The sequence below is a fragment of the Panicum virgatum genome, chromosome 5N (genome assembly GCF_016808335.1).
Source record: "Panicum virgatum strain AP13 chromosome 5N, P.virgatum_v5, whole genome shotgun sequence".
In the NCBI taxonomy this organism is placed as follows: domain Eukaryota; kingdom Viridiplantae; phylum Streptophyta; class Magnoliopsida; order Poales; family Poaceae; genus Panicum; species Panicum virgatum.
In genome coordinates, this window is record NC_053149.1 from 71,777,544 (window position 1) to 71,900,162 (window position 122,619).

At 46.3% G+C, this 122,619-nt stretch overlaps 11 protein-coding genes, 1 long non-coding RNA gene and 1 other non-coding gene across 22 annotated transcripts; 5 read left to right on the top strand and 8 right to left on the bottom strand.

The window, feature by feature from the left end:
* Window positions 1-878: 878 nt before the first annotated feature.
* On the bottom strand, window positions 879-1,017 carry LOC120677090. The gene has a single exon (XR_005676154.1). It is a non-coding gene; the product is annotated as a small nucleolar RNA Z247 (small nucleolar RNA).
* A 1,607-nt stretch (window positions 1,018-2,624) lies between these two features.
* LOC120672389 lies at window positions 2,625-7,749 on the top strand. Of its 3 annotated transcripts, XR_005674120.1 has the most exons (9): window positions 2,625-2,932; window positions 3,101-5,487; window positions 5,624-5,757; window positions 6,498-6,594; window positions 6,695-6,751; window positions 6,864-6,922; window positions 7,004-7,103; window positions 7,189-7,218; window positions 7,495-7,749. XR_005674120.1 is itself a non-coding variant. In XM_039952762.1 (6 exons), exons 2-6 carry the CDS (start codon window positions 2,791-2,793, stop codon window positions 6,119-6,121), a joined length of 906 nt encoding a protein of 301 aa, XP_039808696.1. In that variant the 5' UTR covers window positions 2,625-2,680; window positions 2,765-2,790; the 3' UTR covers window positions 6,122-6,488. The 3 variants fall into 3 exon arrangements, 1 of the variants encoding a protein (XP_039808696.1); XR_005674119.1 differs by having other exon boundaries at window positions 3,101-5,757; window positions 7,495-7,748; XM_039952762.1 differs by lacking the exons at window positions 6,498-6,594; window positions 6,695-6,751; window positions 6,864-6,922; ... (1 more) ...; window positions 7,189-7,218; window positions 7,495-7,749 and adding an exon at window positions 5,876-6,488 and having other exon boundaries at window positions 2,625-2,680; window positions 2,765-2,932; window positions 3,101-3,297; window positions 5,314-5,487; window positions 5,611-5,757.
* Window positions 7,750-14,736: 6,987 nt separating this feature from the next.
* LOC120672388 (pentatricopeptide repeat-containing protein At3g48250, chloroplastic-like) lies at window positions 14,737-16,871 on the bottom strand. The gene has a single exon (XM_039952761.1). It carries the CDS (start codon window positions 16,787-16,789, stop codon window positions 15,053-15,055), a length of 1,737 nt encoding a protein of 578 aa, XP_039808695.1. The 5' UTR covers window positions 16,790-16,871; the 3' UTR covers window positions 14,737-15,052.
* A 7,600-nt stretch (window positions 16,872-24,471) lies between these two features.
* On the top strand, window positions 24,472-26,579 carry LOC120672613 (protein DEHYDRATION-INDUCED 19 homolog 5-like). Of its 2 annotated transcripts, none has more exons than XM_039953111.1 (5): window positions 24,472-24,753; window positions 25,246-25,355; window positions 25,758-25,835; window positions 25,946-26,202; window positions 26,276-26,579. In XM_039953111.1, the coding sequence occupies exons 1-5, from the start codon at window positions 24,639-24,641 to the stop codon at window positions 26,379-26,381; spliced, it is 666 nt and encodes a 221-aa protein (XP_039809045.1). In that variant the 5' UTR covers window positions 24,472-24,638; the 3' UTR covers window positions 26,382-26,579. The 2 variants fall into 2 exon arrangements, with proteins under 2 accessions (XP_039809045.1, XP_039809044.1); XM_039953110.1 differs by having other exon boundaries at window positions 24,473-24,753; window positions 25,243-25,355.
* A 146-nt stretch (window positions 26,580-26,725) lies between these two features.
* On the bottom strand, window positions 26,726-31,047 carry LOC120672612. Of its 3 annotated transcripts, XM_039953108.1 has the most exons (15): window positions 30,893-31,046; window positions 30,126-30,283; window positions 29,902-30,010; window positions 29,676-29,819; window positions 29,370-29,474; window positions 28,774-28,857; window positions 28,477-28,592; window positions 28,294-28,395; window positions 28,100-28,213; window positions 27,806-27,862; window positions 27,651-27,717; window positions 27,518-27,571; window positions 27,277-27,351; window positions 27,145-27,180; window positions 26,726-27,039 (listed from the first exon to the last, which is right to left on the bottom strand). In XM_039953108.1, the coding sequence occupies exons 2-15, from the start codon at window positions 30,152-30,154 to the stop codon at window positions 26,923-26,925; spliced, it is 1,209 nt and encodes a 402-aa protein (XP_039809042.1). In that variant the 5' UTR covers window positions 30,155-30,283; window positions 30,893-31,046; the 3' UTR covers window positions 26,726-26,922. The 3 variants fall into 3 exon arrangements, with proteins under 3 accessions (XP_039809042.1, XP_039809040.1, XP_039809041.1); XM_039953106.1 differs by having other exon boundaries at window positions 27,145-27,351; window positions 30,893-31,047; XM_039953107.1 differs by lacking the exon at window positions 30,893-31,046 and adding an exon at window positions 30,381-30,632 and having other exon boundaries at window positions 27,145-27,351.
* A 198-nt stretch (window positions 31,048-31,245) lies between these two features.
* Window positions 31,246-33,231, top strand: LOC120672614 (cytochrome b5-like). The gene is made up of 3 exons (XM_039953112.1): window positions 31,246-31,431; window positions 32,516-32,582; window positions 32,665-33,231. Exons 1-3 carry the CDS (start codon window positions 31,348-31,350, stop codon window positions 32,919-32,921), a joined length of 408 nt encoding a protein of 135 aa, XP_039809046.1. The 5' UTR covers window positions 31,246-31,347; the 3' UTR covers window positions 32,922-33,231.
* A 3,980-nt stretch (window positions 33,232-37,211) lies between these two features.
* Window positions 37,212-40,473, bottom strand: LOC120673900 (glycerol-3-phosphate dehydrogenase [NAD(+)]-like). The gene is made up of 11 exons (XM_039954941.1): window positions 40,044-40,473; window positions 39,612-39,688; window positions 39,440-39,512; window positions 39,017-39,234; window positions 38,827-38,934; window positions 38,340-38,403; window positions 38,219-38,256; window positions 38,002-38,122; window positions 37,877-37,931; window positions 37,659-37,707; window positions 37,212-37,583 (listed from the first exon to the last, which is right to left on the bottom strand). Exons 1-11 carry the CDS (start codon window positions 40,153-40,155, stop codon window positions 37,395-37,397), a joined length of 1,104 nt encoding a protein of 367 aa, XP_039810875.1. The 5' UTR covers window positions 40,156-40,473; the 3' UTR covers window positions 37,212-37,394.
* A 1,282-nt stretch (window positions 40,474-41,755) lies between these two features.
* LOC120673901 lies at window positions 41,756-43,499 on the bottom strand. Of its 2 annotated transcripts, XM_039954943.1 has the most exons (4): window positions 42,955-43,499; window positions 42,454-42,852; window positions 42,300-42,397; window positions 41,756-41,854 (listed from the first exon to the last, which is right to left on the bottom strand). In XM_039954943.1, the coding sequence occupies exons 1-3, from the start codon at window positions 43,366-43,368 to the stop codon at window positions 42,305-42,307; spliced, it is 906 nt and encodes a 301-aa protein (XP_039810877.1). In that variant the 5' UTR covers window positions 43,369-43,499; the 3' UTR covers window positions 41,756-41,854; window positions 42,300-42,304. The 2 variants fall into 2 exon arrangements, with proteins under 2 accessions (XP_039810877.1, XP_039810876.1); XM_039954942.1 differs by lacking the exon at window positions 41,756-41,854 and having other exon boundaries at window positions 42,183-42,397.
* A 256-nt stretch (window positions 43,500-43,755) lies between these two features.
* LOC120673902 (transcription factor PCL1-like) lies at window positions 43,756-45,403 on the bottom strand. Its single transcript, XM_039954944.1, has one exon. It carries the CDS (start codon window positions 44,817-44,819, stop codon window positions 44,031-44,033), a length of 789 nt encoding a protein of 262 aa, XP_039810878.1. The 5' UTR covers window positions 44,820-45,403; the 3' UTR covers window positions 43,756-44,030.
* A 2,807-nt stretch (window positions 45,404-48,210) lies between these two features.
* LOC120673903 lies at window positions 48,211-49,191 on the bottom strand. The gene has a single exon (XM_039954945.1). The coding sequence runs from the start codon at window positions 48,941-48,943 to the stop codon at window positions 48,596-48,598; it is 348 nt and encodes a 115-aa protein (XP_039810879.1). The 5' UTR covers window positions 48,944-49,191; the 3' UTR covers window positions 48,211-48,595.
* A 7,800-nt stretch (window positions 49,192-56,991) lies between these two features.
* Window positions 56,992-58,692, top strand: LOC120674227. Of its 3 annotated transcripts, none has more exons than XR_005675028.1 (4): window positions 56,992-57,418; window positions 57,487-57,531; window positions 57,950-58,055; window positions 58,291-58,692. It is a non-coding gene; the product is annotated as an uncharacterized LOC120674227 (long non-coding RNA). The 3 variants fall into 3 exon arrangements; XR_005675027.1 differs by having other exon boundaries at window positions 56,992-57,343; XR_005675026.1 differs by lacking the exons at window positions 56,992-57,418; window positions 57,487-57,531 and having other exon boundaries at window positions 57,674-58,055.
* Window positions 58,693-85,009: 26,317 nt separating this feature from the next.
* LOC120675146 (trigger factor-like) lies at window positions 85,010-85,639 on the bottom strand. Its single transcript, XM_039956229.1, has one exon. The coding sequence runs from the start codon at window positions 85,637-85,639 to the stop codon at window positions 85,010-85,012; it is 630 nt and encodes a 209-aa protein (XP_039812163.1).
* A 9,323-nt stretch (window positions 85,640-94,962) lies between these two features.
* LOC120676698 lies at window positions 94,963-96,524 on the top strand. 2 transcript variants are annotated; one of them, XR_005675962.1, is made up of 3 exons: window positions 94,963-95,368; window positions 95,523-95,780; window positions 96,294-96,524. XR_005675962.1 is itself a non-coding variant. In XM_039958028.1 (3 exons), the coding sequence occupies exons 1-3, from the start codon at window positions 95,317-95,319 to the stop codon at window positions 96,349-96,351; spliced, it is 345 nt and encodes a 114-aa protein (XP_039813962.1). In that variant the 5' UTR covers window positions 94,963-95,316; the 3' UTR covers window positions 96,352-96,524. The 2 variants fall into 2 exon arrangements, 1 of the variants encoding a protein (XP_039813962.1); XM_039958028.1 differs by having other exon boundaries at window positions 94,963-95,345.
* Window positions 96,525-122,619: the final 26,095 nt, after the last annotated feature.

Sequence of the window (122,619 nt, forward strand, 5' to 3'; positions counted from 1 at the left end):
TTGATGGCTCTTGGCCATTTGACAAGCATCACAAATAGACTCTGATTTCTTATTACTATCACACTGAAGACTATTCTGACTAAGAACTCTCTCTACAATAGGAAAAGCTGGATGACCAAGTCTACTATGCCATCTAGAGCTGGACGGCTTGTTGACTCCAAAAGCTTGTTTGCTGGGTACTCCTTTAGAAGGGTGTGGTCCTAGAGGATATAGGCCACCTCGAGATCTACCTTGATGCAGGATTTTCTTCGTTCCCTGATCCTTAATAAGAAAGAAGTTGGGATGAAACTCTAGAAAGGCATCATTATCGCGTGCTAGCTTATGAACAGAAACAAGATTTTTGCTAGCACTAGGAACATGAAGAACATTATTTAGAAGCAGATCTTTGCTAGGGGTATGTAAAGTTGTAGAGCCAATGTTATTAATTTTCATACCTGATCCATTGGCGGCATGGACTTGATCTCGTCCGGTATACTTGTCGCGGATGGTTAATTTCTCCAACTCCGAAGTGACATGATCTGAAGCTCCACTATCAACGTACCAATTTGAGTCATAGCCGTATCCAGTTGTAGCTGCCCCTGCTGTCTTCTGGTTTTGTTGATCATCATCATCATCATCATACCTATACCAGCATCTTGGGGCTTCATGTCCTTCCTTCTTGCATATCTGACACACCGGCTTGGTGTTGCGCCCTCCCTGTCTGGGAGCATTGATTGAGCTGGAGGTGTTATTTCCACGGTTCTGGTTGTTGCGACCAGAATTGCCACGGCCACGACCACGATTGTTACCACGGCCGCGACCTCTATTACCACGCCCTCGACCAGCCATGTTAGCCGAGGATTGGTACTGACCACTCTCTTGGTACATCTCCAACCTCTGATCGTAGGCAAGTAGCTCGGAGTACAAATCACTCAAGGAGATTGATCCAACACGACCAAGAACTGAAGATACAAAGGGGTTATAATCAAAATCTAACCCAGTAAGAATGAAGTGTACCATCTCATCATCATCGATGGGCTTGCCGATAGTAGCAAGCTCGTCCTTGAAGGCACACATCTTGGTGAAGTATGTTGTAGTTGACATGCCACCCTTCTTGAGCGTGGCAAGCTGCACGCGCAGGTTCGTGACCCGAGCCTTGGAGTGTGCTGAAAACATTGTTGACAGCGCCTTCCATGCTTCTGCAGATGTAGTCACCGTAGCCACCGGTGCTAATGCATCTTTGGTGAGAGAATTCAACAGGTAGCTTAGTAGCTGCTGATCCTTGGAAATCCATGAGTCGTACTCAGGATTGCGGACGGCTACCTTCTTGCCGTCCTTGTCGACCAGCTCGATGGTCTTTGGCGGCTCATGGTCTGAACCATCTAGGATTCCCATGAGCTGAGCACCACGTACTGCAGGAAGAAATTGCGCCTTCCATAGCAGATAGTTGTCCCGAGTTAACTTCTCTGAGACAGAGCCGAGTTGCGCCGGTGTTGGCGAAGCTGAAGATGACGACGCCATGGAGCACTCGACAAGGTTATGGATGTTTTGTGGAAGAGGTTGCTCTGATTACCATGTAAAATTGAAGGAAACGTGGTTGCCTATCTTGGCTAGCCACGGGTGCATGTTTATATAGGCAATTGCCAAGAGTTTTACAAAGATACGATAGCAGTTACAGACTCGGTTTGGCTTGTTAAAATCAATCTATGTCTATATCTAAGAGCTTAACAAACCGAGTATGATACAATCTACCACATCTAGTTCCGAATATATCTGTTACAAAGACCAGATTATTCTAACATGGTCTGCAGCACACTGAGCCAATTAAAAAACTCATTTCCAATCTGGTTGAGTGGGAGAGGTCTCTGAAATGGCATTTATGCCCTTCTTCCTTTCTTTCCCTGCCAGCTCTGCGTGTGTTCGTGCTCTGCTCTGATGGTGCCTCCAAAGGTCCTGCTGCCGGCATCTGGCGCCTTGGTCTCCGGCTCTGCATGCATTGCAACAAAGCATTAGCAAATCACGAGCAAGGGCTAGATTCAGATTGGATTGATTACTGGCCTGTCTCTGCCCATTAATCGCATGATCACACCAGCCCTCTCCTACGCTTGTGATCTTCTCTGCAGCTGGCTAGTGGATCTGCTCCCGCCTGAGGATCTGCTCGTGCTTGCTTGTGCGGAATGGTGATGAGAGGCTCGAGCCGCGAGCCTGAGGGGCGGCCTCGCGCGCCAGCTCCCGCCACGCGCTCGCTCCAGCCGCACGCACGCCTGCTCCGCCACGCGCCCGCACCCGCCTGGCTGGGCCTGCTCCCGCCGCACACCCGTTCCTGCTGCTGCTCCCGCCGCCGCCGCCTGCTAGGACCCTCGGGGAGTAGTGTGGGGATGAAAGGGAAGGACGCGGCGAATGGATAAAGGTCTCGGCGTTGCTGAGCGAACGGAGCTACCGGAATGAATCTAGGGGTATTTTTTGTTTTGTGCAATCCTTCTCTCACCTTCGGAGATGAAAAATCATAGTTTACTGCAGGCGGCGTGATATATGCCAAATCACATTTTGGTGATGTGATAGAGACAAAATCGAAGAGTAGAGTGTGCTGCGTACAAATTCATGTTTTTTGAGGGTGTGCCACACACAAAAAAAAACCCAAAAAGAAAACCACCATTGCCGCATCGAAAAATTGGAAACAATGGAGACTGGATCGCCGATGGTATCGATTTCTCCTCCCCCAAACCCTGTCCTGCCTTAAATCCGCCCACCCACGCAGAGATCTTATTAGGTCAGAGTTGTGCAGATCCAAACACACGGAGGGAACAAGGGATGGAAATCTTCAGAGCTAGTAAGGGCGCACTGCGAAGATTAGATAGTAGGATGCTGACCGTTTGTGCTGAACGTGGGGAAATGATGAGGAGGAACGGTTGCATCCCGCCGCCACCGCAGTTTGAGTTGGTCGATTATCCAGGTATTTTTTAAAAATAAATTTTAATTTGCTGCATGCCTGCCTTTGTGTGCCTGGGATTAAAATTTGGAGTAAATTGGAGTTGTTGACTGTCCACCACTACACGCTTGGGTCTATTTTCTTCAATGTATAACTTTGCGATCGTTCGCTGTTTGTGTGTGTGGTACGCAGATTTTTTCGAGAGAGCTTGGGGATGGGATTCCTTACTTCCACACAATATGGTTACTCCTTTGTTCCTATACAAGATGTACCTCCGGCAGTGTTACATCCGCAATCACCAAATGGAAGCCATTGCTGCTGGTGCCGATGATCTCGGTCTCGATGGAGATGATCACGGGAATGGAATGCTAGCAGCTCTGGCTGGCTCGGTAGCTTCCTGCCTGGCACCTTGTTATCCTGTTTAGCTTCTAAGTTCCCTAGCTTCATCTTCTGATTAGTTTATATATGCTCACAACATTTGTGAAATCATTTGATTTTCGAGAGGATTTCAGCCGAGGTGGTGTTCCTGGGTTCAAATGTTATTGCAAACCTCCCTCACTGCAGTCCTGGTGAATGGCTGCCCTGGCCCGTGGATAAGCTGCAAGCGTGGGCTTCGGCAGGGAGACCCCATGTCCCCGTACTTATTCCTGCTCGTGGCTGACGTCCTGCAGACTTTGATCAAGCGCGCGAGCTCGGTGCGCAATCCACTGGATCCACGGTGCCCCTGCCCTGTGTTGCAATATGCCGACGACACGCTCATCTTGCTCCGTGGCGAGCTGAGCGATGTGCAGAATCTGAAGGTTATCTTGGATCAGTTCTCTGCAGCTACCGGCTTACACATAAACTTCCACAAGAGCACCGCTGTGCCCATGCATATGGGCGAGGACCTCATACCACAATGCATCGATGTGCTGGGCTGTCGCCGTGAAGGCTTCCCTCAAACCTATCTGGGACTGCCGCTTTCCTGCGAGAAGCTGCGTGTGTCTGCATTTGATCCTTACATCTGCAAGGTTGATCGCTACCTGGCTGGCTGGAAGGCGTCCCTCCTCAATCCGATAGGAAGAACGGTGCTGATAAATGCTGTTTTAGATGGCCAATTATCCTATGTCATGATGGCAGTGCCGTTGCCACTTGGGGTGATCACCACGGTTGACAAGCGTCGGAGGAGCTTCCTCTGGACGGGAGAAGCAGACTCAAGTGGCGCTAATTGTCTGATGGCCTGGGACAAGGTCCGTCAGCCGCGCGCCAAAGGTGGACTAGGAATCAGGGACCTGGCTGTGCAGAACACCTGTTTTGCTACTTAAGCTGCTATATAAACTGCACAACGATACCCAGTCATCGTGGGCAAAATGGGTTCGGCAAAATGTTTGCTTAGCTACGCTGGAGGGGGAAATAGCTGGCTCGCACTGGGAAATGCTGCGCAGCCTGCTGCCGCTCTACCAGGCAATCACCACTGTTAACGTTGGAGATGGATGCTCTACATCGTTTTGGGATGACATCTGGATTGGTGATGATTGTCTCTCGGACAGGTTCCCATTGCTACAGAGTCACTGCAAGCAAGCAAATCAATCAGTTTCTGATGTTGTCCGTCATGGCCTGCGCCACCACCTTGTCCCCAGCTTGACACCTGAAGCACAATCTGAGCTCAGCCTGCTGGGCGTTCTCCTCTCTCAGGTGAACCTTGAGGACAAACCGGACAGTCGGTGTTCGTTGTTTGCGGATGTGGAAGGGAATCTGCGAACCTCGGAACTATATGCCCTGATCAAGTCGATGGGCACAGCGGACGGGGGTGTGGTCAGTTGCTTCTGGAAGAGCTGCGCGCCACCTCGAGTCCAATTCTTTGCCTGGCTGCTGGTAAACGGGCGAATCCAGTGCAAAGACAACCTCCTTCGGCGGAAGATTGTGCAAGATAACTCATGCGACCTGTGCAACAGTGAGCCTGAAACTACTCTGCATCTGCTCTTTCGCTGTCCGTTTGCTGCCTCCTTCTGGCGGGCTCTTGGGATTGAATTGCCGCCTGGTCTTGACATCCACGACGTGCACAAAATCCCCCGTCCAGATACGATTCCCGCTGCGCATTTTGATGCCTTCATCCTTCTTTGCTGTTGGCACCTGTGGAAGAGGAGGAACAGCATCACCTTCAGACAGGAAACAATGTCGCTGCGCCAAACGCTGCAGGCCTGCCGGAGCGATGCGAAATTGTGGAGTTGTCGTCTACCGCGTGCTGAGCGACATCTCGGAGACCTCTGGTGTTCCTTGTTTTCTTTGGCAATGTAAACTGATATGTAAAATGTAAACCACTAACTATCCGGCCGTTTGAGGGCCACTGGAATAAAAATAGAAAACCCAGGTGGGGGATCCTCTCCCCCTCCGTTGACCCGTCAAAAAAATCATTTGTTTTCAAGTGTATCAAGATGGAGAATAGTCTTAAACATGTGTGGGAATGCCGTGCTGAATCCTTCACTATTGATGATGACGAGACGGAGGTCCAATTGGTGAGTGACAACATTACCAAGCGCGCTCATGAAATGGCTCAAATTCGGGGATCTGAATTTCCTGCCACTGCTATTGCTCTTAAGGTATGTTTGCATCCCTATCTCTAACTTTAACATACCAAGCAAACCCCTCCTTAATTGGAATGATCAATAATGTTTGTAAATTGACTCCTCTTGTGCTGATTGCAAACCATGTTTAATTTCAATTGTATCACCAAAGAGGCTGAGCTGATGCGCCAGTGCATTATTTCTGGGGATTCCGTCATGTCCTTCAGTTTAAGCAATTCTCTTCGGCGGTGTGCCTTGATCCTTATGACCTGCAAAGATTATGTTCCTGCCGCCGCTGCCATGATGGTACATGCCTTGACTCTACCAAAAGTCCAAAACAATCTGTGACCTAGCTACTTAATCTTCAGTATTAATCACGTGATGTTTATGAATGTCTTGTTGTTGCTTGCAATATAATTTTTAGGGCGTCATGAAAGAGGCTGAGTCGGCGATTGGTTTGCTGCGGGCAGATCAAGATTTAAACAATGCAAAGATAGCCTGCACCGATTTTGTCCGGCATGGCACCTTGTTAATTATGTTTGACTTGTGTGATGAATGTTCAGCTGTTGCAGAGCCTACTGTGTATGACCTACTAACATATTATTCCTCTCATTGCAACATATTTCTCGATTATCATAATATATACATGACAAGTATTCCATACAGATAGCAAACTGAGCAACAGCTCAGTGGTGTCGCTAGATGTGGCTGTGACCACCGACCGGGGTTCAAATCCTGGTATTCCACCCCAAAACACCCCCCCCCCCCCCCCCCTTATTGGCTTGTGGCTATGGTACGTCGCCGGCCCAGGTAAAGGTGCATCGCACCGGCCTGGGTAACGGTGTTCGCTGGCCCAAGTTTGTTCCTAACAGGCATAGGCTAGGGTCTGGGGGATTTCTTGACCAGGGCCATACAGTCCCTTTTAAATTACAATACCATGGTGGAGGTTCTTCTCCCCACCGGTTGAGTTTCTTTTAGTATTCCATACATTTTCTTTTTATCGGTGCAAGGCATAATGATGTATTTTTCTGATCTACTATCACCAGGAGTGACATTACTGGAGATTTGAATTCCAATGAATTAGATAATAAACTGGCTGATAATGGCAATCATGAGGAAAGGGGCAATGTAAGTGAAAATAAGGTATGTTCTACACTGAAATTGGGTGGCTAGCTCAAGTAAGTTTGTATCTGTTTGTGCAACTCATTACTAATAAGCATTGTATGATGAATCCGATGAAAAGAACTCCAAGAAGGAACTAGCAAGGAAGGATGGAAGCAATAGGACATATGAAGATCAGGTATAGTCCACACTGAAAATTGGGCGGCTAGCTCAAACAAATTGATGCCTTTGTGTTCTGCTCATGGAGCTCCTTACTGATATGCATTGAATTATGATGAATCAATGCCAAGATTCCCAATGAGAAACTAGGAAGAAACAGCCTGGACAAGGGCGAGGGAAAGCTAGATAAGTTAGTATTTTCAAAGAAAAATTGTTGAGTGCTTTATACTAAAATGGAATTTGTTACTTACATGTATATTGGATTACAAAGCTTCTCACAGCAAGGGCTTTTTTAGAAGGCTGGTACAGAAGAGCAAGTTAACCAGGTGGGAAGCAGCAATGAGGATGGTTCTGCTTCTAAGGAGGAGAAGGTAGACATTAAAAAAAAAGTGCAGCTAGGTTAAATTTGTTTATGTTCTTCATGGAATTTCTTGCTAACATGAAATTTTATTTTAGCTGTCTGGAAAAGCTGGTGGTCCCAAAAAGGTTTGTCTTTGTGAGCTCATCCTGACATTCTCTTCTGCTCTGCCAAATTGAATTCTATTAGCATATTACTATCTTTCAAGTAATCTTGGTCTGATGACAAACATGTGCCATCCCTTCGATAAGGTTAACTTATACAGAACACTAGCCCACTTCCTGTTATGGTTGCCTTGGCCCTTTTATACCTGGTTTTCACGTGTCTTGTTACCCGATGACATGGTTAAATGTTCTCTCTCTCTCTCTCTCTCTCTCTCTCTCTCTCTCTCTCTCTCTGAACAGTGGATTTCAGGATGCTTTACTTTGGGGAAACGAGGAAGGAACGCCAATGGAACAGCAAGCTAATGAACAATGATGCCGAATTCTCATCTAGTAGATGAACTCTCCTATAATGAATAATGATGCCGAATTCTCATCTAATAGATGAACTCTCTCCTATATTTTGCATTGGTGTAGCTCTTGTTATGGACAATCTGTGATTAGCGCTCTAGACATTTTTCTCATAAGAGGAAAATGAAACGTGTTGATGCTATGATGATGGTTTGTTCTGCTTGTGTTTTAATTACATTCATAAGTGGAAAATGATTAGTTTTGGCATGTTGTGCCGTGCTGCTACTACTGTTTGCATGTGTTGATTCCATAATTGCATCTGCCGGATTGACTTGTAAAAATACACGATTAGATTCTCAGCATTCTTCCTATCGTTAGGCGGCGCCAGGGATTTCAGTAGTCTAAACAATAATATTCCCCTTGGGCCAGGTGTAGCCATGAAGTGGGCTGTACTGTTGCAGGTAGGCATTGCATTGATCCTCTGATTCATGTTGTGTTATCCTTGGAATTGCTGATTAGAGTTAAACTAGCAAATATACCCGTGCGTTGCAACGGGGTGTAGGATGGGAGCCCGGAGGAGAAGGCCGCCGCCGTGGCCATAGGGGGTGGGGGTGCAGTCGTCGGTCGTCGATCCCTTTGACGCACGGTTCCACCCCCTTAATCACCACACCAGCAGCAGCCAATAGGCAGGCAGCGAGCACTCCGTCCATTCTATTTCCTCGTGATTCCTGCACTTGACTCTGTTCTTGTTCCGAATTCGATATATGCCTTGCCTCTTGATAATTTTGATCTTCTCATCGTTTTTTTTTCTTAGAATAAATAAAAACTGGACTTGCAGACATCTCCTTCTGGTTTGGTGTCAGGAGTTGCAGGTGATGACATGATGATAGATGGAGCTAAACCAAACAGTTGAATTCTGTCTCGGCAACCATGACCATGGGGACGCCCAAATTGTTTCATTCAGATAACCAACCTTCCCCAGCCACCTCATCTTGTCGCCGGCTCCATCCACATTTGTCTGTCTTGCAGAATTCCATCGGGAGAGGAGAGGACAGGACCAGAAAACACACATTTGAATTCATGGCAGGACAATACAATTTTAGGATAGCTAATGTGTGACTCACGTTGGTAATTTTAGCATCGGCGGCCTCAAATGATGAGAAAAATGACGTGACAGAACCGCCAAGTTAAAAGACTTAATTAAGCGTAATGGCCATCATTTGAACGCATCAGGCGCATTAGCTTAATTAAGTGTAACTTGACATTCTGTTTTCAACCCACAGGCCGATCGGAACACACCAGAAGTCTCGCGCGACGGCAAGCGCAGACGGTACCAGCATGATACAATTTTACAAAATAGTAAACAATATTAAGATATTTACAAAATGACTTTTTCAAATTAAAATTCACATAATAGATAATATCAGCGGTAGAGAGAGTCTAACCTGAGGAAGATTTTCATTAGAAACCAACTGAAATAAATTGAAATAAAACGATAACTACGGAGACGTGAGGACGTCACATCGAGCCCACCGATGTTAATCTTGGTTAGCTTTTATACCTGAAACAGGGTAAACAACAAATCCTGAGTATACTAATACTCATTAAGACTTACCCGACTATGGGTATACATAGCCCATTATCTAGACATGCAAGGCTTTCTGGCTGTGGATTATTTGCAGAAAAGCGTCTAAGGGTGGATTCTTACTTTCAATATTTTAGCTCACATTCTATATAAATTAATATCCTCTAGGCATTTGCAGAACCCTTTCTAAAACAAACATAATAGAAGATCAATTAGTAATCTCAACATTTCCTTCAACATATACATTAATATTCCATCTCATTACTACGATGCGGTGCTGCGATCAAGGTGCTCATATCCGAGAGCGACTGACGGCGAATCGATCCGATTTAACCTTGCAAGGTGGACCTAACCAACACGGCACGTATTTGCCCCGTCGGACAATACGAACCAACCATTCCCCTCCCCGCCTCGAACTACAGAACCGCCCACCTGCATATAGTCAACCGAGCCCTACGAGAGACCACCAAAAGTAAACATATGCATCCCAATTCTCCGCGGCCACTCGACTGCCCTAAGGGGTGGGTAGAAGTTCTGTACTTTCGAAACAAGGCAGTACTAGGCTTACCGGTTTCGACTACCTCCTACTCTCAGTATGCGGTTAGTACAATTCAAACTCGGACGGGGCTAAAACACCCAGGAACCCTGTCCTGCTGTCATACCTATACATCATCATCATTCCCCCGCCCGGTCTCATATTTCCATGTCAATTTCAACAACTCAGGTACTGTATATAAGTATATAACCTATATCTCGTGAGTAACCGGAAATTACTCGACTTCTAAGTATCCTATATCTCGCGAGTGCAAAAAATCACTCGACTTCTATCGAGAAGTATTAAGCATAGCATTTCTATCGTCCTATACATGCTAGTATAATTCAGGGAAACCTAGGGATCATGCAACTAGGGTTCCAATCAACTCCTGAAACGTAATGCACAAATAATAAAAATACATATATAGGTGTCATAATTTCAAATAATAGGATGTGCACCGGGGCTTGCCTGGGAGTAAAGTATCACTATAAGTTAGTAGGTTGGAGCTTCATGATAGATAATCCACCACCTTCTGGATAGAAACTAACACACCATCTTTTGGAGTTTTCTCCATCTTTATGTTCCAATCGTCCTTCAATTGATCTACCCTCGTACCTAAATGATATGCATAGATGCACATGCATGCACAAAAGAGGCATAAGCACATATTTTAAGGATGACCAGAAAGTAATGTGTGGTACGTTGTCGTAAAGAAGTAATGTACAAATCGTACTAAGGTTGATCACTCATCCTCACCCGAAGGACTAGTTCATCCTTGAGATTTGTCTTATGAAGTTACTTGCCCTAGTGATTAAAGCTAACAAGGCATCATGGATATCGTCACAAGAATAAGAAGTCTACCACATGTTAATTGCATCATCTATATATATTAAGTACCTTTAGTTACAAACATGTCAGACTCAAACTACAGTACATAGGTGAAATTTATTAGGTGGTAAAAGTGATACTTAACATGATAATTACTCTCTTCTGAACTTATCTCATTGGACACTCGTTTACAGATAACCAAGCATTAGTAACTACCTAAAGAACCAAGGTGGTGTGTATTTAAGTGTGACACCTAACGTTATATTTACATGGCACAAAACAAGATAAATTACACATGCTAGGAATGAAATAAGTTGCACGAGTACAATTTAATAGCACAAACTAATTCTTACTGATTATATCCTGTAATTATACTTAACAAAATATTTTACATAAATTTATCATGATCTTATATGTAAAGAAACTATTATTTCTAATAGAACATGCCTAACTACTAATAAAAATTATTTTTGATTAGCAACCTATATGTTCCGAACATAAAATATTTACTAGTGATAAAACAATAGAAAACAACCCTAGCATGAAGTTTTCATGATTTATCAGCAAGCATAATTATTTATGCATATTCCTATTACTCATAAACTATTTATTAAACACTAACCAAGTTAAATCAATAACTCATGCACACGTGCACTAATAAATCTGAAACTTTTACCACATCACATGCATCACATGACTAATCTACCATAAAAATTTCACAGCAAAAAGGAGCAACATAACTACATATATGATTTTATCCCTAACAAGCATGAATAAAATTCTAGGACAATATTTTTCTACCAACACATGTCATATTATAGGTTCATTGCATATATATAATCACAAGGATTCCAAAACATCTTTATTTTCTATTTTATGATTTTTCCATGATTTACTATACATTTTCAAAGTTTACAGCCACTTAAACTAATATTTAAACTAGAGCAAAAACTATTTAGAAACTGAAGATCAACCTGTAAGAAAAGTTGTAGATCGTAGAACAAGGAATCCAACAAATTTTAGTTTACAATTTTCTGATTTTTCTATGATTTTTCAAAGTTTCAGCCAATTTATTGCAAAAGGACCCTTCGAAGCACTATTCACCTGAGTCATGGACTTCGCAAAAAGGACCCTGCACTTCTTTCTATTGTTACCTGGGGTCCCTCACGCGAACTGGAAGCAGAGGAGGCGCTTAAGACGCTCGATTCCGGCGAGAGGAGCCATGCCGGCGGGCACGAAGCGGGGAAAAAGCATGAGAGCATCACCTGCGACCGATTTAGAGCAAGAGTTGGAGCCGGGGATGGTCGAAGAAGGGCCGGCGACGGTGCAGTGGTCTGGGCGGCGGCGGCGAGCGGGATCGACGGGGTCGGGGTGAGGAGCTTCAGGGGGTTGAGAGCAATCCGTTCAGGGGCTAGCTCGGGCAGAGAAGGGCCGGAGGTGGTGGTGCGACGGTGAGCTTTCGCCGGCGGCCATGGCGGCTGCAGTGGCGAGGCGAGACGGCACGGCGACGAAACGAGACAGCAATGGGGCGAAGCGGCACGACAACCAGCGCGGCTGGGCGGAGCCGGCGCGCTCCGTGGCGCGGCGCAGGGGCGTGCGGAGATGGGCTGACCACGGCAGCGAGGCAGCGTTCCTGTGGCGGCGCGCATCGACAGCCTGGACGACAGCGCGCGCTAGAGCGGGCGGAAAGCAAACGCGCTAGGAAGGTGGCGAGGAAGCGAGAGGGTTCGAGAACGGACGCGCGGCAGCAGGGGATGAATGGAGACGCTCGGCGCGAGCAACGCCGTGGCCAATTTGGCCACGGTGACCACGCATAGGAAAGAGAGAGCAGAGAGAGCCACACGTGGGCTTGATATTTTTGACCCAATTTTGAATCTTCAAATTTCGTTTAAGACTCCTAATTGAGGGCTAATTTCCCTTGATTGTTGACATCAGGCTTCCTGCAGTTCCAATCGGAATAAAGGTCCCGCCAAGATGCCCACGCGATAAATATTCTATTCTGCAGATATTGTCAGTGCAGCATCTCTAAAAGAGAAGAGAAACCCACTGGAGTTGGAGTATGCATCACTGCTTGCTTTCTGTTACTACCAATCTAGGAGTACATCATGCGCCACAGACCCACAGTAAACTCCGTCCGTCAAACCTGGAGGGCTGGACCTCACTCATGCAATGCAATCCTCTGTCCAGTCTATTGGGCATGCTCCTCTGACAACAGCAAATCCCAAATCCGTCTAGGTGAGCAACTCTGCAGATAGACGGAAAGCAACGGTTAGATTCGTTTTCAGATCACCGTATTTTAACCAGCACCATGAAACGATGACTAACACCTGAAGAGCATCCAATTATTCATTCTGAAAGGGACGAAAGATAAAACAGAATCATATACAGTGGAACGAGGATAGCTTTTCGTAAAGAAATATGGTGTGCCTATAGTACTTACAGCATCCACACGATGCCATATTTTCCTGTTTAAGAAAAGGCATGCTGGCAAGATATGAATTATATGGTTTTAAATGCACATACATGTGTAAAACAATGTTGTTGTTTTTTTGTGTGCAGTCCTCAAATACTTTCTCTAGTAAGACAAATACAAGTTCCCATGCATCACCATGAAATATTAAAAGCATCCAATCATATTTTAAAAAAAAACTATAGAGCAAATTTCTCTTATTATTCACACTTAACGGAAAGAGTTCTATATTTCATTGCTGAAGGGGAAATAACATCTGATCTACTAAAGGAATGACAGTTAAGTAATGTAACACCTAACAAAATTGAATGAAGAAACAGAACAAGGCAAAACACAAAAGATTCGATCAAATTTGCCAATAGAGAATAAGATGCTCAGTTATCCTTTCAAAGCGAATAAAAAAAACCTTGGGCCTATAAAAGAGGACATCCCAGCTGCAAACCAATTCGGCAATTCCCACCCTTCTCGGGCTTCCTAGTGTAGATACCTTTAAGCAAGGAGCCAATTACCAATGTCTCAAGCTCAGCCCCTTCATCTCCATGCCCAGAGGAAACACGAGGACAACCAAGCCAATGCTATGAAGGATGGGAGAGCACCAGGAACTGGTGACAAGTTGGGGCATGGCCACCATATGAAAGATGAGAAGAATACGGATGTGGACACAATAGCTTCAGAGTTCATCAACCTCAAGCATAGGGCTTGGGCACTACAGAAGAGTACAACCATGTATCCAGCTTCCACTTAGAAGTGCCCTGGTCCATCTAGTCAACAGTATCTACTTATGCTTTGTCTCTATAGTAGGTCCTAGTTTCAATAATGGATGTTGCTTGCAGCCTTGGATACTTGCAGAGTCAAGTAACCATGGCGTTGTTGCTATACTATGAATAAGAATGTAATGTAATTAACTAATTATTATTATTTGCAAGACTGATGTGTGGAGTACTTTACATATGATGAGGGTATAATTATGATCCTGTTATTTGGACTTATTTCTATTTGTACTGCTAAGATTTTAAAGAATTCTTCTAAATATTAGCCATTCCAATGATCAGTTAAGAAAAACTGTGCTGATAAAAACAGATTTGACAAGAAGGCTGTCTGTAAAAACTTCAGGTGGGAGTAAATCAAATTATGGATGAAATAGCACCATAGTAACAACCTGTCAGTGCTGGAGTGAAGAAGCCACTTCATTATTCTGGTGAGCCAGACATTTTTATGCGATCGGAAAACGAATGAGATCAGAAAGGCCATAGACTCTGGACATCTGGAGCTTTTACTACATGATATATTTGCTGTAATAAAATTGTCAAGTTCAAGATAAAACACCAGATCAACTACTGAGTTGTACGTAATTAAAATGACCAGGTAACACAAGTAACACTACTGATGGTTACAGTATTGTAATCTTACTCTGGAACCGAAAATGGTCCGAAGCATAACAGCATGGTGCTCAAGATATGTGTTCAAGTGTTTTGATTCATTTGGGTCATTTTGTACGGAAAGCTAACTGACATAACTGCAATGATGTTAGAATGAAGGCAAACAGCAGTTTTGAGGATGTGCCACTTGCCACCCTCCTAAGTCGAGTTACATGGGAACATGCCAGTGAGGCATATGGGAGTGGCAAATCCTGAAATTTAACCTACTTGTGTGGTAATATCCTTAAAAGATATCTAATAAAAGAAAACATCATCTATTTATTCTCATCAAATTAAATGTTAGCCATTCCAATTATCAGTTAAGAAAAAACTGTGTTGATAATAAAGCAGAACAATATGGTGCTCAACTTCTAAGTGCAAGTGCTTTGATTCATTTCGATCATTTTGTGGGAAACAACAACTGCTTGCAATGTAATATTAGCAACACTGAATAGAAAGAAAAACAGCAGTTCTAAGGATATGCCACCCTCCAAAGTCAAGTTATAGGGGAATATATCAGGGAGACATGGTAGTGGTATATCCTGAAGTTCAACTTAGTTGAGTGGTACATCCTTAAAAGATATCTGGTAAAAGATAAACCTCGTCTACTTATAAAAGATTATTCTCATCAAACTACAAATACCAAACCAAGATTACTCAACAATGACACAAGGCTAAGCTTTAGCTTTCACCATAATCTCATCAACCATTGCTTGCTTCAACTCCAGTCCAGAAGCAATCTCAACTTTGATAGATTCAAACAATTCAGAGACGTGAGGGTGCTTGCGGATGTGGAAAGGGCATTTGTACAGTAAATCTTGAGCCTCAGAATATCTCCCCTCTGCAAAGAACGACTTGAGAACGTGCAGGTAGGCAGCAGGTGCCGGGCAAGTATTCATCACTGTCAAGGCCTTGAGAAAGTCCCTTGCATCTTCAACCGTCCCGTGCTTAGCAATGAAAGGAGGGAATGGTTCCGTGAAAGGTGGAAACCTGAGGGCTTTCATTGACCTCAGAAGGGCCAGTGCCTCGTCAAGCTTCTTAATCCTCAGCAACTCATCAATTACGTGCTTGTAAGTGCGTTGCCAAGGCCTCAGGTGAGCCTTGTCCACCATCTCAACAAACAAAGTGTAAGCAGCATCAACCTTTTCATGGGCACACAGACCTCTGACCATCACATCCAGCAAATCGGCGTCTGCATCCAAGTTCTTGTCTATCATCTCTGTCAAGTACTGCAGAGCTCTGTCCACATCTCCAGCCGTGCAGTGCCCTTGGATCAACATGGTCCAAGTCTTCAAATCTGGGACGCACCCTTGAGCCTCCATTTCATCAAATACTTTGCGAGCATCATCCAACTTGTCAGCCTTGCAGAGACCATAGACCAATTGGCTATATGTAACATTGTCTGGCTGATGGCCTTCCTCTCTCATCCTCCGCACAACCTGTGCAGCCTCATCAAAGCTCCCATTGCTCGTGAGCGCCCTGTGAATCCCATCAAACAACATCTTGGTCTTTTTGTCCCACACGGCCTCAAACTTGCTGACAACCCGATGGACAAGGTCAAGGTCTGGCGACGGAGCCAGCGAGATAAGCCTGATGATGAGCGGCCCATCGTTCTGGGCTGGCTTGAAAGGACCATCCATCATAAGCTCGTAGAGCTCCACAGCCTCCTTGAACATATGCCGCTTCTGGAAGTTCCTGGAGATCTTGACGTAAGTGTCGATATCCACGTGGATCCCGGCGGCCTTCATTTCCTGGACGAGGTCCCAAAACTCTGGCACCGATACCTCCCGTCCGAGCACCCTTGCCATGGCATTGTAGGCCACCGAGGCGTGCTTGTAACCCTGCTGACGCCCAGCCCGTCGGAAGAAGGCGAGAGCCTTAGTGGGATGGTCCCTCAGCTCCCGCAGCACCTTGGCCACGGCGGTCTCCGTGAGCGGAAGGAGGCCGATGGCGCCCAGCTTCCCATCGAGGTCCGCGGCGTCGAGCTCCAGGACGGCCTCGGCGGCGGAGGAGGTGCCCTTGGCCTCCTCTCGGGACTTGTTGTAGTGCGCGGTGAGGGCGGCGTAGTCGGCGGAGAGGCTTGCCTTCTTGAAGGATGCGAGGGCGGCGACGTAGGTGCCCTGGTCGACGGAGTGGCCGGCCTCCTGCATCTCGCGGAGGAAGGGCCAGAAGTGGCGCTGGGCGGAAGAGGGGTCGGAGGCGAGGGTGCGGAGCATGATGTTGTATGCGGCGGAGCAGACGGGCTGGCCGGCGGCGGCGGAGCGGCGGAAGAAGGCAAGCGCGCGGGAGGGGTCGTTGGAGAGGTTGTGGATGTTGTAGATCACGGCCTCAGGGGAAGGGGTCGTTACGGTGGCGGTGGAGAGGAGGCGCCGGAGTGGGAGGAGGCGCCGGAGGGAGGGGAGCGCCGCCATGGGTGCCGTGGGGGGTTTTTTTATATATTTTTTTATGGCAGCTGCTTGGCTTGGCGGCCAGGAATGGGGAGGGGAATAAACGGCGGCCAGAGCTAACATGGGCTGGGCCATCCTTGCTAAGACCGTTTCGGGCGCTTTTTTCTTTTTTTATATTTTAAAAAAAATAAAATTTCAAAAATATATGTCCGTTTTGGAAAATTTTAAAAATATACCCCGGTCGCCCTATGGGGGGCGACAGGGCTCAAATGTAATTTTTTTCTTCTTCAAATTTGCAACAAAATCCCTGGAGAAAAAAAAGGACATGTCGCCCACCCAACGGGCGACGGGCCCCTGTCGCCCATCCCAGGGGCGACAGGGGCATGTCGCCCGTTGGGGGGGGCGACAGGGTCCTTCCCCTCTATTTAAGCCCTGGCCGCCATTCGCCGCCATTCCCTTTGTCATTTGAGCCTAAAAATTCAGAAAAAAGAGAGAGGGTGAGGAGAAGAAAAGCGGCGAAGCTCTGCCGAATTGCGTACTCCTGATCTACAGGTAACTTCCGTATGAATCCATTGATATTGTATAACAATTTAATTTAATTAGTGGATTAGCTGAATTAGATTTGGTGCTTTAGAACACTGGTTTAGTATTACAATTTGAGTACTATTACAGACTTTTTCAAATAAAATAATTATACATTAGAATAGAATTATGACAGTACCTTATTGATATTGCAGCATAAGGCAATGGCTGCCTCAAATTGTGGAGGATTTTCATGGACCGAAGAAAAATCTAGTATAATACTTGATATCATGACCCATCTTGTTATCAGTAAGAAGTTGGATCCGTTAGCGGATGGTACGATAGAGATGGTGTTGTCCAAAGTAGTAGAGTTTAAAGATTTCACATTATTTCGAGGTATTACGACGCAAGATGTAAAGGGACACCTGCTAGAACGTCGGAAGATATACATGAGAGTATGTGAACTAACAAATCATCCTAATATCATTGGATCCTTACAAAGTTCTTGTAAGATATGGATGCGGCCAGAGGTGTAGGAGATGCACATCAAGGTAACTCTCATTCAGTTCTAATCCCGTCCGTCATTTCGAATCCATATTTATGAAACAGTAACATTGTTTTTTAATTATATGCTAGGATTACCCCGAGGACACGGAGTTGATTAACGAAACGATACCAAATTTCCGTAAATTGGTATGTATCTTCGATGGTGGACTTATGCCGCAAACTAGATGAAGGAGGCGGATAAGATTTTCGGGTGATAGTACTTGGCCTGCGCAAGAACAGATGCCCGGAGGTTCGTCGAGTCATGCTTCAGCACCTCAACCACCAACTTGTGTTAACTGGGATGACGACATGGATGACTTCATGCCCCCCAAACCATGGCCTCCAACACATGATGTTCCTCCCCCTGTACATGAACCTAGAATCAGAAAGGAGACAAAGGGAAAGGCAAGAGGTTCGTCAAGTCATGTTGCACCACCTGCAGCACAAATTTGTGTTAACTGGGATGACGACATGGATGACTTCATGCCCCCCAAATCATGGCCTCCAACACATGATGTTCCTCCCCCTGTACATGAACGTAGATCCAGAAAAGAGAGAAAGGGAAAGCTAAGAGGTTCGTCGAGCTATACTACACCACCTGCAGCACCACCATCTGTCAACTGGGATGACGACCTAGATGATTTCATGCCATGATCTATAACATATGATGTTCATCGGTTTAAGATGTATTTGCATTTAGTATTGTTAATGTTGTATTATGCTTGTATGTACGTCTCGTACCTAACTTGCATTCACTGGACATGTACGTAATGTCGAGTTTGAATCGTACTTAGTCGTAATGGAGCATCGAAGTATAAACATACCATCTATTGTATGTAATGGAAAATACGAGAGTGATCAGTGACGAACGTTGAAGTGTATAAATAAGCGGTCCACAGCTATCTCATTACAAATAAACATCAGAGATACAAACATCAGATATATCTAACCACCCCTATGGCGTCGGAGCTTTTCATGTCACTAGAATACTAAAAAGCAGACATGTAATAAATATAATGATAAGAAATAAGAACTAAGAAATGCATTACGTAATGTGAACCACCAAATTTTACATCATAATACAACGATAATGAAAAACACATCACACATGCAGTGCCATGTCAGAACCCGTTACAAACTACGGTAAACAGATTCCGGACTAACCTAACATGCCTTAGGTAATTTAAAAAAAACAGAACAAACACAACGATGCAGCATGTCACTAGCACTAGGGTAGTCCTAGTAGCCGTACCCCCACGTAGTAAACTGTTTTGAGCCTTCTCCGTAGTATCCACCCATTGCAGGTGGTGCAGGCGGTGGTGCCGGAGGCGCAGGGCCCTTCTTCTTGTGACAAGGGCAGTTGCAGTAAGGAATAGTGTATGGTTCATTCTGTGAACCGGCTGCATTGCTGGTATCATCAACTTCATCGTCTTTGTTACCATCGCTCACTTCCTCATAATGGTTCACCTTACATTCCAGATCAAAGATCTTTATCTGGAGGTACTCGATGAACTCCTGAACAGAATCAATTGGTGCAGGATCTACCCACCTAGTAAAACTACAGTTTTCTGGAGCAACGAAAGACTGCAAAACAAATTTCATGTAAGGTGTCTCATTGAAGATAAAGAAATGAAACAACCGAGTATTAACCATGCGTGTGGACATTTAAAGAAACGCCGACCGTCATCCATCCCGTCGGTGCACATCTGCACTAAGCAGTCCGCACCATGTCTGCATTTTGGCCACGGTTCTCTACGGTTATCGTATTGTCGAAGAGGAGTTTCATTGGTAAATTCACTCTTGTGCTGTGGAGAAAACTCAAACACTGGTTCCGGAAAGGAATCAGGTCCAAGAGGCCCCTCCCATATTATTGGGGTCTCCCTTTCTTCCCCCTTTTCTTTTCCCAAAACCATAGTAATTCTTCCCGCTAGATCCACCTCCAGACATTGGGTATACAATGAGGTTTGGTGTTTGAGTTGTGCTGGGAGTTCACAAACTTGGGAGTATTTATAGGCGCACAAAGGTCTGATACCCGGAGTGTGGAGTGTAAATGCACCTAAAAAACCTACATGACAACACAGTGAAGAGGCTAGCTGACCTAACACTGAAAAGGCTAGATTCGATGCTCGAAATGACTACTCGATGCATCTCTGTGCATGCAAACTCACAGCACTGCATTGCTGCCGCTCGGTCGATCGCGCCTAGATGCCGCATTCCCCACTACACGCCACAGACCTTCGCTGTAGAATGACAGGTCCGTCGTCCTCGCCAGAGAGACTGCTTTGAAGGTGAGTTGGTGTGGTTGCCGTCTGGTCATATCTATTTGAAATGGTGGAAGAGCACTGCTATTGGGTTGTCGTCTTTTGTCACGTATGTCTGGGCAAAGAATGCGATATTTGGGAAACCCGTGATCGCCGTGCTGAGCAGTGGCAACCTGTGATCTCGTACTCGCAGCTAGATACACTATGGTTCCTATTTTGAGCTATTCGAGCGTGTAGTCGTCATCATCGTCGGCGGGTGAGGTCTCCGAATGCTTTTTAGTATTCTAGTGACATGAAAATGTGTGCTTTTTAGCAGCAGACCCCGATGTATTTCTTAGTTCTTAGTTCTTATTGTTATATTAATTAAATGTGTGTTTTTTAGTATTCTAGTGACATGAAAAGCTCCGAAAATATTAAGGACAAGTTCAAAGATTTCATAGACTCCCGGCTACAACTGTAAATTAATGGTAAAGGCTACAACACACAGAGTTAAGCTCTCAACTTAAAACATAAACAACTAATTGCAGTGGCATGTGCACGCGACAAGATAATTTCTTGTTGCATCTAAACCTACCATGCCTTATGGAATGTAAAATGCCGGGATTATATGGTACTACTCTACTGAGTGCACCTAGGATATTTGCCATTCCTAATTGCTTCGGCCCCGGCTTCCTTCGCACGGCGTGCCCTCTCTCGCTTTCTCTCCCTGTCAGCTTCACGTTCGGCCGCCGCCTTACGATCCACCTCCTCCATCCTCTTGCGGATCTCTTCTTGCTCTTTCTTGCACTTCTCCTCTTGCTGTTCCTCGTGCTTCATTCGGCGCCAACGTTCTGCAGCCCACCTTGCTTTTTGTTCCACAATGTCCTTTGCCTGCTGCGATTGCACGGTGTCGAACCACTGCATAAAATCACAAAGAGGCGGAGGAGACTTTGTCCAACACAAGTTAGAATCATAACTCAATGTTAGGTCACAGAGAAAAATAACGTATGTTCTCCTGCTACCTTGGCCCGGTCTTTGCTGTATCGCTTAGGTGGATCATATTCGTAGTTCTCACACATAAAGAACCTCATGCCGTAGTCATCTCCTAAAACCTCAGATTGCATGAACTTGCATAACGAACCGCAGAAGCACATTGGCACATCAATTTCTTCGGGTACGGTGGCTTTACACTTGCTCCACGGAATGTAGGTTGATCCTGACGAAGACATTGGCGCTATAGTGTGGTGCGCCAAATAACAAACAATGATTTAAGCAATGCACATATCGTATACTGCAATATCAATAAGGTACTGTCATAATTCTATTTTAATGTATACTTATTTTATTTGAAAAAGTCTGTAATAGTACTCAAATTGTAATACTAAATCAGTGTTCTAAAGCACCAAATCTAATTCAACTAATCTGCTAATTAAATTAAATTGTTATACAATATCAACGAATTTATACGGAAGTTACCGGTAGATCACAAGTGCGGAATTCGGCAGAGCTTCGCCGCTTCCCTTCTCCTCACCCCTCTCTTTTTTCTTTTTTTTGGTGGATTTTTTGAGGTCAAATGAGGAGGGAATGAGGGGGGAGGTCTTATATAGGGAGGGCTGACCCGGTCGCCCGGCGGGGGGGGGGGGGGGGGGGGGGGGGCGACAGGCCCCCCCTGTCGCCCGCGGGAGGGGCGACCGGCCCCCCTAGCGCCTGTACGCTGGGCCCACTGGTCGGTCGCCCCTGGGATGGGCGACAGGGGGCTGTCGCCCGTTGGGTGGGCGACAGGCCCCCTCTTTTTTTTTTCTCCAGGGACTTTGTTGCAAATTTGAAGAAGAAAAAAATTACATTTGAGCCCTGTCGCCCCCCCATAGGGTGACCGGGGTATATTTTTGAAATTTTCCAAAACGGGCATATATTTTTGAAATTTTATTTTTTTTAAATATAAAAAAGAAAAAAGCGCCCGTTTCGGGCCCAAGTAACATTTTTTTTCCTGTGAATAGGGCCCAAGTAACACATCTCTCTCTCTCTCCTGGGTAGGGGGCCCATTAGCCAGCCAATGAAAACATAGGAAATCATCATAAGGCTCGAAAAGGCAGATTAGTTGCAACACAGTGAAAGACAAACTAAAAGAAGATGCACGATTAGCGTAGTTAATTGGCAAGAGCATCCTAGCTAGATTGGTCCATTTTGATCAGTGGGCATATGCCCCGGTATGTCTAAACAAAAGACTCAACTTTCTCTCTGACCAAGAAACATTCAATATATATATTAAGCCCTTGTTTAGATGCATCCAAAATTCCAAAACTTTTTGAAATTGGGCCACTTTTTGGAATTTTGCAACTAAACGAACTTTTGTAATGTTTTGAATGTAAAGTTTTGGTTCCAGGGTGTAAAGTTTTCAAAGTATACGGACACACATTTGAAGTATTAAACGTAGACTAATAACAAAACAAATTATAGATTCCGTCTGTAAACTGCGGAGACAAATTTATTAAGCCAAGTTAATTCATCATTAGTAAATGTTTACATGTGTCCAAACATTTGATGTAAAGTTTACAGTCATTTGGAATATAAAGTTTTGGAACGTAAAGTTTACAACCATTTGGAATGTAAAGTTTTTGCATCTAAACAAGGCCTAAGAAGGCAGGCGATCCACGCAGCATATGGAATGGCAAACATGCATAAAGGTGACAGCGATCATGGAGCTGAGTCATCACCAGGTCACTTGCTCAAAGGCACTTTTTCTCACAGCTTCCATCCGCTTATTTATTTTTCTTTTGCTGTCCAAAGAAATCTGCAGGGTGCAGGTGCATGCAGATGCAGTGACCACTTTGTCAGCAGGGGAAAACAAAGGGAGATTTTATTTGAAGGCCCAAATTAATTAAACCAACTTAATTATAATAGCGGAACGATGGAGTGACCAAAACCTACGAGATGCAAGACGGCTAATTAGGTAAAAAGCTAATCATGTGGTTTAAAGAAGCTTTATTTTATTTGTCAGCTAATGGCAAGGGGGCTGTGGTGTTAGGTCAAGAGGTTGGACTTGGACAGATGTGTGGTCAGAGAATCTGATGATCATCTATCTATCTATCTGGACAGCAATATCAACAGCTAGCATGGCCGACTTAATCAGTAGTAACTGCTTCACTGCTGTTATTATCTTATTAATCTAATAATCGACACATACGCCCACTCTTTCCTTTCTAATTTGTCACGCATATGTATGACTGGATCCACAACCTAACCTTTTCTGAGGAAGCAAGCAAGGAAGGAGCTCATCACTTGGTTCCATTAATTAGTTAAGTTTCTTGTGGGTCAGGTCAAATTGCATTTGGGATATATAGCTATGCTATCTTGGAGCTAGTGAACCCAGACTCCAATGAATGTCAGATTCTGCAGGTATGGCGGACTGAAATCTGAAAACTGGGGCCAAAAAAATAAAAAGGAATCCTTTTCAGGCAAATGTAAAGGCGTCCAGGCGTCCAGCAGAACGACGATGCACACAAGGAAAGGAACTTTGAGTCTCTGTCAATGCACATGTATGGAAGAAATAAAAGGAGAGGCACTCGGTCGGTTGATCTCATGAGATTTTGATCATCCATGCCATGCCATGCCAATCAAACAGAGGCGGCTCCCATCCCTTGCTGACTGGAAAGCATTATTATCATTCCTTGGGTGCATTGCAGGCACAGCAAAGAAAGCAGCATCATCCCTTTATCATTCCAGTTTAGTAGCTGTTTCTCTCATCAAACACCTTTCAAGTTTGTACTCAAACGGTTGTTGTTTGTGGGTTTAGAAAAGAAAAAAAATGCTCGTGCGTTCGCAGGCCCGATGATCTTGCACCCTCGATCTATAGCTGATTTCCATGGTGACTAAAGCAACTGCAGGTTTCACTTACGTTGGGCCATGTGGTGGGAGACGGAAAACTCCGACTTGGCAATGCAAGAATGCTGCTGGTCCACCACCGTTGGGTATGTGTGTGTGTGTCTATATATATATATATATATATATATATATATATATATATATATATATATATATATATATATATATATATATATATATATATATATATATATAAAAGAAATTTGAAGAGACACCTGATGAACTGAATTGCATTATTGCCTCTTAATTACAATCAGTCGCCGTCGAGTCATGCTACTTCTATTAGTGCGTGCAGTACCTGATGAACTGAATTCTAGCTTGAAAGCGACTCTAGGAAGAGGGGTTACATTCACATTCCTTTGCGCCTCACCTCGTCTCCTTTTTCTTAGCTTTTGGTGTCCTCTCCTTTTCTATGTAAATAAACCACCTTTTGAGTCACACCCATTTGTTTTGGCCACAACTGAAAAGGCAGGGCGGTTGGTTGAGAGCCAGTCGTATATAAACACACAAGAGGCCGAGCAACTCTGAATGATCCAACCAGTCTCCACTCCCTTTATGCTCTGCTCTATAGTCGTTGCATTGCATGTGCTGCTCTCTTCAGTCTGTTACGCTAGTGCCCTCCCCTTCCTCCTCCTCCTCCTCCTCCTCCTTGTTGAGGCAGTTGGCAGGAGTTGAGCTCAGCAATGGAGGTGGAGGCTTGCTACAACTATGGCTTCCTCCCTGCTGACAGAGGCAGGCACCAGCCACCGCCGCCGCCGCCACCATATGGGCATGGCCCCTCTCCACCCCATCCGGCAGGTCTGTCTGTCTGATCCAGGCATGCTTCTTCCGCTGTTTATTTGTTCACTGAATTTATCACCCCTTCAGTTTGTCTCTACCGATCTCTGGGTGGTCTCAAGAAAGAAATCACTTCTTTGATTCTTGAATCTGCTATTTCTTTTGCCTTTTATTTTTTTCTATAACTTAACCTTACTGCTGCTGTGGAAACATTGGTCTGCTCTGGTCTGTATTGAGGAGGCTCCTAATGGGTTCTGTCTGTTTGATTCTGTTTCATCAGATGCAACAGGAATATAATTTCCCTCGAGGGAAACAAGAACAAATAATTTTCTTTATTATCTTTCCAATGATAAATCAGGGAGACTCATCTCAAATAGGAATCTGGAGCTCTGCACCTTTTTCTTCAATTCAAGGAATCATTTGAACGAAGAAGGAAAAACAAAACTACTGTTATTAGATTAAAATTGCAAAATACTGGAGCTTTAGCTGAATATTGTGGATTTATTGCAGAAGATGGGGAGTTGTGGGAGTATTTCCCTTGCCCTTTCTGCTACATCGAGGTTGAGGTGCCCTTCATCTGCAACCACCTTCAGGAGGAGCATTGCTTTGACACCAGAAATGCTGTAAGTCTGCAACTTCATCATTGCTCCGAGAGCAGCGCCTGTTTGTTAGAAGTATCACTTTGCAAAATCACTCTAATCAATTTTCTCGTTCCAAAATTTAATCAATTACTCACGGTACATATATATGCTCTTAAAAATTATGCTACAGTTTCTAGTCTCTGATCACACCAAGTATCTAAGCTAGTATGACGGTCTTGTACATGATAATAGGGGGTTCCTTTCTTCAGACAATGTCTGAATCTCAGGGCAACCTGAAAACTCTCTTCGTTTGGTCAATTCTTCATATACGTAATTTTCTTTTCCACCTACAAGTCCTAACACTTATTAATGATGATAGCCTGTGAAATGTGAATGCTGAAATACTAGTAGCAAATTTTTAACTGTTTACTGATGACCTTTCAGGTTTGCCCGATCTGTGCCAACAATCTAGGGAAAGACATGGCTGCACATTTCAGAGTTCAGCACTCGCATCTTCTCAAGGTACCTCTGCTCGTGTTACTTCAAACCATTTTTTTCTTTACAGAGACTAGTAGCAGTCCATGTTCTAGTCTTTCACCAGTGGCCATGAACAAATTGGTGATTCATGACAGAGGAGGAAACCTTCCAAGCCAAGCTCATGGCCTGCAGCTGCTACCAACTCATCATCTAGAACGGGAACATCAACGTATGAAGTGAATTCTTACTTTGAAGATCCCCAGCGCTACAGGATGAGCGACAGGCCATACCAAGAGCCTGCGCCTGACCCACTGCTCTCCCAGTTCATCTGCAGCGTTGCACAAACCGACGATGCGATCCCAGGTGATACCAACACTGAGAAAGGTGCTGCAAAGATCCCAGATGATCAGAGGTAATTCAGATTTTCAGTAGCTTCCCTAATAGTTCTGTATCGGACTAGATGCTGAGTGACTTTTGTTTCCCAGGTGGAGAAAGAGAGCGAGTGGTGATGCCTCATCCAAGCTGGGACTGGAGGAGAGGTTGCAGAGGATCGACTTTCTCACGGAGATACTCATGTCCACCATTCTTTAATGTGTTGTTATCCAGGGTTTCTTGAGCAATTTTAGGCGGTTATTAGAATGTGTTTGTGAGTGCATATGTGTACCACTGTCTTTGAAAAGAAAGATGTGCACCACTGCCATGTATGCAAAGCACTCCCCTGCATCACATGTACACTTACACTATAACCTTGGCTATCTATACACAACAATGTTGCATATTCTTGCCCAATCTTGTCCATCTGAAGTATTTTCTGCAGAATTCTTGTGTGATGTGCTATCAATTCTGAATGCCCATGTTCAGAGATGTGCAACAATAAGAATACAACTCTACATTGACAAACATAAAGAATCCCTAGTTCACATTTCACAAGGTCATTTCCCAGTTAGAGATCCTAATAAGAACAGCCAAGTGTGCAACATACAGGAAAAGGGATCAAAGAATTTTGATTAATCTATATATAATAATATTTGGTGCGCTCTACACGTGTCATCATCATCAATATCTAAATCTACCCCAAGGGCTACTGGTTGACCAAAAAAACAATGAGTGGAATTAACATCAGAATTTCATCCTATGAGACGAATGTTACGTTTGGGGGAGTTACGCCCATCATCTCGTAATACGCTTTCTCCGCCTCAGCCATTCTTGTCTGGAAAATTCCCCATTCTTTCCGGCAACGCTCTCTTACCTACATAGATGGTACCACGATAAAGTTCAGTCACAACTTGTCATCTGCCTCAACACACTCCTATACAGAAGATGTCATTATGTAACAAAGTAGTAGGATGCACACCCCTTCCCATGGTGCCCTCCCATTCTCCGACTGCCCCTGTGCATTTTCAAGATGGGAAAAGGTTGACATTATATAGCAAACTCGGGTGCTATAGTTAGATCTGATACTCATACTACAGTGTGTTATTCTTACCTGGTTCCCGAGAGAAGGAACCACTTGGTGCACGACCCATTGGGAATCAACAACACCAATTTTCTCATGAGCAGGCTGCAAAGAGTTTTAGTGACTTAAAATTGAAGACAGGGACAAGATGTTCAAAAGCTACTGAAAATATTTTTCTTTAAGCGAATAAAAGAAAAGGTGTTATCAAGGACCACCAAGAGAAACAGTCAGAAAATCTCTTCAATGTGTTGACATGTTGTGAAGTGCGTACCTCCACACATTTTCGGAGAGCAAAATCGAGACCCCATCCATGAATTAAGTCATTCTGCAATAACAAGAAGATATCAACCAAACTAAGCCAAGCGGGCAGTCAGGGGAGAGCAGATACTGAAATTATGTTACACCTGAATCATATGCCACACACATCTCCATGCATCTTTGGAGAAAACTGGAGCCATAATTTCAACAAACCTGTACATCAAATGGATACGGTTAGTCCCTCTGATACTGAGCAACCAGAGTAAGCAGACTCAGCTGCTATGGGGGCAAAAGTACATACCCAGCACACGGGGGGACGTGAGGATCTGAGCACCAGCCTTCTCTCTCCTCTGTGACCCTGTCAGAACCATCTTTGTAAGATTCTTTTTTCCCTTTCCCGAAAATTAGTTATATTTCTCAGCAAGAGGCTAAATTTTGTAGCTTGGCACCATGATTAAATTTTTCATTCCGCAGACAAAGCAGATTTTGGGAAACAATGCCTCAAGCATCACTACCTACACATGAGTAACATTTACTTCTAGAGGACAAAGCAAACAGCTCATTGTAGCTACAAACTATAGGCCCCACCACTTACATGTGAACCTGACGGTCCCCTCTTCTTTTGGTCATCTGCCATGTCAATCCTTTATCTGGCTCTAAACCAGGTTGTGAGATTTCTAGCTGATATTTCTTGACAAGTTTAATGTACCTGCAATGTAAATCATGTTAGCAAGTCATCTGAGAAAATGATATGAAGAAGACATGGTCAAGTGAAGATCAACAACATACTTGTCGCCATTAAAATGATCTACTCCAAGGTCCTCATCCCAGATAAAGATATACTCATAGGCTGCCACGATATCAGGGTGCAAGAATCTTTTAGCATACCACCTAGAGTCATGATAATCCAGGAAATTTAGAATCATCTTCCAAACTAAGACATGTGAAGAATAATAAAGCATCTCTACGCACCATTTTGCTTGTTTCCGGACGCTTACATGGATAGCTCGCTTTGACCATTCAAATTCATCCCATTCACTCACCCGGCCATCATAGTGAAACAACAGGATAGCAAAATCTCTCGAAAACTGCAACCAAAGGCCAAAACTATCAGGTAGTTTGCCAAGCTATAACTCCATCACATGTGTGCATTTATAGATAAATTTAGAGTTGCCAAAAAGAAAGAAAATGGAAGCAGTCTTGATGAGACTGTAGAACCTGGGATGTAAGAGTAGTGTCAGATGTATATATAGATTCTTTAAAAATTACCTTCTTAACAGCCCTATTTATGTTCTCTTTCTGTGAAATGCCGACAGTAAAAGTAACAAGGTACTTCGGCTTGAAGGGTAGGTCCTGCGAATTCAAGTATCCATGTCAGCAAGAACGAAATGCACACATTACAAAACTTGTGTAAAACACTAAGGTTCAAAATGATAAAGCATCATGGCTAGGATGCCGAAATTAAGATGGCAACAACCAGATTTTATGGAAGATGAAGGAAAGGATGCAAAAGGCTGGGCCAAAAAACAGCATGAAATTAAGCATATACAGGCAGGATGAATAATAGTAAGATATAAAGTCACAGCAATCCTAAGATCTCGAGCAAATGACAGCTTTCACCAGCAGTGCAAGACAAAGATGATTGAAAAGATAAAATAAGAGCAGCACCCAAACACAAGAATTCACAAGTTGACAAGGAGCAAGCATATGCTAATTCTTTCTTGCTGACAATGTGAAGGGAAGTATGCACAACCTCCTTTCTAGGAGGAATCAACCATAACCTAGTGGGAAGGAAAAGAAGAAAAGGCATCCCAGAACTGAAATAAATACAATATGAGACAAGAAGCACATACAAGAATAGTTACCTCATCAGGGTTTCCCCATAACCTATGCTGATGAAAATCAGACTCTGGTACAACAATACCAGGTGCTAGGCTCTCTGCACCCCTGGGGTTTGTTGGTACATAAATCTACAAATTCATCAACCAAGATCACTTTTAGATTTAATAACACTAAATGAGCAAACAAAAATCGAGGTATAACCCTCAATGATACTGTGATAATAAGGGAACCATATAATCGAGGACAATGCACACTTTGAAAATTTTGAAGAAAGAAAAAAGGGGGGGGCGAGTTCTCTAGAGGGATTCAGAAAATTCTCAGCATCCTACCTTCAAGGTATCATTTGTGTTTGGTTCAGAGCCATTTCCCCTTGCATTCCTTGCCGCAGTCCAAGCATGATTGAGTATAGCTTGAGCTGATAGGCCTGAGTTCTTGTCCTCTATATAAGAAACAATGCTAGATGGAAAGTGAAGCTGCAAAATTTCAAACAGTAGTAGGTCAACTTACTGGGAAACTATTGCATCGATGCCATATGTGGATAGGTCAAGTCCGTACCTTTGTTATGCTAACTGTTGGGAATGAGATTCCGATAAAGAAACCAAAGACCACACCGACGATTGTTACTACAATAAGCCTCATGCTTTGGTTAGGTTTCCTAATTGCACTGCAAAGGAGCAAAGGATGAAGCAAGCAAATATATATATATATATATATATATATATATATATATATATATATGATGCCATAGGTAAGATAATGAAAAAGGGCAGCATGCAAACCTGCGTGCAACAACTGGGAGTTTGGCCATTGCCTAGTATAGCAGCAAAAGTAGCAAAGGTGGAGTCTTGTGAGCGGCAGGTTGTACGCATTGCTCAATGCCTGAATGGGGGCATTACGATGGTAGCTGGAATCTGATGTACACCAATAAGACGCCCACCTGGAAGACAGTGGAATGTGGATCAGAGGCAAAAGTAGTAGAGCAAAATTACATTAGTATTGAAAGAGAAGACTAGAGGTATAATAAGTTGTGCTACCTATTTGTACATGAATGAGAGCTGAAAAGAAATTGTAGAGTTTAGTATATGTTAGTAGCCATGATTAGATGGCAGGAGCATATTTTGGTGGTAGACGATGGAAGCTGCAGAAGGCGAGGCGAGGCAATTTGGAAAGGGAGGAAGAATAGGAGGGAGGAGTACACTGTGAGCATGTGTGAATAAGCAAGCATTGATGAGAGGAGGGGCCGTCGGAACCTAGTGCTAGGAGAGGCATACACTGATGGATTGAGGAGGAGGTTATGCTTGCAGAATACTTGAATGTGAAGCTCTCAAGTTGCAGCCAGCCTAGTGGCGGGAATCAATCCCTGATGGTCCAGGGGCGGACCCAGTATAGGACATTTCGATAATTGTTTGTTGTAGGGAAGACAGAAGGAAGGAAATCGAAGCTCGTAGGTAAAATCTAGTCAGATCCGAATACAAACATTAGGGTTTGGGTGTTGGATTTTGGCGAGCAGGACGGGAAGGGAAGGGAAGGGAATGTGCGGGCATACCCGTGTAGGAAGCTCGTCGCCGGCGAACAACTGGCGGGCGGCGGCACTCGCCCTGTCGTCGCCGCTAGCAAAGGAAGGGAGGCCGAGACCGAAGCGAGAGAGACAAGGCGACGCGTCAGCGTGCGTGGGAGAAGAGAGGAGGGAGAGGAGAGAGGGACAGGCCCACGGGCCGGTCAGAAAGTAGGAGCAGAAGGCCCAGTTTGGTTTCGGCCTGTGCCTACTTTCTGACCGATGAGCTGCTGGGCCGCCGCCATACTCAACGGTGGGTTCGTTCCCTTGGGCCTGGGCTGGGTGCCCAGACGGACAATGACTCGTGGGCCCACTACCCGTTTCCGCTCGACGACCTACCCACCCCATCCCACTTGGGATTCAGTTCAGTTCGTCCTTGGATCCATCTCCACTCTCCCTGCCCCAAAGCACAGCAGAGCAGAGCAGAGCTGAGTTGAAACAAGACCATGTCGTCGTCCAAGGTCTTCACCCTCGAGGAGGTCGCTAAGCACAACACCAAGGACGACTGCTGGCTCATCATCGCTGGCAAGGTACCCCTACTAGTACTCACTCCCGGATCTCGCCTCCAGTTCCTTCCTTTCATTACCAAATCATCAAAGCGTCTGTTTTCCCTCGGGACCTCAAGATTCTCCCCTTTTAGATTCTGATCCGATGGGGGTAGGGTATCACTGCTGCTACGGCTAGGCCGGCTGGGAGCTGCAGGATCTGCCACCAAATCATGGATCTTTTGGACCAAACCTTAAAAATGCTCAGTTGCTAGTACACTACACCTTTTTTTAGAGACCAAGGCAAAAAAAAAAAAGAAATCATGTTTTGGATTTCCTGCAGCCAGACAACCAGAACAAATAACACAGGCTCTCTTCAATGTACCAGTTACTAGGATGGATCCTCAGCTCTTAACTCAAAGCTTTTAGTACGGAACTAAATACTTCATCAACTTGTTATTTTACAGATGATAGAAAACATATACATCCTGCTATTGCTAGGTGCCGCTGCCTGTCCATGTCATCTGTACACGTACCCAAATGTCTTTTGGTAATCTGTCACTTTCTTGGAGCCCACTTCTTAAAGATTATTATGCAGCCTATAATATTTGGTGGCCTCAGTTCCTACAACCGTGTCTTGTAGTGCGTCTGGAATGTTCTTGACTTCTTGTTATCATCTTTGGTTTCATAGCCTCACTATTAATTTGAGTAGCCTCTAGTATTCTAGATTCTTGTTGTATGACAACTGCTGATATTAGTTTGATTTGCATCTCTATTTAAGTTCAACCAAATAAATTTGTCTACATGCAGGATGACAATATAAAACCCTGTAATCGAGTTTTCATCCCCCCCCCCCCCCCCCGCGCCCCCCAAAAAAAATCAATAAATGATGATTCCGTACTTCTGGTAAACCTATGCGGTGAAGCAAGATGGGGGTATTTTGGCTTCATTCCTCTAGTCGAGATGCGTGGTGATGGTAAACTGTGGCCTATGATTTCCCTTCGGAGTTCATAGCATTGCTGTTGTTATGTTGACAAGGCTTTGTATGAATGTATATATTGATGAAAAAGTAAACACCATCCTGTTTCGAGAAACAAAACTTTCTAACGGATACGCTGTACTTTCATAGGTGTACAATGTGACCAAATTTCTTGAGGATCACCCTGGAGGTGATGATGTTCTGTTGTCCTCCACTGGTAAATCCCAATCACATACTTCTCATGTGTTTTAAAGTTGTGCAGGTGTCATTTCAGCTTTCGATTTAATTTTTTTTTTCAGCCAAGGATGCTACTGATGACTTTGAAGATGTGGGCCACAGCACCACTGCTCGTGCGATGATGGACGAGTACTTAGTCGGTGAAATTGATGCAACTACAATACCCACTAAGGTGAAGTACACGCCCCCGAAGCAGCCGCACTACAACCAGGATAAGACCCCTGAGTTCATCATCAAGATTCTCCAGTTTTTGGTCCCCTTGGCGATATTGGGCTTGGCTGTCGCCGTAAGGATCTACACCAAGTCGGAATCCACCTAATTATTGTCATCACTTGGCCAAAGATTACAACTGAATAAGTTAGTGAGGATTGTACGAGCGAGCATGGCCTGTCATGAATTTGGAAACTTTAGTCTCTGTGATGGTATGATTACGTGCAACATCTATTGGTAAATTGAGACTCGAGTGAAGTGGATGGATATTCAGTTTTATTTTTCCTTATTCCTTAGGAATGTCGAGATGCACATTATTGTTGTTCTGTGCCGTTTGTTTTCTATGTTGTCACCTGTTCTTAGCGATATATGTTTTGCTACATACTCCGAAAGAAGCTACAACCTGAATTAGTTTGCAATTTCACATGTTCACATTATCTGTTCTCTTTCAAATACTAGTATTTTTGCAGCACTTATTTCGAGAAAAGAAATGCATAAAGTTTGTGATCATCACAAATTTGCCCATTCAAGGAAATTTAGAGCAGAAGTGACACGATGCACAACTTTACACGCTGTCGGTGAAAATGCATCAAGCAGCCTCGGACAAACTCTGCATTAAGAATTCAGTTCTGAGATAACGATGGCTCTGTTTAATCCCCTTGTTACAGAAAGGTCCTTGAATAAAAAATTGAACTTCAGAAGTAAACCGTTCTGATATCTCAATGATGCTGAATTATTGTTGGGAGATTGTCCTGTTTTCTCCTCCTTAATAATAATGACGGCCGTCCTCCTCGATAGAGAGAATAAAGATCCTCCTCGTCGTTGTCGTAACCAGGGTTTTAAAATCCGACCGGACCGGCTTAACCGCCGCCCTCCGGTACCGGTTTACCGGACCGGTTAGGCCGGTAACCGGTGGAAACCGGTTGAATTCAAATCCAAATTCAAATAAATTCAAAAACTCCTATGCAACCGGTTCCGACCGGTTTACCGGCCGGTTTGACCGGTTTACCGGTTTACCGGTCGGTTTGACCGGTTTGAAATTCAAAAGCTCCCGTGCAACCGGTTTACCGGCCGGTTTGACCGGTTTACCGACCGGTTTGACCGGTTTACCGGCCGGTTTGATCGGTGGGCCTTCATGGGCCGGCCCATTTTTTTTCTTTTTCTTTTTTGATTTAACTTTAAATTCCCACAAACTATACTAAATGAATGAATTTTTGAGAAAATTTGACACCATTAGATTCATCACACCTTGAAGTATTTTTATGAATTTTTTGGGAATTTTTCATTTTTTAAATTCAAATTTAAAATTTGAATTTAGGCCGGTTGGGTACCGGCCGAAACCGGAACCGGACCGGACCGGTTCCCACCGGTTAGGTTAACCATGGTCGTAACAGAAATGATAACAAAGTATCCTTCCCTGTCAGGTGACACGATCTGAATTGTGGTAATTAGCATGTTATTCTACTGTTGAATCCAACAGAAAACAGTTACGGTGAGCATCATTAGTATCTGTTACAGACGTGAAATTTATAAAATTGACAACTAATTCGTGAGTATTTCAAGATTTTTTTCCTCTTAATACAAAAATACACAGCTCTCCTACGTGTTCGAAGAAAAAAGTCTTTCAAGATTTGACACCCTAACCCACGTGTCAATAACTCAGCTTTCATGTCATGTGACAAATGAATTTTCTGGTTGACGGAGAGTTGAATGTTCAGACCGGAAGATCCTTAACAGACAAAAAAATTGTTCTTCATGCCACCTTTAATTGAGCCCTGAAAATTGATTCAAATCAGCACAGAAAAGAAGCATCTTAATCTTAATACCTCATGAATGCTACTAATACGATTGAAAATCTTTTTAGCAAAAAAAAAAACCTAACTGGGTCAAGAAATGCCGTTTGGTTCTCTTGCTTCTCGTGTTTACTTTTATGCAGGATGAAATTACCAAAATCAGCTTGAGTCATGGTTTTGCCATTTTGCAGAACTGTTACTCAGGCAAGGCTCCTACAAATATTTGTGATTGGTTATTAACATGGAAATACCAAGTGGAGTCTATGTGCAGGAAATAAATAAATATCCCTATAAGCTAAGATGAATTTCATCCAATACTAACTCATACACAAATGAAGAAAATGGAAGCATAATTGACAGATAACTGCATGGCTTGGACAGGGCTTCCATTCCACTGATAAGGGGATACCAAGTATTTCAAGGGTACATTAATGTGAACTTAGCAAGTACAAGGGTTTCGTTCACGCTACCGCAGAGAAAAATATATACATGTGGAGTTACATCTCTAATTGCTAAAATAATATAGTTTTTTATGTGTCCAAGACCATTATCTGACTCCACCTTTGGAGCAAAGGAAACTAGGATAGAAACATTCACATAACCTACTTACTTAAGGCACCTCGCTGGCTTCTTCTGGTAATAGTGCAAATACGAGGACAAAATTAGCCTCGGAAGAGCTAGACGCAATATCTAGTGCTCCAAGATACAACATTTTTTTTGGTATAGCATAATTTGCTAAGTTATTATCAGCAATGCCAAATATCACTATGTGTCGGTGTCCTGACCCGGCGGGCCGGACCCAACTAGGGATGATGTTGCGTGTTCCTCGTCCCAAATATTGATGCAAGAGGTAACACAGTAACGCACGGGTTTATTCTGGTTCCGGCCGTGGGGCCGTACGTCCAGCAAAGGAGTGTGCGAGAGCACTGTACTATCTTGCACCGGGGGTGCCTGTAGTAGGGGTACAAGCGAGGCGAGAGAGGGAGGGAAGCTCCCAAGTCTTCTGCTAGAGGAAGAGTTGATTGAGGCGAGTGCCAATATCGGGGCTCAGAAGAGCGTATGTGCTCTGTGAGTAGTGCTGAGCGTTGTGTTCTACCGAATGGGCCGACCCCCTTAAGCGAAAGCCCGCCTCCTCCTTTTATAGACACAAAGAGGGACGGTGTACATGCACAGGGGATCGTGGAAGTTGTCGTCTTCTCCCCGAATCGCGGGGGTGCAGTGGTCGAGCACTGTGGGAAGTACACTATGTGGTATGGCGCCGGACGTGGCAGTCGTCCTGGGCATCGTCCTTGGTCTTGCGGAGATCACGCCGGCGTCCTGGCGGCTCCAGCGGGCGGCGCGGTCGTTGCTGTGGGAGGTACCGTCCTCCAGGCGTGGCGTGGCGGCGTTCCGAGGGTCCTACAGGCTAGGGTCTTGTCCTGGTCAAGGCCGGAGTCGCTTCCGAGGGTCGTGCCCATGCCGTTCGAGGGCTCCGTGGAATGGAAAGTACGAAGGATGTATGGGGAGTTGTCAGTATAGTAGCTGGAGCAGTGCCGAGCATGTCTTGCACTGCGTCATAGGTTCCCACAGTGTCGCCACAGTGTCCGGAATGGCGGAGCAGTGACCGGAGTTGGCGGACGAGACTCCGGTCACAGTCACTGTGGGGAATGGCGGTCTGACGCCGTCTGACCCGGGCGCTGTGGAGGAGTGGTTGGCATTAATGCCTCCGTACGGCGGGCGGGTGAGCGGAAGGGCCGTTTGTCCTTTCCGTCGAGGGGTGGCCTCGAGCTAGGCGGAGACGTTCTGCTTTCTCGAGGGCAGGCTCGCTACCCTCGAGCGAGGCGGAGGCGCGGGGCGCGGTCGAGGGCTTCGGCAGGGAGCCCTCGAGCGAGGCGGAGATCACCCCACGGGTCCGAGGGGGGTGCGGATGGGCCGCACTGCGTACGTGGGCCGCGTGTTGGGCTTCTTTGAGTCATTTCCTTTCTTCCAGATTGGAAGGAAGCTATAGGCCTTCGTGGGCCCGGTTGCCAAACACGTGTTTGCGTTTTTAGGACAATTTTAGTCCCCTGATTAGGGTGCCCCTAATCATGGTACCTGACACTATGAGCATCTCAGATTACTTCGCTCAGTGAACTTGTTTCAATGTACAAAATTGGACTTCATTCATATGCAAATGTTCTCCATGTCAATGTCCTGAAACCCACCATATATAGCAGGTCTATCACTTCAAATGTCACCGGATAAGGTTCAATTATTAGTTTCCCTATGATACTTGGAATGGATTTTACAGGATTATGCACCTATTGGAAATACTGTGGCAATTGAGGAGATAGATTCAGTCCTTGATGTAAACTCCAGGGGGCTAAAAATTTGTCACCAGTATTCGTTAACCTGCCCAATAATGCAGGACCACTGTTGATATATGCATGGCCTAGTAGAACAAATTCTAGAACTATGTTAAAGTTGTACCAGACTATATAGAAAATAAATACAGTGTTCTTGATCTTGAGTTGCCCTTTTTGTGTTCTTTCTCAACCAAGGAGCATCCTTATAGATCATACCATGTACTTCATCAATACAAACTATAATGTTGGTTCCCATTCAGTGATTTATATCTAAGATTAATAGGCAACCAACTTTGAACCAACTGGATACAGAAGCATGGACTCATAAATCATGCGCTTAATGAGGTAACATGACTGAAACCGTAGTTATATGTAAAAAGAAGATTCAGATATTCAGTATATTCCAACTTGCTTTGTTTATAACAAGTGATACTGAGAATTGTAGCAGTAGTCCGAACTGTAGTATCAAGCTCTGTAGAATGGAGTAGGACCACCGATGAGCGAGAGGTTGGGGGTGTGCTCACTATATTCAACTATTGATGTAGGAGGCAATTGTCCAATACAAATCTCATGCACTGTTGATAATAGAGGAAACAGCTCCTGCCACCCTCGATAAGTTAAGACTTCATAAACTTCTCTTGCTGTGGACACTCCCTGTAAAAAATAATAATAAGATTAGATGCACTTAGTATAAGATGCACTATTTCGGATGTAATATAATCGATTTACCTGGAGTTTCTGGCCATGCAACATCTCTGCCTCTAGCTCATCAAAAGACCTGTCAAAAAAAATGAAATGATCGTAAACCATATGACATAGAAAACTATTTATTTTTTAATATAGGTTATGATATCAGCAGATTATTGTTTTTTTTTCTGGAATTCTCCAGCAAAGAGTAACCATAGCTACTTTAATAAAAATGAAGACGTGCAGTTTAAAGAAGAAACCTTTTGCCACCGTTTCTTGCAAAGGCCTCAGCCACTCTTCTGTTTCTCCCGCCAACTGTCATGGAACACTCATTTTTCAGTGTTTGTCTGTTTTCTGGTTAACTGAGAACAATGAATATACATACGGCATGTAGTTATTAGGTCAGCCACACCGCAGCTCTCAAAGAATGTGTTATCTCTGACTGAAGGAAACAGAAGCTTAGAGAATGCACGCATTTCCCGCAAACCAATCCTCATAATTGCCGCCTAACAAATAGGAGAATGAAATGAGGCCATAAGATAATATGATACCATGAAAGACATGCTTTTTATTTGAAACGTATCAAATAGTAGTGTCTCAACCTTTGTATTGTTTCCCATATCCAAGCCATCAACAAGGCCTGCAAGATAATTCCGCTGCATAAACCATTAAAATGTTTAAACCAATGGATGTAACCAAACAAAATACGGAGCCATATAGAACCTGCTGCAATAGCCACGATGTTTTTGAGAGTCCCACACAGCTCAACTCCTTCAATATCTTCAGCCTGCATATGAAGGGTAAGATGCACCAATGAAAACTCCATTCAACTTCATTTTATATATAAAAATTATCTTATATGCTTCAAAGATTAATGAATATCATGCCCATCATAATGTTGAAGGACAGGCCTGGCGCAGTGGTTAAAGTCACCCCACTGAGCCAAAAGGTCCTGGGTTCGAGTCAGCCTCTCTGCATGCAGGGGAAAGGCTTGCCTTGGTTATTCCTTCCCCAGACCCCACTCACGTGGGAGCTACCAGCACTGGGTCTGTCCTTTTTTATGCCCATCATAATGTTCATTGGCATCTCTATAACTGTTTTATAAAAGGAATTCAGAATTTACTAAGATGGTGACTTCATTTTCCCAAGCAACCCTATATTGAGAGGACCAGAATGCAGAGGTCATGAGGATATAGTTTTGAAAACTTACAACAGAAACTAGGAAGTAAGGTGTGGTAAAAAGTTTAGCCCATCGGTTTGCCACTTCCTTATCTTTTCTATATCCAATTGTTGCTTCACTGAACTTCTCAACAGCAATCTGCACTAGAAAGGTACAGTCACTTATTTTTGCTTCTGAAGACTACAATAAATTTTGCACTGCAAATTCAACAAATGCTTGCCTCATTTGCAATGTTTGCCCCCATGAGGACACAGCAATTGATTCCAAGTGTATCCGCAATTAACTTAGATATCATGCACGGCCCTTCCATCTTGACCTCCATACCCTTGATGAGGGAGATAGCTTCAGCTCCTGGCCTTAGCTTCCCTACGAGCTTCTTACATATACCCTCCACAAATTGATGGGGAGTCACAAAGACCAGCATGTTTGCATCTTTCACTGAGAAAACCAAATTAAAATCTTACTGAAATTTATTTTACAACTTGCAAGCTTTCTGATGTAATTTTTTATGATAATGAGAATATATTTACTCATGTATGTTCATTGTCCTTATGAAATAGATACTTGATCGAATAATAGAACTGAATGTATTACTAACATCAACCCAAAAAAAATCAGAAAAACTAGGTAACATTATGATTACCTGCACTCTCCAAGTCAGGATCAGCAATAACATTTAGTCCAAGCTTTATACCTGGCAAATATTTGCAGTTCTCCTGAAACCCATGAGAATAACTTTAGAATTGTTAACTGGGAGTATTACAAGCCATTGGCTGAGCCAGAAGGAAGATAAGCTAACGAGCTTCAGTTCTCACATTTTCTTCGTTAATGGACTCAGATAGCTTCTTGCCTGTTGGCAGTATCTCCTCAAACACCCACATCCTTACTTCATCTACAGGGAGGGGGGGGGGGGGGAGGTCCCGAAAGTTAGTACCGATGGGTACAAGAAAAGAACTCTGTAGATTGGCGAGTGGCGACCATAACGTTTACACACAATAGTTTTGTGTGTAAATAGCATAGACCATAAGGCTGATACATGTCTCAAAAAGCTCGACACAAAGATAGGACAAAATTTAAGCAATCTTATCAAATATGCTTGAATACGGCAGAGGCAATGGAATGAGAATTGAAATAGCAGCTGAGACACAAAGACATTGCTCGCATTCTACACTGAGAGCGCGCCTGCACGACAGCAATTCAACAAGACACGACGCGCGACAGGGATATTTACTGGGTACTGTACCTACCATAGAAGGAGGGCAACTTGGCAGTGTTGGAGGCGATGAGGCGAGAGGCGACGCTGCCCCAGTTGCCGCTGCCAATGACCGCCACCCGGTATTTGGCGTGCCCGTTGTCCATCTCCGGCGAGGGTCCGCCGGCTCAGAACAGATCAAGAAACCAGCGAGCGAGTCCAGCCGGCGGCCAAGCAATCGATCGAGCAAACCAAGAGCAAGAAGAACAAGGATGGAGGACCTAGTGCCCAACAAGCGGAATAAGCTTATATATATGTATAATATACGACGGAGATTGGGGGCCTGGCGGAGAGGAGAATGTCCGTCGGTGTCGATCGCTAGATTAGATAGGACGGCGCGGCGGAGAACCCCAAGAATCGCATCGCATGCATTTGTTTTCAGCAAGGCGACAGTGGCTGGCTGGCTGCCATTTCGTCCTCGGGATTGAAGAGGAGAGACGAGACGAGCGGAGGAGGCGGTGGCTGCTGGCTTGGCTGGCTGGCGCGGAGGATTCCTCGATCTGCCTTCTCGGTGGTATCGATGGCAGGCAGGCTGCTGTGGCCCTAGTAGCTAGGCCGCTACCTGGCCCAGCAAAACCAAGGGCCCAAGCAAATCTTGCTTGGAACCCCTAAAAAAAGAGGAAACTCTTCGAGCGCCCACCGCAGGACAGGACATGGGCCATGTTTGTTTCGTAAAAAAATTTCAAAAAAGACGAATGTGTGCATGAAATACTAAATAAAATTTATTTGCGAAATCTTTTCACAGATGAGTGTAATTTTTTGAGACGAATCTAATGAGTCAAGTTCCACCATGATTGGCTACAATAATGCTACAGTAACCGCACCTAATCATCCTCTGATCATGCGGTCAAAAACCTTATTAGCTACAGTACCATAATTATAAAAATTATTTTGTAATTAGATTTCATTTAATACCTCTAATTAGTGGTCAAAGAGGCGAAAAGTTTTCATGAAAACTTTTTCACCCCTAGCCAAACACGGCATCCTCTCCCCACGGTCTGTGGAGGACGGGAGGTGCGCCTGGTGAACTGCATCATCGATCGGAACAAATAAATTTTACTATTGGAGGGTATTAGTAGTATGCAGTGACAAAAAAAAGGTTCTCGAAGCATTGTGACCATGCATTGCCAATTTTGACAGTTACCGTCATGCCGAGGGTCAGTAGTCTTGGTTACAGCAGCAGCAAAGGCGCTTGTGAATGTCTGAATGATGATGAGCAAAGGCACCTGGATTGCTCGCAATCTGAAGATTAGATTGCCATGAGCCCGGCACTGGCAGAAGGCGTGTGACAGCATGCTGAAGCTCAGAAAGCGGAGATGGGACGCGGCCGTATAGAAGAAGAGTAGTAAGTACAGCCCATGTATGTATTGTATCGTGAAGGGCGAGGGGGGAAAAGGATAAGGATATGCGTCGTCTCGTCTTTCTTTGGTGTCACTGTGTCACCACTAGTTACTCCTTGCGACCTTGCCCTTGGTGTGCCCCTCAAACAATGGCATCTCTCAAACCACGCGTGTGTTAACCTCTCTGTCTTTTTATTTTATTCTTTGTTTCCTTATCTTTCCTTACCTTTTCTTCCTTTCCTTTTGCCAGCAGCTGGCTTTTATAATGAATGAAAAAAGAATCGTAGCTTTTCAAAAGAATGAAGAAAAAAATCGTGACAATTGTTGGGGGTGCACAAATTTTAATCTATCTACAATTAGAAGCCGGCCACACCATACCATACCATACAGTGTATTGTATTGATTATAGTTACATGAATGCACCAACTTTTGTTAGAGGCGCAGGCAGCAGCGACTTGCAGAAGCCTTATTTAGTTCCAGGGTGTAAAGTTTTTGAAAGAATCTTTCTACATTTGAAGTACTAAAATAGACTAATCATAAAACTAATTACAGAACTCGTCTGTAAATCGCGATACGAATCCAATGAGCCTAATTAATTTGGCGTTAGAGAATATTTACTGTAGCATTACTGTAGTAATTTAGCGTCTAATTACAGCCTAATTAGGTTCATTAGATTCGTCTCGCTATTTACAAGCAAACTGTGCAATACATTTTTTATTTTGTCTAGATTTAAGTCTCCATGCAGGTGCCGGAAAAAAATTTTGGAATTTTGAATTATGCAACTAAACAAGGGCTTAGAGCAGAGCTGGAGTATACCATACCATACAGTGTATTGTATTGATTATAGTTACATGAATGCACCAACTTTTGTTAGAGGCGCAAGCAGCAGCGAATTGCAGAAGCCAGAAGACAGAAGCTAGCTGGAGGTTGGAATAGTGTGAGAGAAAAATAATATTATGTGGCTGGTGGCCGGAGAAAAATTAGAAAGAAACACTGTAGCACGGGAGAACTGCCCGCCAGCCGAACACAGTGAGTCTGGAGTAGTATGTGTTAGCTTCTTGTTACCTCGTGGTGCTGCTGTGCTTGTTCCCTGATGGAAACAAGGTTGTTCTTGATCTCAGTGCAGATCCTTCCTTCCAGTAGGCTGACCGGAACCCACAGCTTGGGCTCCAGCTCAACCAGGTAGGACAGTGTGGTGTGGTAGTGGTATGAAGAATCAGAATCAGAATCAGAATCCGAATCTGCTGGTGGACCCTGGTGGTGTTGTTCCTGGACGACGGACCATTTCCCCTGGAAGAGCTTGAAATCGCCGTCGATCATGGTGAAGGCGATCTCCCTCCGGCGCGCGCCCAGAGCCTGAGCCTCGCCGTCGGCGGCGGGCAGGAACTCCATGTCCCCCTCGTAGCAGTCGATGGTGCCCTTGGCGTTGAACTTGAAGCCAAGCGCCAGATCCTGCTCCCCGACCTGAATGTTGATTTGTTGTGGATTTTGTTTTATATATTACAGTTTTTTTCGAATGGAGATGGAATGGAATCGCAACAAGGTAAGGTAGGCAGCCAAGCCAACCTGGTAGATGCGCGCGAAGCCGTGGGCTTGGTCAAGCAGGCGGCACTCGGAGAGACCGGGGATGAAGTCGGCGAGGCCCTCGTAGTCGGTGAGCGTGGCCCAGACGGCCTCCAGCGGCGCGTCGACGCGCACCCTGGCTCGCACCAGCCGCCGGTTCCGCTTCCCCACCACGCTGGACACCTGGATCTGGAAGCCGATGGCGTCGTCCCGGTCGTCGGCGAGCGGCGGCGGCGGATCGGGCGAGGCGCCTAGGGTTCGCGAGGAGAGCCTCGGCGGCGGGGCAGGTGCTGCTGCAACAGCTACTGCTGCTGCTGCTGCTGCCGAGGGGTAGATGAGGCGGAGGCTGCTGACGCTGAGGCGGCTGCTGCTGCGGTACAAGTACAAGAGGGCGTGGGGGGAGGCGCAGCACGCCATGGCCGCCGGAGCTGGAGCTTGGAGTGGATGTGGATCAGGATGGATGATCTCTCTTGGTCTTGGGCCGTGCAAACAGACGTGCAGTGAATGTGGGCCGTGCAAGTGCAAGCCATGAGATTCGAGTTTCTGCGGCCTCTGGCAACCAATCTAGATGGAGGGCCCCCTCAAAAAAAAATCTAGCAACTTGTTCGGCTGGCTGGCTGATTTCGCGTGAGAGGAAAATACTGTTGCTGGCTGGTTGGCTGGTGGCTGGGCTGATTTTGCGTGAGAGAAAAATACTGTTGTGGCTGGCTGAATCCGCCAGCCGAACAAGGCATAGACGGAGGGACCAAAAGGCAAGCCTCTGTTGGGCTAGTTTGTCAATTTTTCATGTTAAATCAACACCAGTTATCAACTAGCTAGTATTATTCATCTCTCACATTAAATCAAACAGCCGCCCGCCACAGCTCTCCACTCCTCCGGTGCAAACAGACGTGCCGTGCTCCCTTCCAAAAGCAGGACGCCACACACACAAAGAAAGAAGAGCAAAGGAGGAAGGGGCACATCAAGAGGAAGAAGCATCAGCATAAGGAGAGCACCACAAATACACTAGTACTGATTGCCTTGATTTGGCTTGGCTGCCTGCCTGTAACACAAACACAACCACAAATACATGGGTGTCGTCAATTGTCGCCGGCGCGGTAGTGGTGGTGGGACTGGGAATGGGAAGCCTGCTGCTGGTGGTGGTGGTATCCGTATCCGTATGCGTATCCGCTGCCGCCGCTCTTGTTGCTGGGCACCATGCCCAAGGGGACGGGCATGGAGTGGTGGTACTGGTACATGGGCGGCGGCGCCGGCACCTGGTGCGGCTGCGGCTCGTGGACGAGGCTGTGCGGCACGGGCGTGGAGGCGAAGATGTGGTCGGAGGCGGAGGGCCCCTCGTTGGAGAGCCCCTGCATCCGCTTCACGTACAGCCGGTACTTCTGCAGGTGGCTCGCCACGTTCTCCCGCGTCAGCCCTTCCACGTTCATCAGCTGCATGATCGTCTTGGGCACCGCCTTCTTGATCCCCAGGTGCGCCACCACGTCCACGAACCGCTTGTGCAGCTGCGGCGTCCACACCAGCCGGGGCCGCTTCGACGAGTTGTTGATTGCGTCTGCTGCTGCCACCGCTGCTCCTTCTCCTCCACCTCCACCTCCTCCTACGAAGGGCTGGAACGACGACCCCGACGACGCGCGCCGCAGCCGCGACACCGTGGCCGCCGACGCGCGGTGCACGTCAAGCAGCGTCCGCCCGGGCTCCGGCGGGATGCGGAAGGCGGCGGCCAGCCCCGGCGGGACCAGCGGCTGCGAAAGCGGGGTCAGCTCCTCGCCGCCGGGGAGGCCAGTCTCCCACTCCATCACCCGCTCGTCATCGGCGCCGCCCAGCAGGTCCAGGTCCAGGTCGTAGTCGTCCGCCGCCTCCTCGCCCATCCCCGATCGATTTCAATCCAATAATCGATCGATCCAAGGCCCAAATCAACCCATCAAGGGGCCAATTTCTTTCTTTCTAGTCCCCGAAGGCTACTGCCGGCGGCCGGAGGAGACGAGGGGGGCGGGGGGCCGGAGGAGAGGAATGGGGGAAGACGATGAAAGATATTTCTTCGGCTGGCCTGGGCTGTGCATTTAATAATGGCGGAAATGGGAATAAAGAGCAAAAGCGCAGATCAGGATAGATCCACGTGGACCGCTCCCCCCGATACCATCGCCAGCCGTCCGATCCGATCCGCTGCAACCAAGAGATTTCGTCGAGATGCGCGTGATCCACGTCCACATCCGACGGCATCTATTCCATCTAACATGATTTCAATTAGGTACCTCTCAAACTGTAATCACCCTGTTCGGCAGGCTGGAGCTGGAGTTGTGTGAGAGAAAAACACTGTTGCCTGGCTGGTGGCTGGAGGCTGGAGCTGGAGTTGTGTGAGAGGAAAATACTGTAGAGGCTGGAGGCTGTCCACCAGCCGAACGGGGTGAATTTCACTTCTTGACCTCCAAATCATCCAATTGCCTTGTACTCCTTCCATTCAGTTATGATAATTAGCTATATTTTCACATGGCACAATAATAAAGGGCAGCAAGTATACTTATCAATCCATTAATCACGTTAACAATTTCTCTCTTTGTTTCTGCAATTACTTGGTGAGACTTCTCGTTTCCGACGATTATTAATCCCGAGGCGCGCACGTCCGGCCAGAGTTACTGCAAAAAGGAAGCCCAACGAACTACTTCGCGGAAACTTCTAGGCGCTGATTAATTACAGTGATCAAAACTGAATTTTTTCAATTTTAAAAATATATCTATCATAACTGAATGGAGATGAAGGGAGGAAGTAGAGCAAATCATGTAAGGTAAATTAGGAATAGAAGTAGATAAAGAGTCAACAAAGAGCAACAAAAAGTAGGCATAGTACATCAGAAGAACATGTAAATGTCGAACACCACATGCAGAATGAAAGTAGGCAAAGAAACAACAAAGATAGGGAAAGTTACACCATAAGTTTTTTATAAAAAAAATAAGAAGAAAAGTTCACCAGGAAGACAATTCATGGCAAATGTCTCATGCAAATAGCTTATTTTGCTAAATAATAAGATTCAAGTACAAGCACGATGTAGATAGAGTCAGCAACATTTTATAGAATTTTCATGACAAGATGCTAATGGCTAACACGAAAAACAAACCTTTCTAACAATAACAAACATCATAAGAAGGAAAGAGAACCATGAAACAACACCCCAAAAGCTTTCCACTTACTAGGTGTCCAACAATGGACTTGACAGTACATAAATCGATAGGTAATAATTGCAAAACTTTACATATCGGCTAAATTTTGAGATCCTTTACCACACCAAACTATGAGTGGACGAGATGAGAGGGGAAGTCGGGAGAGGATAAGACACGCGGGGCCTATGAGGCCTGGAGGGAGCATGACACTAGCTTTCTTTACTACGTGCGCGACTCTCCTATGCCTGTTGTGCCACGTGCCCTCCACGGAGCGGTTTATGAAACTGCAAAATGCGGACAAGCGTGGAGGGGGCAGCTATCTTTAAGAAACTCGGATTCACTGTGCTTTCCTTGCTACTCTTCAAACTAAAATGTTGGGTCGAACACCTATCAAACAAAAAAAGTGTTAGGCCGAACATATATACTCCACTGTATGGGCCCAACAAACTCTATCTTTCCTCCCTCAGCTATTGCAAAAGTTTGATTTTCATCTCTCAACTACAAAACCGGGTATTCAACGGTTTTAAGAGCGGTTTTACTTTGTTTCTTCATGGATTTTTTTGCCTTATCTCTTTTTTCACTCAATTGAGGTAGCAAACATGGTTCAAAATCATGAAAATTGACATAGTGGTATATGATAGTACAATCCAATTTTGCAAATTTCTGAAGTTTAAACCCTAAGAAATCCAAAACTTAAAGTTTTTAAGAGAGAAAGAATTCAAACTTTATTGAGATTTTAAGGCATCAAGATGAGCTTCATCTTTGACAAAATTGAACTGTGGTCAAATGCTTTGCTTGTCCTAAAGAAACCTGTTAATAAGATAAGGCCCGTAATTTGATTTTAAACGGGCCGGGGTGAATGCAAAAGTTGACATGTCAACTCCTGAAAATAAATAAAATTATAGCCTACTATAGGTACAATATATATAGTATAGGACGTGGCGTGGATAAATAATGTTAATAAGAGTATATTAATTATGAAGCACCTGTGGATCGGACTCTAATTGGGCTGGGCCAACAAAGCACCTGGCAATCAGATATTCAGATCACACATCCAAAAGAGGGGCCTGACATCACATGGCCTGCTAGGTGCTTATTTTCTCAGGAAACCAACCATACATACTCTCTGCAGTATAATTAAGATTAGAATAATCTCCGATGGATTAAGCAATGCAAGCAACAGTTCTGCTGCTGTTTGCATTGCTACAACAGCATGCATGCAGCTACCCCAAACAAGTAGGCATTCTGCTTCCAGCTCTTGTTTGTTAATTGCCCTCTTAGCTTTAAGTTGTTTCTTCACTGGGCGCCCGGCCGGGGACCATAGTGTAATGCTACTACGTACGCCTTGCTTAGCTCTGCTTGCATTGCTGCTGCTGTTTCTTGTACAAGTACAGCGACAACATCTTCATCATCCATCATTGATCATCTTCTTAGTAAGGCTGATGGAGGGACGGACGCCCCACTATCTAGCTAGCTGCTTGTCTGCAAGTAGGACCACCGCTCAGTCGTCAGTATCACTAACTAACTACAATTGCTATCGATATCGGCTTAATTTGCATTGCAGTGCAAGAGCTCCGAAAGGGTGCCGGGGCATTGGTACTCGATGGTGTGAAGTTTTTTCCATTTCAATGTAAACCACGATGAAACGAAATGCTGTAAAATGTTTTCACATTACCCGGGCCGGTTGGGGCCATCATAAATGAAATTCAGGTGGGGATCCTCCCACGTTCACCCTTCAAAAAAATTTGCATTGCAGTGGTCCAAATATATACTGTAACCACATTTTGCTTCTGATCCGATCCGTGCGTGTGTGTACATACATACATACATACACATTGAAGATTCTGCTGTTGACTGGTCGGTCCTCGATCATCGTCTCTGCTTCAGCTAGCTTGCTGGTCATCAATGCCATGGGCGCGGCGGAGGGGGGACAAAACAAAGAATGAACGAATGAATGTTGAGTCATCATTACAACTTACAGTATTATATTACTTGAGTAACAATCAACAAACAACTTGTTCAATTCTCCTTGCTGGTTTGGTTCTCAGCCTCTCAGGGGAATTGAAGAAAATAAAGGGTCACACACAAAAATACTCCAGCTAAGAAAAGAAAGAAAAGGATATATAGATATATCCAGTCCAGTCCAAGGGGATCAAAACTACTAAGATAGATGGATCATATATATCTTTGCTGCCAGCTATTGTAATGTATTCCATCAGCTAGCTAGCTTAGCTCCCCTTGGATGGATGTATGGATATATGATTCCTCTATAATACTAGTATATATATACTTACTATATGTACATACACAAATTAATTAATTAACCGGCCAAAGAAACAAGGAAAAAACACTAGTCCGATCCGATTCAGGTAGGAATTGAAGAAGAAAAAATGGAACCTCCATGGAGGATTATATTCTACTAGTCACTATTACTTGTAGTACAGCTAGCTAGCTAGGTCTATCTGATTGCATTGTCTACGTACGGCCGGCTAGTGGTCGCGCCAGCAGACGAGCATGGAGACGCATCGGCGGACGATGTAGAAGCGCGCCCGGTGCTCCTTGACCGCCTCCACGCACTTCTTCTTGGACAGCCGCGACGACTGCTGCCCAGCTCCTTGCTGCTGTTGTTGTGCTTGTGCTTGTGGACAAGAAGAAGAAGAGGAAGAGGACGAGCTGCTGCTGGTGGTGGCAGTCCTGGTGCTGCTCACGCTGGCCGAGTAGCTCCGGCTGAGCATGGTGCTGGTGCCGGCGGCATCCATGGCGTGCGGCCTGCCGGATCTGCTCCGCCCCTTCTTGGACAGCTTCCAGTACTTGTCGTCCCCGCCGGGCGGATCCATCCTCCTCCTCTGCTCTCTGGCTCTCTGCTCTGCTCAATCTGCTGTGGTGTGCGGTGCTATCGGGTGACTTGAGCTAGAGATGTGGCCAGTGGTACAGCCTAGCTCCCTCTCTTCTAGCTAGATTTATAGAGCGTGCGAGCGCTCGATGGTACGAGAATGAATGAATGAATGAGGAGGAGGCCGGAGCAGTGGATGAATCGAAGGAGAGGAGGCGAGTATGGGGCGGCCGGGGGAAGGAAGTCACAAGTCAGGATGGATGGCTCGCACTCGCACCTGGGGCCTCCTTGTCCCCTTGAGCCAGGTACAGTAGTACAGTACACGGCGCGCGGTGGTAGGGCTAGCAAAACAAGCGATGACGCAGCAGCTGAGCGGAGCTTCCCACTACTAACCAGAGAGAGTACCAGACTGCCAGGCCGCCGTTGGATGAGCGGCGGCAATCTCGAGGGAAGGACGACCAAGCTGTCCATGCAGCGGCAGCAGCCTTTATTGGTTTTGATTTTGAAGCAGAGCAGAGCAGAACGGTGGTTGCTTGGAGCCAACCAACCAAAGGTATTCTTTCGCACTCCTCTAAAAATTCCATTCCGTCTGTTCTTCTCTTGTGTTCACTCACTCCAACGTTGGATGAAATGAAAGCTACTGTTGCTGCTGCTCCGATCCATTTTCGAGCAACCTACCTCTCAAGTCCCCCATGAACCATCACATGATTGCATTACATTGCATAGCCTTCCTCCCCGGCCCCTTGTTATTACAATGTACCCTAGCTCGACCTGCGGCCTGCCTGGATGATGGTCAATCAGCCATGTGCATTACTACACTACTAGTAAGTGCGTCCGTGCTAACATCACGTCTAAGCAAAGAATGCAGTAATAGGCTAATAGCTAATAGTTTGCTCATATGCCGTTGCAAATTCAATAGCTATAAAGTATTCCTTTATGGTATAGAGTGTGCCCATACTAATACTGTACTACGGGTGCATTCAGACATACAAAAAATAATATGTGATCCATAGTTCAAAACGAGAAATACATATATGTTTCACAAAAACAATTGTTTATTTTTCTAAATTGAATAAAGTTGTTATGTTTGTCTTGCATTCATACCGGCCCGGCCGAACAATTGTTTGAGTTTGCAAAATAAAACTTCTCCACAATTGTTTGAGTTTGCAAAACAAAAATACCTGAAAAAACTATCCCAAGCTGTTTCTTCCTCTTCTCTATCTCTTTTGATCCGGCCGAACAATCTCTCACTCTCTCTTTCTATCTTTTCTTTTTTTTCTCTTCCAGCCGGCCCAACTGCTTCCTCCCTCTCTTTTTTCTTTCGCCCCTACTCGGCCTGTGGACCCATCGGCCCACCATCCTCTCCCTGAACCACCTGTCAGACCCTCCTTCAACCTCATGCCGCCCATCTCCCCACCGCAGCGCCGCCGAGCTCTCCCCCCTCTCTTGCTTCCTCGCTCTCGTGCTCTGCGGCCGCGCCGCTGAGCATCGCCGCGCTGCGCCGTCGATCACTCAGCCCCGCACGCCCGCGCCCACGACCTCTAGGGTTTGGCGCGTCGGGGCCTGTCGCTGCTCGCCCCGCCAGCTTGTGGAGCTTCATCGGCCGGAGGGAGGCGCGGCAGTCAGACATGCGGCGCGCTGCGGGTGGCGGGGTTCTGAGGGCCGCGGCGTGGCTGATTGAAACGGAGGGCGTCGACGGTGGACGTGTTTGCGGCTCGGCGGGAGATCAGAGGGCGGCGGGAGGGGGCGGATGGTTGCGGAGTGGCAAGTGATTGGAGCCCGCGCGGGGGATTGTAGGGTGGGTGGGGGTTCGAGGGCGGCGGCGAGTGCCAGAGTAGAGCTCGACAACGGGGTTTGGTCGCTTTGGGGCGGCGATCGCATTGTCGATGAAGTCGAAGAGGCATGGGCTACGAGGGGCGGGAGGTGGAGGTGAAACAGATTTCCTTTTTTGTTTGTCGCAATTCAATTTGAAATGTGGGCGCCTGGTGGAACCGAACTGCGGTCTTCCGGTTCCAGAGGGGTGCTGCGACGGTGGATGCGCCGCCCGCGTCGAAGTCTGGCCGGGGTGCGTTGAAGCCTCGCAATATTGGGTGTAGGGATGGCAACGGGTATCCATGTACCCGCGGATACCAAACTCAATGGGCGCGGATACGGGTTTCAGTTTGTGCCCGCGGGCAGGGGCGCGGGTACAACTATAAACCCAACGGATATCTTCATACGGGTTTGAAAAATTGATACCCGAATCCACAAACCCGCAAACAATGACTCTTGTGAAGTATTATGTATAAGATTAGTTCATTTATTTGCTAAGATTTATTTGTTTCATAAAATAAATGGTGTTGACATGTTGCTTATTAAGTTATAATTTATTAGGGTTGAGATATAGAGGTGCACATTGATATATTAATATTTACATGCTATTAAAATGTGCTTGTGTGCTTGATTTTCTAAAGTTTGCGGGTATACGGCCGTGCCCGCGGGTATGAGGGTATCCGCAGATAGCGGGTACATGTATTGTTTCCTACCCGTTGCGGGTTGCGGGCACGGATGTTAGCACGCGGATACGGGTTTATAAAGTTGATATCTGCGCGGATTTTACCCGTTGACATCTCTAATTGGGTGTCGGATGATGCACCAAAAAATCAGCACCGTTGATTTGAAAGGATTCGCTTTGGTGGGTACTCATAGTCCGGTTGTCTCAGCAGAGGACAGATCACAGGGTGGTTGTAGCAAAGTTTCCATTGATGCTTTAGGGGATGATGAGGTGAGATTATTATTGCTCCATTGTTTGCATATGTCGTCTGCTCGTCATGCTCTCACCACTGCTCTGTTCCTTCCTGTAGCTGTCTCCAGTCCAGAGTATTGTATATTCTTTCACCCTCGGCCTCAGCCCCCAAACCTTCATTATTCACCATCGTTCCAAAACCAACGAAAGAAAGGAGACATGGGATGGCCCAAGCCCAATGCACTGCAGCAGCTTGTAACATTATTAAGCAACTGACAACAGTATTATATCGGAAAGAAAATCAGAGCTGGATCGCCATGATAACCTAGTTTAATAATTTCCAAAAGGCTAGATGGAGCCCATGTACAGTACGGTACAGCTGCTGCTACTTGGATTGGACATCGAGACCTTCCATTCCATTCCATATCCTCTATGTGGTCACATAGGTCAGAATTTATCGACCACCGAATCGGCCGATGCGACGGTCAGAAATAGTTGGGATGTAAATTTTGCATAAATTTTTTTGAACTTTGGTGAAATTAACCCTAATCCATGGATGGCAATTTTACAAAAAAAAAACTCTGAACTTTGTGAATGTCAAGTTTACAAAATACTCCTGAATTTTAACGAGATCGGCACGCACTCTATTGACGGTTGCATAAATTTTTTTGAACTTTGGTAAAATCTACCCGCAGTCCATGGATGATAGTTTTGTAAAAAAACCCAGACTTTGTGAATGTTAATTTTACAAAATAGCCCTACAACTTTAACAAGATCAATACGCACTCTACTAATGCCAATTTTATGAAAACCCTCCAAACTTTGGCAAAACCAAAAGGACCCCTGAACTTTAAAAAATCAACACGCACTCTATTGATGACAATTTTCGGAAACCCCTCTAAATATTGGTGAAACCAATCTGCACTCCACGAACATCAAATTCACAGAAAACTCGTGTATCGGTGACGGGTTGAATCGCCTCGCACATTTACACATTGCATATATCACAATATTGACACTTATGATGATTGCCACACATACAAGCTTTCTCGCTACGAATGGACGATCCATAGACATATTTCAACTGTCCACGTCTCACATACTCCCTCCGTCCCAGAAAGACCGCAATTACAGAGTTTGAATTTTGTCCCAAAAAGACTATTTTTGAAGAAGATAATCATTTCACGTGGAACCCACTTGTCAAAGTTCTTGCCGTGTCCTACTCGCACTCTATAAAAAAAGGGGTTTTTTGGATCTATACCATTACAATTAGCGCAGTTTGGAGATATACCATTACTATTTGTAATACTGTAAATGTACCACTATAATTTCACAATTGTTGGAGAAATGTCATTACATGCCTCTTCGATGTGTTTATAAAAATTTTTGGACCAAAATATCCTCATCTTCAACCTCACATCTCTATCTCATTTAAGAATGGCAATGGGTCGGGTTCGGATCAGGTGGAAATCCATCACCAAAACCAAACCTGCGAATACCCGAAACCCGAATGGATACCCGAAACCCGTGGATAAATATACACATATTCACATGTATAAACAAGAGGCAACAAATAATAAATATTTTCATGAGTCAACTTTTAATAAATTTAATAGTTAGTAAACATGTTATCATTAACATATTATAAAATATAAGTTTTAATTTCAAATAATTTATTTCGGATATCCATTGGATATCCACGAGTGGAAACCAAAATCCGAAACCAAACCCAAACCCGAACCTGAAAACTGTGGGCGAAAAACCAACATCAAACCCGAAACCCGAAAAACCGAAACCCGCGGATACCCGCACCAAACCCGATCCACTGCCATCTCTAATCTCATTTGCCCCATCCTCTCTCCAAATCAAAAGCTACATCACATCGCCATGTCCACCGCCTGTGCGTGCGCTCGCGCACGGGATGCTGGCTGGTCGCTCGTGCGTGGAATTTTTTTATTTTAATCCTTTTTAATCTAATATTTTATAAATAACCCGTACCGATGTAATTTTCGAAAAGTAGCCCTTTTGGTCGCGCCAAGTTACGTGGCGTGACTCCCTGAAAGGTCACGCCACATGCTTTGGCGTGACCAAGCTGCCACACTGGCACACGCGTGATGCGGCGGATGACGTGGCAAGGCGGAGTTGCGCCACATGCTTTGGCGCGACTGAGTCGCGCCATGCGCTGTGGCGCGACTCAGCCGATTTTGACTCGGCCCACCGAGAAACCCTAGTCCAATTCCTCACTTCCCTATCTTCTATCTTGTGTCAAGGAGCACCCGGGGACACGGCCGACCGCCGCCCGCGACCCACCCAGCCGCTCGCCACCTGCGGCCGCCGGAGCACTGCAGCAAGCTCCCCTGCCCGCGGCCGGCGTTGCCACCCGCCCTGCAGCCGCCCCCCACCCGCGGCCTGGCGACCGGCCCCCGGCGCCCTGCACCCGCGCACCCCCTGCGGACCGGCCGCCGGGGCCCTGCACGGCCCGCCCCCTACCACTGCCATTGCGGAGCACCAGCCGCTGCCATTGCCGCCTCCGCCAGGGCCATTCGTGCCGCCGGATCCAGATCCACCCCTGGTTCCCTCGATTACATATGTGAGTACGAGGATTCTAGTTATTCCATCTCAAATTTCCAGTGCTCATGCTTGCTTATACCTACTACTTGCTAATAAATTATCAGAATGTTGGTAGTTGCTACTATGGCTAAACCTTATTTTTCTCAATCTTCCATTTCAATTTTCCAGTGCTCACACTACAAGAAATCCATTGATCCATGACGAATTTTTTGTGACGTTTATGAACATCGTCATAAACAGGCAAGATCTATGACGATTTATGAATTTTCGTCACAGATTTGTAAAAAGCCCATATGGGCTCTAATTTGGGCTTAGTTTCCATGACAAACCTCTGAAAACGTCATAAAATGAAAATAGAAATCATCACGAATTTGATATGGTGCTCAAACCATAATGGTGATAAAGAAAATACGTTATAGTTTAACATGAACGCATGAATTAGCGTAAGACTAAATTCATATATGCATCCATTTTTAGCCCACTCAAATCATCATTTTTCTATCATCCTTATTATTTTGCCCACTCAAATCATCATTTTTCTATCATCCTTATTATTTTGCCCACTCAAATCATCATTTTTCTATCATCCTTATTATTTTGCTAAAGGCCCATTTATTCTCATCATTCTTGTGCCACCGCAGGCCCATTTATTCCCTTCATTCTTGTGCCACCGCAGCCTAGGCCCAACTCCGGCCTTTCTTGACTCGGTCCACAGCAGAAAAAAATAGGATAAAAAAAAAACTTGGCGCACATAGAAATCAAACTCATTACCTCTGTCTACGACAAAGCAATCCAACCACTGCGCTAGGCATTTGTATGTGTTTAATTAGCAGGAAAACACATTTTCTTCGGGCCTCCTCTCTCTCTCCTCCATGCTGTCTTGCGCCACCCCGTTCTGCTGCAGTCCTGCACCAAGCCCAGCTGCACGCTGCAGCAGGAGGAGGAGGAGGACCAACTGAAAAAAGCACCAGCGGAGGGGGAAAAACACGCTGAAAGGAAGGAAGAAGAATCGAACCAGGGTCTTCTAGGTAAGAATCAAGCGCCCTTCCACCATGCTACGCGTCCATTTGTGTTGGAGTTTGGTATTAGCCTATATATTTACTTACTTTCTCATTTGCGGGCCCATACGTGAAGAACACATGTGTAGTTTGTCTTTTTCTTTTAATTCGGAATTAAAATTTGTAAAAAGTATTTGTTTAGATAATGCTGGGTGCGGGTTAGAAATACATTCGGGCATCATATTTTTGCCGGTTTTTTATTTCTGGCTGAGCTAAAAAAACAGAAGGAACGGGGGTACGAACCTGCGACCATCTGCTCATCAACGGCTCCATGTACCACTGGGCTGCACATGTATTTGTGGATTCTAAGTGACAAAAATATATAAACATCTGCAACAAACTCGATTTACTTGATAAACATATTTATTGTTCATCTTTCTCTTTTTGAAAATCGTACCAAAATTTTATTTCAAGATTGAACATACGTAACAGGATTCTATAGCAATTTCTAGAATTTTTCTAGAAGTTTTTAGATATTATTATCATTATTTTATATTAAGGTTGCAAGTAGAAGTTGGAATTATTCCTATCAAACATTTAAAATTTTCTTTCATTTTCATAATATGCGCTATAATAGAACTGAGATGCTTAAAATATTTTTTTAGATTTTTTAGATATTATTAGAGATAATTGTAGTTCAAATAGTAATTACTTTTAATAAACATGCAGAAATTCATTTAAATGGTAGAAAATACCAAATCTGTTCAAAAATTCTTAAAACTCCTACATGGCAACGCAGATGTCATTTATTACATGTAAAAACTATATTGGGATCTATAAGATAGATGGTTTTACAATTCACTTCACAAGATTATCTTAATTTGATATTTGAAAATAGAAAACTAACTTTTTCGCACAACAAGTGGCAATGTGTATCAACAAATACTAATAAGAGAATAAAGGTAAGATTTTGTCCAAAATTGAGGTATATATGAACAAGTAAAGACTTTAGGATGTTTAAATTTCAAAGTTTGAGTTGAGTTGTGTGAAACAATATAAGAGATACATCCATTTTGTGAACAATGTATATTTTAATTTTTGCAAAATCAAATGAAACTTTTATCTCAAGCTTAAACATCCATAAAAGGATTCTATGGCAATTTCTAGATTTTTTTTGAGAAGTTTGAGATATTATTATCATTATTTTATATTAAAGTTGCAAGTAGAAGTTTGAATTATTCCTAACAAACATTTAAAATTTTCTTCCATTTTCAGAATATGAGCTATAATAGAACAGAGACCCTTAAAATATACTTTTGTATTTTTATAGATACTATTTGAGATGCTTGTAGTTCAAATTGTATTACTTCAAATAAACTTGCAAAAAATCATTTAAACCATTGAAAATAGTAAATGACTTATAAAATTATCAAAAAATTTACACGACAACTTATATGTTGTCTATTATATTTAAAAAATATATTAGTGCATATTAGATAATTATTTTTATGTGTTACTTCATAATGGTGCGATAAAATGATAAAAAACTTTAAGTACAAAAAGTATGTACAAGGCCTGTTTCAGCCTACATGGCCCAAATAGCCCTGCAGCGCGTGCGCGGCCCAACCCGACCTGCCCCGCAAACCCTAATGCAAGCGCATTGTGAGCCGTCCGATCAGATCGGATGACCACGAATTGTCCTGGCTTCATATAAAACCGAAGAGCGCTATCGGAGGGGGCGACCTAATCCTTTCACTCACTTTCTTCTCTCGGTCCGAGCCGCCGCCCTTCACGCGCTGGAGCACCGCGGCTCGAGGCCCGACCGCGTCCGCCGCTGCAACGAGCTTGCGTCGCGCTCCATCCTCATGGTCTGCGCCAACCCGACTGCTCTACGCGCCGACTCGGGGCCACGGCCACTGGCCATGTGAGGCGCTGGCGCATGGTCCCTGGGCGCCGCCGCAGCCGCATACCCCGTGGGCGCCGGCCGCTCGCGCGTGGGCAACGGGCGCCAGACACAGGCACGCGTGCCAGGCATCTGCGTCCTATGGGGCGGTCCCTCTGTACAATGGCGGCCCTGGCCGCCGGCCGCTTCGTCGAGTGCTGTGCGCAGGTGAGATCTGCCTCCCTTCCGTAAGATTCAGAAATGGGACATATGGAGCCGTCGAACTCTTGATTCGTCATATGGGTAAAGCTCTCTCTCTCTATCTCTCTCCGATTTGTTTACTGATGTCCTCCAAATCGATTTGGTTTCAGACCTAGGGAGCGCCGATGCGTGTGGCTAGCTTTTCTAGCGCCAAGGTAAGGGCATGTGAAAGCTACTCGTTGGCCAAAGGATTAGTATGTGTATTTGCATCTGATAGCAGGATACTAGCTAATGCTGTATGCGACTACTAGCACAATTACTTAGCAAAAATCATTACCTAAATTATTCGTTGAATGCTCTGCTAGTACTGATGACCAATAAGCAAAGAGATGAAATCTTAAGTCTGAGATCGTAAACTGAAACAAGGTTGCTGTGTATATAACTTCACCTTAAGCTTGCTGGTGTTTAACTGGAGAATACTTAGAGCTACTAAAATTGTGATTCCAGTTAAAATGTTTCATATTGGTTTACTTCATTTAAATTAGTAAGTCAGATCTTAGAGCAATAACGTTTTCTCTGACTGATAATTGCATTTTTGGGTAACAATGTCTTATTCCTATTCACGGATTGCAGTGAGGGAATGGACTAATGTACAAATGGTTTTGGAGGAGGGAAGTGCTGTTCTGGGTTTGCTGTTACCGACAAAGGGAAGCAACGCCTTCTATAGGCTTTAGGTTAGGTAATTGCTCTCCTCGCCTGCATGTTTTGCTTTTTATTGCTCCTTTCTATTCCTGAAAAAAATATTTGCAAAGAACACTTGACATTCATGAATGTTGAAATAAAAAATGTTTGTCTTCAATTTACTTTGAAGAGACATGTATGTCCGTAACTACCATCTTTCTTTTAAGCAGCCAATCTTTTTGATTCCCTGAAATTCTCAAAATCTAACTATGCAGTGACATTAATTTCTGCAGGTGATTTAAAGGGTGAAGTGGCAATTAGAAGAGAAGAGAAGTCTCGCAGAGAAGAAATAATCATGGCTAGCCAAATATGCTGCCACAACACTCTCATCAAAACTGATAGGTGGTGAAAAAGAATTATTTGCTTCCTTAGTTGCTGCTGCTGATTCATACTCTTGATGAAACCTATCTTTTGTTGTTTCTGGAACATTTTGTTGTCTTTGATCCTGCAATGTTATATTGCTAGTTCTGATACATGGAAAAAATTGTATGTGATCCATTATTCTGGTGTAGTGATGCTGGGATGCTATTGATATGAGGTTATAATTTGGGCTGTAATTGATTATTGTGACTTCTGGGCTGGAATTGTTGTTTTGGTAAATGGGCTGTGTGAAAGCTGAATTTTTTCCAGTACTATTCATGCTGTGTAAATGAGGCCCAAATGGGCTGTGTAAATGAGGCCCAAATTGGCTCACGTGCCTGCTGCCACATCACTGTCCATGTCAGCATCTATGTGGTGCCATGTCATCACCACTTTTCACGTCACTGCTACATCATCGATCATGTCATTATTGCTATCCACGTCATTGCCATGTCAGCAGTCATGTCATCTTCCATGTTATTATTGTGTGACATGGCAATTGAATCTGTGACGAAAATTATACTGTTCATGACGTTAATTTTCGTCATAGAAAACGGGTTTGAGTTGGGCTTCGGGGGCCCGGGGACATTCCATGACGGTTTTAAAACATCATGGATCAAGCAATCTATGACGAAAATTTAAGAAACGTCACGAGGTGTGATTTATGACGCTCAATACATGACGTTATTTGAGATCGTCATAGATACTGTTTTATGACGGTTTTTCAGTGATTTGTGACGAAATTCAATCGTCATGGATCAACAGATTTTTTGTAGTGTCATTTTTCCATCAATGATTCTAGCCTACTATGCCTAAACCTATTTTTTCCCTGGGCCATTGCTATGCTTTGGAACTTTGAAAGGGCCAGGGTTGAGTCATGAGTGTGAACCTTTGAAACATTCATGAACCATGACCACAACATGCAGCTACATTCATGAACCAATGTTCACAGTACAAGTCTGACGAAACAAAGGGATTGCTTATTATATATTACTTTTTGTATGTAGATGGCACAGCACCCACGCTACCCTCTCCTGGAGATGCATTACGATGAGCGACACCGTGACAAGATACAAGAAGAGCGTACGCAGGTGAACTTGTGTTAGTTTTTATTTTTGTCAAGTCATTAATTTTATTTTAGTTGATTATAAAGTTCATTGATATTTTTGTAGGTTTTGAAGCCTCTACGCCCCCGCCTTCACAAGCCTTTGCGGTGGGACGATAGGTACGCACCGTACCTAAAATGGGCTGGATTCCTCCCGTTGGCGTGGCTAGTCAAGGAGGGCCTCCACGGTATGGACAATGCAGCTTTAACAGCTCTGGTGGACCGGTGGAGGCCTGAGACACACACATTCCACCTTCCCAGCGGTGAGTGGCAATGCTATTTGTGCTTCGTATAGATGGTAGACGCGTAACTGGTAGCATCTGTCCAAATGGATGGAGAGAAAGAGTGGAGCTGTTGTTTGGAGTGCACCCACCCGAACCACCGGAAGACACGAAGGATAAGAGGCCTATGGGAGTGACCTCAGCTTGGTTGACACAACATTTTGGTACACCACCTGGAGCGGATGCTAATGGCGGGACGGTTGCTAGGTTCGCTCGGGCATGGCTATGGCATTTGATCGCCGGGTTTCTATTTCCTGATTCGAGCGGGAACACAATCTCATGGATGTGGCTAGAACTAATTGGTCAAGACTGGGACAACATTGCCACTTTCAGCTGGGAGAATGCAACACTTGGGTGGTTGTACCGTCAGCTGTGTGATGCTTGTAGGCGGAGCAAAGATAGTGCAAATCTTGGTGGTTGTGCTTACCTATTGCAACTGTGGATGTGGGAGCGCCTTCCTGTTGGCCGGCCGAAGCGTTATGCTCATGGAGTAAGTATTTTATTTGTTCATTACTTTTGCATTGTTGTTGTTAGGTTTGGGTAATCTTCAAAATTCGCTAATGTCATTATTTATTGTTATATCTAAGGTTACGCCATTATACGAGGGAGAGGCTGTGGCTACAGTGGGTTGGTTATGGAACAATATTGGTACCATGCACGGTAATCCAGGAAGGCGGTACATAGCCTACAGCAATGCCCTTGATTGTCTAAATGCTGCACACGTAAGTCTATAACCACCCCCTCTACCGCAATTCATGTAATATATAGTCCTCAATTTGTTGTAATCATATTGAACATGTTGTATTAGGTTGAATGGCAACCATACAATCGCATGGAGGTGGAAAACATGAATCTTAGTCTGCAATGCATGAGGGATAATGAATACTGGCGCTCAGTTTGCCCTCTTATTTGCTATTACATTGTTGAGTACCACCTTCCAAATCGGGTGATGCGCCAATTTGGAATACTTCAGTCTTGTCCGCCTGAGTATATTAATACTAGCCATGAGTTGCACAGGTATGATTATTTATTTTCTGCAATCTCATTCTAGGAAAAATATTTGCATGTTTTGCAATTACATTAATTCTTGCATACATTATATGTAGAACTGATCGACGGAAGCAGCAGGGTGCCAAAAATTGGGAGGAGAAGCACCTTGCATATGTGAATGCTTGGAATGGTCGAGGCAACAACATTGTTTATGGTGGCCCTGTTCACTGTGAGGCCCAGTTCAATATATATTTGGACTGGTTGAAGCAAAACACACGGCTAAAGCTCAAGGCTGCATTGGACGATACCCACTTCGAGGATCTACCTTCGGACCCCGAAGATGTCTTTGCCGAATATGATGCTCACACGAGAATGGGTACGCAGCCCAAGCGAGGACCCTTTGAAGACTACATTGTAAGTTGTAGTGCACAACACCTAAAAATATTGCAATGTCCTACATCATTATGACCTAACTTGTTAAGTTGTTTGTAGAATTTTTATGGCCAAAAAATGGCATTCAAACTGAACTGCATAGCGGGACAAGGACAACCAGCGGCCGATGATGGTGAACCTTCCGTGTCACGCCATCGTGGTACAAGGAGCACGAGTATAACTACTTCATTGGGCACCTCATCTACAGGTGGGACATTAGCAATGTTATTTCTATTTCTACTACTTTATGCTTGTTTTTACTTACATATATGTTAAACAATTCTCTCTAATAGGAGGACGTCGCGGCCGATCCGGTGCTCTCAGTATTGGAACCCCTCATAGGAGGGGCAAGGAGAGACCCCCTCAAGACATCGTCAGTGAGGAGTCTAAGGAGACATCAAGCTCAGATGGTGAAGATCCTGACTACGGTCACGATGAGATTGGCTTCTCACAGATTCCGGACGCTCCAGGGCCCACGCAAGATACTCCACCACCAAAGAGGCGGACAAGGGCACGTGCACGGGATCACACTGATGTCGGGAGCACTAACATCCTGCCAACGAAGTCGGGCCATCCTCGTCGTCCCAAGAAACCTTTCACCCCACATCCGTCCCATGACTAGCATGGTACTAGGTATGTTTGAACAAGGCTTGGTAGCCTCCACAAGCATGTTGGGTACGAGTGAAGTATGAGTAGATGTAGATGGAACTATGTAACTTAGATGGAAACATGTTGGCTAACATCACTGTACTGTTAAATCAAATGTTGCCTAAATTTAGTTTGTCACGGGACCTCTTGTATTAGTGTGGTTGATATCTTTTGCTTGTGACCTCCGATATGAACAACTTTGGTGAGGATGCTTCTATTTTGCTATCGCGGCTGGATGCTTGGGTTGTCGACCACTGAATCTTGCAATTTTTTTTCACTGCACATAGCTTCTCAAACAGCTGTTCTTCTATTTTTTGTTGTTGTATAGAAATATTTCACTAAATGTTTGTTCATCGAGGAGTCGCGCCATTTTAGTTGGCGTGACCAGTTGGTACATAATATGCCCACGGCAGATCTGGTTAGTGGATGCGTGCGGCGTGACTCTTCACTGAGTCGCGCCGAGTAGCGTGGCGGGACTGAATAAAGAGTCGCGCCACGCACAGCCCTCGACCAGTTTTGCCATAGGCCAAAATGGCACCAACAAGTCATGCCAAATTTCACGGCGTGACTGCATAAAGGGCCGCGCCATTCTTCTTGGTGTGACCAGCTGAAGAGTCGCGCCACGTGGAGTGGCGTGACTCTGTAAAGTGTCGCGCCATGCACAGCCATCGACCAGTTTTGCCCCATGCCTCACGGCGCGACTCGTTGAGCAATTGCAGCACACCATGATGCCGACCAGTTTTGGCTTAGGTCTGAATTGTGATAGCTTGTCACTCCACAATCCAGCCCCGACCAGAATTGGTAGCGTCTAGATTGGAATAATCCACGCTACAATACAACAACCAAATGAGTACAAATATTTAGTGCACGAAGGAGTACAAATACGTACCAAAAGTCCATACAAATAGGCCAACAATACAAATAGTCCATCACACACAGTCTAGAAATAAAAATAGTGCATCACACACACAGTCCAACTATACAAATAATAACAACCTAATCTGAATCGTGGTCAATCAAAAGCTCATCATCTCCCCAATCATCATCGTCCGCATCATCTTTGTTTATGGATATGTATGCAGGATTTGCCTTATTTGCCTCAACTTGTGAAGCAATCAGCTCTACTTCCGCTCCATTCATTGCCCACCATTCATCGTCATCATAATCATAGTCATTGCTACTTTCAATGGCTACTCCCTTTCCTTTATCATTGACTTTGGATTTGCATATGGGTAATTCATGAACTAGTGCCTTCTTTGCCTCCATCTGAGCCTCCCTTGCCGTCTTGTCGCTGCACATCTCCGAATTCACCTTTCCATGCCCTAAGACACCCTGAGCACCCACAACATCAGATATGTCAATAGGCAGGTCACGAACTAGTGCCTTCATGGCTTCCATTTGAGCCTCTTTTGCCATTTGAGCCTCTTTTGCCATTCGACGTGCACTTTCCAAATCAATCCCTCGTTCTCTTGCCTCCGTCAACTGGAAGTATTCCTCCCATGAGCCTCTACGATATACCTTCGTAGGATCAAATTGATAAGGCTGACGAACTTCCATGGACCTCAATCTTTCTGCCTCTTGCTTCCTCCGCTCCTCCTCCTTCTTTCGCTCTTGTTGCCTCTCCTGCTTTGTGAGAGGTTTAGGATACTTGATTCGGTTCTTCCTCCAATAGGAAATGAGTTCTTCCTCAAACGCCATGCCTATTTTGTCGAACCTACGTGATCCATATTGGGAGACCATATCTGCAAATACGGGGCCCCACAAAGTGTTATGGTCTGGAATTGGAACATCGTACTTGGACCTTATAGTCTCTTTTTTCTTGATTGTTTCTTCTATCTTCAATGACTCTGAACACCGGGCCAACTATATCCTCAGCTCTTCTCTACCCAGAAAGGTCTCCCAATCACATGTCCTCCCCTCCTGCAACATGAACATGATGTTCAACCAAAAGTATACACAATATCAAAGTTTTTACCAAAAAATAACAATGCGAATAGTACAAGTTGCTTATCCAATAATCTCCGTACGAGTTTCCACAAAACCAGCCATAGCCAAGCTCCGTCGGGACCACACCTGTAGCGAAAATGGCCTCTCATGCCATATTTCAATATAATGTTTTGGTGATTGATGACACACGCAACACTTGAACTAATGTGTTTGCTTAGATGATATACTCAGGCTTTTAGGTTCAAGTGATGACAAAGAGAAGAGAGGCGAAGCTAGGCCCGAAGGGCCGCCCCTACGGGGGTTCCGCACGCCAAGCAAATTACACACGTCGGTTGAACCGACGCCAAGCAAATTACACACGTCGGTGCATTGACTTGAGCACGTATGGGAGTTTTAGTATCACCGGTTAAACCGACGTAAGGCAAAATGTACTCATCGGTGCAATGACAGAGATGGCCTGCGGGCTAGGGTTTGGCACCGGATGAACCGACGATAGGAAGTTTGAATACGTCGGTGCAATGGCAGAAGCAGACCAAGAAAAATGCATACATCGGATGAACCGATGATGCACCGGTTAATGGCGTCGGTGCAGTTGTCCAGAGAGTTTGTTTTTCAAGGATCAAAGGATAGTTGCACTCACCGGTTAAACCGACGCTAACATTACATACACCGGTCGATTGCGTCGGTTGATTGCCCGTACACGTAACGGCTAGTTTTCAGTGGGCAGTTTAGTATCACCGGTTAAACCGACGATGGCAATTTGGGGAGCATCGGATTAACCGGTGTTAAGCACATTTCTGGCAGCTTTTCCCCAATGGCTATATTTGTTTGTGCTGCCTATATATACCCCCAAGGCCGCACCATTTGAGTGTGCTGGAGTTCAAAGAAGTATACTAGAGCTAAAGATCATCTCCAACCACCATAGAGCTTCATTGTACATCATATAGGCTTAAGCACACTTGTTAGAGTGCTTAGTGCTTGATTAGGGATTAGTTCTTGCGAGAGCTCTCTTGAGAGAAGTCTTGCTGCGGCAAGCAAATACTTGTACTCGTCGTGTGACCCTCCGACTTGGTGTGGAGTGGCAACGACACTTTGTGCGGGGAAGGAGGCCCCTACTTGGTGTTAAAGCTCCAAGATAGTGAAGACGGTGCCGTGGTGACGCTTCGAGATAGACGGTGGCGGTGACCTCGTCTTTGTGACTTGGTGTCACTTAGCCTTTGCTTGTCGGGAGCCTTGGAGGCGTGGCAAGACGGTGATCAAGCGAAGAGACTCGGTATCACACTTGTTCTTTGTGAGCAAGTGGCCGTGGACGTAGGGAGGGACTTTGGTGTCCTAACCGAACCACGTTAAATCGTGTGTCTTGGTGTCTTCACGGGAGTTTGCATATCCTCTCCCTTACCGCTTTACTTACCGCATTACGTTTCCGCATTTACTCTTTCTTGCTTACCTTTACTTTCCTAGTTAGTTTGATTAGGATTGGCTATAGGTGGCAAGTCTTTTGGGGTAAGTAGAGGGTAGCATAGATAAACCTTAGTCATAACTAGCATGTGTAGGACGTGTTAGGTTTATCTTAAGCAATTAGATTGAGCCCTAGGATAGAAAAGCGATTAGCGACCCTATTCACCCCCTCCCCCTCTAGGGTCGGACACCCCGGTGATCCTTACAACACCTCTACGAGCCAAGATGCCACACTAGCACCGAGGCCGAGGAGTCCTTTCGCATGGCCATTTCTCTTTCCCACTCTCGAATGCTTGCACTTCCTCTTCGGTTGGCCAATGACTTTTCGGACCGTAGATGTACTCTTCGAAATCACATAGTGGCCACCTGTCCTAGAGCGGAGTTAATATTAGTAATGCAAATTTGTGAAGAAATATGACACCATGGTAATGGCACAGGTAGCAGACAAATCTTACATGTGTTGTTAGTTTGCAACGGAAGAACGGTGTGAACTTAACAGGTAGTTCAAGGTTAGGTCTTTGAAGCTTGCAAGGGACTCCACAGTGGCATAGTGGCCGATTTGTAACACGGATGCTTGCAGCCTCGGCCTTCTCTTCCGGCGTCATCGAAGGAGGATTTGGTGGAGGAGGCACCCATCGCTTGAACTCATGGTATGGCTTAGTTTCATTCTCATGATAAGGAAATAAACGAATTATAGGGTCAAACTTCTCAGGTCCATCAATCCATTGAAAGAAGTCGCATGGGTTACACGTGATCGGACACCCAAAACACATGGTCACACTCCACTCCCGAGAGCACGTGTAGTAAGCTCTTGCAGCTGTTTTCGGATGCCTTGATTGCTTCACCTCTGCTGGAATTCCACATTCACAATTCGGGATTGGTAACGGGGAAGGCACGGGGGCATTCTCATCATATTCGGAGTACACAATTTTACGCTTCCATGAAGGCAACATCCTGCAAAAAGGTAGGAAATAATCAGAATACTACTATTTGAACATAAACAATATAAAATTACAATGGTTCACACGGTATGAAGCATTAATCAAAGTTTCAAAAAAATAAAAACACTTTATTATGTACAACTATTTTCTTACCATGGCCGAACTATTTCTCGACACTCTATTTCTTTGGTTTTTGGGCAAATTTTTTGGGCCCTCCTTGTGCTTCTCCATTCGGTGACCCTCTTTATGGCAGATGCTACACCGAACCTTCGAACTTTCTTCGTTGAAATCACCATAACCATAGATATCATCATCGTAACCACTAATTTGATCCATCTCATTACAAGGCCGTTTTTTCTTCCTCCTTCCAACCTTATCTTTGAGCAATCTACAATCTGGAATGTACTCATCACCATTATACTCGGGCCAATGTGCCGGATCAAGAATCGGTTCAAATCTAGATTCCCATGTCTTCAAGACAGTATTCTTAGAATATAATAGTGACATGTATGCTGGTGATAGGTGGGACACACCTCTAGCACGGCATGCTACAATCATATGCGAGCATGGTACATGCAACAGCTGTGGAACACAACAGGTGCAAGTGACGCTTGTGAGGTCCACTTTGTACATGCGGCCACCAGTCATCTCACCTCCTACAGCCAATGCGGTTGCTGTCCTAACAGAATACACATATGTTGTCGGATCAAACAGCTCAGCAGACATGCTTGCAGCTGCCTTACCTGCTTTGGTTAGGAGCTTCTTGGCACTTTTCCCCCATAGATCTTGGTTGGGCCTAGAAGCTATTTGTTGCCTTGCTTTGTCTCATCTATGCACAAAGTATGAATTGACCTTGTAGAAGGTGTACTCCACAATGGCAGAAACGGGCATAGCACGTACCCCTTTAAGAACCTTATTCAACACTTCTGAGATAATTGTGTTACATACACCATATCTAGAACCATCATCATAGGCAAGAGCCCACTTAAACTTATTTTCCATTTGGTCCTCCAACCACATTGTTGCCGGTTCGTTCATCATACCCTTTAGTTTTGCAAGCCTAGTTTCAAATGTCTTCTCCGCCTTTGATGCACATACTAACTTTAGCTGTTTTATGACCTTTTTACTCTTCTTTCTTTGCCATATATTAGCGACAAAGTGTCTCATACACCACCTATGCACGACTGGTTGGTACCCTTCCATGTGGTCCTGTTTTCGGTCAAAACCCACCGGCGAGTAGTGACAGGCAACACGAGGAGCCGGGAGGCTGCCGGGGCGCTGGCTGGCACCGGTCCCTCGGTCAACGGCCCAGATCCTGGCACACGCCGTCGCTTCCGGAGATGCAGGGCGTGCCACCTGATCTATACCCGATTAGGAGGGTGCGAACGTGCCTTTGACGATTTGCCTACAAGCACAGACACGTGTAAACATTAATCCGAGCCGTGGTCGGCTCCCCGGGACGACTCTTGCATCGGCTTTAAAGAGCCGATCGAGTCCCGGTGTCAAATTGGATCTGCATATCCAGATGGTAATGGATAAAGCAAATAACTACAAAAACTGCTTCAATTAAATCTAGCTAATCTAATCCACGACGGTAAAAGCTTCACTGCTAGATCGGAACATCCTACACGTAGTTAGGCCTAACGAGCGTAAAAGATAACCAAACCTTGACCAGAAAAGAGGCCTAAGAACAAGCGAAAGCCGATTCCCGGATCAATCCCTATTAAGATCAAGGCAAAGCATCTAATACGTCGACGGATCGTCCAACCCGTTTGCAAGGCCTAAACTAGCATATATTACGCCAATTCTTAAGTATAAGAACAAACCATAACAGATTAGATCTACTAGATAGAAAAGAAGCAGGGTGTTATCTCTACGCGACTCATTCCATGCAACGAGAATTAGTATAAGATTAAAACATGATCGCGCAGAGATGACATGATGTTCGTAGATGTTAAGCAACAAAAGCACGATGAATCTACTAAAAATCATGCTACGAAAATCAGGATAACTAGCACTACTCGCCATCAAAAACGCTTTAATACGAGTAATACCAAGGTAAAAGCAAGAACAACGCTGCCCTGATCGTAAGAAGCGATCAGGGCAGCATGGCGCTTACTTGGACGAAACCCTAGAATTAGGGGTGGCGGTGCACCGAGAGTTGTTGTTTGCAAAACGTGATGACGTTCTTTTTTTGACAAATGTCATAGGGTACATATTTATAGTCCGGAGACTTGGACAACAATCTAAACTAATGTATCCATATCGGACTCTATCTCTAGCTCAAACTGAACTAAATCTAAAGATACACGGCCCACATGGCCCAAACGCTCACGCAGGAGCCGATTTGTAAGCCTCCTTTAATTTCTTCATTAAGCCCAACTCACTCGCGGCCCATTAATTAACCTGTTAATTTATGGCGATAACACATGCCCCCCAGGTTTTGGCAATGATAATTCCAAAACCACTTCGCCGCTTCATCTTCCCGTTGATGCTCATTAAAACGCACTATAACCACCATGGAAGACGCAACGTCTCTACAACTGGCTCCTCGTGGAATGTGAAAGTACCGATTCATCTTCTATTTTTTTCCTTATTTAATCTCACCCTGAACTGACTCCTTTCGCCACAAATTCATCTTCCTCCCTCAGCCAACAGCGCAGAAAACCCCAACTTCCTGTAGCCATGGCGATCTCCTTCTCCTCTGGCTCCAACTCAATCGGCTCTCCTCTCTCCCCTCTTCCTCGAGTTCCTCTGCCTCTTCCCTGAACCCCATCTCCGAGAGCCGGGAACCGACGCCGGAGTATGATCCGACGGCGGCGCACAAGGCACTCGCTCCTCTGCATAGGGACGCAGAGGAGTTCGACTTCGAAGTCGTCTCCGAGGACAACGAACCCAAGACCGACGACGAAGACCTCTGGCTCCTGTTCCAGGAAGAGCCGGAGGAGAACAGCGACGATTGCTTCTCCTGGGACGGAGCCGACTCCTCCTCGGAAGTTGAAATCGACTCCTCCTCTGTCGAGGAGAACCTGATGGCCAAAAGGGCGTTCCGGTTCCTTGGCTCCTCCGAGGAGGAAAGCAAGGAAAATAGTGATGGCGGCGGCGGCGGTTGGAGCGGCGACGACGAAGCCAGCAACGGCAGCAGCGCCGACGAGAGCAGTGGCAGTGACGACGACGGCGACGACAGCAGCGGCGGAGACGTGCAGGCGCGAAGCCCCAAGCGCCGTAGGCATTAGGCGCCTACAGGTGGTAGGAAGTACTGTAGGAGTAGTACTGTAGCATAGATTGAGCCGAAGGATTCGTTCCTTTGTCAAATCGGCTCTTTCCCTTGTAAAGACTTTACCTTTAATGAATAAAGTCCCTCATCTCTTAGTTTCTTGCTCGGACAACCCTCCAAAAGCCGATGGCATCGCATCGAGCTTTACCAATAACCAAGAGCCGACGGAATTCAAAATTGGAAGCAACCAGTATAAGAACAGAACATCACCTCCACTTTGAACCCAACTCGAAACAGATATTCCAAATCCGAGCGCAATTCGAGAATCCCGCTTCATAAGTTTGAACGAAAACTCACAGCATCCAAAACTTGAACCAGAGCCCGCAAAACAACCAAACCCTAAGTTAGTTGATCTGAACCATGGCGGACTCTGAAGCTCAAACAGCGAGATCTCCAAACGTCGATACGGCAACCTTCGGTCTGAAGGTAATATTCTGCCCATCCTTTCAACTTTTTTTCAGCTCATCAATCCTCCGAATAAATTAAGCTCTGAAATATGACACCATATACAAATTTCTGAATTTTTGAAACTCCAGGCTTCAAACATCATTTTGCCGCATCCTTCCAATCTCAACTCCTTTTGTCTTGGTCCACGAGCTTATGAAAATCCCACGGATCTGATCTCCTGTGAAGCGAATAGAATCCCTTTCATGAGTCAAGACATCAATTTAAATTCCTGGGCCGACTGCTTAAGAGCCTGTCCTAATCCACCTGAAAGCTGGATTACATGGTATAGCAGAGTAGCAAAAACCTATATGCCCTTGTGGCAAGAACTGAACATAGCTGCTGCACTCAGTCTATCATTATCCCCCTAGATAAAGATGAAAACCTTCTGAAGACCATCGGCTATTTCTAGTCCGACGCTCTGAACTTTTTCCTCTTTGGTCATGGACCCATGACCCCTACTCCGCTAGATGTTACCATGATTACTGGCCTAGACATTAGGTCCCCTGATCCTGCAGCTCACAGAATGGTAGAAGTCCCCTTCAAACTTTCATCTAAAATAGACTGCACAAACTGGAGCACTTACATGAACCAGCACATGAAAACGAAAGGTCCAGTAGGTAAAAAGGAACACACAGCCTTTCTAAATCTTTGGCTAGAACATTTCATCTTCTGTGGTCCTTCCTTAGCCCCAACCAAAAATTATCTTCCTTTGGCTTACCATCTGGCCCATGGCAACCGCACCAGCCTAGGCAAGCTTTTCCTCGGAGAAACATACAGATGTCTCCATTTGATGATAACTAGCTTGCTCAGCCAAAGAAAACTCAGAATTGGAGGCCCTTGGTGGTTCATTCAATTATGGGCACAACTCTACTTCCAGAACCAGATTCCAAACTTTCAAAACCTAGCCAAGAATTCCTTCCCTGATGAGAATGGCAAGCCAATTAGATGCACCAGCTATGGCCAAGCCTTATTCAGCCTCCCTGGCAATAAACTGAACTCAACAGATGCTGCAAAATGGTTTAGAGTTTTCTACACAGGCCTAGAAAATCCCCTCTACTTTCCATTCACTGAATCTGAAGCATTTGAGAACCCAACTACCTTCAGGATGGATAGCTTTGCCGATGACAACAGTACTCGGCATCTATATTCTCTAATGATCCGACCTGGTTTCCTTCCTGTCGGCATAAGCACTTCCAACAGAATCATCAAACCAGGTTATGAAACCTATCAACCAGTCATAGCAGCTCGGCAATTCGGCCTAGGACAAGTCCCTCCCCACTTCCATATTCACCACTTGGTGGAGAGTAGAGCCGATCTACCTGACGGTCTTACCAGTTCAAGGTGCTACAGCATGTTTGACAATCTCCACATTCCAATACCAGCCGATCTATCCTTTACTCCCTCGTCAACCGGCTTTAACACATGGTGGGGAATGTGGAAAACTCATGTATTCAGAAGAGCTTTAGGTCCTCTACTGCAACAAATTGATCCTGAATATACAATCCCCAAGGTAGAGGTACTGGATCCATGCACCTATTCTTTCTAAGCCTTCTATTGCTTTACTTGGCTAACCTTGCTCACCTTGTTTACAGCAACAAGATGGTCCAGAACCCATGACCAGTAACGGGGAACCATTCCACTTTCTCCCAACCGCCCCTGATGTTCTTTTTTGCATGGGATCACCACCAATGAAGAAAGTGATAATGACTGTTCAGCCAGACTCACCCCAGTCGGCCTCTAAGCGGAGACAAATCTCTGAAAGTGCTGCCCCCCCGAGTCTCAACTAAGAAAAGAAAGATCTTCACACAACGAATCATCAAGAAGGCAGCACAGCCTCCCTTAGATCGATCAGAATCCAATACCAACCAGGTAATTCACTCTCCGAAACTTTTTCTGAAAAATTCCTTTCTTATGCACATGTACTCTGGTTGATTGTAATCTTTCCTCCAGGACACAGCTGAACACATCCTTAGCACTGGAAGCCCATCACAACAGAGAACCGCCGCTCATGAAGTCGATACTGGAACAACTGAAGTCCAAGAACAGGGAGAACCACCCATCATCCCAGCAGAAATCCGCAGTGAAGAAACTGCAACAGCTGATGTCGCTGTTGTTGCCCCAACTAAGCCGATCACACTCGGACCGACCATCACTTCTTCCTCACAACAGGTAACACCGCATGAGCCGATTCTAAATCAGCCGATAACTCTGTTGATATACCTCGCTCCCAAAACTAACTCTGATATCTCCATAGGGCTTCAATATTTCAGATTTGCTCTCCTTTGACCCGGCATCAATGGGTCTGATCGCCCCTGGAGCGAAGGTACCACCACCACAGCAGCCGATTGACCTCGCGGATCAGCTTCAACATATCAAAAATCTGCTATCTACTCCAATCAGTACCCTGGTCGATGACTCCAGCAAAATACAGAAAGTCCTCGAGCAGATAGAATCCCAACTCCCAGAGTCACTTCGGGTCAAGCTCTGGCCAGCCGGTCATCTTCCCTTCTTTCGGGCAGAGGTGAAAGCAGCGCAACAGAGGATAGAACTAAGGCATTCTCAAATTCCTCTAAAAGCCGACATCGCTGAAAAGTGCAAGATGCTAAACCAGAAGAAGGCAACTCTGGATGCCAAAGCCGATATCTCAGCGAGTACAAGGCGACTCAGCCTCCTGGAGAAAGAACTGGTAGAACTTGAAGAAAAAGATCGCACCACACAGAGACTAATCCAAGAGGAGAAAGCCTCGATTGCAAACTCCAAGCAACAAGCCCAAGAAATAACCGAGCAAATACGGGCAGAGTTTGTAGAAATCAACACCTTGAGTCAACAGATAGTAACGGGCGATGACAAAGATGACGAAGCATTCATAGCAAGAGCTGACGTCATACACGCAGAAGCCATCCATGCCATAGAAGGATTCCTGAACTAGTAGAATAATTCAGAAAACATTTAATGTTGCCTGTTAAACTGAAACTTGTTTCTATTAAAAACCTCTTAAGTCGATGGTTACACATCGGCTGCCTTGCTTCTCATATAATTTTTACTTGCTGGCCAACTCAACGTGTTGACCTTTCTCACTTTTGCCCCTTTTTTTTACTGGCCAACTCAACGTGTTGGCCTATCTCATTTTTGCTTCTTTTTTTTCTACTGGCCAACTCAATGTGTTGGCCTTTTATAATGCAGCCAGATGGATCTCATCGGCTCTTGTTAGTCGCCTTCCCACATGCTCGGAAAATATTTCTTGAAGTGTTGGCCATTGACGGCTATAGGAAACTTGACACCATCTAATTCTTCAAGCATGTACGCATTTCCAGGCAGGACCTGATCAACCTTGTACGGTCCATGCTAAGTAGGAGACCACTTACCATACTTCCTGTCTTTAGTTCCCAATGGTAGCACTGCCTCCGAAACTAGGTCTCCAACCTGGAATTCTTTCGGCTTGACCTTTTTGTTGTATGCACGAGCAACTTTAGCCTTGGTTTCCTTGATCTTCTCGAGTGACCAAAGTCTTAGCTCTATAAGATCCTCCACATTATCGCTCATCAAGGCTGCATACTCTTCAGCCGATAGATCATTCTGAAACTCAACACGCCTTGATCCGGCCGTGATCTCCCATGGCAACACAGCGTCTTGACCGTAGACCAGATGGTATGGTGACGTCTTGATGGATCCATGACACGAAATACGATATGCCCACAAAGCCTCTGACAACACTTCATGCTAGCACCTAGGATATTCATCGATCTTTCTTTTGATCAGCTTGATAAGGCTCTGGTTGGATGCTTCAGCCTGTCCATTAGCCTGGGCATAATACGGGGATGATCTAATCAGCTTGAACCCCGTGTCATCGGCAAACTTTCTAAATTCCTCCGATATGAAGACCGATCCTCCATCGGTCGTAATGGTCTGAGGAATCCCAAACCTATGAATGATGTGCTCTTTAACGAAACTGATCACTTCTTTCAATGCCACCGACCTCATGGGTACCGCCTCCACCCATTTTGTGAAATAATCCGTGACAGCTAACACCCATTGGTGACCTTTGCTTGATGGCGGGTTAATCTGGCCAATCATATCCATGGCCCAACCCCTGAACGGCCATGGCTTAATGATAGGATTCATCACTGATGCCGGCACCATCTGAATCTTGCCGAATCTCTGACATGCCTGACATCCCTTGTAATATTTAAAGCAATCCTCAAGCATGGTAGGCCAGTAATATCCCGGTCGTCTAATCAGCCATTTCATCTTATGAGCCGATTGATGAGTACCGCAGGCTCCTTCATGAACCTCATGCAAGAGCCAATTCAACTCCGAAGGCCCCAAACATTTAAGCAGCAGTCCTTCCAAAGTCCTGTAGAACATGTCGTCCCCTATCAGAACATACTTCATAGCTTTGAGTCTTATCCTTCTGGGTGCCCCCGAGCCTAATCCTTCAAATAATTGAAGATATCGGCTCTCCAGTCTTCAGGTTCTAGAAACTGAACCTCTACATCGACCCCATCGGTTGTTTCCTTGTATCCGAAAGCCATCTGTGCCAAGTCATTGGCTTCACTGTTCAAAGTCCTTCGTATCCAGTGGAAATTAATGTACCTGAATTGTGACATCAACTCACGGCACTGCATCCATATTGGAAAAAGAAGCTCACTCTCACATTTATATTCTTCCGTGAGCTGAGAAATCACTAGTTTTGAATCCCCAAATATTTCCACTGCTTCTGCACCAACTTCCAGGAGTAATTCCATCCCCTTGCGAATGGCCTCATACTCTACTAAATTATTGGTGCATGGAGCAGCCATCCTGATGGAAAAGAATAAGTCGCCCCATGAGGTGATACCAAAAGAATTCCTACTCCGCACCCATCATCAAAGCCGATCCGTCGAAAAACATGGCCCAGGCACGTACAAAAAGTGCAGACACGTCAGTGTTGACCCTGTCTGCAATGAGATCCGTCATTGCCTGTCCCTTGACTGCCTTTGCATGTTGATATCGGATATTGAATTCTGACAACGCAAACATCCATTTTCCTAGTCGGCCTTTTAGAATAGGAGCCGACAGCATATGCTTGATGACATCCGATTTACATATGACGATCGTTTCCGCCGAGAGCAAAATATGTCGAAGCTTTGTACATATAAAGAATAAACAAAGGCAAAGCTTTTCAATTTCAGAATACCTGGTCTCGGCGTCCAACATGCGCCTGCTGAGGTAGAAGACAACCCTCTCCTGATCGTCATGTTTCTAAATCAGAACTGTGGCAGAACCGCCTAAATTATCCCGGCTCAAGTGCGCAGGCCATCACCATAAAGCCAACATTAGCTTAAACGCACTTCAAACGGAACAATTCTTGGTCTGTCGGGTAACGTCCCAATACAACCACCGATTCTCGGATCGAACAAGCATACCCCGCACGAAGGCGAGTCCAGAGATATTACAACCACAAATTTTACAACACAGGCAAGTTCAGTAGTGATTACAAACCAGTTCAAACCATTATTACAAAACCAACTTAAGTAAAGCAGTTATACAAACTATAAGTGTAAGTTCAGAGTTTAAACAGCGGAAGATAAAACACGACGGCTACAACACGTCGTAAAAAGAATACCAGGCTAGCCCAAGCATGGTATCACTCGTCATAGTCATTGCCGGTCGAAGACGTATCCCACTCTACGGACCAGCCAGGAGGCAACGAGCAAGGATAGGTCAAGCTAGCGACTTGATCCTCAAAACTCATACCTGAAAAAGAGTTTCAACAGCAAGGCTGAGTATTCTAATACTCAGCAAGACTTAATCGTCAACGGGTATAAGTAGCCCACTTTAACTAGACTATGCAAGGTTTTGTGAGGCTCTGGTTTTCCTTTTGCTGAAAAGCAATAAAGAGTATGTCCTTACTTTCAAGTTTTAGCTTTCAAGATTCTAGTTGATTAACCATTCTATGTAAGCAACTACTATCCAATCATGGTAGAAATCTAAGCAAACATCAAGATTGATTAAAATATTGTTGCTCTTCTTACTCTGTGTGGCAAAGAGATCAAGCAGTCTCATTTCATCGTGAGAGGCGGACGATTCTGAATCGAAATTCAACCTTGCAAGGATAACCTAGCACACATGTTTGGAACACCGTCGGGTCATTCCCAAACAACCGTTAACCTTTCTTTCCGGCTTGTGGATAGTGCCACTCTCACCGACTACAGGGCTCCAAGGCCGAACCTTGTCCCTAGAAGTCATAGTGTTGCGCAACATAAAATAAAACCTATCCCTAAGAGAGAGTGGGAGGTATATCCACTCCCCGGTCCAATCGGCTACTAGGCTTGCCGCGTACCATATTGACGGCATGTGACTAGTACTTTCAAAAACTTAACCAGCACTACCACACACCGCGACCTTAGCAAGTTCATCAACACAGACGGGGTCTCACATAAAGTCATGATATCGATCACAACCCCGTCCGTCGTCCTTATATTGATAACAGAAAGTAAACAAACAATTCCTATAAAGCTCGCGAGTGACAGGCAATCACTCGACTTTTACCGGTCCTATAAGCTTAGCAAGTAGTCGACTCAAGTCTAGTATTCAGTACAGGGGTTCCTAGGATCATGCATCTAGGGTTTTCAATTCAACTCCTAAGAACTGTAAATGCATAAGCAAATAACAACCGTAAATGATAATAAAATTGAAATATAGGTTATACCCGGGGCTTGCCTTCTCGGTAGTTGATAACTATTTCAGCTCTAGGCTCTTCCGAACTTTGGTCCGGGGCTTCAGTTAGTTCAGCAGTGTTTACTTGAGCTTCGAGATCACCTCCGTCAGATTCCGGGATCAGCTCGTACGTCCCGTCCGATAAGGCAGTCGTGTCTATATGTAATGCAAGAACAACATTAAAAACAGACATGGGCAATCGTTTATAGAGTAGTTAAATAACAATTTTAACTACACAAGGCATCATGATCAACAGCACAAGCAAGTTATACTAACTTCATAAAATGAGTGGTGTTTGATTCCTATAGCATTTAACTCAAGGTTTGCTAATTAAATCAACAACTCAAATCACAAACAACAATAAATTTAGCAAAAATTACCCTAAACAGAATAAGCTAGCCTGCAAAAATCATGCCAAGACATGTAGCCAATTAATCACAACAATTCTTTCATTCAGATAACACCTAGATCAAGCTTGAATTATACAGGTCAAACTAGAGCAAAGTAGAAGCTCAAAATTTAACAGGAGATTGATACAGAAATGAACTAACTACAGTGAATTTTTCATGATTTTATCTACACAGAAATAAATAAGAGAAAATAAACAAAACAGAACAACATATTAGCAAGATATATCTTTAGCTCCTGATCTAGCCATGAACTGAAGCTCAAACTTCCAGGACAAGCTAAGATACTCCAGATGAACACTCAGGAATATTTTCAGGATTTAACAAGAACAGAAACTAATTACCATAATTAAAGTCTACTAAACAAGGATTAAATCAAATAAAAAGCTACAACATAGAACTGATCATGGAATTTTTATAGCAAAGCTAGTGTCACATGAGTAAACTACCATAAAAGTTTCACTGCAAGTCATGTCTTTATTCAGTAGTTAAGAAAAAGATGAAAACAACTAATATTTATGCACTAGAAACACAAATCAATTTCTACACCAAAAACTTGCAACTAAAGCCTAACATATTATGGTTCTACTGCATAGAGCTCTTCAAGAGGATTCCAAAACATCAAGATTTGCTATTTTACGAATTTTCTATGAATTGATATTGAATTTCAAAGATCACTGAAAATCATTACAAAGCAGCCCCTAAGGCACTATTCATCTGAGTCTAGGCCTATTCAAATAACCCCCTGGGTTTTCTTTCCTTTCAACTCAAGGTCCCTTGGCCGGGTCAGAGAGGGGAGGCGGCGGTTGACCGGCCGTTTCCCGGCGAGGGGCTCACCGGCGGCGAGGGTGGAGGGGTGTGGGAGCTCCACGGGTTCAAGGCGCACCACAGGGTGGTCTTGGGGTGCGGGGAGGGGCTCGGAAACGGCGGCTCGACGGAGCAGGGCGGCTCGACGGCGGAGGCGACCGACGGCGAGGGTGCTCCGGTGAGGGTTGGGCGAGGGGAAGCGGCCTGGGAGTTGCGCGAGGACGAGGCGCGGCTAATGGTGGGGGCTATTGGGGTGGAGCGGTTCTGGGGTGGCGGCTCCGCGGTGGGGTGAGCTCGCCGGCGTTCAAGCGGGGCGGCGGCTGTGTTCTGCGGTGTGGGAGCGAGGAAAGAGCAAAAGGGCGGTAGGAATCGGTTCCTGGGGGATTTGTAGGGCTCGGGTGCTCGCTAGAAGAGGGCGGCGGCCACTGCAGCGGGCTCTCCACCGCGACGGCGAGGTGGCGGCGGCGCGGGCGCTTCTGGACTCGGCGGCGCGCGTGGCACGGCCGGGGGGCTCCAGCGCGAGGCAACAGGAGGGGGAGGAGCTCCGGGGCGACGCGTGGGTGACAGCGCGCGGTGAATTAATGGCCGGGAAGGCGCTCCACGGCGCCGGCGGGCGGCGCTGTCGGTGGACGGCGACGAGAAGCAGAGCAGGGAGCTAGGAGATGGGGATAAGGGTCGTTTTGCAATTTCTGAAAATTTCAGGGACTAAACTATAAAACAGCAATAACTTTTAAACAAAAGCTCAAATGGAAAAGTGCCCAACATAAAAGTTGTTCAACTTTTCAAGATCTACAACTTTGATGTTGTGCAAAAATTTATTTGACCAAAGATTCAAGAGCTAAAATTAAAATCATTGAAGGGATTTTGAATTCTAGGAATTTTGTCTTTTTCAAAGCAAATTCACTTCAAACATAGACTTAAAAGTAAATTTTTGCTGCCATGCATTAAATGCACTGAAATTTTGCAAAAACACCCTCCACAAAAGCTATAAACAGAAATAACTAAAGAAAGGACCTTGCATAAAAGCATAATTACACATATAGCCTTTTATAATTACAAAAAGATCCTTTTTAAGCAAATCAAGCACATGATGCCTAGCAAACATACACAATTACTGTGCAGACACCTATTTAATTACTGTGCAGACACCCGGGGTGTTACAAGAACTGAGGCGATGGAAGTGTCACCCACGGAGAAGTACACGTAGAAAGGCCTGTCCTGTTGAGGCGGAACCAATACTGGAGGCTTCGACAAATATTCCTTGATTTCATCAAGAGCCTGCTGCTGTTCTACCCCCCAGTGAAACTCATCCTCGGACTTGATCTTCACCAGACCCATGAACGGCTCGATACGCCCACACAGATTGGAGATAAATCGTCTGACAAATTTGATTTTGCCGATGAGCTTCTGTAACTCCTTCTTCGTAGTAGGTGGTTACATTGTCTTTACCGCTTCTTGACTCTTCAAGCCGATCTCGATTCCTCGCTCATGTACCAGGAATCCTAAGAACTGACTGGCCGATACGCCAAAGGGACATTTCTTCGGGTTCATTTTGAGCCCAAACTTCCAAGTCCGCTCCAAAACCTTACGCAAATCTTCCAGATGCCCCCCAGCCGATGTGGACTTGACCACGACATCATCAATGTAGATTTCTACTAGCTTTCCGATGAGATCATGAAAAATGTAATTCATGGCGCGTTGATACGTTGCACCGGTATTTTTCAATCCAAAGGTCATAACCAAGTACTCGAACAAGCCGACCGTGCCTGGTACTCTGAACGCGGTCTTGCTTATATATGCTCTAGGGCCATGAAGATCTAGTTGTAGCCGGCGTTACCATCCATAAAGTTCGGCATTTTGTGACCGGCAGCGGCGTTGATCAATGTTTCTGCGACGGGCATCGGATATTCGTCCTTTGGCGTCGCTCTGTTGAGGTCTCTGAAATCCACACAGACTCTCCATCGGCCATCCTTCTTCTGTACAGGGACCACACTGGAGATCCATTCTGCATACCTACATGGCCTGATGAACCCTGCGTCCAACATCTTTTGCACCTCTTTCTTAACCTCCTCCAGGACTTCAGCCTTCATCTGCCTTGCTCGTTGTTGAAACGGCTGAAATCCTTTCTTAAGCGGGAGCCGATGTTCGACGATGCTTCTATCCAGACCAGGCATTTCAGTATAATCCCACGCGAAACAATCCCGGTATTCCTTCAACAGTGCTATCATCGGTTCACGCAGGCTCGGGTCTAGCTTCTTGCTGATAAATGTTGGTCGTGGCTTATCCCCGGGACCGATATCAACTTCCTCCAAATCGTCAGCTGATGTAAATCCGTACCCCAACTTGCCGTCGCCTGTAAAATCGACTGTGGACGCAGGCGACCCGTCATGATCTGCCGCATCGACAGCAAACACGGGGAGATGACAAAAGAAAATTTTTGGCCGACCGCACGGGCCGGCCGTCTCTATATTACCCCTCGAAACTGAATGCTCATTAACTAAACAACTGCCAGAGCAGGCTAAAGTCTGTCCGCAACGTAACAGTTTCGACTCTAAACAAGAATTGTCTATTTTTTGGGGCCGGTCGCTGGGACCGGCCACTCTAAACATGCTAGGCTCCGTAGCGTGCCAGGATGTATTTATTCTGTGAGGCCAGTGGATAAGACCAGCCTCAATCCGTTTTTTTTTTCGCTTCAATCCGATCACAGTCTTCCAGCACGATCCCTGAGATCGGCTCTTGCCCTTTCGCGTCCCAGGCGTTCATGTCTGCGAGCGAAACCTCACTGGAGTCATCTGCACAGACCACCTCCACTTCATCGCCATCCCATTGGACCAAACATTGGTGCATCGTGGAAGGGACACAACAATTGGTGTGAATCCAATCCCTCCTAAGCAGCACTGTGTACGTACTCTTACTGTTGACGATGAAGAACGAGGTTGGGATGGTCTTGCGGCCAACTGTCAACTCCACATTGAGGACGCCCTATGCCTCCGACGGCTGGCCGTTGAAATCATTGAGCATCACGTTGGTCTTGATAAGATCAGCAGCAGAACGACCCAATCGGCGCAGTACTGAGTACGGCATTAGATTGACCGCGGCGCCGGTGTCGACCAACATCCTGTTCACAGGCTTGCCGTCGATGAGGCCCTTGAGATATAATCCCTTCAGGTGCTTGTAGCTTTTCTCCTTGGGCTTCTCGAAGATGATCGGCTGTGGGCCAAGATCCAGCTGCTCGACGGCTAATTCCTCTGGTTGGGGCGCCCGAAACTCCGACGGGAGCACGAACACCATATTCACATCAGCCGAAGGCTTTTCATCGGCTCTTGGCTGCTTGGGGCGCTACTCCCTCCTTGGAGGGCGCCTTTCCACCCTTCGCGGGTGCCTGACTTGCTTCGCGAGATCCGGACGCACTTTCCTCAGCACGTCGAGGTACCTTGCTTCTGCCTCCTCGAGATTGCGTAAGCGCAGCACTCTGCGGTTCTTTGAGCAGCTGAGCCCGTCAGGACACCATCGTGGATGATGATACTTATCTTCCCCTTCTAGCTCAAGATCATCCCTAGATGGCCGCTCAATATGGTCATCGTGATGTGCTTTGGGCCAAAAGCGCTGGAACACCGACGTCTCGCCTGGCTGGCGTCCCCGAGGCCTGCACTCTAAGCAATCATCGATAGTATGCAATCGGCTCATGCTGGAGTTCCAACAGTACCTGAAGAACGGGCAATGCCAGTGGTTGCGTATAGCCTGGCGCCTCCCCAGCGTCCTCCCTGTGCAGTGCTCATACTCCTCCTCTTCCGATTCATATCGGCGGCGCAACTTGTACTGATACTGGTATTTTTCCAGAAGCCGATTGGAAGCCGGGAGTTGATTGCGGATGTGACGCACTTGTTCTTCAGTAACATGTTGTTGCTCCATCTCGTCTTCATCCTGGGGCCGTTTGCCAGAAGCGGCCTCACTCCTCTGCTCATCACGGCGGCGCATGGGTCCCGCCATGTTAATCTGGAACGCCAAGTTCTGGCCATCAGGTCTAAAATCTGATAGCTCAACCACGTTAACTTGTGGGAATGGTTGACTGTCAACCTTCATCGTGTGTTGGGCCATAATTAATCGGCCTTGCTCGATAGCCGATTGGATCTGCCAACGCAGCTCCTTGCAGTCATTCGTGGCATGGGTGAACGAGTGGTGCCACTTGCAGTACAACCTCCCCTGCATCTCTTGCGTCGTTGGCAGCTTGTGATTCTCTGGGAGCTTCAACTGCTTTTCCTTGAGCAGTAAGTCGAATATCTGCTCTGCCTTGGCCACGTCAAAATCAAAGCCCTTCACAAGCCCCTTCTGTTTGACCCACTTGCACGGGACGGGGTTTGCCCCCCGGGTCCACTCTGCCACAGCCACTTCTTGTTCCCCGCTAGAATCATCAGAATCATCTGCTTGGGCCATATTCACATGGCGCTTGAATTTTTCCTGGTACAGCTCAGGGTGATAGTGTTCATACGTCGTGAGCTTCTGTACCATGTGCGCCAGAGAGGTGAATTCCAACTGAAAAGCCAGATCCTTGATCGGCTTAGCGAGCCCCAGAACTACCAAATCGACTGCCTCCTTTTCTGTGATGCGCGATGAGTAGCATCGATTCTTAACCTCTCTGAAGCACTGCATGTACTCCGACACACTTTCCCCTCACTTCTGCTTGACTTGGGCGAGGTCGGCAATCCCGGCTTCAGCAACCTCTGAGTGATACTGGGTGTGGAACTGATCTTCCAGCTGCCTCCAAGTGCGGATCGAATCTGGGGCTAATGATGTGTACCATCCAAAGGCTGAGCCCGTGAGAGACTGACAGAAGAACCGGACCCTTAGACAATCCGATACCGAAATCATCCCGAGCTGAGTTAGGTATCGGCACACATGCTCGATGGAGCTGGCCCCTTCTGACCCGCTGAACTTGGTGAACTCCGGGAGCCGATACTTGGGTGGTAACGGGATCAAGTCGTATTCGCTTGGGTACGGCTTGGAATAGCTGATCGCCTTTCTCTTGAGCAGAATGCCGAACTGATCCCTTAGTATTGCGCTGATCTGATCCACACTAAGAACTCCTGGGGCCGAGGGCTCAGCACTCGGCCCGGTAGCATACTTCGCTAGCTATGCCTGTTTTTCCGCATCTGCCCCTGAAGCTCATGTACCCACCAGATGTCCCGTGCGCGTTGGACTGATGCTGTCAGGTATGTACACGCACGTGTAGCCGTGCGGGATCTCCTTAGGCGGCTCGTTCAGGAACTGGCCCTCCCCGGGATCACCGCCGATCTTGTAGACGACGTAGATCGGCGAACTCTGCGGCCATGGAGTTGTGAGCGAGTATGGCAATGGCGGCCTAGACTAAAGTGGGGCCTCTCCCCTGTGACTCCCCAGGATTGGTCCCGATGGGGAGTATTGGTTCTTGATCACCTCCTGGACGACGCGATGTGCCACACACTCGAGCTCGTTCACCAGGCTTTCTGAGTGCCGATGAAGCGAGTGAGCCACCATGTAGTTCATCTCCTGGCGCAGGGCTCTGGTGCGCTCCTCTGATGGTACGGACAAGTCAACGTTGACGAGAGCGCCTTCGGGTGAGAACCCCTTCCACCTGATGCCGTGGTTGCGGGTCCTCTCAAAAGAGCCGATGAGATCGGCTTCGAACTGAGCTTTGACCTCATCGTATTTCTGCTTGTACTCGGGGGGTCAACTCTTCATACGTGACAGGGCTGGTGATCGGCGCTTAGCTCTGAGGTCCAGTCATTTCGGCGGTGGACGTTGTTGCTAATGAGGGTCCCACCAGGCGTGCCAGAATGTGTTGTCGGTCAAAACCCACCGGCGAGTAGTGACAGGCAACACGGGGCGCTGGCTGGCACCGGTCCCTCGGTCAACGGCCTAGATCCTGGCACACGCCGTCGCTTCCAGAGATGCAGGGCGTGCCACCTGATCTATACCCGATCAGGAGGGTGCGAACGTGCCTTTGACGATTTACCTACAAGCACAGACACGTGTAAACATTAGTCCGAGCCGTGGTCGGCTCCCCGGGATGACTCTTGCATCGGCTTTAAAGAGCCGATCGAGTCCCGGTGTCAGACTAGATCTGCATATCCAGATGGTAATGGATAAAGCAAATAACTACAAAAACTGCTTCAATTAAATCTAGCTAATCTAATCCACGACGGTAAAAGCTTCACTGCTAGATTGGAACATCCTACACGTAGTTAGTCCTAACGAGCGTAAAAGATAACCGAACCTTGACCAGAAAAAAGGCCTAAGAACAAGCGAAAGCCGATTCCCAGATCAATCCCTATTAAGATCAAGGCAAAGCATCTAATACGTCGCCGGATCGTCCAACCCATTTGCAAGGCCTAAACTAGCAGATATTACGCCAATTCTTAAGTATAAGAACAAACCATAACAGATTAGATCTACTAGATAGAAAAGAAGCAGGGTGTTATCTCTACGCGACTAATTCCATGCAACGAGAATTAGTATAAGATTAAAACATGACCGCGCAGAGATGACATGATGTTCGTAGATGTTAAGCAACAAAAGCACGATGAATCTACTAAAAATCATGCTACGAAAATCAGGATAACTAGCACTACTCGTCATCAAAAATGCTTCAGTATGAGTAATACCAAGGTAAAAGCAAGAACAATGCTGCCCTGATCGCAAGAAGCGATCAGGGCAGCATGGCGCTTACTTGGACGAAACCCTAGAATTAGGGGTGGCGTTGCGCCGAGAGTTGTTGTTTGCAAAACGTGATGACGTTCTTTTTTTGACAAATGTCATAGAGTACATATTTATAGTCCGGAGACTTGGACAACAATCTAAACTAACGTGTCCATATCGGACTCTATCTCTAGCTCAAACTGAACTAAATCTAAAGATACATGGCCTACATGGCCCAAACACTCACGCAGGAGCCGATTCGTAAGCCTCCTTTAATTTCTTCATTAAGCCCAACTCACTCGCGGCCCATTAATTAACATATTAATTTATGGCGATAACACATGCCCCCTGGTTTTGGCAATGATAATTTAGCCGACGAATGCACCACGTCGTACGGTCTATGGTGCCGCACAGAGTAGTCCCTCAAGAAAAATTTAAGATCCTCAAGGCTATTAAATATCATTCCCTTCTCTATCAACTACTCACCACTATCGGACTCAATACATGCATGACGCAGACCCAAATCACAAAAACCTCCTTTTGGTATAGAATGAAAAATAGGGACCTCTGGAACATCAACATGCACAGCCTTCAACTGCCTCAACTCAACTGTAGTCAATTGGGGTATACGTCTTCCAAATATTGTTGATCTATGTTCTCTAACTGTCTCTTCTGCCATTTCATCTCCCATTGGTGTTCGTGCCATGAATAGAGTTGCTTCGGTTTTTCTTGGAACGAATGCAGATGTTTGGGACACCCTAACCGACGGCAGCCCATGTGTTTGTTGCCTAATATGTGTCCGATCTGTTTCTGGAAGTGCCATATCATTGTCGTCTTCACCACCCTCATTTTCTTCCAAGCCCTGAGATATGTCATCATCATCGACCTCCTCATTGTCAAAGTCGTCTTCATCGAAATTATTGTTTACACGGCATGTGTCAAACCCAATTTCATCACCACTGTCATCATCATCTGAGTCATGAGAAAGATCATCACCATAACTTTTATCTTCCTCCTCGGGTGCATCGGAATCATGATCCGGTGCAATGGCCTCATGAGTTACATGTTCAATGGGGTAATCATCACCATCTTCAGCAGGGGCATCCATATTACGATTGCACACATCAACCACTATCTCTGCACAACCCACTTGCGAACCTCTGACCAACTCTTTGTAAAACAAACAATCATTCTCACAACCAATTGGCATCATCACATAGTGTGACCTTTCCTTTCCAGCATCAAACCTACCACAAAGCCTTAACTCCATACGCTTATTTTCTACTTTGAATAATGAATTTACTCGACACATAATATCATCGAATGAAGGTGCCACATCAAATTTTGCTACTTCTTGCCTCATTCTTACAAACTCTCCATTTTCTTTAATCGTCCCACTCGAAAATAAACGAACTAAACGATCCATTTACACATATACATATACACAAAATGAAGAAGATAATATAACTATATATGTCATTACTTCATTATAAATACAACACACTTCATTACTTCATATATGATTAAAATAATATAACTATATATAGCATAACATAAGAATTTTTACCAAAATACACATAAAATAGATTTGCTGCTATGACGATTATTCACACTTTATAGCTCTTTGTAATAAAAAAATCTAAACAACACTATCACCTCCAAATTGATACATGCAGCAATTATTACACGATACAAAAGTGTCACCATCGTTCAATTGCACGATACACAACAACTAATCCTACCCGATTCGTACTCAATCCCCCCATTTCAACTCAAACCCTATCTAAACTCTAGCCAACTCAAACCCTAACAAAACCAAGAAATGGAGGAAAACCAATCGGATAGAGTGGAGGAGCTACCTTCAGGGATCGATTTCCCTTCGTTTCCCCTTTGAATCGGGTGGAAGATCGAGTGGATCTAGAGGGGGACAGCGACGGGCGGCGCCATGGAGCTCAGGTTGGGTGAGGAGTGAAGGAAAAAAAAGAAAGGGGAGTGGAGGAAGAGACCATCCAGCGGGTGGGCCTATATTCAGCTGAGTCGCGCCACGGCGCATGGCGCGACTCAGTCGCGCCAAAGCATGTTGCGCGACTCCGTCTTACCCCGTCATCTGCCGTATCACGCGTGTGCCAGCGTGGCAGTTTGGTCACGCCAAAGCATGTGGCGTGACTGGCGCGACAAAAAAGATTAGTTTTCGAAAATCTAAATTGGTACAGGTCATTTATAAAATATTAGATTAAAAAGAATTAAAATAAAAAAAATTCCCGTGCGTGCATGCGCTAGCGCCAATGCGCCATGGCCGCATGTGCTAGCTCGATCCATGTATCTGGACGCAGCAGCAGCAAGGTATCCATGAATCCATCCGTGGAACATGACCCCCGTGGCTTGTGCTCCTCTACTCCGCCATCCTGTGGTGAGCTCCCTCCGTCTAAGCCTCTCCGCCATGGAGGCAGGCCCGGACAGAGCAGGGAGGAGTAGAAAACACGGACGGTGGCATCCCTCTAGCCCAGCCCCACGCGTCAGGGGAGTGGAGGGAGAGGATGATACTAATGAGGAAAGCAGCGAGCGGAGGCAGCGAGCATAGCAGAGCAGGAGCCGGACGCCATGGAAGAGGGGAGGGAGGATGATAGGAAGAAGAAGATGAAGGTTATTTTGATCCATATATTTTAAGAAACAGATTGAAGAGGTAAATAGTGGTGTATCTTTAGAAATTGTGAAATTATAATAGCATCTTTACAATATCACAAATAGTAATGGTATATTTTCAAAGTATAATAATTGTAATAATTGTAATGGTATATATTAAAAAAAGTATAATAATTGTAATGGTATATATTAAAAAAACCTAAAAAAATAACCTCCCCTCTCGGAGCTGGCCACCGCTCTGGAAAAATCCCTCACCATCCATCTCCCCCTCTCTCTAATCCACTCCCTCCCCTGAGTCCCCTCCCTTCCACGAGCTCTCTTGCTCTCCTCCTCCCCAATCCCACTCGTCCACAACCTCTTCTGGTCTCCCTTAATCAATCCGTCTCGCTCCCTGGTGGCCCTCTCTCCTCTCCCTAAATCCCTCTCTCTCTCTTCCTGTTGCACCTGGTGAGCGACTAGCGCAGGGACCACGGGGCGTGGCGGCGACGGGTGCCGCGGGACGGAGGCGCCCGGTGCGTGGCCCGCAGGAGCCGAGGCGGCCGGCGTGCGGGATCGACGCCAGGCGGGCGGAAGCTGCGGCGGCCGGCGCTGGAGAGCAGGCGCGGGACTGCAGCAGCGGCCGGCTCGGGGAGCGACGTCGGACGACCGGGAGGAGCCACGGTTCGCCGGCCTGCAGCAGGTCGCGGGTCGAGGCGGTAGCTGCGTTCTCGCCGGAAGCTTATAGGAGGATTTGTTTCAGGGGCTGATTTTTACTACCACGAGTGACACTCATGACCACAATTTTTGTGTATTGTAATGATTACTAAATTGTACAGTGCTACATCAATAACAAGACATACTATTTTTGTAGGGTATTTTTTAATTTCTCACCACTCCTTGGTTTTCCCACCTAGACCTATAACTACGGTCTTTCCGGGACAGAGGGACCTACAACTACGGTCTTTCCGGGACGGAGGAGTACATATATTTAAAAATCCAAATCAAATTTAATCGAGCCTACAACAAAACTTTATAAATACGGATATATATAGATATGTGACGGACCTCTCAGAGGTGCCAACAACGCATCATTTTTCTAGTATATTTCTATTCACTTCCCATTGAGATGAACAAGCTGCAGGATCGGTTTAGAAGAACATGATATTAGATGGAGGCGTGCTTGCAGGCAGCAATCCATGTAGGCAAGGTACGCTTACGCAGGCCACACACATGCCTGCATGCTCAATCCTACTCCCTGCTCCAAGCCCTCCTCCTTTTATATTCCATATTCCAGACTGCATTATGATTTTACAAGCAAGTCATAAAATCTTCTAGGTTTTCACTAACAACCAGTATTGTAGTCGAACTTTATAGATATATACGAGAGAAATTATTGAACAGAAGAAAAAAACGCGGCTTTGCCCCAGCCGGAGTTCGAACTCGCGACATGTGAGTCGCTAACCGGCTGCTGTCGCCGCTTGGGCTAGCAACCTTAGGCGAAATTATTGAATAGTCAAGGCATTCTTTTCTTTCTATCTTTATTTCTTTTAGAAAACCAACTAATACGTATTCGCACAGGTTAGCATCCTGGCGGAGAGGTTGAAGCTCTACACGTGTCCTAAACTAAGATCCACCGGTCTGTTGTGCTCTATCACGTTCCGACGCCAAACCTTATCCACCCATTCCGCGATGTCACCTGGCATAGCTTAGGTCTTGTTCGCCATTACCGTGGCAGGGTGTGCTATCGTACATGCGGTCCTTAGGCTCACCGCACTGGGGCGCGCTACCCCGCGCGCTATCCGTTTAGCGTTGCTTTTAGCGCAAAAATACGCTGTAGCGGGCCGCGCTACCCCACGCGCTAACGTTGCGGACGGGACTCCCGCGCGCTAAAGCTAGCGCGGTAGCGACCGTCCGCAACGCGGCGACGTGGCGTGGGCCCGCCACCGGCCGTTGCCCCCGGTCCTCCTCCCGCGCTTGCCGTCGCAGCGCTCCGCCGGATCCACGCGCCGGCCGGAGCCCACATGGCCGGAGCCCGCTCGAGCGGAGGGAGCCGAGGCCGCGGCCGCGATGGCTCGCCCCTGCTCGCCGCGCTCAAGGCCGCCCGTGGAGCCGAGCTCGAGGCCGCCCACCCGCGTGCCGCCATCCCAAGCCGTCGCCACCGCCGCCGCCTCCGCGCGAGGCTCCGCTGCGCGCCGGCCCGCCCCGCCGTCACCGCGCAGACCGCGCGAGCATAGCCGAGGAGCGCAGGCCGCGGTCCAGCCGATTCGGCCGCGCGGAACTCAAGCCCTCGCTGGCCGGCGAGATCCAGCCATGGCTGCCGCCTCAATGCCCCCCCCAAAGGCCTCCGCCACTGGCGCCATGGGGGTGGCGACCCCGAGCTCGATTTGGGCATCGAATTGGCTGATTCGAGGCGCCGTGAAGCTTCAAGATGAGTGGCTCCGCTGGCGGGGAGGAGGGGGCTCGCCGGCGGCCCCGCCGTGCCGCGCGAGCAGGGGAGGGGGGAGGAGGCCGGTCGGGCTGCGCGCCGCCATCCCCGCGCGAGCAGGGTAGGGGGGAGCAGGGGAGGCGGCGCGGCCGCCGTCCGGCGGCGCGTCGCGGACTCCGCCGGAGCAGGGGAGCCATGACCCTGCGGAGGGGGAGGAGAAGGGAGCAGGAGGGGGCGGCGCGCCGGCGGGAGGGCGCAGGAGAGGGGGCGGTGTGCCGGCGGGGGAGCAGGGAGGAGAACGAGAGAGAGAGAGAGCGGGGAGGGAAAGAGGACGTCGACGGGGGTAAAAAAATATCTGACCTGTGGGCGTGTCTGCTGGTAGTTGGTATAGAGTGGAGATATAGAGAGTGAACGGGTGCAGTAAAACTGAATATAGAGAAGAGAATCTTGATGACCAGGTAGAAATATTCCTTTTAGAGAGTGAATTTAGAGAGTGACGAGTGCGGAGAGCCTTAGTGTGGGTGGTCTCCTCCCCGGAGGTTAGGGCCCATCGGTATGGGGCGAGGCCTGCTAGCCTGCCGCGTACCGCTTCACCCTATGCCTAGCGGCAGAGGGTGGTCATGCATGGCTTGCGGTGTCGAGCTGATGAAGGGGGCGCAGCCGGCATGAGTGTTGATAGCGGCGTCATGATGGTCCAGCTGATTCCCACCGATCCTCGGCTTCGTAGATGACGCCCCTACCCCCTTTGTTGGGTAGAGGGCAATGATTACATTACCGTCGATACAGCATTTATCAGTGAGCACCGGTAACGATAATCGGTTGAAAATCGGTGAAAAATCGCCAAAACCGATCGGTAAAGGGACCCAAATTCAAAAAATGAAAATCAACAATTTATCGTCGATAATCGATGCAAACCGAACGATTTATCGCTTCGCCTACTGAAAATATGTTTTGGCAGTGGAAAAAATATAAAGGTTTGATAGCATTTAATTTTTTTAGGTTATGTATTGTATTATATTAGATAAATTACACATATATGCACAATTTTGCACTTGAAGCCAATGCCAATCTTCTCTCCATGTTCTCAAACAAAGTCCTGATTATCAGACATTCACCCGCAAGAGGGAAATCGAACCATGTCTGTGTCAAAATTATGCTACGAATAAATAATACTCACTCTTAATTTATACCATTTAGGCATACAATATAAAGTAAAAGCATGCACCTTGTTTTCCTATTTAACATAGCATATTGTACAACAATAAACTTTTCTCCGAGACTAATATCTAAAACTGTAGGCTAGATTTTAGATCTGTGATACAACCAACCATCCAAGGAATATTGTATACCAATATAGTATATTTGGCCAAATCGGTGAGTAGAAATACAAAAGAAGCTGACCTGAACTGAAAATCATCCGATACAAAATCGATAATCAACGATTTACCTCGATTATCAACGCCACGATCACAGCTCCCTCGCTCCCAGCTGCAGCATCATCGATAATCGCCGCATATATATCGATTATCGGCCTTAATCGCACGAAAAATATTTTTTCCCTAAGCAAATAATTGTTGCTTTCAACATGTGACAACACTCTGGAATCAAGAGAAGGTCTAGTTTTTTATAAAAATAAGTTCTCTATTTTTTATGAATTTTTTTAATTTTTTGAATTTTCCATTGAAATTCACCGAAATTCCAGTCGGTTTACGTTTTCAGCTAGCATCGGTAACGATAAATTTCACCGATAAACACGATTATCGAGGGGTTTTGTATTCCATGATAGAGGGTGCGCATGCACATCTTGTCAATCCGGTGCAATTAATGCCCCGTGGAGCCGGATCATGCTTGGGGTTGGCACGGGTATCCCCAGTCCATCGTTGGCCTACCTGGGCCTCTGCGCCATATGCCCATCCATTGGGCCAAAGCTGGTCGTGACTATAATTTCTGGTTTAGGCCCAGAAAAGCCCATCTTAGGGTACCTGAGGTGCTTAACCCCATTGAATACATATGCCTCCGTTTTCTAATATACTCTCTTCATTCACTTTTGATTGCTATATTTCATCTCGAGACAATGACCAAGAAAAATAACATTACTTATCATATAGTAAATGCAATAAATATTTTTTATTGGTCCTCCAATGTTTTAACTGGGAACTCCTCATTACTAGTGCTCTTTATTGACATAGCCTATGGCATTAGCAAATATATCTATCATTTATTAACACTTGAGTTTTTGAAATATATCTATCAAAGGTGACTGGAGGGAGTATAATATTATTGACCTTTTCTTGTATAACTTTTCACCTTTTCTATAATTGTTTATGTAAATAGATAAATATACAAGACAAGCATAAAGTATATTTGATGAAAAATTCTGTGTTGCTTATTTTATTTTACTTAACTAATTGGGTAAATAAATATTGTTGGTAAAAATTGTTAGGAAAAGTTAGTGGTGTTATATATCTGTATATCTTATATAGATGGCACCCACTAAAGTCATTAACTCTATTTCTCTCAAGATGTAAGTTGTTCACATCATATAGATAACCATGGCCTTGTTTAGATGCACTCAAAATTTCAAAACTTTACAAGATTCCTCATCACATCGAATCTTTGAACGCATGCATGAAGTATTAAATGTAGCTAAACAAAATAACTAATTACACAGTTTGACTATAATTTGCGAGACGAATCTTTTGAACCTAGTTAACCTATGGCGAGACAATAATTACTAAATACAAACGAAAGTGCTACAGTACTTTACACCCAAAACTTTTCGCATCTAAACAAGGAATGTACGAAAAAAATAAGACGTCACAGCACTATCCACATCATGTACGAAAAAATAGCATCTTTTAGTTAGAAGCAAGGAAAATGACAAGGTATGCATATCCTCATATCGAAACTTTGATTGGTATATACTCCTCCGTCTCATAAACACTGTTTGTTTAAAAAATTTCAGACACGCTACTATTAGTGCAAAATGACCATGTTACCCCTAATTAACTATAACAGTTGTGACTGAAGACCGCGTCGTTTATTTGGTTCCCTAGATCCCAATAAATGCAAATGCATTGGAACCAGAAAAGTAACATCTACTTCAACAATTGATTGGCTTCATACTCCTCTATGCAATTATTTCTTGGTAACATTATTTTAATTACATAGGTCTTACTAAAATCTAAATGAACAGTTTATATTGGGCGGCTACTTCTCCAAGTATATACATACAGTATGTGATAAGCACGTACTCCGGCGCAAAAGAGTTACATGAAAATAACAAAAAAAAAGTCTGCATTTGCTTATAGTATGTAATAGTTGGAAAGACTGTATTAACGTGCGACCAATCGCATAGGGCCAGAATGTAGAGCAAATTGCATGCATGCAGCGACAGAATCCTAAGAGGATGTTTTGTTCTGTTTTCTTTGATCGGTGATAACTTTGTCACTAAACTTCCGTTTTAAATCTGTTAGCACTGTTAGATTCTTTACAATTTTATCTACAAAACAAGACCACTTTCCATCTCTTTAGAATAATTTTAAGTTCTTCGGGAATTATACATAGTGGTATTAGCAACTTATGTAGATATTTTGTATCAATTTGTATAAATACTATATGTCAACTACTATATCATAAGTTACCTTATGATTACATAGCAACTTATAATCTCATATCTACTTGCACAGTAGGATATTTATAGGGAAAATAAATATATTTACTTATGTAAAGAATTATGTGACAAGTTGTGTTCGTACAGTATTGACTCTGCATATTAACTATATCTAGGCCGTGTTTAGATCAGGGTAGGTGTAAACGCAAAAAAAAATTTGCGTGGGAATCTTCCCAATTTGAAGTACTAAATGAAGTCTATTTACAAAACTTTTTGCACAAATGTGTTGTAAATCGCGAGACGAATCTAATGATGCTAATTAATCCATGATTAATCAATAATTAGCGGATGGTTACTGTAGCATCACTGTTGCAAATCATGGATTAAGTAGGCTCATTAGATGCGTCTCGCGATTTACAGCCCAACTATGTAAAAAGTTTTGTAAATAGACTTCATTTAGTACTTCAAATTAGCAAGATTCCTTTTCACTTTAATACGTTTACGGCTTTTTTGCGTTTACGGGGTGGGATCTAAACACACCCCTAATATCAACTTATGCAGAGTCAATATGCCAACATACTTAGACATCATGTAGTTAAACAACATGAAGGTAAAATTTATTTTTATAGCAATTTATGTTTATTCTTATATAAATTTATATTTATAATTTATTAGAATTTACACATAAGTTGTTACATGCTTAATCTATACTAGCTACTACTACCGTCCAATATAAATTGCCAATATATGAAAAGTATTTCAAAATGAACACTCTATGAGAAAGTAATATCATTTTTTTAGAAGGAAAACAAAGAAAAATGTACAGCAGCCACAGCAGCCCACCTCTTATCTGCGGGCTGCAGCCTGCAGCAGGCCGCGCGCGGAGCACTGGCGCGACTGTCGATAGCAGGCAGAGAATAACAATCTGCCTCCAGTCTGTACTCTGCGTAATTTGGGCCGCACGCTCTGGGCCGGGAGTGAGTGAGTGGAGTGTGCTTCCTTTAAGTAGTACTAAGCAGGCTTGCAGTTTGTCATGCCTCCTATTATTGGGTGGGCGTGGGCTAGGATCATCAGCCCAGCCTGCCGTCCATCATCAGCCCCAATACAAAGAAAATATCCCCCTTTTTTTTCGTTTCATTTACACTTGATGATGCTGAATACAATTCTTTTGGAGCACAACACAATAATGAGCAAAGCGATCAGTTACCCACACAGCTAGCTATAGAAAGCCCATTAAGCAAACTGCCTGCTGTGCTTGGGCTGCGCGCGATGGCACGTTTCTAGTTTTCAAAAGCCCACAAATTTTTGAAGCCCAGCCACGTTTGAACGTCTTTCACATCTGCGGTGTCATTTTTTTTTCTTTTCTTCTCAATACCAATTTTTTTATGATTAATTATCTCAAAACTAATCTCAAATTTGACCCAATGGTATAAATAATTGATGTGAAGCATAATTCAAGTCCCCCACCCCCGGGCCACCACACACACATCATTGCAATAATAATTTACTATGGGCATATATATATATATATATATGTATATATATATGTATATATATATATATATGTATATATATATATGTATATATATATATATATATATATATTAAGAGGCTAGGGCTTCAGTAACAATTGAAAGCCCCAGCTAACCAGAAGCGTACCAGCTGGTCCGAACCAGCCTCCAGTCCACATTAGGCCCATTGGATCCAACCAGGCCCAGTCATATAAAACTATACCCATCCCATCCCCTAACTCACAGAAGCCCAGCCGCCACAACACCGCGGCTGTTCCTGCAGCGGCGCCCCAGCGCCTCCTTCCTGTTGCGTGCCCTGCCCGTCCCTTCCCTCGTCTCCGTCCCACGCATGCGCAAGTGGAGCAGGGGCGCACGGCGCGCGGGAGGACCGCACGGGCAGGCTGGCGCGAGGGCCGCGCGCGGGAGGGTGACACAGGGCCAAGCCACCGCCGGCATTCCCGGCGTCCGGAGGGGCGGCGACGCGGTGGTCGTGCGCGTGGGGCCACCACAGGCCTCGCAGAGGAGGAAGGCATGGTCTCGAGGCGAGCGGCGTTGGGGCGACATCTAAGCGGTGGTCGATAGGGTCCTACACCTGATCGGCGCTGGAGCTACCCATGGACCACCCAACGGCCTTGCATGTCAGGTGTTCGACCATATGCCCCTTAGGTAGCAGCTCGTCGCACACATGGATTTCTATTGCTTTCTTGTTGGTTTCTATGCGGAAGAAATATTGTTTCCAGCTCGTGCATCCTCCCTGCTTTCCTTTCTATGATTTTTGTTTCAAAACACTGATTCTTGCTTCCTATGCTTCTATATATAGGATTCTATGCTCGGTGGATCTGACGACGATAGTAAGCGGATGGATTGAGTGCTCGGGAACAATGAGAACGTGCTGGGCGATGCCTCGGATGTGGCAGTCGTCGCCGCAGACCCCAGCGCGGCCTCTGGCCCCGCTGCTTGCCATCCAGCTGCCCACATCCATCCTGAAGCAGTCGAGGTCCCTGGAGCACCTCCCACGCCACCTCCGACGACGAGAGCACCACGGCCGGGGTGGATTGCCGAGGCGGATCCAATTGATGTCAGCTCCCTCAGTCCGTCATATATTTGTCTAGTATTTTCCTCCCATGTTTATATGATCATCCTCACTGGTTTATATGTCTGCCGACACTAGTTTATATGTCCGTCAATACTGCCAACACTGTTTATATGTCTGGTAGCATTTCCATCATATACAAGTAGCTGCATATATATGTATGATTGCAACCATATATTTGTTAAGATGATTTTACTTTCTGACTATATTCATCGACCCATGAGATTTTTATGCCAACACAGCACCCTTTGTGCACACGTTGTGGGGAATGGGAATGTATTTTTAGGCCTAGCTCTGCTATTGTTGCATTGTCCGGTTGGTTAGATTAGGAAATGTTTATATGAACAGAAATAGGATGGTTTTTTATATCTTTTTTGTTGCTTCATGTAGTTGCTTAGATGTATGTGATTGCAATTATATATTTGTTTTGTTATATTTTCTCTCATGTTTCTATGACTGCACTCACTGAATTTATGCCTTTTTTTTAATTGTGAGTAGTGTTGTTGACAAGGATCTGCCGGACGATGACTTCCACAACTGCAAGCTAGCATCATAGTCCTCGCTAGTGGAGTGCAAACATCTTTTGATTTTGTATAGCTGACATGTTTCTATGCCACTATATAAATGTTTCTATGCTCGTCAGATAGGCAGGGGTGGATGAGCATTTGTAAACCTGAGTTAGTTTGGTCGGATTTTGAAAAATTGGGGGTTGCTCGGCTATTGTTTCTACGCAATTGTTTTTTAATCATATATATATATATATATATATATATATATATATATATATATATATATATATATATATATATATATATATATATATATATATGCGTGCTTGAGCATAGATACTTCCTGATGCATGTATTTTTCATGCCCCCTGAAGCATCACTTATAATAACGAGATGCATGTTTCTATGATTCTATCATGTTGTTTCATGCCCCCTTGAGCACCACTTACTTGTATGATTGTCACCACTACATTCTATGATCACCACCGGTGAATTTAAAAATTATGTTGTACGAGTTCTATGATTGATGCTGTTGTGCATGATTTTTTGAATGTGTTGCATAGCCTCTATGCATGGTATTGATGACTAATGTTCATGCCTGTATATGCCATCTTGCTGCCTTTTCTATGACATATCTTATATGACTTGTATATGCTGTCATCACTGCCGGTTATGATCTGTACCGTTGTCTTCTATGACATGTCTTATATGACATGTATCTCTACCTCCTGTGACATGTATAGAATACATATAAACTTCCCTTTCTATGACCTTATGTGATTTGCATTCTACGACCGGCATCGCCGCTGCCTCCTATGACTCATATCGCTGCCTTATATGACTCGTATATTGTACAAACTACTAACTATGCATTCTGTGACCTGCACGACAGTGTGATTTCTATGGGTCAAGAAGATTGGAAGGTCAAATTCTACGACATGCTATTGCGATTTCTGTGAGCTTATTAGATTCGAAATTCAAATTTTCCCACCCCATAGTTGTTATATGCGGTTCTATGGGTGTATCCCTCTATGACTTGTATCACTACCTTCTATGACATGTGTTTCTGTCTTCTATGACCATTGTGATTTCTATGGGTCAAGAAGATTCGAAGTTCAAATTTCAGAGGAAATTCTGTGCCTCTGCACATATGTTTCTATGACTGCACGCATATGTTTATAGAACAGATGTATCTATAACAATAACTATGGGTTTCTATGATGCCTAGATTTAAATTTCAAAATTTTCAAAAAAATATATTCAAAATGGATCTCATATGATGCAAAAAAACGCCAGTAACTTAGAGGTGAAAACCGTTTGCGAACTGAATATTTGAGTGAAAAGTTATCGTGATAAAACAAAATCATTTTCCATGCAACTCAACCTCTGTCACATCTGGTTGGCCACGTGGGGGAGGGGAACCTGCGCATGTAGCCTGGTGCAGGGATCAGCGCGCGTGGGGGTAGTTGGAAGCCTTGGGCTCCCAATAGTCGAGATATATATATATATATAATAAACAAGGCATGCAGTGATGCAATTTTGACCGTAATATATAATTAACTAATTAATCCTAATACAGAAGTATGTATTAAAATAGGATTTGACTAGCAGCCAGGTAAATAATTAAGCAATACTACGAACAAGCAAGCCAGCTGGGATAGCTAAAAACAACATACATCATATCAACCTGATGATGATGGACCAGTTAATTGTTAAATATATATATATATATATTGGAGTAGCTAGTACAATATATCATAAATTACCTGGAACGAAGATGCATGAGACCGATCGATGATCTCCCTTAACTAACTTGCTGCTTCCCGGGCGGGCTGCTGCTGATGGATCATCATCATATACATGTATCGATCGGAGCTGATCCGAAGAATTAATGTGATGGTGCATGCTAGCCCTTTGATTTCCAATGCAGCATCATCAAGATTCCCACACATGACATATATATAGCTAGATATGGCGGCATGGCATGCAGTGTGTGAATCTTGATGATGCCACGCCAGAAATCACCAGCTGGTCGATCGATATATAGACGATGGAGCGAGAGCAGAGATTGCCATGCATGTTTGATTTGTAAACAGCTAGTGATATGATCGAGATAATTAATTATATCATATATATGCTAGCTACGACATATATACACATAAATATTAATTAATTATATATATGCATAGGTATTATCTATCTATCTATCTCTTTGCGCGCTCCATCATATCATATCGATATGATCCAGCACATCACCTAATTAATAGTATACAAATTAAGTAAGCAGTTTAATGCAATACTATATTGCAAGCGAGCTGGTTATTGCATGCGCTTGCTGCATCGGATCCGAGCTAGGCTAGCCAGATCGATGAGGAGCGAGGGACGAATTAATAAAAGAAATAAAGGAGACGTACGTACAACAAAATTGAGAAAGAATAATAGATACTATATGTATGCTTCGGAGGAAGATTGACAACCTAGCTGATGATCATCTGATAGCTATATGCATGTGCTGGACTACAACTACTGCTGGAGAGAGACAGAGAGAGATGTAGAGAGAGAGAGAGAGAGAGATCTGGAGAGGGAGAGATCTGGAGAGAGATTATTAGTGCGTACGTAGTGAAAGAAGTTAGAGATGGATGGATGGTTGGATGTTGCATTATTGGTTTCTGTAGCTAGAAGAGCATCACGCACTCGTATCCTAATTGCAGCTAGCTAGCACACTCCATGCATCGATCAGCTGTTGGTCAGGATTATTGCTTTGGATCTATCGATCTGGGCCGGGCAGTATTGCAGCAACGAACAACAAGCAGGGCTCCTCTAGGCTAGCTAGCGATCATCATATCGAGAGGCTTTTGCTGGGGATCGGAGGGGGTATATAAATGCAGGGAGGGGAGGAGGTGCACCGCAGTAGTAGTGGCCAGCAGCCTAGCTAGCTAGGGACTAGCTGCTGCCTATAGCTAGCATCTCCATCTCTAGCACTAGGCACTATATCGACATGCATCATCAGATATATGACGATAGTGCTTGACACAGCATGCATGCATGTATGTATACCACTGTGGCAGCATGTGGCTGTTTATCTGATGGCAAACACAGCGAGCATACAGTACAGCCTGATGGAGGCGCAGGCGGTTAGACATCGCCATCGGAGGAGCCGAAAAGGCCGGGGGAGCTTTTACTGTGGAGTGGCCTCGACGCCCGCCCTGGTTGCCATTGCAGTTGCAGCGAGCCATGCATGCACGCATCATCAATCCTGGTCCTGGCCTGCCTGTACGTCGATCGGTCGATCTTTGGCAGCTACACGTACGTCCGGAAGGAACAAGGAAGCAGCAACACCCTTTCCCTGTGAGGAAACTAAACAAACTCCCATCAATGTACAACTAACACCCAGCAAGCTTACTACTTGCATTGTAGTAGCTGCTGGAAAGAAACGGGTCGATCGGATAGAGATCTCGATCGATCTTATTACTGCTGCGGCATTGATGCATGCGTGCAGCTCCATCTCCAGCTGAACCAACTGATGAAATGAAAACCACACCAGCTGCTGTAGCTGCGAGAGAGCGAGCTGAGATGCATTGGATTTTGGACACCTCCGATCCATCTTTAATGAATTTTAATCCACCGCTAGCAGCTAGCGCCTCGCTCTTTTTTGATACAGCACATATATCTCGGTAAGGGTGAAAATGTTTTCTTTTTCTTTTTTCTTTTTTAAAAAAACATGCGTGCATGAATGCTCGCGGTGAGAATATATAGTTTTTTGTTTCTGCATTCAGCTAGGCTGGAATATTCCAAACTGTCCTGCAATAGTACGTGCATTTCGCAAGCATGCATGCATGCTTTGGGATCTATCATTGTGTCCTTGAAAGAGATCTAACGTACACATCATGCATGCATGCATGCATATATAATATAATATAATAGTGTGATTTAATCTCTGTTGCGCATGCACATCGGGATGCAAAGTATTCTTGTCTTCATCCACTTTCCATCATATCTCTGCAGCTACAAAACTGCAGAAAGAAGAAACAGGTAATTTAATTTTTATGTGCTCAGCAACCAGACCAGCAGCAGCAAGCTGGTGGTGAATCGGGCTGCATATGAATTTATATCCTATATTTTTTCATGAGGTTTATTATATTTAAACACACGGCATGGCATATTGGCATGATACTGGTACTATTTACAGTTCATGGTCTGGAACCAAAGCGAGGAATTGAACAAGGCAAGGCGGGGCGGAGAGAGATAGAGCCTGTGTCTGTGTTAAATATAAAGCCTGCACCCGTCACATTTCCAGTGGGCCGGGCCGTACGTGGGCCTGGACAGCTAGCCGTCCGATCTCATCCATCCATCCCATCCCATCCCATCATCGGTCGTGGTCACCCTCAGTCTGCTGTCATCTCCAACTCTTCTTCAAGTCAAGAGCATGCGTGGAGTTGTGCTGCTTCCTTGCTTTCTTCACGGATCTGCAACTGTGCATGTGCATGAACAGCCAGCCAAAGGTTAGCAAATAGTAATGGATCGGAGCCATACGATTACATCAAAACCCAAAATCCAAACCAACCCACACTACTACAATTCTGGATTTTGCGAGGCACTTGAAAAAAGCCTATGAGGCGGGCACAAAAAGAAAATGTCTCTGAGACGGTTACGTTATACATGTCCGCCTCAGTAAATAGGCCGGGCCCAATAATAATCCAAAGAGCCTGGTTCGCCAAACACAAACCTTTTCTCTCCCTCATTCTCTCTCTCCTCCCTCACTCCCTCTCCCCTTCCGTGCACCTCTCTCTCCTCCCTCCATCCCCTCCCGCGCATGGAGATTTGTGGCCTCGGCAGCGTGCGGGGCCTTGGCGGACGGTGCGGCGGCAGCGGGTCGCGGCAACGCGCGCGGCGGTCGGCCGGCGGCCGGCACCGGCCGGATCAGGCAGCGGCGGGCCCGGATCTGGCTGTGGCCGGGCTCGAACGGCGGCGGCGGACCTTGGCGAGCGGCCCGCGGGCCCGAGGCGAGCACAGGCGGCGGCACGACAGCCGGCCCGCGACGGGCGGCGAACGACAGCGCGCGGATCAGGCAACGGCAGGCGGCGGCCACGGCGGCGGCCATGGCGAGCTCGGGCGGCGACGGCCATGGCGGATCCGGCCACGGCGGGCCGCGGCACCGGCGGATCCGGCCATGGCGAGCTCTGGCGGCCGCGGTGGGTGGCCACGGCGGGCGGCGGCGCTGCGGCCTCCGCACTGCGAGTGGTGGGCGGCAGCGCGGCATATGGGCTCGATCGGGCCCGTGATGGGTTCAGCGGGCCTGTGGCAGGGTTTTCTTTTTTTCTTCTTTTTTTATTTGATTAACTGAGGCGTGCACAAAAACACCTCTGAAAATGTAGTATTTGGACTGACTATAGCTCTGAGGCGTTTTCAAAAAACGCCTCTGAAAATAAAAAATGCACACCTATGAAAATAAAAAAATGTAGTAGTGCCAACCCTAGCGCGACTGCATACCATTGGCATTCATATTTACAGTACGTAGTGCAGAGGGTAGAGATCGAATTTCTTAGATGACGTGCGTGCGTCTCCACCGTTGGCCGCCAGAATTTGTCGTAATCGGGTTAAGGGTTAGTGTTGTTGGGTTGGGTGGGTCCAAGACCGGCGACCTTAGAGAGAGGGGTGGGATGGCGGCGGCCCGACGGTGAGGCTGGCAACGGTCCTGGGCAGAACAACCGGTGGCCTGTGTCGGCGGCGGGGATGGAGGACGCCGGAGTCGGAAGGCACGGAGGAGGCGGCGATGTGGGCGATTGGTGGGCGGCTCAGGCGTCAGTGAGGTCTACAGTGGAAGGAAGGATGTTGTAACGTCCCGCCTCCCCGAGACCGAGCCCGCTTACATCTGGCAAATTTATAGAACATAGACTACCCTCCACCCGGGAAGAAGCATTTTGTCCTCACTCGTGCTCGTGTGCACCGGGGAAGGTCACTCATCCCGAAAATTGCTCCAGGCCAGAACGCTTAACTTTGGAGTTCTTCAAGATTGGATTTCGGGAAAAAAATTGTAACTTGTTGGCATGATTATTTTATCAATCCTATTAAGCCCCGGGCCGAGATGTCACTGAGGTAGAGATCGATGAGAGAGATGAATTGAAGACGACGACAGCGCAACAAACAAGGCAGAGCCCGAGGACGATCTCGTGGTCGTAAGCAAAACCGAAATGCATATCGGGTGTGTTTAGCTCGCGAAAAGTTCGCGAAAAAGTTGCTGTAGCACGTTTCGGTTTTATTTGGCAACTATTGTCCAACCATGAAGTAATTAGTCTCAAAAAATTCGTCTCGTCATTTACAACCAAACTATACAATTAGTTATATTTTTTAATTATATTTAATACTATATGCATGTATCGTAAGATTTGACGTGATGTGCGTCAGTGAAAAAATTTGGAAATTTTTCGCGGAACTAAACACAGGCTCCATCGGCATCTCATCTTGTTGTACTGCCTGACAGAGATGTTTGATTGGATGCTTTGTTTTCTTTTAATTTGTTGCATTGCATATTTGCATTGGGGACGACGATGATGATCATGAATGCTGTGAGCGAGTACTGAATGCACACGTACAGTAAATCTTAGGGAATTCAGAGTAGCTAGCTAGTACTGTGCATGTGAGCGTCGTCGATCTATCTATTTCCCCCGATGGATTGGAGACGATCGACCGGCCTGGAGGACCCGATCGAGGTTCCAGCTGCAGTAGTTGGAGAGAGAGAGAGACGGAGCTTGGACGAGGATGATAGGGCCCGGCCGGCCAGCAAGTGTGCAGAAATACATGGCGATCGAGCATCGGATCGGAGGAGCACAGTCGCCAATACCTGAGCGCTGCTGGCTGGCTCTCTGGGCATGGTGTCGGCCACCGGCGATAGACCTGATCTGACCGACAGATGGATGGGTCGGCCAGGGCCAGGGCCCGGCCGCCCGGAAGGAGCACGTACTGCTAGCTAGCGGGAACAAAGACTTTCCCACCCATAAATCCCGTAAACACACAAAAAAAATATCATATCAAATATTTCAACACATATATAGAGTACTAAATGAAGTCTATTTATAAAATTTTTTACATGGATGGGCTGTAAATCGCAAGACGAATCTAATGGGCTAGGATTTGTCTCTCCGCCGCTCGCAGCTTGTGAGGGGGCCCTTGATGGGCGCCCTGACTCTTGCCGGCGAGCAGCGCGCGCCGCCGCCGACGGTGGCTGCTCCACAGGCACGGTTGCCCTTGGAGTAGGAAGGCGAGAGGCGTGTGGCGCGGATGATGCCACATCCTTTGTCATCTCCACGTCGTCCACACGAACCATGGAGACGAGGAAGAGATGAACTGCGACCAGCTAAATTCTCCTACCTGGCGCGCCAAATGTCGTGGTGTGGCAAACCACAGCCAGGTGGCGGAAGGCACCCGCCTAAGCCCAGAGGGTGGGTACTCGGGGGTTACCTAGGACTAGTTCGATCTCGCTCAAGAACACGATGAACACACCGGGTTTAGAGTGGTTCGGGCCGCCGAAGCGTAATACCCTACGTCCACTATGTGCTGTATTGCTCAAGACTGAAGAGCTTGGAGCTGAGTCCAGCGCGCGTCTGAGTGTGCTCTAGCTTTTTTCCCATTCTAGCGGGTGTGCTCTCCCTTTTATATGTCCAAGGGGAGCACGTACACTGAGCGGGGCCCCGACATGTGGACCCGGCGATGTATTATAAACTACACTTTGGCCTTCAATGCCTCAGATCCGGAGATCTTATCGTCGGCTTCCGTGCGTAGCTTCTGACCAGGGATGGTCTTGAGTTGTCCTGTCAGAGTAGAGTCTAGCCTCTGCAGCCGCGCGTCGAGGTCATGATGAAGCGCCGAACCACTGGCTCAGACACTGTAGCAGCGTGCACTGTTGCTCCAGTCAGTAGCTGGTCATCATGACTCGTCGCCCATGCGCGCGGCGCTGAGTCTTTAATGCTTGCCTTGGTAACTGACGAGCCGCAGTGTGGACTGACAAAAGCTGCCTCGTGCCCAGAGGCAGCAGAGCCTGCCTCAACCACTCGCACTTAATGCGAGTGGGTGAGGGAGCTTCCAGCGGAAGGCTTGCGCTCGCTCCCGCGTCTGCGTGGCACGTGGCGGCTCCGGACCCCTCCCGACCAGCTAGCTGAGCCGAGAGCTCACGGGGGTCCGGATAGGCACGTGGAGGTCCCGGACCCACCTGCGGGGGTCTGGGCCCGCGGTGACAGGTGCTAAGCATTTCCGCCTCTGGGACACGTGGTGACACCGGACCCGTCCCCGAGCGGGAAGCGGGTCCGGGACCGTTGGTCCGGTGAGATGGAGGCTACTCAGCTCCTTAGGGCGTAGTTACGGATAACTACGCGAGTCTTGGCACAGTAGGAGTGGGTACCCCAGCTGCAGGGTACCGACATATCTCTACTTTAGTCCCTCATACTCTTCCTTCTAATGGCCCAAGACACATCTCTCCTGAGGCTAGTCTCATTCTTATTAGAAGAATTTGAAACCAAAAGACTATTCCTCCTAGGATCAAAACCTTTGCTTGGAGGCTCTTTAGACATGCTCTAGCTACGGGTCAGCGGGCAGGGAGTCTGAGTCACAGAATTGACAAAAACTGCAAAAGTTGTGGTAACATAGAGACTGACTTTCATATTTTCTTTGAATGCTCCTTTGCTAGATCGGTGTGGTTTTCAGGTCACCCCTTTCTTCGCACTGACCATTTGCCGCCGCAGCAAGATGGTATACATGATACTCTTTCCTTCCTTTTAGCAGGGAATTTTTCAGACTATCTTTTGTAGCAGATCCTCTCCAGACTCTGGTACCTCTGGAAAGCCCGAAATGACTACAGATTCAACAATAACAAGTGGTCAGTTAAAAGAGTTTGCCATGAAACTGAAGCTGACATAGCAGCCTCTACCCTTTGTGCTTCTCCACCCATCTATATGAGCAACAAAACAATGTCCATGCCACATTTTCCCAACCCTATTAGCCAGCTTGCCCAATCTACTTTGCCTATGCCGAGGCAAATATATTTGTTTGGGTCAGTTGGATCCATGCCACTCCAATTTCTTGAAATTGGATCTCATGTTGAAAAATCATGCCATTGAGTGGCATGATTTTCAACATGACACCCAATTTCACGGAGTTGTGGTGGCATGAATCGAATTTTCCCTATTTGTTTTCATCTATTTGCAGGGCTATGGGCCGAACAACACTCCTATTGTTGGTTTCTCTGATGCAGCAGTGCCTCAGGATGGGAAGATTGGCACTTGGAAAAATGCTGGTCTGGGTGTCTTCGTAGATCTTAGAGCCACCTCTTTAGCTTGCTCGGTTCACATTCAGGCTAATACACAGGTTCTTTCGGTCCTCATGGCGGAGCTGAATGCGCTGCTTCTGGGAGCGAAGGCTGCTGCTCTGCTGCTGGGCCATTCCTTTGCATTGGTTACTGATAGTCTTTTGGCAGTCCAGTACTTACAACAGAATTTGTCACAAGTGCCATGGAGACTTCGGCCAATAATTTCTGAAATCAAAATTCTCCAAGATATATATCAGTTTGAGGTGATCAAAATTCCAAAATCTCAAAACTCTGAAGCGCACCGTCTTGCTATTCAGGCCAAAGCAATGCATGTTGTAGCAGCACCGTCCAAATTAAACCGGCTTAAATGCACTAACTATTATCTTAATACTTAATCCAGTTACTGTGCACTTAAAACGGTGTGACCTGACAGGCTGTCGGGTAAAATCCCGATTAAACTACTGTACTCCAGGATCACAATTGCACTTAGACCCGTACGAAGACGAGCACAGGTGTTACAGCATACAGAAATCTTCAAATTAATTTACAACACAGGTTTTACATAAAAGGTTCGAATACAAACGACAGAGTTTAAAACATAGCGGAAGTTTAAAACTGAGTTCGAAATACAATACGATAACTACGACGACGATAAAAAAGGTGAGCTTCACATCCTGCCCACCGATGTGATGCCAACCTGCCCAACCTTCACGGGGAAGACGGGGCCCACTCGACGGTCCAACCCGGAGGAAGCGGCTGTCCAATCCAGGACGCACAGATCTCCTCGAAGTCAGCGGGGACACAACCTGCTTAAAAAGGGTACAACAACAACCCTGAGTATACTAATACTCAGCAAGGCTTACCCGACTCTGGGTATACTTAGCCCATTAACTAGACATGCCAGGCTTTTTGGTTCTGGAGTTCTTTTGCTGAAAGGCTGCTAGAAGTGAATGCTTACTTCCAATATTTTAGCTCCATTTAGTACCAAGTATTAACTAGATTCGCCTAATCATCTAGAGCACATATGGTAGATCAGATTAAGATCTTCAAAACATCAGGTACAACATTCTATTGCTACCTTCAATACTTATTCCACTTCTTACTACGATGTGACGCAGTGACCAAGGTTCTCTTAACCGAGAGAGACGGCGAATCGATCCGATTTAACCTTGCAAGGTGGACCTAACTCACACGACACATGTAAGCCCCGCCGGGCCATGCGCGTCAACTGTTTCCACATTACCACGGCATCTGAACTACGCCTACTAAAACCCAGGTGATGGGCCCCTCGCGGTGAACTCCCGGAGAACCCGGAGGCGGCATCCTATCCAACACCCGCCAACTCCCACGCCCAGCGTAGCATGGCGGAATTCAAATCACCGCTGTAATGTGGTACACAGCTTACCGGTTTCGACTACCTCCTACTTCCGGTATGTGGTTAGTACTGTTCAAACTCGGTCATCAGGGCCAACAACGGTACGGTCCTCAATCAACACAGGCGGGAGTTCATTTTCTCATCTATTCCAACTCATTCCCGCCCGGTCTCCAATTCTTTTTACTCATCAACGCATTTCCAAGCCAAAGCTAAGGGATCAAGATCCTAAACTCGTGAGTGACAACAGTCACTCGACTTCTACCGAAATCCTATTTAGCAAAGCATTTCTATCGACACCTGCATACTAGTATAGGCCCACGGTACCTAGGGAAAACATGCATACTATGGTTCCATTCAACTCCTAGAACATAAATGCACAATACTTAAATAAACATTGAATAATTTTAAATTATGGTTATGCTCCGGGGCTTGCCTTGCAGGTCAGCGGGGTTAACGAGATCTTCTGGGGCGTGCTCAACGGCGACCTGCTGCTGCTCCTCTGCTCGAGGCTCCTGGACCGGCTCAGCAATTAGCGCGTAGGCAGCTTCGTTCGTGGAGTCTACACGAATAAAAATATGCCATGCAACAATTAGGACACAGAGCAATGCATAAGAGCTTATGATGCGAAAACAAAGTTCAAACATTTAGCCTGAAGTGTTTCCTTCTAAAAACAACTACTAACGGCTTAGAGCAGCATGGATTAAAACCGAAACTTACTTTGCTAAGGTTATACATGCATGAAACAAATTAACTACCACACTAAATAAGGAAAAGAGCATAGCTAGGGCAAACTATAAGCAAAACCCTAACTTGCCTACATGATCCAGCAATAAAATAACCAGCCCAACGCGAAAGCAATACGGCATGACACCCAAATTTTCCAATATTTACTGCTACTAACAAAGCATTTAAAAAATCATACCACCATAACTCCGTGAAATTGGGTGTCATGTTGAAAATCATGCCATTCAATGGCATGATTTTCAACATGAGATCCAATTTCAAGAAATTGGAGTGGCATGGATCCAACTGACCCTTTAAATAACCCTAGCAAGGTAAAAGGAACATAAATAGACCTACACAAAAGTGCATAGCAACAGGCCATGAAACTTTTACAGTGGGCTACACATGAAATGAGTAAGCCACTGCGAATTTTCCATAATTTTTAGAGCCCTAGAACAACCGGTAATAAATAAACTAGGTTTAACACAAACTGAATTTTCAACAGAGCAAAATTGGTATTTCACATGCACAAGTATTTTTCTTCTGAAGATCTTGAGTTTAGAAACCCAACAAAATTGCGTTTGCATTTTTTAGATTTTTCTACGATTTAATAAGCATTAAAGAAAATACCAGCCGAAATAACTAAATAACTGGAAAACATAAAAAGGGGGTGGGGGCGCTGACAGCCGGGCCCCACACGTCAGTGGGAGCCCAGGTCCCAATCGCCCCTTCCCCCTCCCCTGTTTCGTCCAGGCGCGCAGGCAGGCTGCCCGCGGCGGCGCGGCACAGGCCGGCCGGCGACGGCGGCTGGTCGAGCCGCGGCCGGGGCGCGGGGCGGCGTGGCCGAGCGGGGCGCACATGGTGCAGCCCAGGGGCGCACGCGGCACGGCCCAGAGGCACGCCCAAGGCGCTCACGACGGCGCCATGGCTAGGGCGGCGGCGCGCGGTGCCCCTTGCCGGTGGGGCGGAATCAGCGGCGCGGAGGGGCGGGTGTTGGCCAGGGGACCCCGGCGGCTGTGCAGCTCGCGGCGGCACCCCGCGAGCGCGCGCAGGGGAGCCCCGCGGCGCGAGCCGGCGGTGGCACGCGGCGGCGACGGTGTTCCGGTCCGGCAAGGGCCGGCCGGCGGCGGAGGTGGGCGGCGCGAGGTTCAGGGAGGTTGAGCGGCTGCGGAGCGCGCGGCGGTGGCTTGCGAGCGCGCGCAGAGAAGGCCGGCAGCGTGCACAGTGGGGGCGGCGGCGCGTCCATGGTGGCGCGGCGGCGCTGCGGCGGCGATAGCACCGGAATCGAAAGGGGAAACGGACGGGGAGCAAGAGGAGGTCGCGGGGGACCTCACCGGGGGCTCGTTTTGGGCGTGGAAGGGCCGGAGATGGGTCGTCGACGAGAGGGCGAACTCCGGCGGTCGGCTTGCGGTGGTCTGCGGCGGTGGCTTCGATTCCGGCCGGGCAACGGCTCAATCAAGGCCGGGAAGGTGCTGCAGAGGTGCGGGGTGAGATGAGGTGGCTTGGGGCGCGAGGAAACGAGCTGCAGCGGCGAGCTTTGGCCGGTGCGACGAACGACGACGGCTCGAGCTCGTCTCTGCGCTACGCGTGAGCTCGAGGAAGGAGAAGACGATGGAAGGGGAAAAGATGGAGACGGCACCGCGACCGGATAAGGACGCGCAGCGCGGCGTGCGAGGATCGTCGATGGCCGACGCGTGGAGGAGCGCCGACGAGCACAGTTGCCGGTATGGCCGGCGAGCCGCACAGTGCCGAGCAGGAGATGCACTGTTTCTTCGTTTGAATGATTTTAACTCGAATTCAACTAGTTGAAACTCCAAATTTCATATGGGAACATGAAATTTGGCCAAAATAAAAGTTGTAGAGGAAAAGAAGATCTACAACTTTCGTTTTGGGCAAAAGTTGATTTGGAGCTCGGATCGATGACAAAAACGAGATCGAAAACGGCTAAGACAAAGATTAAATCGCGAACTCGGTTAACGCTAACGACAAATTTGAGTCCACGATTAGCGAGTTAACTCGTGATTTACGGGACGATTAACACAGGGGTGTTACAGCCTTCCCCCCTTAAAAGAATCTCGTCCCGAGATTCACGCACAAGAGAATTCAAACAGGCGGAAAGGGTTCGAAGATGTAGTACCTGGATGAACGTTTAAAAACTCCGGATACTTGGAATTTAGAAATTCCTCCTTCTCCCAAGTAGCTTCATCTTCGGAGTGATTACTCCATTGTACTTTGTAGAATCGGTTGGTTGTGCGACGAGTAACTCGATCCTTGCGATCAATAATCTTGATAGGATGCTCAGGATAGGTGAGATCAGACTCTAATTGAATCGAGTCGCTTTCTACAGCTTCCGTCGGAACTCTAAGGCATAGTCTGAGTTGTGACACATGGAAGATGTTATGAAATGCAGAAAGATTCGCTGGAAGATCCAATCGATAAGCCACAGGACCGCAGCGTTCCACAATTGGATATGGACCGATGTAGCGGGGAGCTAACTTCCCTTTTATTCCGAACCTTTGCACGCCTTTCCAAGGTGAGACTTTCAGATAGACGTGGTCACCGACCTTAAAGACGAGTGGATCTCTTCTTTTATCCGCATAGCTCTTCTGCCGAGACTGTGCAATCTTTAAGTTGGCTTGGATAAGACGCACTTGTTCTTCGGCTTCTTGAACCATGTCGGGCCCAAAGATTGTTCTTTCTCCGGTTTCAGACCAATTCAGAGGTGTACGGCATCGACGACCATACAGTGCTTCAAATGGTGCCATTTTGATGCTCTCTTGATAACTATTGTTATAAGAAAATTCAGCTAACGGTAAGCATTGATCCCATTTCTGTGGATAGGCCAAGACACAAGCACGGAGCATATCCTCCAAAACTTGATTTATTCTCTCGGTTTGGCCGTCTGTCTGAGGGTGGTAAGCAGTACTGCGAATCACACGAGTTCCTAAGCAAGTATGCAATTGTTCCCAAAAGCGAGCAGTGAATTGGCTACCATGATCAGAGATGATCGTCTTGGGTATACCATGCAGGCATAAGATATGCTCAACATATAACTCAGCATATCTTTTTGTAGAATAACGAGTACTGACTGGAAGAAAATGTGCTGACTTGGTTAGCCTGTCAACCACAACCCAAATAGAATCGTAACCCTTTTGAGTTCGAGGCAGGCCAACTATAAAGTTCATACTAATGTCTTCCCATTTCCATTCAGGAATACTCAAGGGTTGAAGAGTCCCAGCTGGTCTGAGATGACTGGCTTTAACCCTTCTACAGATATCACATTCTGACACATACTTGGCAATTTCTCTTTTCATCCGAGTCCACCAAAATCGTTGCTTCAGGTCTTGGTACATCTTGTTGCTACCCGGATGAATTGATAGTCGTGAAGTATGGGCTTCGTCAAGGATCTGTTTTCTAAGCTCAAAATTCTTAGGCACCACTAGTCGGTGCTTGAACCATAATACATTCTCAGCATCCTGGTGGAAGCAATTCACTTTAGGGTCTCTTTCTGATAGTCTTCTCTGAATTTCCTTCACCCCCTTATCTTGCTTTTGTGCCAATATGATGAGATCGCGAAGAGTAGGAGTAAGCTCTAGATGAGCCAATGTGCCATGTGGTACAATACTTAAATTCAGCTTTTCCATTTCAAAGCAAAGAGATTCGCTTAATGGTATAGCTGAGATGCAATGACAGTGAGCTTTGCGACTTAGCGCATCGGCCACTACATTCGCCTTGCCAGGATGATAATGCACTTCGAGCTCATAATCTTTAATCAACTCAAGCCATCTTCTTTGATGCATGTTCAAATCAGCTTGGGTGAAAAGATATTTGAGACTCTTGTGATCGGTATAGATGTTGCACAATGAACCTAAAAGATAGTGTCGCCAGATCTTCAGAGCATGGACCACGGCTGCTAATTCAAGATCATGAGTGGGATAGTTTTCTTCATGCCGCTTGAGTGATCGAGAAGCATAAGCAATCACTCGGTTCTCCTGCATCAAGACACAACCGAGTCCTGTGCCTGAGGCATCACAGTAGACATCGAATGGTTTTGTAGTGTCGGGTTGGGCCAAGATCGGAGCTGAAGTGAGAAGTGTTTTTAATTTCTAGAAAGCTTTCTCACATTGATTACTCCAATAGAACTTGACACCCTTTTTCAGAAGTTCAGTCATCGGCTTCGCAGTTTTGGAGAATTCTGGGATGAATCGACGATAATACCCAGCTAAACCCAAGAAACTGCGAATTTCAGGAACTGATGTGGGGGCTTCCCAATCGAGTACATCCTGTACTTTACTGGGATCCACAGAGATGCCTTCAGCAGATATGACATGACCGAGGAATGACACTTCCTTCAGCCAGAAGTCACACTTGCTGAATTTGGCATAAAGCTGGTGCTCTCTCAGACGCTGAAGTACTATGTGAAGATGCTGGGCATGTTCTTCCTCATTCTTGGAACAGATCAAGATGTCATCAATAAAGACCACGACGAACTTGTCTAACTCTGGCATGAATACCGAATTCATGAGGTACATGAAGTAAGCTGGAGCATTGGTTAATCCGAAAGACATCATCAAATACTCGTATAACCCATAACGAGTAGAGAAGGCTGTTTTTGGTATATCCACCGGTCTGATTTTGATCTGATGATAGCCAGACCGAAGATCTATTTTTGAGAATACCTTAGCTCCGGCTAGTTGATCAAAAAGAATATCAATACGAGGAAGTGAATATTTGTTTTTGATGGTGACCGCATTCAGAGGTCGATAATCCACACATAGCCTCAGTCCGTGATCTTTCTTCTTTACGAACAAAGCCGGGCAACCCCAAGGTGAGGTGCTCGGTCGAATATAGCCTTTATCCAGCAACTCTTGTAACTGGATCTTTAATTCAGCTAACTCACTCGGAGTCATTCGATATGGCCTTCGAGATATGGGCGCTGTGCCAGGCTGTAACTCAATGACAAACTCAATATCCCGATCGGGAGGCATGCCTGGCAAGTCCTCCGGAAACACATCGGGGTATTCACAAACCACCGGAATTACTTCTAGAATTTTTCCCTCAAGATGATATATGACAGTGGCTGGAATTGCATGCTGGGAAAGATGAATATCCATAGAACCATACATGGAAGAGTTGAACTGAAGGATACGAGAAGAGGTATTGATGATAACGCCATGCTTCTTCATCCAATTCATTCCAAGTATGATATCTATCCCTTGACTTGGAAGAACAATGGGAGTGAGTGGAAAATTTTTCCCACCCAAGTTAAGGGGAACATTTCGAACTACTTGGCCAGCATTTAACCGGGTGCCAGGTGTCTGAATAATGTAGGGTTTCTCTAGGCATGTTACTTGTAAGTGAAGTCGTGCCACACATGCTTCACTGATAAAGTTATGAGATGCTCCCGAATCAAATAACACAGTAACAGGGCAGTGATTAATGGAGAACGTACCCGCCATCACTTGGGTGCCCTCCGGAACTTCCTCCAAAGTGGTGTAGTTCACACGACCAGTCTTGGCAGGTACAACCTTCTTTTTCTGATCCTTCTGGCTGGAACCTTGACTCAGCACTGGAGTCTTGTAGTTATTCTGCCGAGGTGGCAGACGGCAGTCACGTGCAAAGTGCCCCAGGTTACCACAATTGTAACATGGGTAGTTGTTGGGGCGTGGAGCTTGTAGCATGAGGGGCCTCTGCTGCTGTATCGGAACACGGGGTGCCCACTGCTGCTGTTGCTGTGGTGGTCTAGCAAACCAACGGCCCTGCTGTGGAGGACGGTTTGCAGCCTGCTGATTCCCTGTCTGAACCAGCTTGTATCTCTGGGGTGCAATGCTGGAGGATCCAGCAGGTGCCTTTCTCTTCTTGTCAGCCTTGTGCGCCAGCGTGGCATCTTCCTGCGTGATGGCCTTATTAACCAGATCAGTAAAGTTGTTGCATGTGGTGAGAGCTAGCTTGTCCTGAAGCTTTGTGCTAAGTCCCCTTCTGAAGCAATCATGTTTCTTCTCATCAGTATCCACATGAAAACCACCATACTGGGATAACTGATTGAAAGTCTGGGCATACTGGAGCACAGTGTTGGTCCCTTGCTTCAGGGCTAGGAACTCTGCCATCTTTCTTCTCATCAAGCTTGTCGGGATGTGGTGGGCTTTAAAAGCTGCCACAAACTCATCCCAGGTGAGACGTGTACCAGCGGGAAGTAGAGCCTTGTGATTGACCCTCCATATTTTTGCAGGTCCTCGCAGCTGTTGCGCTGCAAAGGCGGCTTTGTCCATCTCTGTGCAATTGAGGATGCTGAACTTATCCTCAATGGTGCGAATCCAGGCATCAGCCTCCAGGGGTTCATCGGCCTTATGGAACAAAGGTGGCTGGGTGGCCAGAAAACCGACATAGTCAGTTTCTGCTGGTGCTAGCAGGGGAGCGTGTCGACCTCTGCCAGCATTTGCTTGGGCTTGCACCAGTTGCCTTATCAACTCCGTCTGCTCGTTGCGGTCAGCGATAAGAGCTGCAACAGCTTGAGCCAAAGAGGGAGGTTGTTGGGGCAGTGCCTCGTGATTCTCATTGTCATGATTATCACCCATCTGCAAAAATAATCATTCCCCTGGTTAGCCATTTCATTATCAGGACTAATTCATGCAAATAAAGAATGTGCATATATAATATGAACACACAGCATGAATCTTTCCCCTCACGATATGGTTCACCAAGGGAAGATAAATTTACTTGCTTTGGTTGAAAGCGCATCAACTCAACAAGTTTCGTCTAGAGTAGTTCTACGCATGCAATACTAACATCGCTCAACAAAATTTCAGATTTGAAGACGGTCAAAGCGCAACTCATAGCTGAAATTTCACACACTAACAGAAAAGATCATCACGGAAGTAAAAAAAAATTTACATTAAGCAGCCACGCTGCTTAAGCTGGAACAAGGTTCACTACAAACCAAGCCGTGCTACGGCAACAAACTAACATTGGAGAAGGGTTCACAAACGACCCGAGAACACACCACTACTAAAAGAAGGGTCTTGCACGACCCGGCTACACACCATACTAGCGAGGGTTATCCTACATGACTCAAACTACCGAGCCACAAAAGAATTCTCAACCCAAGGTTAGCCTAGAGCACTATGTTGGTCATCCTACCCAACTATCCTACAGTTAGGCTACACTGCAAGGGGAGAATCAACACTATCCCGCTGTGTCCTCACGGAGTCCTAGGTCCCGACTCGACTCCAGACACTCCCTCGATCTCCTCAGGGTCCTCTTCCTCTTCTTCCTCTTCCTCTGGCTCCTCCTCGGCTGCCTCGGCCTGCATGTCTGCTGCTGCCTGCACCTGAGCCTGGGCATCCTCAATCCACTCCTGGGCCTGCTGAAGCTGCCCCTCCAGGTGCTGCACCATCTGAGTCCTGTTTTCCAACTCCTCCTGCAACTCCTGAATCCTGATCTTCCTCGCTCTGGACTTGGCCTTCAGGGTCTTGATCTTGTCCTGGGTACCAATCATGTGCTGCTCATGGAGGTGAGCCTCTCGAGCCTTGCTCCTGCATATCGCATTTTCCTCGCGAAGCTACTCATACATGTTGCTCAAAGCTGAGGAGTAGCTGAACGAGAGTGCTGTCCTGACATTGTAGTCGGGCATCATGTAGTTCAGGTTGCGGTTCACCCGATCTGCATAGGCCTGAGTGGTCTCATCCCTCAAGGGAAACACACTGTAGGGAGTATCCATGATCTCAGCAATGTGCTTCTCTGAGAACTCCTCAATAGCCTTCCTAGCTGCAATCTCCCAGGAGTCTGCCAGCTTCCTACCATACACTGTGAGCTGCCACGAGTCCCATTCCAAGCGAGCAGGGCAAGCAGCAATCTTCACTATCATCTGACAGCGCTCGGTGCCCAGCAAGCTAGACTCGTGTCCGGAGTACTGTGGGGGCTCAGTGTAGTCAAACGCCCTGAGCATCTGCCACAACAGACGAGGAAAGTGGCCGGTGTGGAGGGCATTGGAGTGCGCCCAACCCTCAGCGTCCACGATCACGTGCGTGAAGCTAGCCATCTGTAAGAACACATAGCGCTGACGTAAGTCACAGATTTTTAAAAGAACAGATTAAACTTGGCAACGCAACACAAATAAATTTTTAAGAACACATAGTAAAAACATGGTGATCCAAATAAATTTTTGTGAAGCGCAACCGAAGGTAACAAAACAAACAACTCAGGAATGCGAGATGCAAGATGCATGTCACGTTCTAGCGTTTCTCACCCAAACAAGTACCAAAATATGGTATACGAGAACAATCGGTGGCACGTTTACGTACTCTCCCTATATATAGACTAGTCATTCCTACGATCAAGGATTTTATAGCGCGCTTAATGTGGTTAGTTTCCTGCAGAAGAACACAGAGACAGATATAAATATCCATTTCTGGACCCTTCGTGCCAGCACACACGAACGGCCCCCATGTGTCCTACGCCACACGGGTAACGCATATGCAGTTTCCCACATATTCACACATACATTACCATCCACTATAGAGATGGCACCCAGACGTTCGACGCTGAATGGGCAGCGCTGCATACGTCATAACAACGTATTCACTTCCCGTACACTCACCTTACGGGACATCCAAGGGTAGACGTGTCCCAAGGGTCACGGTCATGGCCAACCGCATGACAAGTTTACATCTCGTAACATTGCCTTACGAAATGGCCGTGATCACAATCACACGACATGAAATCCGCACTCCATATCAGGCGGCAGATAGCGACAGGCTCATTTGAATTGAGCCTTATCACCTCCTCGTATGCTCATCATACGGGACCCGCGCACATATGAAACACGTGGGCTATTCTAAGGACTACCAGAATGCTTACCTTGCTTACCTCAACGTAGGTGCGTCGTTACAGAAGTAAGGTTTAACAAAAAGTAAAAGCTGGAAGTGCTAGAATAAAATAGATACTTAGTTGCCACCTAACTTATATAACATAATTAGGGCATACGAACTATCTATTCTATTCCTTAGCGCATCTAGCGTCAACTTTTCGAAAACCCGAAATCGTTGCAAGGTAATCAACCCAGTGCAATTTAGAGCTCTGATGCCAGCTGTAGCAGCATCGTCCAAATTAAACCGGCTTAAATGCACTAACCATTATCTTAATACTTAATCCAGTTACTGTGCACTTAAAACGGTGTAACCTGACAGGCTGTCGGGTAAAATCCCGATTAAACTACTGTACTCCAGGATCACAATTGCACTTAGACCCGTACGAAGACGAGCACAGGTGTTACAGCATACAGAAATCTTCAAATTAATTTACAACACAGGTTTTACATAAAAGGTTCGAATACAAACGACAGAGTTTAAAACACAGCGGAAGTTTAAAACTGAGTTCGAAATACAATACGATAACTACGACGACGATAAAAAAGGTGAGCTTCACATCCTGCCCACCGATGTGATGCCAACCTGCCCAACCTTCACGGGGAAGACGGGGCCCACTCGACGGTCCAACCCGGAGGAAGCGGCTGTCCAATCCAGGACGCACAGATCTCCTCGAAGTCAGTGGGGACACAACCTGCTTAAAAAGGGTACAACAACAACCCTGAGTATACTAATACTCAGCAAGGCTTACCCGACTCTGGGTATACTTAGCCCATTAACTAGACATGCCAGGCTTTTTGGTTCTAGAGTTCTTTTGCTGAAAGGCTGCTAGAAGTGAATCCTTACTTCCAATATTTTAGCTCCATTTAGTACCAAGTATTAACTAGATTCGCCTAATCATCTAGAGCACATATGGTAGATCAGATTAAGGTCTTCAAAACATCAGGTACAACATTCTATTGCTACCTTCAATACTTATTCCACTTCTTACTACGATGTGACGCAGTGACCAAGGTTCTCTTAACCGAGAGAGACGGCGAATCGATCCGATTTAACCTTGCAAGGTGGACCTAACTCACACGACACATGTAAGCCCCGCCGGGCCATGCGCGTCAACTGTTTCCACATTACCACGGCATCTGAACTACGCCTGCTAAAACCCAGGTGATGGGCCCCTCGCGGTGAACTCCCGGAGAACCCGGAGGCGGCATCCTATCCAACACCCGCCAACTCCCACGCCCAGCGTAGCATGGCGGAATTCAAATCACCGCTGTAATGTGGTACACAGCTTACCGGTTTCGACTACCTCCTACTTCCGGTATGTGGTTAGTACTGTTCAAACTCGGTCATCAGGGCCAACAACGGTACGGTCCTCAATCGACACAGGCGGGAGTTCATTTTCTCATCTATTCCAACTCATTCCCGCCCGGTCTCCAATTCTTTTTACTCATCAACGCATTTCCAAGCCAAAGCTAAGGGATCAAGATCCTAAACTCGCGAGTGACAGCAGTCACTCGACTTCTACCGAAATCCTATTTAGCAAAGCATTTCTATCGACACCTGCATACTAGTATAGGCCCACGGTACCTAGGGAAAACATGCATACTATGGTTCCATTCAACTCCTAGAACATAAATGCACAATACTTAAATAAACATTGAATAATTTTAAATTATGGTTATGCTCCGGGGCTTGCCTTGCAGGTCAGCGGGGTTAACGAGATCTTCTGGGGCGTGCTCAACGGCGACCTGCTGCTGCTCGTCTGCTCGAGGCTCCTGGACCGGCTCAGCAATTAGCACGTAGGCAGCTTCGTTCGTGGAGTCTACACGAATAAAAATATGCCATGCAACAATTAGGACACAGAGCAATGCATAAGAGCTTATGATGCGAAAACAAAGTTCAAACATTTAGCCTGAAGTGTTTCCTTCTAAAAACAACTACTAACGGCTTAGAGCAGCATGGATTAAAACCGAAACTTACTTTGCTAAGGTTATACATGCATGAAACAAATTAACTACCACACTAAATAAGGAAAAGAGCATAGCTAGGGCAAACTATAAGCAAAACCCTAACTTGCCTACATGATCCAGCAATAAAATAACCAGCTCAACGTGAAAGCAATACGGCATGACACCCAAATTTTCCAATATTTACTGCTACTAACAAAGCATTTAAATAACCCTAGCAAGGTAAAAGGAACATAAATAGACCTACACAAAAGTGCACAGCAACAGGCCATGAAACTTTTACAGTGGGCTACACATGAAATGAGTAAGCCACTGCGAATTTTCCATAATTTTTAGTGCCCTAGAACAACCGGTAATAAATAAACTAGGTTTAACACAAACTGAATTTTCAGCAGAGCAAAAGTGGTATTTCACATGCACAAGTATTTTTCTTCTGAAGATCTTGAGTTTAGAAACCCAACAAAATTGGGTTTGCATTTTTTGGATTTTTCTACGATTTAATAAGCATTAAAGAAAATACTAGCCGAAATAACTAAATAACTGGAAAACATAAAAAGGGGGTGGGGGCGCTGACAGCCGGGCCCCACACGTCAGTGGGAGCCCAGCTCCCAATCGCCCCTTCCCCCTCCCCTGTTTCGCCCAGGCGCGCAGGCAGGCTGCCCGCGGCGGCGCGGCACAGGCCGTCCGGCGACGGCGGCTGGTCGAGCCGCGGCCGGGGCGCGGGGCGGCGTGGCCGAGCGGGGCGCACATGGCGTAGCCCAGGGGCGCACGCGGCACGGCCCAGAGGCGCGCCCAAGGCGCTCACGACGGCGCCATGGCTAGGGCGGCGGCGCGCGGTGCCCCTCGCCGGTGGGGCGGAATCAGCGGCGCGGAGGGGCGGGTGTTGGCTAGGGGACCCCGCGCGGCCGTGCAGCTCGCGGCGGCACCCCGCGAGCGCGCGCAGGGGAGCCCCGCGGCGCGAGCCGGCGGTGGCACGCGGCGGCGACGGTGTTCCGGTCCGTCAAGGGCCGGCCGGCGGCGGAGGTGGGCGGCGCGAGGTTCAGGGAGGTTGAGCGGCTGCAAAGCGCGCGGTGGTGGCTTGCGAGCGCGCGCAGAGAAGGCCGGCAGCGTGCATAGTGGGGGCGGCGGCGCATCCACGGTGGCGTGGCGGCGCTGCGGCGGCGATAGTGCCGGAATCGAAAGGGGAAACGGACGGGGAGCAAGAGGAGGTCGCGGGGGACCTCACCGGGGGCTCGTTTTGGGCGGGGAAGGGCCGGAGATGGGTCGTCGACGAGAGGGCGAACTCCGGCGGTCGGCTTGCGGTGGTCTGCGGCGGTGGCTTCGATTTCGGCTGGGCAACGGCTCAATCGAGGCCGGGAAGGTGCTGCAGAGGTGCGGGGTGAGATGAGGTGGCTTGGGGCGCGAGGAAACGAGCTGCAGCGGCGAGCTTTGGCCGGTGCGACGAATGACGACGGCTCGAGCTCGTCTCTGCGCTACGCGTGAGCTCGAGGAAGGAGAAGACGATGGAAGGGGAAAAGATGGAGACGGCACCGCGACCGGATAAGGACGCGCAGTGCGGCGTGCGAGGATCATCGACGGCCGACGCGTGGAGGAGCGCCGACGAGCACAGTTGCCGGTATGGCCGGCGAGCCGCACAGTGCCGAGTAGGAGATGCACTGTTTCTTCGTTTGAATGATTTTAACTCGAATTTGACTAGTTGAAACTCCAAATTTCATATGGGAACATGAAATTTGGCCAAAATAAAAGTTGTAGAGGAAAAGAAGATCTACAACTTTCGTTGTGGGCGAAAGTTGATTTGGAGCTCGGATCGATGACAAAAACGAGATCGAAAACGGCTAAGACAAAGATTAAATCGCGGACTCGGTTAACGCTAACGACAAATTTGAGTCCACGATTAGCGAGTTAACTCGTGATTTGCGGGACGATTAACACAGGGGTGTTACACATGTTGCTAGTGCATCAGGTGCTACTCGCGTGAACTGTGATTGTCTCTATCATATTCAGGGTTGTAATGTGCTAAATGCTCTGAACTCAGCTTCCTGGTGTTCTCTGAACCTCTCCTCTGTATATTGTTTCTGATGTTTAATATATGTTCGTTATCAAAAAAAAGTCAAGCTTGTGTGGAGTTGTGCTGCTTCCTTGCTTTCTTCACGGATCTGCAACTGTGCATGTGCATGCACAGCCAGCCAAAGGTTAGCAAATAGCAATGGATCGGAGCCATACGATGACATGAAAACCCAAAACCCAACCCAACCCTATCGCGGTTGCATACCTTTCATATTTATAGTACGTAGCGCAGAGGGTAGAGATCGAATTTCTTAGACGACGTGCGTGCGTGGCCGCCAGAATTTGTCATTATCGGGTTAAGGGTTAGTGTTGTTGGGTGGATCCAAGACCGGCGACCATAGAGAGAGGGGTGGTGACGGTGTAAGATTACCGCTAGCAGAGATTACTGGTAACCCCCGTTTAGAAATTCGGTCAGGGGTATAAACCGCGCAAGAACTTCCCTTGAGGAAACGAGTTTGAGACAGTCGATTTAGACAGGTTCAGGCCGCCCGGAGGCATAATACCCCACCTCCTGTATGTGTGGTTATTGGTTCTTTGGTGATCTTGAGTTGGGAAGCCCAAGCCCGGAACCTGTGTACTCGTTAGGTCCCGAAAAAATCGGTCCCTTTTACATGTCCTGGGATCTTTCTATTTATAGACTACTTTTGCCTTCTCTGTTGCTCTCTAACTAGTGCGAACACGCCATTTGCATGGTGGGCGCCATCATCCAGGCTGTCCTGCCTCTGTCAGGCGGGCAGGCATCTTATCGGGGCCACCGTAGTAGCCACCTAGGGTCCCACCACTGTCAGAGCCGTCCGGGGCTGCCCCGGGAGACCCCGGGGTGGTCATAGACACTGGCCGGCGGTCCCTTTCACCCCGGAGTGTTCCGAGGCCTTATGCGCGCTCCGGGGCGTCCCCGGGGGCGCCCGGGGTGGTGCGAGCATGGCCACGTGGTGGCTTCTGGGGTCGTCCGGCGGACCCTCCTGGTCTGGGGCGACCCTGGTCAATCCCGGGGCTCCGCCCGGGGTGACCCCGATCTTTACCGTGACGGGGGCGCCGTAAATGGGAGTAGGTCCCAGCCACCGCCAATCTTCAAGTCGATGGGACGGGCAGCTCAGAGATAAGTTGTCCGCCGCCTATCACCTTATCTTCTGAGCACGCGGTATCGCCGTAATCATGATGTTCTTACGGAGAAGCCGCGCGTCCTCTCGGGCTTTGTATAGAGTCCTGTGGCGAGGCGCCGTAACCGCCCGGTAAAAGATCTTTTTGCCAAGCGGGTGTCTTCGAGGGGAAGGAACCGTCCCTCCAGATTCCGCGCGCCGGGCCAGGCCCGGCCCGCTCTGGACGGACGCCCACCACTGGGGCGTGGACGTCGTGGTGGGTCCCATGGTCGTGCCCGGTTGACATTGCCGGCTGACACGGCCAGCGGGCCCCGTCCTCCTTAATCTCGCATGAGTCCGGAGTTATGGGGACCCCTGTTCCCATTATGCTGACATGTGGGATGGCGGCGGCCCGGCGGTGAGGCTGGCAGCGGGCCTGGGGAGAACAACCGGTGCCGGCGGCGGGGACGGAGGATGCCGAAGTCGGAAGGCACGGAGGAGGCGGTGATGTGGCCGATTGGTGGGCGGCTCGGGCGTCAGTGAGGCTGCTGGTAGGGGAGGCTGACGGGCCGATGAGGAGGTGGTGATGCGGGTGGAAGGTGGGCGGCTCGGTCACCGACGAGGTCGCCGACAGCCGCAGGTGGTGGAGGAGGCGGCCCGTCGGAATCTGATGGAAGAAGAAGGAAAGGAGGAAAAAGAAAAATAGTAGAGAGGAAGCTTCATTCACTCCTACTGCTAGCGGCGAACGCGCGTCCTACAGTGGAAGGAAGGAGGGTAGAGATCGATGAGAGAGATGAATTGAAGACGACGACAGCGCAAGAAACAAGCCAGAGCCCGAGGACTATCTCGTGGTCGTAAGCAAAACCGAAACGCATATCGATCGGCAGGCATCTCATCTTGTTGTACTGCCTGACATAGATGTTTGATTGGATGCTTTGTTTT

Bases quoted from the DNA above. Each gene is read 5' to 3' on its own strand.
- LOC120672389 (XM_039952762.1), top strand. From the start codon at position 2,791: ATGGAAATCTTCAGAGCTAGTAAGGGCGCACTGCGAAGATTAGATAGT. The intron at 3,298-5,313 runs GTAGCTTCCTGC...TTTGTTTTCAAG, and splicing joins TAGCAGCTCTGGCTGGCTCG to TGTATCAAGATGGAGAATAG. The intron at 5,758-5,875 runs GTACATGCCTTG...TATAATTTTTAG, and splicing joins CTGCCGCCGCTGCCATGATG to GGCGTCATGAAAGAGGCTGA.
- LOC120672388 (XM_039952761.1), bottom strand. From the start codon at position 16,789: ATGGCGGCGCTCCCCTCCCTCCGGCGCCTCCTCCCACTCCGGCGCCTC.
- LOC120672613 (XM_039953110.1), top strand. From the start codon at position 24,639: ATGGAGGTGGAGGCTTGCTACAACTATGGCTTCCTCCCTGCTGACAGA. The intron at 24,754-25,242 runs GTCTGTCTGTCT...GATTTATTGCAG, and splicing joins CTCTCCACCCCATCCGGCAG to AAGATGGGGAGTTGTGGGAG. The intron at 25,836-25,945 runs GTACCTCTGCTC...GATTCATGACAG, and splicing joins AGCACTCGCATCTTCTCAAG to AGGAGGAAACCTTCCAAGCC.
- LOC120672612 (XM_039953106.1), bottom strand. From the start codon at position 30,154: ATGGCCAAACTCCCAGTTGTTGCACGCAG. The intron at 28,214-28,293 runs GTATGTTGTTGA...TTTACATTGCAG, and splicing joins GATCATTTTAATGGCGACAA to GTACATTAAACTTGTCAAGA. The intron at 27,572-27,650 runs GTGTAACATAAT...TTGTTATTGCAG, and splicing joins GTGTGTGGCATATGATTCAG to AATGACTTAATTCATGGATG.
- LOC120672614 (XM_039953112.1), top strand. From the start codon at position 31,348: ATGTCGTCGTCCAAGGTCTTCACCCTCGAGGAGGTCGCTAAGCACAAC. The intron at 31,432-32,515 runs GTACCCCTACTA...GTACTTTCATAG, and splicing joins GGCTCATCATCGCTGGCAAG to GTGTACAATGTGACCAAATT. The intron at 32,583-32,664 runs GTAAATCCCAAT...TTTTTTTTTCAG, and splicing joins TGTTCTGTTGTCCTCCACTG to CCAAGGATGCTACTGATGAC.
- LOC120673900 (XM_039954941.1), bottom strand. From the start codon at position 40,155: ATGGACAACGGGCACGCCAAATACCGGGTGGCGGTCATTGGCAGCGGC. The intron at 38,935-39,016 runs GCAAGCATTTGT...TTTCTAGTGCAG, and splicing joins GGGCAAACATTGCAAATGAG to ATTGCTGTTGAGAAGTTCAG. The intron at 37,708-37,876 runs GTTTCTTCTTTA...TTTTTTTGACAG, and splicing joins GCAAGAAACGGTGGCAAAAG to GTCTTTTGATGAGCTAGAGG.
- LOC120673901 (XM_039954943.1), bottom strand. From the start codon at position 43,368: ATGGCGTGCTGCGCCTCCCCCCACGCCCTCTTGTACTTGTACCGCAGC. The intron at 42,853-42,954 runs GTTGGCTTGGCT...ATCAACATTCAG, and splicing joins GCTTCGCGCGCATCTACCAG to GTCGGGGAGCAGGATCTGGC. The intron at 42,398-42,453 runs GTAACAAGAAGC...GCTGGCGGGCAG, and splicing joins AAGCACAGCAGCACCACGAG to TTCTCCCGTGCTACAGTGTT.
- LOC120673902 (XM_039954944.1), bottom strand. From the start codon at position 44,819: ATGGGCGAGGAGGCGGCGGACGACTACGACCTGGACCTGGACCTGCTG.
- LOC120673903 (XM_039954945.1), bottom strand. From the start codon at position 48,943: ATGGATCCGCCCGGCGGGGACGACAAGTACTGGAAGCTGTCCAAGAAG.
- LOC120675146 (XM_039956229.1), bottom strand. From the start codon at position 85,639: ATGGATGCCCCTGCTGAAGATGGTGATGATTACCCCATTGAACATGTA.
- LOC120676698 (XM_039958028.1), top strand. From the start codon at position 95,317: ATGGACCACCCAACGGCCTTGCATGTCAG. The intron at 95,346-95,522 runs GTGTTCGACCAT...TTCTATATATAG, and splicing joins CCAACGGCCTTGCATGTCAG to GATTCTATGCTCGGTGGATC. The intron at 95,781-96,293 runs GTCAGCTCCCTC...AATTGTGAGTAG, and splicing joins CCGAGGCGGATCCAATTGAT to TGTTGTTGACAAGGATCTGC.